We start from the raw sequence: 135,058 nt of genomic DNA, 5'->3' as shown, positions 1-135,058 counted from the left end.
CGATGGCCCTGCTTGTGTGTGTGCTCCCCGTGTCTCTCCTCCAGGACCCGAGAGCTCCAGACAGGCCCAGCCCACGCCTGCTTGCCCTGTAGCCCAGGCCCGGTACAGTAAGCTACACCGAAGGCACACAGACAAGGATACGAGGAGAGAACGAGTGCCCCTCCTTACAAAGGAGCTGGTTCCTACATGTGGGAAGTAATCTTTTAAAATTGTATAAAAATTTTTTAAAGTTACATTTAAAAAAATTGGTTTTCGGGCCTCTGAGCAAGAATCGATTAACAACAAACAAATAAAATCGATCAACAAGAAACAAAAACAAAAGCGCTGGTTCCACTGATGCTGTAGCAGCAGCAAGTTCAGAACAACCCAGGCCGGTGTTGCCCTCCCCTCACACAGGGCCCAGCGGTCCCGAGGTCCAGGAGGAAGGGCCTGTCTGCCGGGATACTCGTGGTCCTGCAGCCGTCCTGCTCTGCCCGTGCAGCTGTCTGCCGGGCCTTCTAGAGCGCGGTGTGTTTCTGTACGGACACACCGCTACTCAAAAGCTCCCAAAGTCTTGCCCTCACACAAGGCAGAGGTGCTTACAGATTCCTTTGCAGATCTGATCAACTCTACAACCTTCTTTCCAGAAAACAAAAACACACATATGCATACACAAAACACTATTTTCCTTTACCCTTGGAGCCCCTACGGCTGCCCTACAGGTGAGCAAAACAAACCCTTCCCTGCCCCTGCCGTCACCGCCAGGTCCCTTTTCTCAGCGCTCCCTCACGCCACAATGGCTGCCCAGTGAACATCTCTCCCGGGGTGCAGCGGGCTCCCCTGAAGCCCCAGCTTCCTCTCAGTCACCTGCTGTCCCTAGGGCAGGCTTTCAGGTTTCAAGGCGCTTTGCACAGATCTCTCACCTGAGTGTGCGAACGCTCATCGTTTCCGCATCAGGAGGTCCCCTCCCGGCAGGACCGCTGCTGTGGAGGATCTGGGTCTCACCGAGGGCTGTCGCTGGCATTTAGGAAATAGTTAAAACCCTGTATTTGTGCAAGGTTCTTCCTTGAATGACTGGTTGAGTGTATTGAATGAATGATAGCAATGAACTAATTCACATTAAACAGTTAATGGAAGACATTTTTTTTTTTACTTTTTTAATATGCTGTTCTTTTTAAAAATTTTTCTTTCTTTATTTTATTTTACTTTTTTGGCTGCGTTGGGTCTTTGTTGCTGCCCACGGGCTTCTCTAGTTGCAGCGAGCGGGGGCTACGCTTCATTGCGGTGCGTGGGCTTCTCATGGCGGTGGCTTCTCTTGTTGTGGAGCACGGGCTCCAGGTGCGTGGGCTTCAGTAGTTGTGGCACGCGGGCTCAGTAGTTGTGGCTCGCGAGCTCTAGAGCGCAGGCTCAGTAGTTGTGGCACACGGGCTTAGTTGCTCCGCGGCATGTGGGATCTTCCCGGACCAGGGCTCGAACCCGTGTCCCCTGCATTGGCAGGCAGATACCTAACCACTGTGCCACCAGGGAAGCCCGGGACATTTTATCTTAAATGAGAGACGGTGGGCAGTGAGGTGGGCAGGGGGCAGTGCAGGGTCTATGAGATCATAGGGGTGAGGCCCACCCTGCCCACTGCCGGGCTCCTTGCATAGAGCGTGGTGTCAGCTGTGACTGTCCCTCAGGCGCTGTCTGCAGGAGTAGAGGGAGAACTTGTTTATTCTAACGCACTCCTGCTGAGTGAGCCAGTCCTCAGGCAATCAGAGACCCGCGAGGTCCCTGTATCTGCGCTGTTCACTCCCGCTGTTTGTTTACCCTTGTCCCAAAAGACATCCCGAAAGAAAGGCACCCAGTCCTTCCTGCAACATCCCTGAGGCCGCAGCCCCCCTGGAGGGCAGGGAAGCCCTGCTGATTCAGCTGGCGGAGCCCAGCACACAGCGGAGACGGTGGGGAGCCTAGCTTCTCCCCGCTGGGCGTCTGGCTGCTGTGTGTTCTGTTTTTACATTTTATCTTATTGCGGTGGGAGCACAGCGGGAGCGCGAGCCTCTAGCTGATGGGTTTGTACGCGTCCAACACGGTGCTGTTGACCGCGGCCAACGTGACACAGGATGTTGTACGGCAGATCCTAGCGCCCACCCCCCCCCGCCCCCCTGAGGCTTTATGCCCACTGACTGCGACTCGATCCCCCCTGCCAGCCCCAGCAGCCACCATTCCCCTCCCTGATTCTGTGAATTTGGCTATTTTAGGGACCTTATGTAAGTAGAGTCCTGCCATATTTGTCTTGCTGTGTCTGGCTTCTGTCACTAAGCCTAAGGTCCTCAAGGTTCATCCGGTCCACATTGTCACTCTTGCAGAATATCCTTCTTTTCAAAGACTAACATTCCATCTTATGTTGATGAAATAAAAATTATTTTGAAGGCAGGACAAGCGAAAGTTTTAAACATAAAACTCTCTCTCTGTCCGTTTGGGCCCTACCCCTCGTTAGCGTGAGTGGTGCATCTGCATTACATGTTAGCCACGTCCCTTAGACGACACAGGAAAGCCTGCTCGCCAAAAAAAACAGGCAATTTCCTCCTGGAGCCAGCAAAGTAAGTGTTCAGGAGATAACATTCCTTTCTCAATCCTGTAAGGGGTCACAGTGACCCGCTACTCACCTTGCTGGACTATGTACTCTGTCCATATGTTACCGTGATGTGGGATACTTTGTCTCAAAAATGTATACGACTGTGCTTTGTCCTCAGAGCTTTCTGAATGACTGTCTCCTGGGTTATAATCCTCATGTTGGCTTGAATAAAACTTTCCACTTCTTTCTTAGATCGACCATTGATTAACTTTTCATCAACAGTGTATGTTCCACATTTTCTTTATCCATTCATCTGTCGGTGGACGTCAGGTTGTTTCCACATCTTGGCTGTTGTGGATGGTGCTGCAATCATCATGGGAGTGCTAATGTCTTTTCAAGACCCTGATTTCAATTCTGTTGGCTAAGTACCCGGAAATGGAATTGCTGGATCATGTGGCAGTTCTATTTTTAATTTCTCCAAAGAAGACATACAAATAGCCAACAGGTACACCGGCGAGGGGGGGGCGGGGCGGGGAGGGGGGGAGAAGCTAACATTGCAATCATCAGCAAAATGCAAATCAAAACCACAATGAGACCTCACACCTGTTAGACTGGCTATTATCAAAAAGACAAAGACAGCAAGTGTTGTCAAGGATGTGGAGAAATTGGAACCCTTGGACATCTTCTGTGAGGATGCAAAATGGTGCAGCGGCTGCAGAAGCCAGCCTGGAGCCTCCTCTGTTTTCTACTTTGGACTCTGGTGGTAGGTGGTCAAGAGAGCGCAGTCCTAACACCTAATTAAAGCCTTTTGATTTGACTTGGAGGCAGACCCTCTTCTGAAAGCACCTGGACATCCACAGTCAGCTGTGGGCCCCTGGGTGTCCTCTATCCATCCCCGTATTTTGAGCACCTTCTCTTGTGCCCTGAGATGTGCACACATTAGTGAACCTTTTAGTAGCAAATGTCCCCTGTTACCAAAAGGAAGGGTGGGCATTCTGCAAGCAGGGGCGGCTGGTGAAACACACAGATTTAGAAGAAAGGAACCCCTACAGGGCTGGGGGTGGAGGGACCTAGGAGGCTTCCGAAATCTGTTCTGGCCTCCCAGCTCCTAAGATGTGGACAGGGAGCGCCCCCTACGGCGCCCTGCCCGTTGCCGTCATCCCGCTCCCCAAACCCCTTGGACCCGTGGGGTCCCTTGGCTCCCCTAACCCCAGTTTGAGCCGGACTGTGTCTCCACTGGGTTCTGCTGGTGCGTGGCTTGGAAGAAAAAGGGAACACAGGATCCCCATGAGCCGCCACCGGGATCTCATCTTTCAGGGGGTCTAAATTTTCACGCTGGAAAGATCAGCCTCTTCCTGGCACATGCCCTGCGTGTTCCATCCTTTACTTGGCCTTCCGTTACCGGGGGTGGTGGGGGGGGAGGTGGGGGAATGGGGGTTGTGCGTTGCTGCACACCAGGCCCCCGGAGGGCCTGAGAGCAGGAGGCCTGGGTCACAGCTGACCTCCAGTGTCACCGGGTTTGTCACTCAACCGGCCGAGCTCGGGGTCATTAATGGGTGCAGCAGTGCCTGGGTATCTACACCCCTCACATCATCAGGGTGACCTTGGGAAGGAAGCCAGGCAGGTATTTTATCCCCAGAAACCGAGGCCCAGAGAGGCAGTGGGCGGGTTCAGGGCGGAGCCTGTGCTCGGCCCGGAAGCTTCGAAGCCTCAGAGAGCATCCCCCCTGCAGGGGACCATCCAGCACGGGATCCCCGGGACCCCCGTGGCAGGGCCGGGCTGTACGGGCGGGCAGGACCTGGGGTTCACAGAAAACACCTTCCCTCCCCACTCCTCCTCCCTGTGGTCCAGTTCTCTCCGCCCCGGACAGCCAGGCCCTGCAGCATCCTGTGCCCTGTTCCTGCTCGGCCACTGTCACGATGGTGGGGGGAAGCTTCCTGAGATGCTCCAGGCTGCCCCTCTGAGCCTGCAGGGATACACAGGCGACACGCAGAGAGCTCTGTGCAGCATTCTGGAAACTTCCAAAGGGGTTGGGGCCCCATGCTGAACCCACCAACTCTGCGGGGTCAGACTCTATGTTCTCCTTGGCCTTTTGGGGCTGTGGCCAAAATGGAAGCAGGGAGACACCCAGTCAGAAGTCAAGGCTCACCTGGCTCGCCCAGGGGGGACCCCAGAGGAGGGGACGGTTCTGCAAGATGAGACCACCAGCGAGACCATGGCAGCTTGTTCGAGGGGGCCCGGCCCGCAGCCCTCCCTCCGTCTCCCTCCCCTCGCCACCCTCCTCCTCTCTCCCTCCCCCCCTCCCTCCCCTCCCCACCCTCCTCCTGTCTCCCTCCCTCTCTCCCCTCCCCACCCTCCTCCTCTCTTCCTCCCTCCCTCTCTCCCCTCCCCACCCTCCTCCTCTCTCCCTCCCTCCCTCCCTTCCCCACTCTCCTCCTCTCTTCCTCCCTCCCTCTCTCCCCTCCCCACCCTCCTCCTCTCTCCTTCCCTCCCTCCCTCCCCTCCCCACCCTCCTCCTCTCTCCCTCCCTCTCTCCCTCCCCTCCCCACCCTCCTCCTCTCTTCCTCCCTCCCTCTCTCCCCTCCCCACCCTCCTCCTCTCTCCCTCCCTCCCTCCCTCCCCTCCCCACATCCAGGAACCACTTCCTCTTGATATTGGATCAGCAGTCAAGCAAGCCATGAAGCTGTTAAAGTCGGTTTCCTCCATCCTGTGCAGTTGCTTTTTCTAACCCAAATGCAAGAGTGTATTTATATTTTATTAACATTCATTGAATGCCTACTACATGCAAACCATGACGCTAGTTTCTGCTCCAACACCCTCCGGTTTCCCTGAGTGAGCCTTCCGTGTCCTGCTGGGCTGGTCATCTCCCCCACCGCAGCCTGTCCGGCCTGAGGGCCTGCTCTTCCCCACGGGCACCGGGCGCTGCTGCTGTAGACCCACAGCGCCCAACCTCGGCCTGGGATGGGCCCAGCAGCCCTCGTGCCCCAGCACAGCTGAAGACGGGGCTGTCGTGGGTCCCTGGAGCTGCTGGACCGACTCTCCCCTTGGAACTTTCCCCGAACAGACCCTCTCAGCCTAACCTGACCACCTGCTGCCTCAGCGCTCCCCAAACCTGAACCTTCCCGTCTTCTGCAGAACTGGATCTCTTCACAAATACTATACAGGCACTTTTTGTTTGCTGTGTCCTCTCTGCCCTTCAGGAGGGCAAGGGTGTTTGTCTTGTACCCACAAGGGCCTGGACCTAGGAAGCATCCAGCGCACATCTGCAGGAGGAATGAACGTGGAATTCAGCACCGAGTTCCCTTCCCACTCCTGCCCCGTGACAGCACGGTTGGAGGTCTATGACTTGCTTATGGTTCTCTCTCCTCGCTCTGGAGCAATAGAGACCTCGTGTGTCTTTCTTACCTTGGCATCCACGGTGCCTAGAACCCTGCGAGACCCTAACTCAGCACCGCTGTGGAAGGAACGCGCTGTGTCTGCAACCGCGAGAGGCGCACGCCCTCTGCTGGGCGGACGTGGAGAGGCTCACGGAAGGCGGGCGGATTCTGGGAAGGCAGGGGCTGGACCAAAGACCAGGTGTGAAAACATCGTTTTTCATTCTAACACTCTTGAAAACAAACAAAGCTGCCTACACCTTCCCAGCGCTTGTACAGTCTACAGCAGGACAACAATCCTTCCAGGTTTTAAAATATTCCATCCTGTTATCTTCATGAATACACTTATCTGGCTGGCCGTCTCAATTTGGGGCTTTGCTTACCTGTGGTCTCTAGACTTTCTGCCTTGGAGGATGGTGACTGTGGATAAAAAGCCACTGCTACCACCTGGCTTGATGCAGGCTGGCCAAGGTCAGGCTGCTGCTATGGGCTGGGGCAGCCATGAGAGAGGGCAGATCTCACCCCACCTTTTTCCAGTTCCTGGCATGGGGGGAGGGCGACAGGGAAGGTGGGTCAGCCACTGCCCCCAGCCAGGATCTGCCTGGCAGATACCCTGTGTCCAGCTGCCTGGCTTGCTTAGGAGCAGGTTCCTTCCTCCAGATGGACCGTCTCTCCTTGGAGCACAAACTTTAATGTGGATACACCTCACCTTCTCCTGCCCTGTAGTGTCAGGGTGGTAAACTGAGGCAGAACTGTTGGACTTTGACCTGTTGACCCAAGACTCTCCCAGTGGCAAATCCCAGAGCCTTTGGCCCAAGATGGGCCCATGTCACATAGGTTTGTTCCAAGAAACAAGCCCATTCGTTTTGTGAAGTAGTACCCACACCTGACCTCTCTCTGACCCTCTGCTAACTGTTCCTTCAGAAATATTCTGCCCCATTTGTGGGTGAGAAAATATGGTCACTGTTCCTTATTTTTTTACATACTATTATTACTCTGGTCACACGAGATATCTGTGTGTCTCTCCCATGGCTTGAGAGTTCCTGATGGAAAAGACTGCCCTTGCTTACATCCCCAGGGTCTAGTGGTTCAGAAGAGCTCAATAAAAGTTTATTTAATGAATGACTTTTAGTCCACTTTCCCTCTGCTCGCCTCTCTCTCAAGCCAGAGAGTGGCTGTCTGACTTTCTGAGTATTCCTTTGAGCCCCAAAGAGACCCACACTGCCAGGAGACGTGATGAAAGTTCTGTAAATATGGCATGGAAGGCTGGGCCCCTAGAATTACTCATTAAGTCCTGACATCCATTCCCAACGAGAAAGGGTCTTTTGTCTCCTCCTTGTTGAAGTCTCATCTCTTTCTGGGGTGTCTCTGCCCTCACAATGTCTTTGATACAAAGGATCACATCTCCCACCCCCACTACCATTGAAAGGTAAGGGTCCCTGTGGGGCGGTGAGGCTTGAGGACCTGGATGCCAGATACAGGAGGAAGGGACTGTACTGTCCTCCTGAATCCACAGAGGGCAGCCAGGGAGTGACTCCAGGGCTCACCAAAGCCCTGGAGTGTGGGATGTCAGGAAGGGGGAGGGTGGGAGAAAGGGAGGGGAAGAAAGGGGGGGCGTTGCTTGCAGAGGGAGGAGTCAAGAGGGAGAGGTGTAGAGGGCAACTGGAAGGAGGATATAAAGCGGATGGGGAGGGAGTCACTGATTAGAGGGAACGATCACAGCCGAGGTCAGCAAAGCAATGCAGCAAAGGTAAATCCAGCACTTACTGAAAGGTCTGGCAAGCAAAGATTTGATGTCTTTAAAACTTTAAAAGGGTGTTCAAAAATTATTTTTCGCTTACGGAAGAACTTAAAATGTTGCCAGGATGTGCTGTAAAAAGTTTTAATTCTTCTTTTCGGTTGAAGAGTACACGCTTCTCAAAATCTTTTGATTCGCCTGTAATGAAGTGTAAAAAGAACCCTGGAAAGTGGCATCCAGCACCTCATTAGATACAGAGTTTCTGTTAATGAAAACAGCCCCTGCTCTGTGGCCTCCTGGGAGCTTACCCCCCAAGCCAAAGTTAGTTTTGTTGACGTCCCACGCATACCAGCTCCACTTGTGGGCGCTTTTCCTCCCATCTCTCACTTTGCTCACAGGACCTGCCTTCTGACGGTGAATGCTCATCCCAGCTGCGTGCCCCATTCCAGACCCTTCGGAGGAGTGGGAAGAGGACACGGCAGAGGAAATGGCAGCAGTGGCGGGACCCGAAGGGTGCACAATCTGGCCTCTGATGGCGGGGGCCCCTGTGCTCCCCACATGGAGAAGATGGGAGGGGAGGGAGGACCCCTGACTCCCCCAGGACCCGAGGCAGTTGAGAAGGCTCAGGTGGTAGAACATGCCTGCAGCACCCAGGGTCCCCTTACCTGCCTGCCATCCCTCTTCACCTTCAAGAGAATCCTTGGGGTGTTCCCCAGGCTTTGCCTAACCTCTGCTATTATTTACTTCTGGCAACAGGTCCCATGATGTAGTCCGTGACTTCCTTTATCCTACTCTCCCCCTCCCCCCGCACCAGCCCTCCCCGCAGAAGAAAGCACAAGAGAGAAGCAATATATTTGACTGTATTTCAAAGTTGCTGAGTGTAAACAAACTTTATTGAAGAAATAAAAAACACATGAGATATCAGAATTAAATCATAATTTTGGGGGGGGCATACTTCATATTTTAGAACTCAGAATTTAGCTCAGGGAATACAAAATTTGTAAAAAATGTATGACAAGTGAGCCTTGGTGTAAAATCAAAATCTCGACCAAAGGGTCTGCTTTATTGTCACAAAGGGGTTGGGGACGTAGTTGTGTGACGTCACCTGAGGGCTATGTATGTGCAGTTCCCGGCAAGATTAAAAATTTTCTCCTAAAGATTCTTAACTGAAAATCACAGGAAAAACAACGTAATGGTGGCAAAAAAATTCTCAAATGAAATAGCAATTTTTCCAGATTCTTTGACATAGATGTGCCTGTCACTAATGGTTGCTACCCCTGAACTCCAAGTGGGAACCTCCATGAGGAAGATGAAGGGGGCTGAGCGGCTTGGGAGGGTGAGGCCATCCCCTGGAGACGGGCGGCACCTTCATCCCAGCTACAGCCTCTGGCAGGGGCCAGGGCCAGGGCCTTGTTTCCCGGCCACTTTCTGCCCCTCCTTAGTCAAGATCAGAGCTGCCAGCAGGGGTGTCCCACCCGGTCCCGCCTCCTGCCCACCAAGAACGCTGCCTCTTGTGCGGGATGTTTAGCAACAGGCAGGGTGTCCCCTGCTTTCGGAGACGTCCTGTGCCCACGTGGGGCAGCTCTAAGTGCTGGAAAGCGCTTCCCCACTGAGCTGAAGCCTGCCTGCTGGTGATGTCCACTGTATCCCAAGAGAGACTAGGAGGACCAGGGACCCCTGCCGTGCACCCCTGGCCCGAGTCAGTGCTGCACCACACTCATCACCCCGTTTTCCCAACTGCCCCTCGTAGCATTCGGTTTTGATGTGGACCCACTGTCCTTGCCTCCTGGACCCGTGACTGGTCGAGGTCTCCTGCTGTAGGGAGGGGCCAGGGCTGGACACGTGGCTTGACTGGTACAGGAGCTGGCAGAGCATCCGTCCCACTTTGGATACTGTACTTCTAGTGATGAGTGGTGATAAGGTGTCAACACTTTTGAGTCACATCATACTCTGCCATTATGTTGAAATGGATGAAAGTTACCCCAAAATGCCTCAATCAAGAATCCCACAATCCCACAACTCCAGATCTTAAATTTACACCTAAAAATGTATACAACTGTTCTGAGTCCACCTTTTTAATCTACTGAAATCACAGAAACCCTTCCTCCCCTTCCTTCTGTGTTCTGCTCACAGGAAGGGCGCTCCCAACTGTGAAGCGAGATGCATTTTTTTCTTTTTAAACAGCTAAGTCTAGGGAAAGAGCTAATTAAAAAAGCTAAAAATCTCATTTGCCCAATTAATCATTTTTTCCACCACTTTTCTGCCTAAGCTGCGGCCCTTTCTTAGTGGAGGAAGGTGGGGAAAGAGGTGAGCACCACGCTTCCTGGGAGGAAACAGAACCGGGTACAAGTTGCTGGGGGAATGAAAGGAAGAAAAGTTTCGTAACTGCATATGAGTACTGATGAGATGAGAAACTTTCTTTGTGCTTGGTGATGACCTCTTGAATAGCTAAGACCACTTTTCGCCTTGTTGCTCCACAGGATGCCACGCTTTCCAAAGACACTTATGTATAAACCGGCAAGTCCTGGTCAGAGGCAGCCTCGTCCCAGCCTTCCGAGATGCTCAGATCCCACCTTTCTGGGGCTGTGTAAGCAGGCGCGTCTGGTGCCTGCGGAGGTGAAACAACCCACATTTCGGAGGGGGGCTGTGCCGTGCACCCAGCAGCAACGCTGACTGCCACCTCCACCAGGCGGGGGGCTCGCCCCTCATGGAAACCTTTCCTCTGGGCAGATCTCAGCCTCCGTTGAGCCCCGACGTACTTGCACCCCAGCGCCCTCGAGGCAGAGACCGTGCAGTTTGGCTCTTGGTACCGCGCCTGCCGGGAAAGCTGAGCCGTCCAGGCGTTGGTGGGAGTGACTGAGGTCCACCCAGCGCCTCTGTCCCCCGGAGCCCCTACGGCCGTGAGGCATCACCTTCCCCCCTCGAGAAATAGGGATACAGTAAGTCCCCTACATACGAACCTTCAAGTTGCAAACTTTCAAAGATGCGAACGTGCGTTGCATCAACGTCAGGCATGAGTGAAGTTACAGCTTGCCCTCCGTCTCCTATTGGTGACCATCCTTCAGCTCTACCGTCTCCCACCTCCTCTCCCCTCTCCGGTCAGTACCTCTTCTTGCCTGTTCACTCGATGCCAGCCCTTGGATGCCAGCTGTTGTACTGGACTACTGCACTTTTCCAGGGACTGCACTGTAAGATTAAAAATGTTTGATTTTTTAGGTATGTATTATTTGTGTGAAAAGTATTATAAGCCTATGACAGTAGAGCACTATATAGCCGACTGTGTTAGTTGGGTACCTAGGCTAACTGTGTTGGACTTATGAATAAATTGGACTTACGAACGCGCTCTCAGCATGGAACTCGTTCGTACGTAAGGGACTTACTGTACTGATGGTCCCGGCTCACAGGCAGTCCTGAGGATTAAATGAAACCACCAGGCCAAGCCAACAACCAGGTCTGGGCTGGGAATGGACACTCCATACTCACTTTTGATTATAGTTCGGCTTTGATAGAGACCTGTCCGAGGAATGCGTAAGAGAATGAATGAAAGATTAAAGAGAGAGATCCAAAAGGGCGGTGCTCTACCCAGGTGGTCTCCCGGCAGGGAGAAGCAGCGTCTCAGATGTGCTGGGCTATCCCCTTTCATCCTGGGCCACAGGATGCCCCTGCCCGAAGGACACCTGGGCTCTCACACCTGAACGGGAGCCGAGCACCCACCCCCATCACCTCCTGCCCCCTTGCAGTTCTCCGCAGACGCCAGGGGCCCTCTCCTCCTCTTCAGCCTTCATCTCCAAATATGGACACAAAAGGTCATGCTTCCAAGTAGCTTAGGAAAAAAAGCCCTTCATCTCTTTGCACAGTAGCTGATGAAGAAGAGAAGGCCCAGCCAAGCATCATACAGGCACCTCTCCTTTAAGGAGACCCAGTCATGGCTGTGCACTGGCACAGGAATGTACCTCACCCCCGAGGGCAGAGCCTGCACCCGCACGGGAAGCTGCCAGGGCGTCTCCAACAGAGGTCATGGCTGGGAGGGTCTGGACGGTGGAGAAAAGGGGCGTGGACTGGGCACGGGGACACAGGCCCAGCCCACGTGACACCGCCTCACTTGCTGCTCACATGTTGGAGCAACGGCTCCAAGTGCCAGCGTGGTACCGGTACCCTCTTTCATCTCTTAATGGAAGAGAATGACACACTCAGAAAGGAGGTTTAGAAATACTATCAAAGATGAGGCACACAGGGAAGCCACATGGAGTAAAAGCTTAAACAATGGAGTGCAAAGTGGGAGGTCTCAGCACTCTTCCTAATCACGGTAGAAGGTGTTACATCTTCTTTATCCATTCATCTGTCGATGGACATTTAGGTTGGTGTCATGTCCTGGCTATTGTAAACAGTGCGACCTAGAGTCTGTCATACAGAGTGAAGTTAAGTCAGAAAGAGAAAAACAAATACCGTATGCTAACACATATATATGGAATCTAGAAAAAAAGGTTCTGAAGAACCCAGGGGCAGGACAGGAATAAAGACGCAGATGTAGAGAATGGACTTGAGGACACGGGGAGGGGGAAAGGTAAGCTGGGACGAAGTGAGAGAGTGGCATGGACATATATACACTACCAAATGTAAAATAGATAGCTAGTGGGAAGCAGCCGCATAGCACAGGGAGATCAGCTCGGTGCTTTGTGACCACCTGGAGGGGTGGGATAGGGAGGGTGGGCGGGAGACGCAAGAGGGAGGAGATATGGAGATATATGTATACATATAGCTGATTGACTTTGTTATACAGCAGAAACTAACACAACATTGTAAAGCAATTATACTCCAATAAAGACCTATCAAAAAAAAAAAGAAAGTGTTTGGGTGTGACAGTGGAGGCTACAGAAATGCAGGGGTTATTCGACATCGCTCTTTTCCAGAGGGGGCTGTGGAGTCCCTGGGGCAGGGCTGGGGTCACTTCCTGGGAACCGTGCTGTGATCTTTTGGGGGTTCCCTTTCCTTTGGTACCCTTGGCTTTCTATACCCAAGACTGTTGACGAGCCTTTACCCACCATGGGGACAACACCAGACACAAGCTGGCCAGTGGGCGGCACCTGAGGAGGAGGGATCGAGATCATTCTGGAGATGCACCCCCTACCCCAGCCCACGACCCACAGGACGGCAGGCACCTGGGCACCTGGGGAGAGGTTCCAGGCTGGCCCTCCCCTCCCCTCCCCTCCCCTCGTGCTGCCTGGTGAGGAGAGGCTGGCTGGCCCAGCCCAGGGCCGGCTGCAGCCTAGGGCCTTTCTCTGGCCGAACGCCCCTCAGACCACAGCTCACCACCAGGTCAAGTTGGGCTGCATCAGGCCTTCAGCCAAAAACACCCACCTGGTCCAGGGCAAGAAGGGAACACAAGTGAGGGAGAACGATGCAGGAATGGTGTGCACCTTGACTGTCTGCAGTATTTGAGATCAGAAGAGAGGTTTCATCTCTCCTTTCTGTAAAGCCCCAGACAGGAGAGGACGCCCTATAAAGGCATGACGTAAATCAGGGCTAAAGCTGCCGACCCTCATGGTGGATCTGGGCAGCCAGTGTGTGCAGAGGCTAGAACGTGGCCTCGGTGTCAGGTCCGCTGGCTCACCTGGGAAAGCTGTCCAACACCCCCCTGCAAGCTGGGGATGGTGACGGGAGGAGGGAGCAGGGAGCCTGGAAGGAGAAGAGCTGGGGCACAGGGAGCTCTCTGTGCTGCACGGATGTGGCCCTGGCTGTCTGCCCGTGGTCGCCCATGGTCGCCTCGTGGTGGACGGCACGCCCTTTCTCTCTCCCATCAGCCTGTCGCTGAGTTGCTCTCCTGGACCTCCAGGACCTGCTATGGGGGGGATGCTTTTTCCCTTAACCGCAGGCTGGAGGGGGCATCACTCAGTGGTGATGGCGAGCCTGCCTCAGCCCCCCTCGCTGCGGATGCCGGGGCGGGGTTCTGGAGGGTGACAGCGGTGCCCGGCCACACACTGTGACCCAGGACCTCCCCGCCCTGGCCGGGCTCTGCGACCTTCTCACATCGGCCACAGCTGCAGAGTTACTTCGATTTTGGTGGCCAGGCCTCGTCTAATTTAGTCAATAAACTGGATACCTTTGCCCAGAATGATCCAGACACCAAGGTTTTCCTATGTCACTCACCTGAGTTTTGAAATACTCATGTAATGTTCCCGTGACCAAAGTGAGATATTGTTCAAATCTGAGACTTTTGGGGAAGCAGAGTGCGGGGGGGAAAAGACAATGCGTCTGAAATATAGACCCTGAGAAAGAAGGCACCAAATACAGTCAGCAATTCATTCAAGTTATATTCTCCTAAGAATTACCTTACCTACTTCCAGAGACAGCTGAGGTCATGTGACTACATCACAAACGGTGGAACCAAACAGGTTAACCTGCGTTCGGTCTAACAGATGTTCTCTGGAGAAGCTTAGAAGCTCCAGTGGTGCTTTGTTTTGAACCGGGTTGGGAGCTCATTGTCTGTCCTTCCTTCCTAGACCCCGTAGCAAAGACCTCCCACTGGGAATGGTATGCCACAGGGGCAGGAGCTGCGCGGACAGGGGTCCCAGCAGCCACGGGATGCAGGGATGCCACCTGCCTCCCAGCCTCTGCCAGGGCTGTGCTGGCCGCCCCTCCCCTGAGAACCTCGCACTGGGCCCCTTCCTGGTCACCAGTAATGGCCAGCTTCTCAATGACCCCATCCAGTGGGGACCCGCTGGCCCTTAGACCCAGGGAGGTATGGAGCCTGGTGAATGTTAGTGAGTCACTCCACATCCCATCCGAGGGTGAGGTCCGGGTCCCTGCAGGTTTTCCTAATCAGCGCTGCCTGTCACTCTGTCCTCCTCCCGGAAAGGGAAGAGAAACTGCTCTCAACGTGAGAGCTGGTGCGGTCGCCGCAGCCTCCGCTAGAACCCAGCTGAACTGCTGTCCCCTCAATCATCTCTCAGAAACCAGGTGGCCACCGTCTTGAGTTCAAGCACTAAGATGGTGTCATTACTCTGTAATCACTTGGTGATGTGAAGTCACCCACTACTGGTCACGGCAGCGCCTCTTGTGTTGAATCAGAATGACGCACAGCCTGGGAGAGGACGGACCGCCAGGCTGCGAGACAGGCGCGTGTCTGATGGCAGAGGCACTTGCAATACAACTAAACGCTCACGGGGGGCACTAGGCATCCATATACGTGTCTCCAGTCAACACTTTTAGCTGAATTCCTCTTCTAAACTGCTCACTGGTTCATGGTGCTAGAACAGTCAAGATCGTGTACATGGGATTATACAAGAAATCAAGACTTAAAAAAAAGAGCCCAGATTTTTGTCCCTGACCTTTTAAACAAACTCACGTATTAACAAAGAGTCAACATCTAAATAGACTTTTATTTTTTTCTTTTACTTATTTGGACAGAAAAGAAAATTCATCAGCTTTCATTAGAGTCTCCCTAAGTGTTGGAAACGCATTAAACTCAGAAATAGTGGACCTTGTAGAAAAGCATCACAAATTAAAAATAGATTTCTCCATGTGGTAAAAGTGCTTCCAATCCAATTAAAGGACACGGCAAAGGTGTGTTGAGATGCGATTTAAAATTTGGCCTACGATCCGTGGCATCGGATTAAAACCACAGGCGAGGTGACCGTCATGAACCCGGGGACAGAAATGATGTGAGTTGGGAGCATGCCTCCAGCAACACTTTTACTTAACTGAGTGACAACAGGGAAGAGCGTCCCAAAGCCTGAGTAGAGTAGGTTTGCATCTGTAAAAATAAGGGGGCGACATAAACTGGGTCGAAGGGGGATCACGTAACTCTAGAAATTACTTGTTTCTTATCTGCGGGGACAGCCAGACCAGCCGACCACCCTGGCCGAGGTCTCCCAAGGAGACCGGTGGACCTTGGTTCAGAAAAGGCCCAAGTGTTCTGGGCAGTAAGCAAAGCCCTTGCTGCCAGCTGCTCGTCACGTAGGCCTTTCGGGCTGGCGGTGAGCAGGCCCCCGGCCCGCGGGAATCACGCCCAGCCAAGCTGGTACAGGTGGGTTTGCCAATGCCCACCACACCGTTCGGAGGGGTGCTGTGAGGCCGGCAGACACTGCCCGGTGACCACGCGAGGGAGAGAGTTCGCGAGTGGTCATCTGTAGAGACATTCTGTTGTCTCAGCCATGCTATGTATTTTCCAAAACAAGTGGTTCTGCTAATGATGACCGAGCTCAAGGCCCGCAGGCCCCCGTGGTCTGATGGACGCGAGGTGCCCTCTCTGGCCCAGGTCCAGGCCTGTGATCATGCAAAGAGCCACGACAGGGTGGGGTGAGAGGGGGAGGGCAGAAAAGAAGAGGGACATTTCCTTTTACAGAAGATCTGAAGCAACAGTAAGAAAATAACCTGAAGATATATTTAAAAATAAAAACCGGCCTCACACTTCACTGCCAGTCTGTCGCCGTCCTCCCTGTCTCCCCGTCCACCAGCCACGCAGGGATGGGCAGGAAGGCCGCGTGGACGTGTCAGAGGGCCCCGCTCCCCGCGCCGTCGCCGGGTTGTGTTTCATTCTTCTACGAGCCCCGTTCTAAGCTGCCTGCACAGGGCAAACGCTGGGAAACCCTCTGGGCTCCCGCACACACCTGAACAGTCCCAGCTGCGCAGAGCCCACCCGGCTCGCCTCCCGCCACCCGCAGGCACGGCGAGGCGCGAACCACGTCATGACGTCTCTCCATCTTCACCAAGCAGGACGCGCTCCGGCTCATCTCATCCCATCCCTGGCGCCCCTGGTGGCTGCAGCCCTCCCAGGTCACCTGTGCTGAGCGGGCTCTCCCGCGGCCTCCGGGGCGTCGTGAGGGTGCCCTCCATGCCCCACGCGGGCTGCACGGAGGGTCTGGCTCGGGGCCACATCTGCAGGATGCTCCGCTCTCCGGAGGGAGGCCGTGCTCTTCTTTGCGTGGAAAGCGGGGTGGTGCCATCCTCTGACCAGGTCCGTCCTGGTCCCTCCAGAGGCCCCGAGCACCCCTCCCGGGCTGCAGCCCCACGCAGGGCGTCTCCGGGTCTCTGGCCGGCGGGTCGGACGTCAGGCTCCCCCGCCCCTCCCTGGACCTGGTCCTTACCTAACCTGGGCCGCGCCCGCGGCATCAGAGGCTCGGAGAGGTGTCCTCCAGGCCCAGCAGCTCTCGCACGAGTCTCTCCCCGAACTGGGCCCGGCTGTACCTCTTCACGTGGTAGGCCTCCGACATCTTGTACAGGATGTAGGCGTTATTGATGGCAATGCTGATGGCAAACCAGAACACCTGTTGCCAGGTCTTGTTTGGTTTATGAGAAATGAAATACCTAAGAGGACAGAACGGCAAGAAAGGCTGACTCGGACGGTGCCCGGGGACCCGGTGCAGGAGAGACATCCCCAAAAGGCCTCATCGGGGTCAGCGAGATGCTGCAGGGGACGCAGCGGTGGGAACCTGGCTGTGGGGAGGGGCGGGAGGGTGGGGCAGCCTCTCTCTGAGGCTCGGTCCCGTGAACCGTACTTGAACGTGCAAACAACCCCTATCAAAGATCAGGTGGGAGGAGGCGGGTCACCACAGGGGACACCGAGACCAGGAGCCAGGCCTCTGTGGTGCAGCCCGGAGCCCGGAGGGAACCGGGCCGAGGGGCTCCCCGGGTCGCCGAGGGGCTCCCTGGGTCACCGAGGGCCCTGCTCAAGTGCGGCACATCCCGAGCCATCTCGCGCCTCGTCTGCCCGCAGCTCTGTGCATGTCTCTTCACCACCCCCGCCTCCCCTCAGAAGGAGGCCTCCTCTGCCCCGAGACGGAGGACGGCGCTCCCCCCAGACCGCCAACTCAGGACCCATCCCTGCGCCGCGTCCTCCGTCTGCACGTGTGTCTCTGCACCCCGGGGGCCAGTAGCCTCGGCACCACCGAGACGCCCAGCCGCGGATGTCCATTCACTCAATCGTGCCGATTCCCCTGGAGCCACCGCGCAGGCCCGCGAGGCGCCAGGCACGCTGCAGGCTCCGCGGAGACCGTCCAGTGACTCCCTGGGCAGCGGGGCTCCCTCTCACACCCGGGCTTTTCCAGGAGACCCAGGACCACGTGCTGCCCTCCCCGCCCACAAGCAGCCTGGGTGGACGTCCGTGCCCCTCAAGGAGGGCTGAGAAAATGCCCACCGCCTTTGGGGTTAGTCCAACCCTGTTTCAGGTTGTGAGGCTCAGGCCCAGTAATTTCATAGGCAGACCGAGGTTCAACGGCAATCATTTCTTCCCTCCTGTTGTGGACACAGGAGCTCGCCCCGAGACAGCAGGGGGGCGCGTACACGCACACCGTGTGTGCACTTGACGACGACCCCACACCTGAGCCCACGCCCGCACGCGAAAGAGCTCCGTAGCCAGTGCCAGAAAACACGCGGCCCAGCCCGACGGCGCCCGGGGCCCAGAGAGTGTGGGGTGCAGGCCAGCGGCTGAGATGGAGGGGAGGGGACAGAGAGGGCAGCGGTGCAGGAGGTGGGGGGCTGGGCGGGCCGGGCCGCGGGCTCGGGATTTTATCCCTCGGGCTCTCCCGTTGTCAACTCTGAACCTGGGGACACTGACTGCCCAGCGGCCCCTCTGTTCTCGGCGGCGAGGCCTCCCGTGCCGGGGCGCCGGCTCACTTACTTGCTGTACTTGTCATCGTACTTGCAGATGTAGCTGAGGTGGGCGGCGAAGGCCTCCACGGCCAGCGGGCAGGGGATCTCCCCACTCCTCCTCTTGATGATCACGCCTGTGGGGAACAGACGGGACGTCCCCTCTGAGCCGCCCCCCGCAGACCCCCGTTCAAAATGTGCCCCCCTCCCCCCTGCCTGCTTGTTAAACAGACGGCAGGGGAGGAGATCGAGGGAAACCAACACCAACACTGCCACTGCAGCTTCAGGGGAGCGCAGGACACCGGGCCACGGCACAGGCCACGGCAGGGCCACGGCGCGGGCCACGGCTGGGCCCGCGGGTGGTGAGGCACAAAGGCGGCCGTAAGTGGAGCGGGGCTGCTGCACCCGATGGGGCCTTGAGAGCAGAGGGGGAGCTCAGGACCCACCTTCCCCCTCCCTCCCTCCCCCGGGGTTCAACCCCTCCCACCAGGGTCTGAGCGGGGGTGGGAGGAGGTGGTCACCGAGGTCAGGGAGCCGGGGTCCCTTCCGCCTGCTCTGCCGCCTCCATCAAGGCAGAGGGTGGGACTAGAGGCCAGAAGGCGCAGCCGCTGCCCCGACCCCAGGCTCTTCCACGCCTCGCCCCGCGGACAGAACCCTGTACACCCAGCTGCTCCCGGGACGCCCTCTCTCACACGCCTTCAAACGCCTTTGCCTCCCAAATACACATGGCACCGCGCCCCAGGGCCACTCGCCGAGGTCACGGCAAGATTCAAACATCCCACTGACCGGGCATGAGAAGCAAAAAGAGGTCATCAGTCCTCTTCAGCCTGCTGTCCAACAACCTGCTTTCCAAGATCTGCCCCGCCCGCCCGGGTGGACGTCCACTGCGCCCACGGAGGTGACGCGGGGGCGGGAAGGACACTCGTGCGAGCGAGGTCGGGATTACAGAGCGCTTCCTCCGCGCAGCCCGCCCCCATTCCCGCCGCCCGCAGAACGATGTGATTAGGAGAACAGCGCCATTCAAAGGGCTGTGGGTTTTCGGCACCACTTAAATGGGCGTAACTGAAGTAAAAATGGTCACACGGGTCCATGTGCTGAGACTGAGCCCTGAGCCGGGATCTTTTTTGTCTCCCACCCCGCTCCCCAGATATTGATTTTTTGCACTGAAAAAGAACCTGGACATCTTGTGAGAGACTGAGAAGCCAGGCCCTGTCCCTAGAGTTGTGGTCTGGGGAAGCCCGGGGCAGGACCCGGGCAACACACTTCCTAAAGCCTCCAAAGCTCAGAGGACCTCCGTGCCCAGCCAGAGGGTCCTGGGCCCTGGATGCTTAGGGATCCTTTTCCCACTCAGAGAGACGTTCTATGGTCGGGTGATGCAGACGTACGTGCATCCTTCACGGCTGGGCTCCTGCCTCCAAGGAGGGCTGTGTCTCTGCAGCACCCTTCCTGAGGGGACCTGTGCTGGTGTCTTTGCTCACCACCCCGCCCGACCTCAAGTCCAAGTGGGCAAACACCCCAGTTTCACACCCCGGCCCAGGCACATGGCCTTGGGAGGTTTCCCACCTCCAGCTCCATTTTAATTTGCCCGACTTTCAACTACAGCCTCCTCTGGGACTAAGGAGGCCCCTTTAGGGCTCCCTGGAGTCCACGTGGGTATAAGCAGATCAGACCATCCCATAAAGAAATAAAATCCCCTCCGTTCTTTTCCCAGAAGTGAAGGACAACTCACTCCACGTCACCAGGGCTCCCAGCGGGGCCCCGCTGTCCGAGGGCCTCGGCCAGCACCGTGCCCCTGGGGCTCCCCGCCTGCAGCTCCAGCTGCTGCCTTCCACGCAGCCAGGGCACTAGCTCCAGGGCCGCCGCTGTCCCAGCACACCCAGCCGTGCCAGGCCTGCTTTCCTTCTCCGTTTCCTTCCCATCCCTTCGAACGTTTTAACTCAACACGAGGATTGCAGCTGGAAATCTCAGGAGAGTGGTTTCAAAATCCAGGTGTGCGTCAGTCTCTAGCATTTCCCCAAGTTCATAAACAAGTCCACGCTCCTCTCTCCTGAAATTTTGGAATTTAGATACTATTCGAGCTGGAAAGGGTAAGTCTGCTGTCCTATAATATCCTTTTCTGAGGACTGAAAAGCTTTAGACATTGGAAATATTGACAAGAGGTGATGTGCTATTTATTGTGTCCGCTGGCCTCATAACCAGGAATGCCGTGCTCTCCTGGGTGCACCCTGTACATTTACAGCCTTGTGAGGGACCCTCTGCGCACAGCTTTATTCCACGTGTCTACCTCTGTGACACCGTAGGTCCACGTGGGCCTATGAGAGGACCACGTGTCTTCATGTTCCAGGGAGTTCTGTCTTCTGCCTTCCCCGGGCTTTTTCTGGCTGGGCTGACCTTCTTTCCGTCCTTCTGTAAGTCTGAATGAATGAGTCAAGAACTGACTCACAGACCCATGCAGACATTCCACACTCACATTAGCCTCATGGAATCTGAACCCTAAGTGGGCAAAGAGGGAGATGGCAACGAGATGGTAGACTCAAAATGGATTCTAGAAGAAACGCAAAAGGATGCGGTTCTCGATGGGGATATGTCCCTGGATGAATGACAGCATGTAACTTAAAAAGCCCACATACGCTCACAGTCTCTGAAAGAGGGCTCATTTTCCCTTAGAATCTGGAGTAAAGAATAATCAATCAATCCCTAAACTGTTCATAACTAGTTACATGTTTTCTAAAATTCGAAATTCTGCTCATCTTCTAGAAGACCAAATATGGTCACAGTAGACGACGGTATAAAGCTGAGAAGCAGTCTTTAGAATATAGGAGACTCTGTCATCTGGGTGACATTTAAAATAAGTAGAGAAAAAAAGAATTATTTGATAAATGGTTCAGGTACAGAGGTGGGGCTGCTTGGTCAACCAACCTTTGCCACTTAACGAAAAAAAAAATAGTAGCAGCCCAACTGGTGCCACGACCAAAATAAATTCCAAGCGGATGACTGCAAAGTGCACAAAATCACCCTATAAAACAACCAAGTGAACTATACCCACCTGGCCTTGGGACAGAGCAGGGGCATTAAAGCATGAGAGCAAATAACATGATCGACAGCTGTGCCTATGCGGAAGTGAAAAACCCTTTTTATGTTAGAATTACTGGCCATGAATAAAAGCAAAAGGAAAACAAAGAAAACTATCTGCTATAGGCATAAAATCTGCTTTCAATTTCGTAAGACAAATACTTCAAATGAAAAATTGACAAGAACATGAAGAAATCATTGAAAATTAGCTAAGAACACAGGAAAAGATGTTCAACCCCACCAACAGTCACGGCGATTCATATTTAAAATTTTGTAGCATTTTCAGCCATCATATTGACAAATCTAGAAAAGAAAAAAATAGTGTTGATAAAGCAGGAGGAATCTCGGTCCCCCTGTAACCCACGGCAACGGCAATAAGTACAGCCTTTTGGCAACACACCATCAAGAGCCTTAAAAACGTTCAGACCCTTTGGCCCAGCCGTTCAACTTTTAGATTTATCTTGGAAGTGATCAAAGGATCAAAGTGATCAAAGGAAGTGATCAAAGATGTACCTGAAGATTTATATATGAAGATCTTCACTACATCATTATTCATATTACGAAAAAAGGATTATTCATAGGGGCCAAGATAAAGAAATTATGATACATCTAAGGATGGAATACGAGGTGGTTTTTAAAAATCATGTCTTTGAAGTACACCGAAAGGAAAACTACCTCCCTTCATTAAGAAACGAGGCCCTAGGATGTGGACCAGGAGAAGGATTGCCAGTGGGGAGCGTGCTGGCCACACGGCCTCTGCTCTGCGAGCCCCCTTGGCCGCACCCAGGGTCTCCTCTCACCCGCCGGGCTCCCGGTGTCCATAGGCCCTGGGGGTGCCCAGGGGCCTGGTGGTGGGGGTCAGTCTGTGGCCAGGCTGTGGACACACTCCATGGGATTTTCAAGGGCGACTAGGGTTGGGGACTGCATGATGTATAATAGAGTACGTACTTTAGAAAACTATCACGGAATTGAACACAAACACTAGTTTCGGCGTATTTAAAAATCACCCCTCCCAATTTTCTCATCTTCCCTCAACAGCCCCCTGCCTCCTCCCCTTGGTGCCTGATTTAAGGGTCCCAGTCCTTGATATCAGGGTTTTCAGGTGTGTCATCTTCAATCCTATTGCAGGCTTCTCCCTAACCTCCCCAGATGCGGTCTTTTCTCTGCTACCTCATTTCACCCAGCTCAGACAAGTGCGAAGTCCTTGCTTCGGGACATCGTTTCAGAGGCTATCACTTAACGTAACTTGGTGGGAAGCAGCTCCCATGCCCTACACCCACACCTGTTCCTAGAGACACTCTGGCCCCAAGGCCCCAACCGCAAGACAGCAGAAGTCCAATTCAAACTGGCCTTCAGCTGACAAGGTCAATTCCAAACCTCTCCTCTAAGTGCCCTTGACATAGCACTCGAGGGGGGGGGCGGCTTTCTCCACCCCCTACACATAAGTGGGGTAACGACACCCACGTGCTTGAGTCCTTCGATTGCAATCTCCACTGAAATGTAACACAACTTAGGTGCGTGCGTGGGGTGAAGGATGGGAATAAATGAACAAGAGGCACTAAATACACACCCACATACCACATACATACACACATACCACGCACACGCAAACACACACACACACATTGCACACCCCTGAGCTCCTTGGCAGTGTTCCTTTAATAGAGACGAGGAAAGATGTCTTAATGTAAAGGAACACAAGGGACTTTTCAAATACACTACGCAACGATAAATATTTTTGTAAAGGGTCCCTTTGTCACTGCAATTTCCTTTTCTGTTGTTTAATCGTGTTTCAGCTGTAGGTTACCTTAAATAGAGGCTCCTTGCTAAATGAATCCCCTTGTTAGCAATGGATTTTAAATCCCAAGGAAAATCAATGACGATACAAACTGAACCCCCCAAAAACCCAACGCTAGCGATTAACTTCTAAGGAAGACATTTTAAAGATAAGAATGGTTGACTTTCTTTCCTCCCCTCCCATCAGAACAGATTTTTCACAGAATCCTAGATGATGATCATGTAAATACCGTTCAAACGGAGCCTATTAATCACACCGCGTACGACCTGGGGGACCTGCAAATGCCAGCCTCACGGCTTCTGCTGACGGCTGGCAAGCCCCAGGCAGCGGACAGCCTGCGGGCCCGGGAAGCGCTTGCCGCCCCGCGAAGGGCAGCAGCCGTCACCCTGTGGCCCAGAGCCGAAGAGGGGCAGGGGCCACCCGATGCCAGAGCCCACCCACACCCCTGCCCCGGCGCCCACCGCGTGCCCACCTTGCTGCACGGGCGAGTAGGCGTTGGTCAGGAAGCGGAAGTGCCCCTTGTTGTACCAGCAGATGAGGGACATGCTCCCCTTCATCCGGATGCTGTGCTGGCCCCGGGCGGGCGGCAAGGCCGGGCTGCTCAGCATGGAGGGCGGCAGGCCGGTGCAGTCACTCTTCCTGGAGCTGAGCAGCCCACAGCAGTAGATCCCTGCGGGGACACGGACCGCACGGCCTCAGGGCGGCTCCCCCCGACCCCCCGGGCTCGGCCCTCAGGGGGCCCCTCTAGAAGAGATGGTGAAGTGGGGGCTTTCATCCCAGATGTGCTGCCCCCCCCAACTTCCGTACGTACTAAGATCACAGGGAAGAGCTAACGCAAGCAGGGCGTCGGCAGTAACAACGGCCACTCTCGCGGCCAGAGGGCTGGCTACCTGCCAGCACAGGGCTGAGCCCGAGGACCCAACCTCCCACCTGCTTCTAGAAACTTCTGAGCACATGCGATGCACCGGCACTGCAGGCTCCCGGCTGGGCGGGCAGAGACGGGCATCGTTAGCACAGGTCTGTCTGCCGTCTAATCCTGACCCAGCCAGTCACCCCCCCCCCACCCAAGACTCGCCGGGCACCCGGGCAGCCCTGGCCGCATGCAGCCAAGTGAAAGGCAGAGGAGGCAGGGAGTCATCACAGGACACGCGCTACACGGGGTCCTGCCTGTGCTGTACGCGCAGGGCCCCTGGGTGGCGGAGCTTCCTGAGGGGCCCCGACGCCCAGCACGTTCCACGGGGCAGGAGGCCCTGCAGGCAGAGACCAGCAGGAACAAGGAGGCTTCTCTAAATTCCACAGGGACTCGAGGTCTTTCCCAGCCCTCCCTGCTCGTGGTCCCAGGCTCCCCCCACTGCCCAGGAAGCCGTGGGGAAGCCCGCCCCTTCCCACACCCGGGGGGTGATGTGATGGGGCACTTTGACTGAAGACCCGGGAGCAGTCCGCCCCTCCGGGCTCACTGACACTATGGGCACATGTTCCAGGCCCATGCTCTCCTCACCACTGCATCCCCCCCAATGCTGGAAGGATGGCTGATGACTTCCTGTCCTCCTTGCCGCCCCCCAAAGCAGCAGTGGGTGAGGAATAACACCCGTGGAGGTGGGGGGGACAGGCCCAGTCTTGCTGCCAGAAAGAAGAGGGCTCCCTGCGGCTCCCATCTCTACAGATCCAACCACCCAGACTCCGCTGGCCTTGAGATTTAAGAACCTGTCTTCAAAACAGGGCAGAGGATTAGACGAATGAGGATAATGTTTTAAATCGCCCATCGGGCTCGGTGAACCCAACCACCCAAAGAGCAGTTGTGTTCTCCTAACAGGGGAAGAAGAGAATCCGGCAACACACAAGTTTATTTATGAAAACAGCCATTCTTGCATGAATATCGTTCCTGGCTGTTATTTTACAGAGCAGTCTCTGTGCGCCCAGGAGGGACAGCCAGACTCAGCTGGGACTCCTGTCTTCAACCCCGGCCGCCCTGCCCGTTAGACGCCCCTGGGGGCACCAGGCCAGACGAGGCAGTCCGAGTCCCTGCGGGTGGGGGGCAGCCATCCGTGAGCGACGTGGAGACAACCTCCCCGCGTGTCAGTCATCACAGGGGAAGCCCAGGAGGTCGTGTGGGAGGGCTCACAGCCTCAGATGCTTCTAACAAACAGGCGAAGAAATCTTTGTCTGCTCTCGAAAAACTTCAAATTCCATGTCTAATTATTTTCTTCCCACTGGAAGATTCTCCTCCATCCTCCGCTAATTCCCCGTGCGGGGAGGGCCCAGGCCAGCAGCCCAGCTCTCAGGGAAGCCTCTGGCGTCCTCACTCAGCACCCCACCAGCCCACATGCTACAAGCGAGTCCTGACTACGTCATGCGGCTCTTGGTCCAGGAGACAGGGACACCCACGGTGTGGGGCAGGGAGCGGGCCTGCAGGGCACACAGACGCTGTGGGGGGAAGTTCTGGGAACCCCGGGGGCCATGCACGTGGCACTCACCCTGGGACCCGCACGAACAGGCCAGCGGGCACGGCAGCCCTGGCTCTCACCCCACGCTCTGACACGGGCACCCATTGTGCTGGGTTAACGTGCGTCAGGGCCAGTTTTCTCCAACTTGACTCCACGGCCCCTCTTCACATAGTCTGACCTTTCCACATGGAATTCTCTCAACAATTAAACCCTGAGCCCTGCTGGGACCAGCCTTACAGATGAGTAAGACGCAGCCCAGGCCGGCAAGAGCACAGGGTCCAGGCTGAGGCCACAGGTTGGAAGCTGTGGGCTCCCTGTTACTTGAGAGGGTTTGCTTTTTTTTTTTTTTTTTTGGCTGCGTCGGGTCTTAGTTGTGGCACGCAGGCTTCTCTCTAGTTGCAGCACGTGGGCTCTCTAGTTGAGGCGTGTGGGCTCAGTAGTTGTGCACGGGCTTAGTTGCCCTCCAGCAGGTGGGATCTTAGTTCCCCGACCAGCCAGGGACTGAACCCACATCCCCTGCATTGGAAGGCGGATTCTTTACCACTGGACCAGCAGGGAAGTCCAGAGGAGGTTTGGTTTTAAGGCCAGACATCAGATCTGTTGCTAAGCAACAGGTCTGCAATTCCAGCATCTGGAGTAGCTGAGTGGGGGCTTTCTGCGTTTCTCCCAAGTGGACTGGATATAAATCCCAGATGTAGGATGAAGTGAAGGCAGATACAACCTGCCATGGGGCTTCCTGACTCGGCCCAGGTCTGTCTCTATAGCCGCATTTCTGCCAGAGCCCTGGAAGGCTTGCCCAATCTTTGCAACAAACGAACCAGGCATCTTAGCACTGAGGGGAACTAACACCTTTCTGAGGCCCATTGTACTGCTGTCGCTATTAATGCACACAATTCTCTGCCCAGCTGGAAGGGGCTACATTACAGACCCGGGTGGGGAGTTCAGACTTCCTAAGAGTCTTAGTAGGAGCTGTGCCTTGGTGCTGCGGATTTAACATTTGTGTCCCCCGCACCCCAAATTCCTATGTTGAAAACCTAATGCCTGAAGTGTGATGGTATTTGGAGGTGGGCCTTTGGGAGGTGCTTAGGTCATGAGGGTGGAGCCCTCATGAATGGGATTAGTGCCCTTGTAAAAGAGGCCCTACAGAGCTCCCTAGTCCCTTCCACCATGTGAAGACATAGGGAGAAGTCTGCAACCTGGAAGAGGGCCCTCAGCCGACCGCACTGGCACCCCGACCTTGGACATCCAGCCTCCAGAGCTGTAAGCAATGAATTCCTATTTACAGGAACTATAAAAAGGATTTATAGGGTGGTCTATAAACCACCCAGTCTGTGGTACTTTGTTATAGCAGCCCGAATGGACTAAAACACTAGGAAGACTCCTCGGATGGCCATGGCCTTACCACAAAGGACACAAAGAGATGTGCCCAGAAGACCTGAACGGACCTGTCCCCCAGACCACGAGTCTGGTCTCCCTCCAGACCTCCGGTGCCCAGCAGGGTGCAGGCAGCCGGCAAGCTGGCATGACCTGTCGCCCTGGGGGAGGGCCTCCCCGCCCGGCATCCTGCGCTCTGTGCTACCCGCCACACGCCTGCATCCCCAGCTTTGCCCACCACTTCTCGGGGGCGGGGGACCGTGCTCAGACTCGCTCCCCACTTGCCAAACCTTGCTTTTCAAACTCCTCAAACAGGGTCAGGCTGGTGATGCTGGGCCCGGTGAAGATGATGTAGTTCTTCCCGGCCGCGGTCCGGCACAGGCTCCTGGCCACCACGCTGTGCAGCTGCGGCTTGTTCTTCAGCGCGTCCAGCCCGTCAGGGCCCCCGCCTTCCTTCAGGTGGACATAAATCTGCATCAGAAACACACAAGGGTCAGTGAGCTCACAGCAGGGTCGGGCAGGGGCCCAACCATTCTGGAAGCACAGGCTTCCGTCTCCGGGCCAGGTGTGTGGGAAAGCCACCCCTCCTCGGGCTTCCGGTTCCACAGTCCCCACCGATCCCAGCATCTCCGTGGCCCACAGAGGCCACCAGTCACTCCCAAGGCTGCCCATCAGCCTGGTGCCTCAGCCCCAGACTGTGCAATTTAGAAATGTCAAGGTAAAGAAGGAAAAGGTCAAACTGTTACAAGTAATGAATCTGGCAGCTGAGATCAAAAGCAAACACAACCTCCCATTCTGAAGCACAGGAGTCATGTTCACAGTAAACAGAAGTAAAGGCTACTTCACCTGTAAGCGATAAACATATCCGTGCACTTTCCGTTTGAATACAGCTTTTTAATTCACAAAGCACATCCACAATTACCCCCTTATTCTTTACTGTAATCACCATGTGGGTAGAAGGGGTAATATTGACTTCATACTGCAGAGGAGGGGACAGGATCGGGGATTTAAAACTCACCTGACGTCCCAGGACCAGCAAGGATGTGCTGGAATTAGTACACAATAATTTAAAATTCTGTCCGTGAACGCCCTCCAGGAGCATCATATCATCTAAGAGGTGGGTGCAGGAAGTGGGAACGGAGTCAAGGAGTGTGTGGTCCTCCCTATGGCTGACTGAGCCACGCAGAATTATCATACGGGTATTAACCACTGTCCTCCTTTAGGGAGAACAGTTCTTCTCATGGAATGTTCCGGGTGCCTTTGCTGGCAGCGGTTCACAGCGGTTCACAGAAGTAAGGGACAGCGGTTCACAGACGGGCTCAGTGTGCCCGTCACACGGCTCAGGGACCACGCCTGGCAGCTGATGGGCGACAGGGCTCACCCTGACTGTCCTCCGAGGCACAGAACTGCTGAGGGCAGGCCCGTCCTTGCAGGCTGAGCACAACCGCGGGCGGACACAGGGAGGACTGGCAGGTCCACGGTACCGCCCTCGGGCAAACGACTGCGGACCGTCACTCACAGAACACAGTGTCTGAGGTTCCTGAGGCAGACGGACAGCAGGCGGTGTAGGTCTTTCTCTAAAAGCAGCTCAACCTCGAGGGCTAATTCTGTCCTGAATACTCACCTGAGACGTCCCCGGGGAGGACCGACTTGCCCGCAGCCTGGCAGGCAATGGTGGGATCACGCAGCAGGACCCCAACACTTCATTTTGGGGTCTTTATGCCTTCACCACCTCATTCCCAGGAGGAACCTCTCTGATAGAGAGTAAAGCACTGACACAGAGAAGCCAATCGTCTTGGCCACGTGTCACGTGAGGTTGCGACCGAGCAAGGACATCTCCTCAGAACCCGCCTGCTCTCCTTCAGCAAAGGCCGGTCCTGCGGGGCCCACCGTGGGTTCTGCACCAAGGCCAGCTCTGACTCACAGCCCCTCCCGGCTATCCTGCCTGAACTGCTGGCACAGCCACGCTGGGCACTGTGTCCCCAAACCTACCTGGGGACAGTTAGTTTTGTCCCATGTGTCCCTCGAAAGGCAATCGTCCGGCTACACGCACCCAGGATTCTCACCAGGGAATGGAAGGTTTGCTGCTGGAAACTCTCAGGCCAACACTGATGACACCCCATGTGGCTTCCAAAGTCCCCCTGAGAGACGGGCAGACCGTGGCATACTCTGCCCAAGGCAGGCAACATTTCATAGGATTAAATGCAAAATCCTGCAACCAAGTTCAAAAACTTAACTGCATCTAGTACAGGATGCAAGAAACGTGACTTAGCAAGAATACTTCTGGAAAACAAACAAACACTAAACCCTTGGAGATGGCCAACTGCAGGCCTCAGATACCATGACCGGCCTAAGTGATCTTGACCCGCATTAAAAACCGGGGTGGTGAGTATCTCATCCTTCCCTGGTCACATCATGACACTGCATCTCCGGGACACCACACTTGCCAAGGCGTAAAGAGAAGGGTGGTGGTCGGCATATTAGTTTGCTAGGGCTGCCGTGACAAAGAACCACAGAGGAGCACAGAGGACTCCAAGAACTTGTCTTTGGCTAGAGAGCTGTGTCATGGAATGATGATTAAGATCTTTCTAAGGCAGAACCAAGATGAATGCATACAAACAGAAAACAGATCTGCAAGCATCAGAGCCCTTACTAACACTCAGAGCCATCCAAACACTGAATGGGTGGCCTCAGAGAGGCTCCAGGAGAAGCTGGTGGCCCCTGGGGAGGTCTGAGCTTCAACTGCAGGGGGTGTATGCCAGTGTCAGAGGACGGTTCAGAACCACACAGATGCCAAGTTCAGATGCCCCAACAAAGCGGCACATAAGACCACGCCCCGGCCCCCATGAACGTGTAGCCCTTGATTCATGAGAGGATGACCTGGAGCCAGCAAGACTAAGCGTGGCCATCGCAGGGCGACCGACACCAGAAGCATAACCTTTCCCTGCTTCAGTCCTAACAGCAAAGGGTGTCGGAGTCTAAATTCAGAGAACACCGCTTCTCTCCTGGATCTAATAATACCCTGGAGAGAATCACGTCTTTCTCACCAACCGCTTTCCCAGCTGAGGCACTGCGTGAGCCAGAGCCTTATAAACTCCTTTCCAGCAATAAAGTCAGTGTTTTGGAAGGTGGGTTCTCCAGGCTCCCGGGTATGAGATGCCTTCAAGACATCACCCCCCTGATTTCCAGACCAGACTCAGCTGCACAGACTCGTGTCCTCCCCCGTCCCGCCCCCGCCCTCTTTGGAAGCGTGGATGTCCTCGGGGTCGGTGGGTGGGGAAGGGGTGGCACGCAGGGGCGGTGAGGACCTGCCACAGTCCCTGTCGGGACAATGCTGGGAAGGGGACTGGAGCGCCCGGCCAGGGGACAGTGGATCCCTCACACGGCCCCGAGGGACTGGCCACTTCTGCTCATCACAAGACATGTACCAATGTATGTCAGCCAGGAACTGAAGGCAAGGGAGGACCGTCCTGTCTCAGACTCACCCGTCAGGGCAGAAGAGGGCCGAGGCACCAGCTCCCAGTTGGCAGTGACGTACAGCCCTTCCCAGGACCCAGAGCTGCGAGACATCCCCTGAGGTCGTGTCTTGAAGGACCTCCCCTACTTGCCAGGCCACGGGCAAGGTGACGCGTGCCCCCTTCAGGACAAACGTCGTCACTCCGCAAAACAGCGTCGCGTCAGGACTGCATTGTGACTTTCGGGGGCCCTTTTGCTCCCATGGGCCTCTTCCCCCGTGAAAAAGTATTTGAAATTATATTTTACAACTGCATTGGCATAAAGAGAAGTATTACACGTCGAAGCACTTCCTGCAACTTACAAGTTCATTATTTTGTCCCTTCTGATTTTAAGAGAAACAGAAACAGCGTCGCAGGCCCCTAAAGTGCTGTGGCCCTCGGCACTGATCCCGTGATGCTGTGGAGCCGTCGGCCCCGGGCGGGTGGGCGAGGGAGGAACACACGGAGGCCGTGAAGCGATGGCCCAGGCGGGAGGTGGTGCAGGCGGGATGCGTGGGCCCAGGCGGGATCGCGGTGAGTCTCAGGCGCTGAGGGCCGTCCGGGCAGCAGCCACGCACAGAGGAAGGTGGAAAGAGGAGACGGTCAGGCGGGCAGATACAGGCGAAGAGTCGGCGCCTGTGGGTGACAGGGGCTGAGCCAGGCCCCTGGGTCGCCAGCATTTGGGGGCGGGCCGCGGAGAAGGGGCTCCCAGGGAGGCGTGGAGGGGAGGCGGGGAGGGCACCCGGAAGAGGAGGGAGGGCTCAAGAAGGCCCACCAGCCCGGCTGGAAAGCAGTGACCGGGGGGACACCCGAGGACGCTGGTGACTCCTCCAAGGCCACAGCGGGGCTCGAGGCAGAACTGAAACAGAAATTCTGTTTCTAACTACACGTTATTTAAAATCCGGTCTAAAGGACGATTTCTACCTTCACACACACAACTGTCCTCACGCAACTTATTCAATATTTCTGGACAGATATCCACACTCAAATGTAGACACATCGTGCACTTGCTGCTTCTTTTTTGCTGGGTCACGAGTCACCACAAGCCTAGTGGCTTATACGACACCCGCTGGCACCCTGGCTCTGCAGGGCGCGGGCAAGGTTCTGCTCAGGGTACCTCGGGGCTGCAATCAATCAGCATCGCTGGCTGTGTGCGCCCCGTCCCCTGTTGGCACGAGCCGGGGGGGATCTCAGTTCCTAGAGGCCCCTGCCCTCTCCCCCCAGGGGCCCCTCCATCCTCAGAGCCGGCAGTGGAGACTCTCCCTTGGGTTGAAACCCTCCTGTACTTCCAGTCTCTTTGCCAAGGAAAGCCCTGTTCCTTTTAAAGGCTCACCTCGTTAGGTCAGGTCCACCTGGGATCATCTCCTTTTTAAAATCAGCGGGTTTAGGACCATAATTATACCCGCAAAATCAAACTCCCTCCACAGCAACACCTAGATCAGCGTTTGAGTGAAGAGCTGGGGTCATTACACGGGGACAGGAATCTGTGGGCGTCTTCGATTCCGCCTGCCACCCACGGGGGCACAGCGTTTCAACAGCCGCGTGCCTATGAACCTGACGGACCCAAACACCATGGCTGATGAAGGGAACGCTCCCCCATCTCAGTAATAAAACCAGTAGGGTGGTGATGATGTCATAAAGTTGTTGATGTAAAAGTCAAGTTGATGATGTCAACTTTATTCCCTGAAAATAGACTGATTCCATGTACAACGTGTGGAGACCAGCAGTGAGACCCCCCTACCCAAACACCCCACACTGGTGAGGGTTTGGGAGTGTTCATCACTGCTGGGAACGCTGCCTTGGTACAATCTTTGTGTGCGCGTGTGTGTGTGTGTGTGTGTAGATATGTTGACTATATCCTTAAATGGCTATTTTTATATGTTGCAATTATAGATATTTGGAGATTTTTGTTTTGGCTGCTAAACACACAATCCAATTTAATAAAAAAGACAAACTAAATATAATTATAGAAGAACCCCCACCCCCCCATCAGGGTTACCCAAGCATAGGCCCACGCGGAACTCGTATCTATTCCCGAGACAGCCCCACGTCAGTTAGCGTTTGTTAATATGCACTGCATTAAGCCCACACCTGGAGGTGATGACAGCCTCTTCCCTGGGATAACACATTTCTCCAAAAGCCACGACGTGCGGTGGTGTTACAGGACCATCTCAGATGACGTAGCTTCGTATGGCCACACAGGCAAGTCTGAACACTGGCGTTTCCGCAGATTCCAGCTCGTCCCTTCCCAAGGAGCAGACATTCAGGGCTCCATCAGGAGAAGGGGAGAGGTATGGGGTCAGACGTCTCCCTGTTCCTATTAGGAAATCTGGAAGAAGCCTGAGGCCAAAACGTGGCATCAATAGGAGTCCAAGGAGGGTCTTGAATTATGGCACTCAGTACTAGAAGGTAAGGTGAGTTTATCTTTAAAGCGAATATAAAATAGGATCTAAATAGGGACTTCCCTGGCGGTCCAGTGGTTAAGACTTCGTCTTCCAATGCAGGGGGTGGGGGTTCGATCCCTGGTCGGGGAGCTAAGATCCCACATGCCTCGGGGCCAAAAATACCACAACATAAAACAGAAGCAGTATTGTAACAAATTCAATAAAGACTTTAAAAATGGTCCACGTCAAAAAGTCTTTAAAAAAAAAAAAAATGATCTACAAAAATAGTAACCTCAGAAGTCCCAGCTGAGGGGCACGGTTTCCAATGCACTGTTAAACTGGGCAGTCAAAAGGCCACACAAGGACTCAACCTGCCTGACCAGTGCCGCGGGGTCAGCCTGGTCCAGCTCTCACTGGTCTGGGTTTGCTTTGACTGAATAACTTTAGCTGGTCTAAGATGTGAACCTGTACCCCTGAGTTGGATGAATGAATCTATGACTCTATGAAAAAAGTCATAAGCTCCCATGGAATCGTACCCCAACTACACGCCATTGCTCCAACGCTGAAGACAGGCAGCTGATCGTGTGCGGATTTGAAAGCCCGCCTAAGACAATCCCATCAGCACCCCGACAAAGGCAGCCCCACTGAGCGCCCCCACACACCCATACACTGCGCTGGCAGCCAAAGAAACGCCACTCACTTAAATATGTAATTGCTGCCTCGCTGGCTTTTCAAACGTTCTCTCTCTCTGTCCACGCACGCAGATAGCACCATCACTCTACAATAGCTCCTCCTCCAGCAGGTAGGGGCATGGGGGAGCTTCCATCACTGCGTAAAATGGAATTTGCAGTTGAGACCGTTCCCCTCTGAGCTACAAGCTCGTTTGACAAGTGTCGTTAGGGCAGAAAAATGCATCTTTCAGTTGCCAAGCTTTTCACTTTTCCTACAAAAAAGTTCTTCTTCCTCCTAGGATTTATTAACTTTTTCATATACAGATTTAGAAAGAGAAGGAAGAAAATTGATTGATATATGATATCATATGGTATTACATTTTGCCCCAGGATGTTATTACTAATGTTGTGTATTTTTTATTGACATCGTAACAGAAAGAATCTTAGGAAACATGGAGTACAGTGGTAACGCCTTGGGAGATGCCTGCACCACGTGACTGTCTATCTTAGCCCTACTTCTGAAATGCCCCAAGACCTCAAGAGGTGGGACCTAGTTCATCACCACCTCCCCCAAAAGAACACTGGTGACAGCTGCCATCACGGATGGACTCAAGGGTCATGAAGATGCACCAGCTGACGCTTCCACTAAGCTGTCCCTGGGCTTTGCTGGTCTTGACCACTGGCCCTACTTCTCTTGCAGAACAGAAGAGAATCGGGCTTTTCCACGGCTGGTGGAGGGCATACCTGGGGACGGGGAAGTCACTCATCAGGGACTACGGAGCACAGAGCAGGTGTAGGCTGTAATCCCAGCAGTGGGGCAACAGCACAAGAGTGCAGGGGCCGCACTCATGGAAACCACGCGGAACAGGCACATGGAGATGGGTGGGGTTGTCACCCGTGCAGGGGGACGGCCATGCGTGAGAGCCATCAAGTTTAAAGGATGCTCACTCATCTCGAGAGGAATGGAGTCTGCCACCAGGAGACGATGAGAGCGGAAGCCCTGGATTCGATGGGCAAGGGCTCTGCCATTTACTGGCTTGTGTGATTTGGGGCAAGTTATTTAATTGCTCTGAGCCTTGATTTCCTCATTTGTAAGGATAGTACTACTCTCTGTACCTCTCAAGGCCACTGTCTTTACGTGCAAGTCGTGTACACAGAAGTGATTTTTTTTTTTTATGGCAAAGCTCCATATCTGTGCTGTAGCCTCTAGATACATGGGGCTGTTTTAATTTAAATTAGCTGAAATTAAGTACAATGAAAAATTCAATTCCTCAGTCACACTGGTCAGGTACTCAGCAGTCACATGTGGCTAGTGGCTGCCGTGGTGGAGCCCATGGATACAGGACGTTCCATCCTCACAGAAAGTTCCACTGGACGTGCTGCCTTACGCCATCCTTGGCTCACCAGCCTGGTTTTCCAGCAAAGTCTCCATGCCATCACCTTGTGGATGGTTTTCACTACCAGTGTTTTCTCAGGTCACCTCTCACCACGACCATGGCCAGGAAGGGCTTGTGCACTGAGACTGTTCTCTACCCCGTCTTCTCCAGCACCTTCAGTACTACAGGCCCTTACAAGAACGTTGCTTTGTTTTATCCCAAAGCTCAAATAATCGGTGAGTCTGTCTTTCAAAATGACGGATTGCGGAGGAAACTCTAATTCGAAAAGATACATGCACCCCAATGTTCAGAGCAGCTCTATCTACAACAGCCGAGACATGGGAACAACCTAAATGTCCACCGACAGATGAATGGATAAAGAAGATGTTTGTACATATATACAATGGAATACTACTCGGGGACTTCCCTGGTGGCGCAGTGGTTAAGAATCCGCCTGCCAATGCAGGAGACACGGGTTCGAGCCCTGGTCCGGGAAGATCCCACATGCTGCGGAACAACTAAGCCCATGCACCACAACTACTGAACCTGCGCTCTAGAGCCCACGAGCCACAACTACTGAATCTGCGAGCCACAACTACTGAAGCCCACGTGCCTAGAGCCCATGCTCCGCAACAAGAGAAGCCACAGCAATGAGAAGCCCGTGCACCGCAATGAAGAGCAGCCCCCACTCGCCGCAACTAGAGAAAGCCCGCGCACAGCAACGAAGACCCAACGCAGCCAAAAAAAAAAAAAATCAATTAATTAAAAAAAAATAGAACGCTTTCTTAAAAAAGAAAAAAAAGAAATACTACTCAGCCATAAAGAAGAATGAAATAATGCCATTTGAAGCAACATGGATGGACATAGAGATGATCATACTAAGTGAAGTAAGTCAGACAGAGAAAGACAAATATCATATGATGTTGCTTATATATGGAATCTAAAAAAATGATACAAATGAACTTATTTACAAAATAGAAACAGACTCACAGACATAGAAAACAAACTTACGGTTACCAAGGGGGAAAGAGGGGGAGGGATAAATTAGGAGTTTAGGATTAACATATACACACTACTGTATATAAAATAGGTAAACAACAGGGACCAACTGTATATAGCACAGGGAACTATAGTCAACATCTTGTAATAAACCATAATAGAAAAGAATATGAAAAAGAATAGATATATAACGGAATCACTTTTCTGTGCTAACACAACGTTGAAAATCAACTATACTTCAATAAAACAACAACAATGGAGTGGAGGAGAAGGTGGGCTCTGCACCCCTCACGTGAGTGTAGTTCCCTGGGGAGAGGGCCAGGGTTTAATCTGATCCAGTTAGCGCCTGATGCACCTACATGGCACTTACATTCTTTATTGTCTCTCTTTCCCTATATGGTAAGGAGGGCTGGGCAAACTAAACCATTCCACAGAATGAGGAAGGGATTAGTGCTCAGCCGCTTGCTCAAGGACACTCAGGTCTGTGACAGATGTCCTGTGCCCCAGCCAATTCCATCCTGGAACATAGCCACATTCAACCTGGACAGGACTGAAGCTAGCATCCCGGCCACTGCACAATTAAACAGATCGGTATATGCGCTGCCCAGTTTTTGATTCCACAAGCAAAATTCACTCTTGTTAATTAATTCCATTCTGAGCCCCATTTTTCAAGCTAATCCAGTTAGTTTTAGGTCAGGAGCAATTCACTAGTACACACAAAAAATTAAAAGTCAAATAAGAAAAACAAAAAAAAACTTCAGTGCAAATTCCTCAAGTTCTTTCAACATAAAAAGCATGTCTCAAAATAAGGGAGATGAGTGACAATTTGAGGCTAGAACATCAATCACACAACAATCAAGTTGGGTAAGAAACAGAGACTTGGTTTTTGTCTAAAGGGAGAAAAGTTATCTCCCTGGGGAGAGATCATACCTTAGTGGTCCAGAGGGTGGGCTCCGGGGTCGGGAAGGCTGGGTTTAATAATCCCAGTTGTGTCCCTTTAGGCTGAGACTTTGGACGAGGCAGCGAATCTCTCTGGGCTTTGGCTTCCTCACCGTGAAACAGGGGCAGGAGCACCCCTACCTCCGAAGATGGTCGTGAAGAGAAAATGAGCGATGCACGCAGAGTGCTTAGTTGTGGAGCCTGGCCTGCGGCAAGCGCTCCATGGATGCAAATGGTCCTTTTCTGAACTGCAGAAGCAGCTCATAATCCACGGATTAGACTGAAGGGAGGAAAAGGCTCCCAGAGCAGCTGGGCCAGCCACACCAAGTGTGCGGCCCCTCACAGATGCTCCCAGGGTCCCCTGGACACACCCGGTGATGTACACGGGGTCAGGCGGCAGGGTCCCCTGGCCTGGGGGCTCCATTTGACTTCCGGCTTCTGAAGCCCAGTGTCTCTGGTGTAGGTGCACGCGCTGAGCGAGAGGACCATGCTCGCCATTTAGAACGGCTCTGCCCCTGCTCGGCACCCAGCACTCAACCCTCTAGAGACTGTCCAGTTGTCCTCTGCAGGCGGAGCACCGGCCCTTCATTAAAGCCCCGCACGGGTCTCCCAGGCCTCTGCTCTGTGCCCCCCTCTGCCCGGTGCCCTCCCAGCCGCCACCTCCCTCTCGGGGACCCTAGGTCTCACATTGCAGAGGCAGGCGGCCTAGTTCAACACATTCAAATGGGAGAATTCGGCGCTTTTGACCATACCAGCTTTTTTTTTTTTTTTTTTTTAGTAGTAGACTCTTTTCTTTCTTCCCCAAAGAGTCTCAGGGCTCCACATAACCACCGTAGGTCAACACAGCATTAACTAAACTGTGGGCCAGTTTTCCCCACTTTGTTCGCAATCTTTCTGACATTGTAGAGACAGAACAACAGTCCCTACAGAGACAGTTTCCTTCTGTGCCCATGGAAGGGTCACAAGGCTTCCAAGATGAGTGACCTCAGTGTCGCAGACTAAGAATCCCCAGCCGCCCGGTGACACGGCTTCCGCTGAAACTGGACAGGTCCTCTTCTGTACAAACCCCTCCTTGCACCCCTCAGCTCACTGGGAGCCACGGACGAGGGCACAGGCGGGGACCTCAGCTCGCAGGCGGCACGGGCCGGAGGACCTGCTGGGGTCGGGGCAGCTCTCGGCAGGCCTGTGACACACCAAGAACATTCTCTCCAGTGCACCACACGCCTCTGATCTGGAAACGGCAGTGGTTCTGCAAAAAGAAGGCATCAGCCGTGGTCTCAGAGCACAGAGCTTTGTACCCAAGGAGGAAGTGCGTCTTGGGATGGTCAGAGCCTCACGTCACCAGTGATTCCCCCACCTGCTTGTTCCACGGCTGTCAAAACCTGGGGTCACAAAGCCTAAAGATCCTCCAGGGGACCCGTGGCAAGTACTCCAGGGTGTGGGCGCCTCCGTCAGCCCTGAGGATTCTCCACTGTGGACAGAAACGCCGTGGATCACCTGATTCTCCTGAAACGGACACTTCAAAGGCGAGTCACAGGAACACTCTGATGGGTGTCAAAGACGCCCGCCCATGTTTGGAAGAAGATACTGCATGGGCATGCACTGGCCCCCAGCCGGGTCACTGGGTGTCTCCTCCTCCCTCCCTGAAGGGGTCCTGGGAGCCGAGACCGCGGAGAAGGGGGCCGGCCAGCCCTGCGGCTCACATTCCTGCCTCCACCTATCATCGCCTTGAGATCTGGGGTAAGTGACTCAATCTCTTCGGTTTTCCCGGGTGTAAAGTAAGGACAGCAGGACACTTGGCAAGGTTGCATCCTGCTCGGTGGCCATGCTCAGGGCTGGCCTGTGGCGAGTGACACTGCCTCCCGCCTGTCAACTTCAATCTCTGCACTCATGGTCCACCTTCCCCGCTGGGGCACCCGGGAGCCTTTCTTAGCCCCAAAGGCGCCATCCTACAGCCTCACAACATTCCACACACCCCTCACATACAGGTCACACTGTACTTAGGAATATTTTTTTAGTGAAGTGTAGTTGATTTACAATGTTGTGTTAATTTCTGCTGGACAGCACAGTGACTCAGTTATACACATATAGACATTCTTTTTCATATTCTTTTCCATTATGGTTTATCACAGGATACTGAATACAGTTCCCTGTGCTGTACAGTAGGACCTTGTTGTTTACCCACTCTATATGTAACAGTTTGCACCTGCTAACCCCAAACTCCCACTCCATCCCTCCCCCATCCCCCTCCCCCTTGGCAACCACAAGTCTGTTCCCTATGTCTGTGAGTCTGTTTCTGTTTCGTAGATAAGGTCAGTTGTGTCATACTTTAGATTCCATACTTTAGATAGAAGTGATGTCATACGGTATTTGTCTTTCTCTGTCTGACTTGCTTTGCTTAGTATGATCATCTCTAGGTCCATCCATGTTGCTGCAAATGGCATTATTTCACTCTTTTTTATGGCTGAGTAGTATTCCATTGTATCTATTACTCATGAATATTTTTCATACTTCCATCTCTCCTGTGAGAGAGGCCATGAGGGCTCCATTCACTTCTGGGTCTTCAGTGCTGCGCACAACGCTAATCCCATAAAGTGTGGTTAGAAAACAACCTGCACTTAGGTTTTCCTTTGTAGACGTCTTGTTTTCCCATCTATTTTGTAAACTCCTTGATAATAGGGATGTCTCTGACTTCAGAAGAAAAAAAAAAAAAAAAAGCTGGCAAGCCCCTTAGGCTCTAGAGAGGGAAGGCTGAAGAAGCCGTGGTCCCTGCCCTCTAGGAACCCAGGGAGCCTCAGACACAAACAGGCTGTGTGAGTTAGGTGGTAGCGGAAATCCCTCTGCAATGGAACCAACGGGATGGAGACAGAGATACAGAGAGAGTTCTATTCATCTATCCATCTAGCAAGAGATAGAGATATTTATTTCAAGAAATTGATTGTGTGATTATGGAGGTTTGTTAAGTCCAAAATCTGCAGGACAGCCTGGCAGGCTGGAGACCCAGGGTAGAGCTGCAGTTCATATCCAAAGGCCGTCTGCTGGCAGAATTGCCTCTCCTTTCAGTGAGGTCAGGCTTTTTCTATTTAAGCCTTCAGCTGATTGGATGAGGCCCACCCACACGAGGGAGGGCAATCTGCTTTACTCCAAGTCCACTGATCTAAATGTTAATGTCATCTAAAAATACCTCCACTGGGACATCCAGAATAGTGTTTGACCAAATATCTGGGTACTGTGGCCCAGCCAAATTGGCATGAAATTACCCATCACACCCTCTGAGCCCTGCTAACGTCAGAGGGTAAAGCCAGAAAGGCTGGGTCAGAAAAGAGGTGAAGCAGACCGGGCACTCACGGGCACTCACGGGCACCCTGCAACCGCCCCCTTCAACCCCCACCACCACCAGAGCCATCTGACAACAGACTGCCCGAGAACACTACACGTGACTGCAAGCACCTCTCCTGCACAGAGCACAGACGGCCTGCGCTGGGACCAAGAGCTGAGCACATACACTGTTCCGGCCACTCACCTGCCCGTAACTAGGAGTCCCAAAGGCACAGCAGGTAGAGCAGCCTGACCAGGGGGAGTGTGACCAGAGCTGAACATTCAACCAGACCAGGGTGCCAGGTGACCCCGCCTCCGAGCTCCAGAAGCATCCACGGTGTATCCGGAGGATGCCTTTGCTTGGGGGGAATTCACTCTTTTCTGTGTGATCGTGTATCATCCCGCAGCTAAGAGAGATGCTCTCAGCTGTTTGGGATGATGAAAAAGTTCTGGAAATGGATAGTGATGATGGTTGCACAACACTGTGATGTATTTAATGCCACTTAAAGGTAAATTTCACGTTACGTACATTTCACCACAATAAAAAAAAAAAAAAAAGATACGCTCCTTCAGGATAGGCCCACAAGACACAATACAAATTTCATCCCTCACCGCTCCTCGTGTGACAGTTTGCCAGATTACCTCAGACTCGTGGCCCCAGTCCTACAGGCAGCAGTCTCCTTCCCAGGGCAGCGTGGGTGGCCTCATTTGGTTGTTCCCCGGCCCTGAGCACTGCAGGCTGGCATCGTCACATGCTGATTTGGTGTTCAGCGTTCGGTGCAGGGGGAGACACCAAGGTAGACACCTTGGATCCGAGGGCTTTTGTGGTGAGTAGGCCTGCAGGGCAGCTCTACAAACGCCAAATGGGGGACCGGCCCCACCACGATCCAGGCCTCTCATACGAGATTCTGGAAGGAGGGCTGGAGGAGAGAGCTGAGGACAGACGAGGCAGTGCCACGTCATCACGCGGGACAGCGTCTCCACGCGGGTGTGACTCTCTCTGCAGTGACGGCACCTCCTCTGATGGCTTCTTCCTCCTGGAAACATTCTACTCCCTTCCTCTTGCACTCCCAGAAGTGAAACACATCAACTCCTTAATTTTCAGGGCGACACGGTTCACCTCTTCTCCCACACACCTCCCTACCGTCCCCTCACGGGTTAGATCACCCAGGACTCTTAACCACTTTCATCTGATTCTGAGATTCCCCTTCAGATGCATCCAAGAGCAGTGAACCTATAAAAGTACTGAAAATACCGGGGTTCCTCTGGACACCCTCCCCGTTAGCAGCATTGTCTGTCGAACTGTGGGCTTTCCCTCCTCGCTCAGGCGCCCTGAGGGGAAGCATTCACCGCTTCTGAGGCTTGGAGCTCCTGGTCAGCTCTCACAATGGCCTCTACTGGGACCACTTGAGAAACCACTACCCAATCTGGAATGTTTATTCCTCACTTAAGCCTTGATCTAGAATCTTCCGAGCGGAGCTAATCCCCCATGCGGCCCTACCTCAGAAGCATGCAGTCCAGTCAGCAAACCTTAGTCTTGGCCGAATGACACTATAAAGCCGAAGCCAGGCCTTGGGTCTCTCCTGGAATCCACTGTCCCTTCCGGGTATCAGCTGTGCCCATGACAGGGTAACGGGAAGAAGGTTACCTGGTCAGCTTTGCAGACCCTCACTGGCGGGCCCCGGGGCAATTCTGTTACCGTGTCACACACAACAGCAAAGCCTCCGTGGCCCGCGATCACTTTTATGAGTTCATGGTTTCAGGACTCAGCGATCCAGCCGGGACATCTGCTCATGGTCAGGGCGGAGAGGCCAGAGGAGAACCGTGCACACGCCCTTTCCGACCCCTTCATGCGCCACGTCGGCCGGCCTCCCATCGGCCAGCCTCAGACCTGCTACCAGCGGGAGGACAGCAGGGGGTGAAGGGCCACTTGGGCAGCAGGATGGCCACAGCCTCTTTAGGCTCAGCAACCGGGATTCTCCAGTGGAAAGTTACTTAGAAGAAGAATTTATTTGACAAACTAAAATGAAGAAAATGGGCTTGTGTACACCATCCCACAGGTGACGTTAAAAAAGAGAAGAATCACAGAACCTTGCAGTAGAAGGGGCCTCACTGATTAAGGCCCCCCCATCCTTTCACTCTACAGATAAGGACACTAAGATCCAGGACAGTTTGGGAGCCGGCTTAGTTCACACAGGAAGTAGCAGAGCTGGGCTTGTAGCTGGTCCTCAGGACTGAGGAGGGGGTCCCTGAACATTAGCAGCACTGACCCACCTCATCTGGGAAACGGGTGTGCGTACCACTGCCCCTTGTACCTCGCGGCTGGTGTGAGAACAGAGGAGATGCAGGTGTGAAAGCTCGGGGGTGGGAGGCTCCCCCTGCCCCTCGCCCCATGGCTGGATCTGCCTGGGCCGCTGCCTAACCAGGATTAGGGTCTGGGGGACCAAGACAAGGGCCAGGATGCTAAAGAGACAACCGTCCCCAGGCTGCGTGGGTCCTTCTCAGACGGAGGTGTCCCTCCCTGTTTTGCTGCCACCACAAACACCTTCATCTCGACCAGCGAACTGGGGAGGCCACGAAAGTCCTCGCTTCACCTGCCACGGGACAGCCTGCAGCCAAGGGTAGGTACCCCTTCAGCACCTGCGTGCACGGGGCTTCCAGTCGCCCCGGCCTCGGCAGAGGCCAGACTGCTTGGGACCGGGAGCTGCCAGCTTCAATCCTGACTTCTCAGTTCAAACCCTCAAGCTGCACAAAGCTTCCTAGGATCAGAGAGTTTTAGAAATAAAAGGAAACTTCAAGGTACCAATCCGAACCTTTTATCTGACAGATGGGGATCTTATAGGTTTCACAAAAACTAGGAGGAACCTGCACAGAGAGACAGAGAGAGAGAGAGAGAGAGGGGGGGGGGCTTTGCAGGTAATGGTCGTGACTCCTCGCTACTCGTCAAGTTTACAGTAAAAAGGAAGGGGTGCCAGATGCACACAGAACCCACATGCGAACATTCCTTCAAAAGCCACACAGGCAGACCCCTGGGAAGGCAGCGCCATGACTTCATACCCCGGTGACCCCTGGGAAGGCAGAGCCATGACTGCATACCCCCGTGCCTGGCCCGATGCTGCAGGCCACAGCACGCAGCAGTAAGTATTTATTCAAAGAATGACTGAATGTCATATATATACAGTGAAACGGACTCCCCTGTCCCCAGGGCAGTGTCACTGCAAAAGGTACTATAGCGATGGCAGGGGTTGTGTGGGGAGGGAGGGCCCAGGCTGTACGTCCGGAGTGTTTCCCGCTCTGGGGCGGGTCTGTCTAGCAACAGCCTGAAGCCTGTGCGTGAGCCCATCTGGAGAGCCCGGGCCCAGCCCAACCTGAAGCCCCCCGGCCCGCGGGGCAGGGCGGGCTGCTGCTTGGGGCACACGCACCTTCCTTGCCGTGGCTCGAGCACATGCGGCGCGGAGATGCTCAGCTGAACCTTCCTACGAATCCTTCCCTGGCTCGGGGGCGGGAGGAGGTGTGCAAACCCCCTGCGCCTTGGGCCTGGGGCTGCAGCCGGGCAGGGCAGAGGGGGCCGCCGAGTGGCCTGAGCGGCACGGCGGGAGGAACCAGCCCAGCCGGGGTCCGCTTCGCCAGCCCCCCCTCTTCCTTCCACGCACTCCGCACCCTGCCGCTCCGGCAGCTCCGCGTCTGACACTGTTCCTGCAGCAGAGCCCGGCCACCTCTTCAGGGCACAGCCAGGGAGCAGGCGGCAAGGCTGGCTCAGAGGGCCGAGCTCCTGATGCCGTTGCAGGCCTCTGAAGAAGGTGTCCTTAGGACAGAGACCCGGCGGGGTCTGGGGGCTCTTTCTGGGGCGTCACACGGCGCACCCTCGAGAGCCATGGCAGCGACCTCTGTGCCCGCCATTCTGGTGAAGCCTCTGGCTGACACTGTAAGGGCCTGAGCCCTGATCGGTGTTTACGGCTGTTGTTGAACCCCAGGGGCCGGAGCGGGCAGGAAGAACGTGCAGCGGACAGCGCCAGCTAGCCCCGTGCCCCAGCGAGGAAGAGAGCGGCGCAGCCCAGCCTAAGCTGCAGCATCTAGTGAGGCGCAGTGAAAAGGGTAAGTGGGCAAGTTCACCGGTTACCAAATCCTCCCTCGGCCTCCAGGGCCGGCCCAGGGCTCACCTGGATGATGAAGCCGGTGGAAGAGCACTGTCGGACCCAGAGGCTGAATTTCCGCTTTTTCCTCTTCCGCAGCTCCCGCTCCGTGCACGTGGCAATGAACACAGGATCCTCATCAATCAGGGGTTCATGTAGCACCTGCCGGGAAAGAAAAAACAGAGATTCTCATGGAAGGCAGCGTGAGCTCAGGGGGGGTCTTCAGGTCTGGGCTCAAATCTAGCCTCTGCCTTTGACCAGCTGTGTGACCTTGGCTAAGTTACTTTACCTCTCTGATCCTGAGTCCCCTTGAGTCTCCTTGAGTCTCCTCATTTGTCTATACCAGTGTTTGGGGGAGGATTAAGTGAGAAACTGGCACTTAGCAGGTATTTAGTAAATGGAAATCATCATGACAGTTATTATTATTGGCCTAAGGTCCTCAGACCAAACTCTCACTTGGGAGAGGGACCTCCAGCAGCGGTCCTGACTTCCAGCTGGACATACCCGGTAGAGGCACCCACTTCCTTTCAAGGAAGACCTTTCCACTGATGGATGCTCCAACCGTTCACTGACGCAAAGGTGACCTACATCTAACCTAAACCTACTGACCCAACTTCACACGATTCTTTAGGTTCTTTAGGTTTTCCGGACAGCTCTCATGCTGGCCCATGACCTTCTTTTTCCCAGGCTAAACATTCTCTTTTTAAAAACTCTTCCTGAAATGACCCAGTTCCCTCATTGCCACGACCCAGCCTCTGGCTCTCCTCTGGGTCATCACGTCCTTTCTGACGTGGGACTCCCCAGGCAATTTGTAACTTACTTCACCTATTTCCACTTCTCGATGGCACGGTGACAGGACTTTTTCAATGACAAGACAATAAAGTAAAAAGAAATGGCATAAAAACAGGTTCCAGGGGTGCCCCAAGTTTTGTTCCTTCAAGCTAAAGCTTTTGGGGGGACTTCTGGGTAAATTTTAGGAACCTGCTACACTTCCCTTCCAATCCAATTTCAAGCTTCCTTAAGGATTGGTACGTACGTGTGTGGTTCACTGAAATGAAGAATGCTGGAAATACTATGATTCCAAGAACTCTTCACAAAACTCCAGATCAGGGGCTGGCCCACTGCCCGCTGTAAATCAAGTTTTCCCAGAACCCGCCGTGCCCCTCACTGATGTGCTGTCAGTGGCTGCTTTTGGGCTACAAGGTCCCAACACAGACCACACGGCCCCCAAAGTCTAATACCTGGCCACTGACAGAAAAAGTGTGCCAATGTCTGCTCTCCATCAGGGCCTTTCAACTTGAATGAACAAACTAGTCACCTGGGAATCTTATGAAATGTGGGTTCTGTTTCGGAAAGCTTGGGGCAGGGCCTGAGTTTCTGCACTCCCAGCGAGCTCCCAGGTGATGTCAGAATGTGGCCTGACGAGGGCAGAACAGGGGATAGCACTGACCAAGTGTGAGATGGACAGTGGCCTTCCGCTCTCCTATTCATGTTACCTCGAATTCCACTTAAGAAATAACTGCCCTGCAGTGTTGGGTCTTAGGTGTGCATACCAGCGCCTTCAGTGTTCTGTTGTTGGAAGCGGGGGGCATTAAGCCCGGCCTCCCCTGCCTTGAGCTCACGAAGGGGAGGCTGGAGAAGCTGACCTCACGCCCGGCTCCGTGCGGCTCTTCAAACCTTCAAAGCCCATCTGGAACCACTGCAGCAGGATGGCCACGTCCCACACACGGAGGGGCGGGCGGGTGGAGCCGGGAGTGAGGAAGATGCGGCCCTCTCTCTGCTCTCCAGAAGGCCAACGTCCTCTACTCCACCTGCACCTATCACAGAATCCCGTTCAAGTTTCTATTTAATCACATGCTTCACCAGCGCAAAAGAGCCAGCAGGAACGCCTGGCCTTCCATGGCTTCTCCTCTTTTCCACCCTCATTACAGGCATGTGGAACGGGTCACAGCTGAGCGCAGCATGGGGTAGGGCGCTCTCCAGAGCTCCGAAAACTGCCCCCTCCTCTGCCAGGCTGTCGTCGTCTAGCACTGCTGTCACCCAGCTGTGTGTCCTGAGCCCCTGCCGGGTATGACGAGCTCAGGCTGGGGGGGCAGTGGTTATGTAGGGGAGACACGGCGGCCATGTATTGACTTCCGCAATCCCTCCCCCAATCCTCCTTTAACTAATCTGCCCCCGGGCTTCAGGAGATGCAGCATCTCCCCATTTAGTAGCTGTGTATAAACACTCGTGCGTGGGCACACCTCGCTGCTGGGGTTACTGGTAGAGTCTGGAGACTCTGTAAACTCATCCCAAAGGGTCACATTTGCTGGAATAAAAAGGCGCCAGAGACTGCAGGGCTGAGGGTGCCGTGTGCCGAGGTGCGGTGTGTGCATGGCGGCGATGCAGAGCCGTTCCCCGGAGCCTGGAGCCGAGTCTGCTGGGGGATGGAACGGGGACTGTTGCCACTGGTCTCAACAAGCAGAGTGAAGACCGGTCAATGGAGCCCTGAGGCCTCGGGGTGGAGGACTGCACCTTGAAAACGCACCTTCTCCTTGAATGGAATGTTCCAGAGCCAACAGGGATTTCAGAGAAGGAGAAGCTGGAAAGCCGGGAAACCTTGAGGATTTCCTTTATTTTACTTAACAAAGACGTATATGACCCTGATGTTTCTACGTGTAAGAACGAGGCAGCCTCTGCGGCAGCAAGGCAGAGAGGCTAAGGGCGTGCGCGTGTGTGCCCAGAGCCGCCCCTCGACGGCCCGTGTTGGTGGGACCGCCAGCCCACAGGAAGGCCCGAGCCTGCTCCAATCCACGCTGCACTTTCTGGTCTCACCTCCTCTGGCTGACCCTCCTCACGCAGAGCTGGCTCAGTGGGGCCCAGAGTCAGGAGGAAGAGGAAATTCCAGGTGATCACCAGCCCACTGGAAAGCCAATCCCAGGGACTCTTCCCCTCTGCCTCGCGTTCCTGTCTGGTGGGTGGGCTCTACCGGGTACTGTTTGCCCCCCAGACCCCCTTTCCACCTTCCTACCCTGCGCTGTGTCCTGGCGGCCAACCTCTTATAAACTGCACGCCCCAGGGCCCTGCCCCCAGCGCCTGGCCACGAGGGAGGGATGAACAAGAGATGGGAGCCCTGCCTGCCTGCCTGCCCGCGCCGTCGGGCTGCAGCCGTCACTGCCCCCGCTCCGCTCCTCGGCACAGGCTCACGGCGGCTTCCCGCTGTTGCCAGCCCAGGTGTTCGCCACCCTGGTGATGCCCCTAAACCCTGACTGTCCACAGTCCCAGCTTCCAATTCTCTGCAACTGCCCTTCTGGAACATAGCATTTGTTTCCTGCTGGGATCCTGACCAACATATAGAGCACGGGATGGAAAATGGTAGCAACGAGAGCACATAAGTTTGCAAATACAAAGGTAAAAATAAAAATTAAATACAAAGTAAAATTTAAAAAAGAAAAAGCAAAGCGGGGGGGGGGGGAAAGAAACCCCAACGTGAGCAGAGAGCCGAGAGCCCTTCCCCAGACTAAATCTCACGTCAGCCCCTCTTTTCTCAGTCTCATCAACTGGACGCAAAGAAAAGATGTGGGCGGCAAGAATAAAGTGACTGTCTCTCCAGGGTCTCCCCTCGTACCCATCTGAGCTGTACGACGCAGGAGGGCAGAGCTGCCACCCCAGACACCTGCCCCCCTCACGGCACCCATGTCTGGGGCTGGGAAGGGGTGAGCCCACACAGCTCAGAATTCGCTAGTGGGTGCTGCAGTGTGCCCACCGGCTAAACGGACCCTGGGGACACACACACAGGCATGGCAATCGCCCGGGACGCCGGTCTCAGGTGTCTGATGCGGCCGTTCCAGAAGGATCAGACCGCCCGGGGCCGGCACACGGCAGGCACACAACAAACATGGGTGCCATCATGGGTACAGCTCGTCTAGGGGCTGGAAGGACCCTGGACAGCCTTATCTTTAGGCTGTTAAATATCAATCATCCATGGAGCTGCTTGGTTGACTCTGGGAAGATGCTCAGTTTTAGCGAGCTCACAGCCCTCTCCAGCAGCTCTTCAAATGTTTGATGCCAAGGATGGCCAGAATATTGTTTTTTCCCCTTGCATCCCAGCCAATGTGTCTCTGGTCTGGCTCATTTTCAACCAAGCAAATATTCAGTGACACACACAAAAAAACCACGCCCAGCCCTGTACTTGGTCCTGCAGGGCCTGTTATAAGGCAGGGCATGTGTCCCCAAAGACCCCACCTCCTGGTAAGAAGGAAGGTGAGTGACAAGACAAAACGGCATTCGTTGCCCTGTAAATAGTCGGGGGATTCGGGAAGCCTGGAGTCACACGGGGTCCTGGAGATGGGAAACCTGCAAAGGCAGAGAGGAGGGAACACCTCCCAGGAGTCAGAAGGCGCATCAGACACCTGGAGACCCTCATGAGCCGGCACGTTCACAGGACAGCAGAGCAGAGACAGGAGAACCGTGCAGGGACCGCGGACCTGACACAGGACATTATCTTCCCCACGGAAACCCTGTGCTTTCCAGCTGTGCGGAGCAGGTGAGATAGGGAATTAGGAGAGGATCTCAAAGAGAACAGCGAAAAGAACTTGAGGCCCATGACGAAGGCCTTTAAGGAAAAGCACAAGGAAAAGTAGGTGGGTGGGTGGGTCTTTAAGTGTACAAATAAAAGAGAAGTAAGATTTTGTCTCCGTATGGAACAGGTCAAAGGGAACTGGGCTCACGTGGGCCACGTGAACCTCCTGATGTTTTCCTTAGAGAAATTTCTAGAAGGAGCCACCTCCTCAGTTTCCAGACCAGCAGAGCAACTTTGAGGACGATTCTGAAACTGTCTCACCACAGCCAAATGCGATTGCCCCAGCCAACCAGAAGGCCGGGGCTCGGGAGCCGAGAGCAAACACAGCCTCCATTTAGGAAGCGAGGAAGGTGAGAGGCCGTAACAGTCAGGGCCGGGGCTCTGTCACCTCCAGTCCAAAGGCGGCCGACTCTCCACGCGGGCCCGGGGACCCCAGCACCTGAGCCACTCCGACGGCCTGAGGACGGCTGCAACCCCAGGCCCGTTCCCTTCACCCCCTAGAAGGCCTCTCGCCTCCTTTCACCACCAGCAGATGAGCACGTACTCGGAGGATACGAGAAAATTAACATTACCCTGAGCAAACCATAGTTCAGAAAGAAAGTGTAATCAAAGGAGAGGGAGGGGCTTCCCTGGTGGCGCAGTGGTTGAGAGTCTGCCTGCCAATGCAGGGGACACGGGTTCGAGCCCTGGTCTGGGAAGATCCCACATGCCGCGGAGCAACTGGGCCCGTGAGCCACAACTACTGAGCCTGCGCGTCTGGACCCTGTGCTCTGCAACAAGAGAGGCTGCGATAGTGAGAGGCCCGCGCACCGCGATGAAGAGTGGCCCCCACTTGCCACAACTAGAGAAAGCCCTCGTGCAGAAACGAAGACCCAACACAGCCAAAAATAAATAAATAAATAAATAAATAAATTTATAAAAAAAAAAAAAAAAGAGAGGGAGGATGAGGGAAAAAGAGGAGGGAAACTGCATCTCGGAGCAAAACGCTGAATGGGGTTTGGAGCTGTTCCTCCATCACCTCCCTCTGATCGGATGGGGATGGATGGGCTGGTGGCCTGGGGGATGAGCAGGGACACCCCGGAAGTGACCTCGGGGTCAAGGCAGGTTGGGAGGATGCCAAGGTCACCACCCACCGTTTTCCCGACCCCCTGCCACCCCTGAAGGCCCGGCCCTGGCCGGCGGCCTCACCTGGGTTTGGGAAGGCCTGAAGGCGGAGTCGAAGCCATTCTGCAGGGAGTCCAGGAAGGGCTGGACCTTGTAGAGGCCGTGCGTGGTCTGGCTGGAGCGGAAGGCCACGACGTGGAAGTACTTGAGGATCTTCTCGAAGCGGGCCTGGCTCATGACCAGGGCGAGGCTGCGGTTGCTGTAGAAGCCGCCGCTCCAGATGCTGAGCACCGACTCGCAGTGGGAGGTGCTGGTGGAGATCACGTAGCCCAGGAACGCCTTCATCTCCGGCAGCGTCACGTCCACCCAGGCCCCGTCGCTCCCGAACCGCTCCTGGAACTTCTTGGCGTACAGGTTGGTCTGCACCACCATGTTCTTGAGGACGTTGTCAGGGACGAAGAGCTGGAAGAAGTCCACGGCACTGGCGCTGGGCGGCATCTTCCGGGTGGGACCTGGGCAGGCAGGCCAAGCGCCACTGCTACAGCCGCTGGGTCCCCTCGAGGCCTCCGCCCGAGCGCCACCTCCCCTCCCGACTCCCTCCCGGGAGGAGCCCGAACGCACCCCCCGAAGCCGTCCTGCCCTCCACCCCTCCCCAGACAGGACACGCCGCCCCGCGTTCCCCCTGCCCCGCTTCCCCACTGCGCCCTGCACACGGCCCCGCCTCACAGATCTGGCAGACCAGAAACACCATCGGAAGAGAAAGGCACACGGGGGAGGAGGGTGGAGGGCACCCGCCAGAGACACAGCGAGTTCTGAACAGAGGAGCTCGGCATGGCGCTCTGGCTCTCGTCTCCTTGTAAGTTCAGGTGACTTTGGAAATAAGAATGCTTTCACCACTCGGGGCCCGAAAGGTTCCATTCAAGTGAGATGGCAATCTATTAGGTACTGTCTAGGTGGTGACTCTACATTTATTAGTAAATAAATCTGAAGGGGCTTGTTTAGATAATTTCACCAATGCAATGAAAACCTCACAGTTTTTTACAAATGCAAGGACAGCCTTTTGAAACACACACACACACACACACACACACACACACACATCCTTAAAGAGACATGGCTTTCAACTCCATGTAAGCCAGGCTAACAGTACGTAGAGACCTGAAGGAGACAAGCTTTGCTTCTACTGCATCCTTATAGTGACTTCTAATAAAAGCTGTGCACATTCTTTGGAACCTTAAACTCACCCCCAGCCCACCCCCAACTTTCCTCTACGACTGATGTAGGCAGTCTCTGAAAAACAACTTTTCTACAGCAAAATTAAGACTGACAGTGTACATGAGGCATCCCAGGTCTTAAATGCAGATGGACAGATCTGGGAGGTGCAACCCTAAATTTACTGCTCACTAACTGCACGGCCTTGGATAGATTTCTTCATCTCTCCCGTTCATAAAATGGGCACAGTAACCGCTGCTTTGCCAGGCTGTCGTGTGGGGCAGGATGAACGGGGGATGCAGGGGATGCACCGAGCACAGTGCCTGGCCCTACGGAGGTACCTACAACTGGGTAACCTTTACTGAGACATTATCCAGAGAAATCCATTGACGGCGGGCTGAGGGCTTTAGAATGCTCTAACTGCCCTCATTTTACAGAAGAAGAAACCAAGGCCCAGAGGGCAAAGTGGCCACCATATTCTTTCACCCATCCTTTCTTGGAAGGGCTCCAGGCGGTCCTGGTGCCATGGGCACCGGCCCTGGCTGACCTGACAATGAGGCCAGCAAGACGGCTCCACGGCCGCCCTGACTGAAATCATTTTATTTCCGCAAACCTTGCAGCCTCTGGTGGGTGAAGCCATAAATTATTCAGGGGTAGCTTTCAAAAAGGAGGAAAACCAGCATTTTAATGGCTACATCATGCTGAGTAAGCAGAATGAAATTTTCTCTTCCAAAGGTTATGTTTAAAGTCATTTTGCCTCTCAGACCATTTCAAAACGAATTCACACAGCAAACTCGGGCCTGGCCAACCACTTAATGAAGAAACCGGGAAGTAGCTGATACCCTCTTATCTGTTTAATAATCAGGCCCCAGAGGTGGGCAGATCCCCAGCCGAGAAAAGACTCCCTCCCTTCTGATTCATGTATCAAGAGCTTTTCTGGGTATTAACCCGTGTGATCCTCATGACCTGTGAAGCAACGTCCCAGCCTGCAGGTGAGGAAATAGGAGCTCAGAAGCGCAAGGACACAGCCCAAGGTCGCCCACCTCTAAGTGCCTTAGAGCGGGGTGACCTTCGTCCCACCGGGCCTAGGTCCAGTCACCCTGCTGCAGCTGTGAACGGCGCCCCTGCCGCCCTCCCGAGTGTCCCCTCCGACCACAAGGGCCGTGGCTGTCTGCAACAGCAAGCACACAACTCAAGCCAGGTGTGTGGTCCTCACGACCACACAGCATCCCTCCGCCTCCGAGGTGGGCAAAGGAGGGTCACAGAGCACAGCCAGGAGCAACTCTGGAGGGAGAGGAGACCCCACGCTGCCAAAAACGTAAAGGCAGCATGGAACTGGGGCTGGGGGCGGCCCTGGGGGAGGAGAGGGGACGCCTGCCCAGGCTTATCCTGGCGTCCAGCTAATAAACTCACACAACCGTCTCCCTCCCCTCCCTCCTCACACCCACCCACCCCATCGTGTCACCACGCCGCTCCTTCAAGGCTCCATCACCACCACCCACCTGGTTCCCTCGGCCTCCAGGGGATCAAACCCAGGATGTGGCAGCAGGCCTGCAGACCGGGGGACCCTGACAGTCGCTCAGTGAAGCTTCATCCCCCGGAGACTCCCCAGCCCACCGCATGCGAGGAAACCCTAACCCCTCTTCTCAGCAGCGGCTACAAAAGCAGATGTTCTGTTTGGAAAGGGGGCGGTCACTCGAGGGTGGCAGCGAACCACCATTCAGTGAAAAACGTCGCGGTGACCCTGGGAACAGAAAGGAGTACGACCGGTATTCCCTCCCTAGAGGTTCTCGATGGGGTGAGGGGAGCAGGCCACGGAGAGTGACCCGGTGACGTCAGGCTGGGGAAGGCTGTGCCCACGAGGGGACCCTGAGTCCAGGTCCTGGGGACAGGGTCCAGGAGGCTCCCTGAAGGGGCCATGCGAGCTGGCCTTTATGGGTGGAAAGTCATCAGCCCCGTGGGGCGGGGGTGCAGACGTTGCAGAGTATTTCGGGCAGAGAGGACATCTCGTGCAAAGGCCCCGGGAGGAGGGTGAGTGGCTCGAGGCGTCGAGGGGCACGGGACCTGGGCTGGCACCGGGGCCGGGCCAGTGAAGCACCGTGAGCATGACGGACCACACTTCAGGGGGTCCTCGCTGCCCGCAGAGTGGGGGAGGTCTGGGCTGCTCCTGAAGTCACTGAGACCCGGCGGGGACCCAACGGAGCGGGAGGGGTGGCCACGGCCCGTCCCTGTGCTTCTCTGGCTCCTCCCCTGGTCCCCCTGCAGGTGTGCTGGGCACAGGCACGGACTACAGGTGAGGGGGCAGCGGGGACGGCCTGAGCCCGGGAGCCTCCATCCAGAAGCGGCCACATCCACTGATCACTTCCACTGGTACCAGGACTGGCACACAGGCTGATACCTTAAGCTAACGGTGTCTGGACCGAAACCCAGGTTCCCCACTGCGACCCCCGCCCTCCGCTCCTCCCCACCAGCCCCCCGGATACCTGGGCCAGACACCTGGACCACCGTGGGTCCCGCGCCTCCTGCAGCCCACGCCCACCCCTGCGGCACGTCCTGCCACCCTCACCGCCACACCGTGCCCACCAACCAGCGCGTGCAGCCCTCCCTCCCACGCGGCTGCCGCCTCTGGCCTGGACGATTAAAGCAGCCTCCCGCAAGGGCATCCCCCCTCCCCAAATAACCGACAGCAACAGGGAAATTATTTTAAAGACACAAACTGGACCACAGTACCCCTCTGCGTAAGGAAAACGCCCCCATGAGTGCCCACTGCACTGAAAGCAGAGCCACGTTCCTCACCAGGCGCTCAGGGTTCAGGGCCCTGCATGCCCCACCCCCAGGCTCGTCCTGGGCCACGCTCCATGCCGGGCCGGTGCTCGGCTCACAGGTGGAGCTGGTGTCAGGCCTGGGCCCCGGCATCTCTTCCCACCACAGGGCCTGCGTCCACGCAGGCGTGTCTGCGGGGACGAAGCCCTCCTGGCCTCTAGATTCATTGAGCATCCCCACCTGTAGGCTTTCCTGCCCACCCAACTGCAAGCTGACCAGTGCCGGGCTTCTCAGTCTCGGTCCCCACTGGGTCTCCCTCCTTGTGTTCATCAGCCTACGGTGGTTTTCTTAGGGACTTACACTTGCTGTGGCCTGCCTCTGCTGCCCCACCCTCAGAGGTCGAGGCCGTCGTATCACCCTGCATCCTCGGAGCCCAGTACACGGTGTGTTCAACACATTCCCGCTGATGGTGGATGGACGGTGAGTGGCAAGGAGGAAGGAGCCATGCCCACCGAGGAGGAGGAGCATCGGTGCTGAGCCCCCTAGGCAGGGTCTGGTGTCTGGACAGCAGCCCCCCGTGCTAATGCCTGGTGGAGAGGTCAGGTCAGCCAGCAGCTTCTGTGTGTAACAGGAGGCCTGAGTGGGCGGGCAGGGCGGGGCAGAGCTGGAACACCCCTGGCTGCACCTCCCTGAGGACACCAAGCTGGGGTGGCCAGGTGAGCCCTGGGTGGGAGACACTTGGTCACGGACAGGATGTGGGAAGGGGTGCGTCACAGACACCGTCCAGGTGCCCAGCTTGGGTGAGCTGGCTCAGGATCTTGTTGGGTTTAATTTCCTCCCTCCCTCCCTTCCTGAATTGAGGGAAACCACTGCAGAACTCCCCCTGGCCATTCTGCGTCTTCTGATGCCTTTTCCCCCTTCCCTGTCCACAGCTACTGGCTGTGTGACCTTAGGCAGGCCACATAACCTCTCTGTGCCTCAGTTTCCTTATCAATCAAATTGGAGTAATAACCACCCTACAGTGAGTGGAAGTCAGACAATGGCCGGTCCTGGCCAGTCGCCCTGAGGCCCACTGGGGCGTGGGTCCCGGTCTCGAAGGAGCTGCTCCGGCTACCCCCTTCCCTCCACCCACTGCACCACCCAGACCCGAGGCAGCCGGGCACCCCGCATGTGGCACTGACCCCCACCTTTGCCCTGTCTGAAAGAAAAGGCTGGCTTTGTGTGCTTTCGAAAGCATAACCTTTTAGAGACTGAAGCTTTCATTTTGAGATGAGATTGGCATTTTGCATACACTGGCACTCTGGGGTACAAATAGTCAGCGGTTTTGCGACATATATGAGGAACACAATATTTTGAATTAACGGTTTAAAAATAACAAAATAACTTATCTCCAGGCCAAATCAAACGGTATAAAAATATAACGGGAGGACTTCCCTGGTGGCGCAGGGGTTAAGAATCCGCCTGCCAATGCAGGGGACACGGGTTCGAGCTCTGGTCCGGGAAGATTCCACGTGCCGCGGAGCAACTAAGCCCACGTGCCACAACTACTGAGCCCACGTGCCACAACTACTGAAGCCCGCGCGCCTAGAGCCCGTGCTCCGCAACAAAGAGAAGCCATCGCAATGAGAAGCCCACGCACTGCAACGAAGAGTAGCCCCAGCTCGCTGCAACTGGAGAAAGCCCGCGTGCAGCAACAAAGACCCAATGCAGGCAAAAAAATAATTAATTAATTAATTAATTAATTAAAAAATATATAACGGGAACATCCTGCATCATCACAAAAATATTCCTCTCACTGGAGACACTGAAAAATCTTAAGGCACAACAGTCCATAAATGGGTAACGCAGAAGACAGGCGGACCCGTTGTTCTCATTGCCAGCTGCAGCTGGTCTTCATCTTCGGTGGACGTAATCGTCCTGTCTCTCGCATCCTTCCCCCGGTGGCTGATAGGCATGACAAGCCAGCTATCTGACAAACACTTGAGGTCTAAGTCTCCACTGCAGAATGCAGCCAGGCGGCCAAGCGAGAGCTCTAAAGCCTCTTCCCTTGCGTAACTTTTGCTCACAGCTAAGTGACAGGTAACAAATGCAAGTTGATGCTGTTCATAGCGAACAGACCATAGAATAGCAGCGTGTAGTCCCTACAGAAAGAGGCTAATCTGTGGGCTAATGGAGACACTAAATCCAGAACCTTGACTAGACGTCATGTGGCAAAGCGCTGGTACACAGAGAAGGGGTGACATGCACCCGAGCCCGACATGTCACCTTCAGAAGCACTCACTGTATGAGGCACATACACGCACGTAAGAAAGCCTATTTCACACGAAACGTAAGATTTCTGTGTGACAGCCAACTCGAGTTCCTCCACCTGCAGTCAACCTGCTCCGAAGGGTCTCCTGGGAGCGCTCTGCTGTGCAGAGGTGGCCGTGACCATCTCCACGTGCACTGAGCTAAGAGAGCCCTGGGAGAGAAAGGATGGCAGTGCCCGCTCCCCTGGGGCCGCGGAACCTCTCACCTGGACCGTGTCCTCTGTCTGGAGCAGCGGTGTTTCTACAGTCGAGCTCATGTGCACAAACGATTCTTTGGACTCCGTTCGTGAAAAGAGATCAGGTCAGACATGTTTGTACAGACAGAACAAGGAACTCCTACTCCTCCGACCAGACCTGGTTCTCAGCGTGAGTAGCAAGGTGATGATGACACAGTGTGCCCGGCACAGAGACGCCACAGAGCAGACTCAGATGTCACTGTAACTGTGATTCCTTTACTGGCAGTAGCCCAAAGGCCAGGAGGCAACAAGGCTATTCTGTGACAATCTGTGAGTCTGTGAGTCCTGCCATGAGTAGTGTGCTGTGGCCTTCACCAGCCCACGCTATTGAGAAAGCCAGGACCAGGCTCCCCTCCCGGCCCTGGAAGTCTGTGAGTCCTGCCATGCCCAGTGTGCTGTGGTCTTCACCAGCCCACGCTACTGAGAAGGCCTGGACCAGGCTCCCCCTGCACCCACCCTCCTCCTAGGCTCATTCCCGACGCTCGCCCCCATCCCCCTGCCCTGGACCAGGCTCATCCCACTAAGACACTTGGGCACCAAGACACGGCTTTCCCTCTTCCTTAGTGCTGAGGAGGGAGGTGTGTAAGGACGAGGAACAGCTGCACACAGCTGGGGCTGGGTCGGGAGCTGCCCTGTTCCGGGTTCTCGTCTGCCTGAACCTCCGGGAAGCTGCTGTTTCTCTGGGTCTCAGCTTCTCACTGGTCACTTGCATCATCTCCCTTCCAAGACTAACGAAACAACAAGACGATGATGTAAGTTATTTTGAGGAATGTCAATAATCGTATAAAAGTCTCATATCGTCATTCTGAAATGGCTGCTGTCCAGCCAAGTTGAGCCCCTGGACTGCGTCTAGCTCCCCATGACTCGCCAGGCGTGGGACCTTGGGCTCATTCCTTAACCTCTTTGTCTTGGTCTGTTTGGGCTGCTACAACAGAATACCACAGGCAGGGGGCTCCAACAACAGAAATGTACTTCTCACAGTTCTGGAGGCCAGAAGTGCAGGGTCAGATCAAGTGCAGGCAGATTCGGTGTCCGGCGAGGTGAGGGCCCCCTTCTGGTTCATAGGGGGCTGTTTCCTCGCTGTGTTCCCACGTGGGGAGGGGACCAGGGAGCTGTCTGGGTCTCTTTTATAAGGCACACATCCCATCACGAGGGCTCCACCCTCACCCTCGTGACCTGAGCACCTCCCAACGCCATCACACTGGGCGTTAGGTTTCAGCATACGAACTTGGGGGGCACAAACGTTCAGTCTACAGCACGGTGATCTGCAGTCTCCATGCCGGTAAACGGAAGATAACAACAGTATGAAATTCAGGGTTTGGGTGAGGATGAAGTGGGACGACGTACGTCAGGAGCCTAAGGTGCGTCGCACACGCCCGACACCCAGTAATACTGCCTCACCACCTGCGGACAGCATCCGTGAACCCCGCATCCCCGGCTCCTGTCCCTCTTCCAGGAGCTCGCTTACCAGATGGCTGTGACAGAACAGCAGCCTTGGCGACCACACTTTGTGTTTCATTTAGACACCGTGTCTATTTTTCACATGAGGCTGTATTTTGAAAGCTCAGCTTGGGTACAGAAAGGACAGAAGTGTTTTTCCCACTTGGGTAGCACCTGATGGGGGAGGGACGTGGTGGTGAGGAGCCGTCCAAGGCCTGCCCACCTCCAGCCCCAGTTCGTGCAGAGTGGCCAGGGAGGATGGGCCACCCGGATGCTGAGTTAATGTCCCCCATCCCTTCCCAGATCGTCCCTGAGGCCACCACACCCACTGCAGCTCTTCAGCCCCAATCACATCAGGTCCGTGCCCGATTTCCATCCACCCGGGACACTGTTTCTTCCTCAGGCTCCTTCCCCAGACCTACCTCCTCCCGTTCATGAGGCCTCAGCTGAGACCACTGAGGTCCCCAACTTGCTGCCAGCCCTGGCCAGTTCCAGGTAGCATGGCAACCTCACCCGCACTCCCTGGACCACCCTGGTCCTTCCTCCATGAGAGGTGACAGAAGCGGACCATGCCGTCAGGCGCTGGGGGAGGAGCACTGAAAAGGATGCCACCATCCTAGGCTTCAAGAAGTGTGCCCGTGAAAGGACAGAAAACCCTGACGCGCTGGCGGAGGGTCTTCTTGGCATCGAGCCCCACAGCGAGCGTGTGACTGGCAGGGTCTTCCTCTTGCAACAGTCCACCGAGGAGGCACTGGGACGCCCGCTTCGCAGCTGCGGAGGCTCAGGCTCATGGGGACAACTCGTGCGAGGTCACCGGACCTGGGGAAAGACGCGCCGGAGAGCCTCGCCCCGACGCCCCTGTGCACGGGGGCACAGACGCCCCACACAGTGGGTCCCTCTAGCTTTGTGGTTGCTTGCGACCCTCCACGTATGCGATGAAGCTCTGACCATGAGGATGGCTGTGAGGCAGCGGCTGATCAGGAGAAAGGAGGGAAAGCTGGAAGCCGACCACTGACGCACACGTGGGCTTGCGAGGTCTTCTCGTGGCTGAAGTAGATTCTTAGAAAGAACTGTGTGCTGCTGAAGTGAAACGGCCCCTCCCTGAAAGCCGGTGGGGCCGGGAGGAGCGCGGCCAGGTATCTGGCTGCTGATGTACCAACAGGAAGTCGTGGATATTGTTAGGATACCGTCGGGGAAGTCAGGGTGATGTTGTCACTTACGGTGACTCCCGGGAGAGAGGGTAACAGAAGCGGTGCGTGTAGGGTCTACGGGCAGGGGTCTTTGTTCTGTTCCCTGTTGCATCTTCACCGCCTAGAACACTGTCTGGCCCACGGGAGGTGCTCAGCAGATACCTTGTTGGGTGAGTGATGAATGAATGAGGGAACGAGGGAATGAAAAGGGAAGTGGCTCTTTAGGATTTGAGGGCAGTAAACAGAGAAGGTCAAAAGCATCGAGGGTTAGGGTTATGGAACCCGATGAGGGAGGGAGAAGACAAAGGGGCAGGTCCTGGAGCCGGGGACCCTTTCCAGGTACCTGTGTGTGCGTGCATGCATGTGTGTATGTATCCGAAGAGGTCAGAGACCCGGGCCTCACATTCTTCAGGACCCTAGACGTGGACCTTTGTGCTTACCTACACAGGAGATTAAACACATGGCTACAGAGACACACACGCTGGGCCGCGCACAGAAAATGCGCAGTTTTGGGAATCCTGTCTTGGCCCTGAAAAAATACTGGGAGCCTGAAGAAGCAAACAAACCAGAAGCAAGTGGCACAGGCTGGTCCCGAGCCCTGGAACACCTCAGCCACAGGCCAGAGAGGATGAGTCTGGAGAATCCAGAGGCCCTGCGAGGCCCCAAGGGAAATGGTCCGGCCCTTGCCAACCCAAACGAGAAAGTAAAGGTCACGTGGCAACCTGCCCCCAGACAGTGGGCCTCGGAAGGTCAAACCTGGACTTCCTCTCCGGGGCCCAGCCCGGCCTGAGCAGCAACTGGTCAAGGATGTGTGTGGACATGACGGTCGTGAGATCACTGATGGGCGGGGGTGGGTGGGGACAGCTGGTCCGTGCTCTGCTGGCCCCTACCATCCAGGCACTGCTGGCTCCCAGGCTCCCCTCCCCAGAGGGCAGCGGGCTCCGCCTGGTCCGTGCACGCAGTGATGGGGAGGTGGGTGGCACTGGACTCCCCCCCCACAGGAGGACCTGCAGGACATGGGTGATAGCCCCCCACCCTGGTTCTCTTAGGCAACGCCCCGACACACACACACACACACACACGCACACACTCTCTCTCTCCTGGTTTAGAATCACTGGTGCGATCCATTACCCCCTTTTACAGACTCGCCAGTCACTTGAGGCCACACAGCCCAGGTCTGCAGACCCGCACACCGTCCTCCTTCTTTTCCACCATCAGCCCCTCTGGATTTACTCTGAGCGTGTGTGTGTGCTGGGGACAAGGGGGTGCTGCAAGAGGACAGGGGTGTAGTTTCCACTATCCCAGGGCCCCGCGGCGCCCCACAGCCAGACAGACAGCCGGTGCCGGCCCTGCCTCAGGACAAAGGAAACCACAGGAGCCGCTTGGCCCCCAGATGCTGATGAGATCCCTCTAATTCCCTGCACATCCGCCCACACCATGGCGGGAGACAGAACGCAGGACGAGAGACGGAAGAGACAGGGAAAGGGGTGCTGGGATGGAGAACCAGGCCCCAGGGGGTGGGGTGGGGAGGGAGAAAAAGCCTGGGCAAGTGAGGGACAAGCAGCACGGGCCTGGGCTCCCCCCTCTCGGCGTGGAGGCTGGGCGGGGACGGGCAGGACGCTGCAGGTGCGGACACGGGAGGGCGACCCCGGAGACACTGCGGGCAGAGGCTGACACCGTCCCGCTGGTCGCCCCGTGGCCTCCAGGACAGACGGCACATCCGCCTCACTTTCCCGCGAGGAAGCAAGGACCAGAGAAGGTCACGGTCACAGTGAGTGAGCTGGGGTGACTCTGGCCTCTGGCCTGCTGGTAGCCTTTCCTCTCTCAGGCCACACTCTGGAGCCCAACTCCACAAAGGCTGCCCAGGGAGATATTTATTTATTTATCAGTAAATAGGAATAAATCACGTTTATTTTACTTCACAAAGACCTATATGACCCTGATGTTGCTATGTGTAAGAACGAGGCAGCCTCTGCGGCAGCGAGGCAGAGAGGCTGAGGGCGTGCGCGTGTGTGCCCAGAGCCGCCCCTCGACGGCCTGTGTTGGCGGGACCGTCAACTGCGGCCCAGGGGGCGGCCCTCGGCGAAGGCTGTGTCACCAGGACCTCCTTTCCCCTTCTGGGTCTGGGTGGGGCTGGGCGCCCGCGGACCCCAACCTGGGCCCGAGCCCTCTCCCTTCACCGGGAGCTCCACCATCACCTGAGCAAACCCACCTCCGGGCACCAGTGCCCCGCTGGCCACAGCAGCACGAGCTCGGACAAGCGTCTGCTGTTTTAAACTGTAGTTTGTTTTCCAACACAAATGCTATTCTTGTCACCCATCTCGTGGCAATGTTATTTTTTCCTCAGCTTTAAATCATGCAGCTTCAGGATGAAGTCTGTACGAAAATTATCAGTAGGATAAATTACCCGGATGAGACCTGCTCTAGAAACACAATCGCCTGTGCATCGTGGGCCACTCTGCCTGGAAGGCCCACCTGCTGCCATGGGCTCAGCCCCTGGCCACTGGGAAGACACCCAGCTGACGCCTGAATTCTAAAGCATTCAGGGATGTTTAAGAAATACTTAGCCTTTGAGGAACAGAAGGCACAAAGGTGACCGCCCCCGAGGCCCGGCTTCAGAGAACTTGAGAACAGAAACCCAGAGCCAGTTGTCTCGTGCCCAACAGGTCTGTTCAAGCTGGACAACAGTCAGATTATTCGTTCAGGAGGGGAGCCTCTGGGGTACATCCTTTAATTCTACAACGTACCGAAGTGTGAGGTGTCCGGTATGGGGAGGGGATACTAACCTTCATTTAGGGCTGGTGACGCGCCCAGAGCTGCACTCGAGACTCATGTATGTTAGCACCACATTTCTAAGGAAGTTTTACGGATGCGGAAGAAGAGACACAGACCTCGGGCCAGCTGTTGAAGGTCAGAGCCCAAGTGTGAGCCCTAGTTGCCTCCTGACCCCATGCCGCTGCCCCGTCACGGAAGCATGCCTCCCACCACAGCGCCCCAAGCGCCAGTCTAGCCTGTGCACCAGCTCCCTGGGCACCAAGCACGAGGACGCGGACTCGGGGGGGCTGGAAGGCAGTAAAAGGTCCCATCGTGGGGCAGCCCTCCCTGGCTGAGGTGAGTGACCTCTATCACCTAAGCGTCTCGGAACAGAGGAGCGGGTCTTCTGGGCAGGAGAAGGGCCCACGGCGCACAGGCAGCCACACTTGTCACGCTGCGAGCCCAGGAAGAGCAGGGAGCTCTCAGCTCAGCGCGCCCTCCGACACGGCACACCGCCCGGGTGAGACGGCACCCCGGCCACGTTTACCCAGCCGTTTTGGAGCTACTGCGTTGTTTAGATTTCCTTCCTGTTAAGGGTGACTCCACACTAGAAAGGCCAATTGCAAAGCACATACACAGCTATTCCTCATTTTCATGCGTAAAGATAAAAAACTAGAGTGAATAATCAAAAGTGAAAGCAGTTGGGAGACCCGGAACACTGTAATCCACACCTAGCAAGTGCCGTGCGTGTCTTCCCCACCACCGTTCCCCTGTTGTCCTCTTATTGGGTAAGGAGCTCGCCCCATGTACGTGCTAAGAGCACAGAATGCACCTTTCCAACGGTAGCCCCTCCAGTTGGAGCAGATGCAGAAAGGCTGTCCTCCTATAGAAACTCTGATTACGTCATATCTTTCCTTAGAGAGATGCTCTCTGCAACAGACTCCGCTGGCTAAATGTGGACGGAGATGAAGTTAGTCCTCCACTCACCCCTGCTGATAGCCAGAAGCCGATCAGCATACATGACACACAGGTCCCTTCTAGAGATCCTCATTGGGGTCAACCGAGTGAGTGCCAGGCAAGGATGCTTCAGGGCCCTGCAGCCGGTGGCCTGGGGCCTCCTGTCGCCTCCTGCCGGCCCAGCCTTTCTCCATGGTGCTTCTCCCACCCCCGTCTGTCCCTCACGACTCCAGCTCTGCAGCACTGCCAGAATCTTGATAGAGAACTGAAGTTCCAGTGGAGAACACTTTCAGGTATGACCCTTCCCAAGGGGGTTTTCATTTTAATAAAGGCTTCAGGGACTATCAAAGGCTTCAACTTCCTAAATCACTCCAGTGGCAGAGTGGCTAGTAGGTATGGAGAATGACACAAAGTGGGGCTAAGATTTTGTAGCCTTTGGGTAGATTTGGGTCCTGCTCAGATACCTACGGAAATATCGCCCAGAGTGTGTCCAAAACCCATCTGTGCAGGTGCCACCCGACACCCAGCGCATACACAGGCACTCACCTCCCCAGGAGTGAACAGAAGAGGCCCTCACCCTCCACTTCAGCATAGGTGTCAATCCGTGTCCAGAGGTGGCCAACAGGCTTTGGCGCTCGTGTCACTTCCAGTAGTTAGCAGCTGCCTGCACACATGTTAAGGAGGATTCTGAAGCCCTTTCTGGGGCTGGGGGAAGGTGGTGCTGGCTCACAAGCAATGCTTGCTGTGGGTGCAGGTGGCCAGGGGCAGGGCCACCATTATAAGCGATTCCATTTTTCATACTTTTCTGAATATAATTTCTGGGACTAATGGATATAATTAAATATATGGCCTTTAAAATGAGAAAAAGAACAGTAAATGATATTTTAAAGAATGGGCACTTGAGGTCCTGATGTCCTTCTACCCTTGCTTTCAAGGCAAAGGGTGGGTTTCACTTGTAAAGCTAGAGTGGGATTAGGGGGTTTCTAGAATCCTTTCTACAATGATATTCTGTGCATCACGGCCTATCTGCCTCAAGCACCAACTTCTACTCCTTAGACAGGAGGCCACATGAGCAGGACTGAAGTCGAGTCCCAGGCCCCCCTTCTAGAGCCCGCGGCCCCCAGGCTCCAGCTCACTGCCTACAGCACTCCCACTGGGCGGCGAGGGGCAGAGGGCCCTGGGGCGAGAGCTCTTCAGAGGCTTCCAAAGACTTCCAGCCCCTTTTTCCTCTTTGGGATTCCACCTCCCCTGACCTAAGTTTCTAAGAAGGAATAAGCGAGCAGACAAGCCAAAACACCCAACTTATGGAGACTGAATGCAGTCCAGACCTCAGGGGGTAAATTTTTTATGAGGCTGGAAAAAATGTAAGAATCCCCCAAAGGTTAACATGGTAGTCAAACCCTTGCTTGTGCTTTTGCCATTGGTTACAGATACTCCTCTTTGTAACCAAGGGTGTTGTTTGTCAAGACTTGGGGAAGAAAAGGCAGCTTAAGCAGATGTTGGCAAAATGCAAAAGCAAGAGCCCCAGCGGGAAGGGGGTGTACCAATGAGGGGAGAGGCGGGGAAGCTCCCGCCCCCCACACTCTTGTCTTCCAATCAGCTGTGAGCTGCTCCCAAACTCAGAAAGCAGGTTTCCAGGTTGGCATTTCCACGCTGGACGCCGTAGATGCACTAAGGAGAAAACTCTCCATCCTCCCAACCCTTTACATGTGAGAGAGATGGCCGGTCAGGCTGGACTTTGAGTTTTCATCTGAGCTTTCCCTTCCAGTTTTTTTTTTTTTCCATATAGACAAAGAAGGTCACAATGAAATAGCAAAATATCCAGGAGGATGTGAGCAGACCTAAGCAAGACAGGGCGTCTCTCTTCCCTTTTCCCAACAGGCACCCGTGTCAGAAGCTGTCGTGGGCACTTCTACATGAGACTTCTTTTTCATCCTCCCATCCTCCCACGACCATGGGGGGTTGAGAGTGCAGCTTCTGGCACCAGCAGCCCAGGGGTGAATCTGCCACTTGTTAGCTGTGTGATCTTGAATGCGATGCCTCCTCTGTGGGCCTCAGGCCACCTACCTCACTGAGCTGTTGTGAGGATTAAATGAGTTAGGACTTATCAGGATGCACTCAGGAACCATGGGTCACTCCTCCTCTTGCTGTTGTTATTATTTTCATTGTCGAGCCACAGTCTGTTGATGTGACACGGAATCGATGGAGGGCAGAGCATGGGCAGAGCGCCGTGGGATGGCCAAGCTGTATAGACTCCTTCCCTTCTAAGGAGGCATCGTTCCAAAGGAACACTTTACAGAGGAGAAGCTTTGTGTAGTTTTTATTATTCTTTTATTATTTATTCTTCGCTAAGGCGAGAATCCCAAGCCACCCAGGAGGCAGGCAGCTCCCTACCTCCCACCAAACCTGGAGCTGGCCTGAGTGTCTACGAGAGGCCTTACTTCCTGGACTCAGCCCGCCCTACCTGCTCCATCCACTGGCCAGGGTTCTTACCCTTTGAGGTCCTGGGTGACTACAGAAAATATAACGATCATCCAAACCAGCAGTTCTATTTACAAGTGGGCAAACTGAGGGCCCGGGCCCTGGTTTCCCCTCTGGCGGCCCCTGCGCTCTGCAGAGCTGCCCCAGGGCCATCACCGTCATCATTCAATGGTCTGTTCACGTCACCGTTACTGAGAATTCTTATTCTAACCCCAAGGACCACTTTTGGCACACACTGCGGGGCCAGGGCCTGCTGCCTGCTGGCTGGGGTGGGCATCAGGGGAGAGCTCCGACACTAGGGGACAGAGCAGGGGCAGGGCAGCACACGGAGACGGATGGGCCCTCGGCCAGCTGCACCGCCCACAAGCAGCCCGATGCCAGGCAAATATTCGTCTGCAGAACAAAGGGGTTGGACTGAGACCATCTAAGGTTCTTTCCAGCTCTTTCAAAACATAATTGCTGTCCACAGCCAAGAAGCAGGCCCTACGAAATCTACAGAGACAGAACGTTGATTATTGGCTCCTTGGAAAGTGGAGGCGAGGAGTATGCCGGGGTAGGGGAGTGACAGCTGACGGGTAAGGCGTCTCTTCTTGAGGTGATGATGCTCTAAAACTGACTGTGACGATGGCCGCGCGTATTTGCGGCTGTCCTAAAAACCGCTGAACTGTATACTGGAAATGAGTGAGCTGTATGCTAAGTAAATTATATCCCAATAAAGCTGTTATCCCCCCAGAAAAAAAAGCAGCAGGCTCTGACTTCATTGCGACTGCTCCTGCTGGAAGGAGGGGACATCCCCTCTCCCTCACAGGGCTGTCAAGACGGTATCTGAACAGGTCTGAGCGCGGTGCCTGGTGCAGCCCACGTGCTCTGTGCACAGCAGCCAGCAGGGAAGGGCCTGCTCCTACGGGGAGGGCCCTTCTCCCAGGGAAATCTTAGAAGGGAGGCGAGGAGCTGCCCTGCCTTTTGGCATGAGGTCAGTCCTCCCGGACCAGGCCAGCCCCTTCCTAATCGCAGGTGCACACAGGCCCCTGCCGCGGGAGGAGAGCCTAAGTGCGCAGGTGCGAGGTGCTGAGTGTGGATCCCTGTGAAGCAAATTCCTTGAGATAAAGGGGGTGAAGCTCATCTCCCACAGCAGAGAGGGACAAAAGTCCTGCAGACAACTCAGTCTGGACGCTAAAGCTGTGTGCCGCTGGGGCTTGTGGAATCGGAGAGGCGAGTGGTCACTGCGGAAGTGGAGAAGCAATGGCAATCGGTGTGAAATGCTGCCGCCGATGGTGCCAGGCATGTGACGAGAAGCAGCTGTGGTGCTGATGATGCCAGCAACACAAGGAGGATGACCCGGTTCCCAGAGATGGAAGGGCCTCGCCAGGGCGGCTCTGCCTGGGAGTGGATCTCTCGACCGCAGACCCCGGCCCAGCACCGAGCTGACCAATTGCTGCTCCTGGCCCTGCAAAGTCTCTGAGGATGCTCTGCACAAACAGAGCACGGGGGCTGCAGTCAGGCAGAGCTGACCATCAAACAGCCTTGGGCAGGGTACATAACCCTACAGAGCCTCGGTTTCCCCGTCTGTAAAATGGGGATGATTGGAGTATCTGCCCCCAAGAGTAACCACGAGGATAAAATTAAACAGTGCGCAGAAAGCACAGCACAGCAGCTGGTACACACTAAACCTGGAAACGGCACCAGCTCCTGCTATTAACGCCGCCTGCCAGACGCTGACACGGGGCATGTGCCTCTCGACACAGACATGGGGATGAGACTCAAGCCTCCTTCCTAAAGACCAGTGAGGCCAAATGACGACACACCCCCGGCTTGATCAGAGTCTGAGGAGGAGGGATGCTACAGCCAGAGACTGAAGATAAAAAATGCAGACTCCTCGTCGAGGTCCCATTCTGGGTGTTCATCCCAAGTCCAAGGCCAGGAGCTCATCAGGAGAGCACATCACAGGATAACGAGCACTTTCGCTTTGGGGCTCAAGAGCAGCGGAAGTTATTGTGGGGACACCTTGTGTTGGCACGCGGGTTTCTGACTATGATTTTAAGGCGCCACATGCGAAGCGATATTCCTGCCTTCCACTGCCTCTCGGTAGGGACAGGATCTAGTACTGCACTAAGGAATCACATCATCTCCTGTGCAGGGATTATTAAAAAAAAAGGGTCATCTGGTGGTCCTTTCACTCATGAGACATGCTGTCAAGTTGATGCTGACTGCAATGGGGGGAAAACCGGGTCCCCTCATCGCCACCCCCGGTCCCCCCCCCCACATGGCCATACCTGCCATTCCCTCTCTCTCGACATTCAAAACCCTCCCAGTCACCTGGGGTCGTGTGGCTAGTTCAGGTCTGCTCCCCTAGGTCCCCAAAGCATGCTTCAGAGTCGGGGAAGAAACGGCACGGGGGGCCCGCGGGGAGCCGGGGTATCTCCCGAGGCTGCGCCGTTCTCCGCAGCAAGGTGCTGCTTCTCTCGTAGCCCCCCTTGGAACGCCGCCCTGCCCCTCGCCTGCGCTACACGACCCGCCCCGCCCCTCGCCTGCGCTACACGACCCGCCCTGCCCCTCGCCTGCGCTACACGACCCGCCCTGCCCCTCGCCTGCGCTACACAACCCGGGGGGCAAACGTCCCCGTCAAGCTCCGCAGAGCCTGAGCGCGAGGCTTCCCCGCAGCCACCAGATCTCGGCGCGGCCACCGCCCCCAAGACCACGATGTCCGTGCGGAACGAGGTCCGCAGGCGGCCCATCTGCTCGGTCATCCCCGAGACGGGGGCCGATTTTATCCTCCTTTGTGGATGAGGACAAGAGAGTCAACCCAAGCAGACAGCCGTCGCCCAAGGTCCTGCTGTGATATCCGCACGAGACGGGAAGGTCCGGACCGCCAGGCCGCCCAAGGACCAGTGGGGACGTGTCCACCGACCGCAGCCCACGCCCCGCGGCCTCCCATGCTCACCCCGGTTGCGCTCCAAGCTGGCAGCTCCACGTGCGCCTGCGACCCAACCTGTCCGACCCCGGCTCCTCCCCGCCCCGCCCCCTACCTGCCCCGGGACGGCACCTCATCCACGGGGTCGTTGGGGCCACCCGAGCCCTCCGTCCACCCCCTGCCTCTCCCCAGGCAGGCCGTGCAGCTCCACACCCTGAGCGATGGCTCCCCCAGGCCCCTGCGCAGCCCCTCAGGCCAAGGCCACGGCTGCTCAGCCTTCTCGCAGCTCCTCCCCCAGCCTGCCATCACGCTTCTGCTGGCGTGACCCCCCCCACCTCGCAGCCCTACGTGAAATGCCGCGGGCCCGCACTGCCTGCAGAGGACAGGTCACAGACCCTCCATGAAACGTTTCTTATTGTCTTCAAATCCAAAAAAAACCACCACTTCTTCCTCTGGATTCTCAGCCCTGCCCAGCGCGTCCTGTGAGCCCCAAGCCTGTCACGGGGAAGCTCCTCAGCCCTGTATGTTTCGATGTAGGGTCACCTTTGGTTGTTCAAGAAGGTGCTGGAAGCCCCCATTCACAGCCCCCGTGTGTCCCTGCACAGGCAGAAATGCAGCACAGGGCGCCTTCCTGACCTCAGACACAGCCTGGGCCGCCCGGTGCGCACAGCCCCGCAGGCACCCCAAGGCTGGGGGGGGGCGGATCTCCCCAGGTCCACAGGCCCTCCTGGGCCATCCTGTATTCTGCCTATTTTGTCCTTTATTCTAATTCTGAATCTAAACCATACCAGCTCCTTACTAAGCAACTGAATCAGGGTCAAGAGAGAAAGGTACTCTCAGTAAGGTGAATTTATTATTGGCTCAGAAATAATGAATCCTGGAAATGAGGTTCCAAGTAAGGTCATTTCAAAATACGAATGTCTTTTTTTTTTTTTTGTCCATGCCTCTACTCCTTTCCATTTAGAAATTTAAAAAATTTATACAAAGGACACTCTACGTACATGCACACATATATATACTACCTGTCTGCTAAACTACAAGTTTTATTTAAAAATTAAAAGTTCTTCCAGCTCCATGTTCTAAAAAAAATCCGGCATCAAAAAATAGAAGAAAATGGTAAATGCATGTTTCCAAAGTTTGGTGAGGTTCTTCAGAGCCCCTAAGGTAGCAGGGACAGATGACGTTGGCTTAGAGTTAGTTGTTCAGTCATAACCTCAAACTTACTTCTTCTAAGGCCATGATTTTTAGGTGGGTTTAAGGAGGAAAGTCTCTATACTGTGCTGAACATTCTCCCAACTCAGGCTTCCTCTCCGAAAATCCCCTCCTGCATTTGGAACATAATCCAATAACAGGACAAAACACCATGTTGGAAATTGGAACTACATTTGTAACATATTTCAGAGAGATAATATGTAAATATATAAAGAGTTCTTACCAAATCAAGAAGAAAAATGATAACCACCTCAAAGGAAAACCCACAAAGGACTGAACAACAGACATAAAACAAAAGGCCAGTAAGTAAATGAATTCATGTTTAACAACACAAGTAAGCAGATAAATTAACCACTGGTGATGAGGCACCATTTATTTTTATCAAGCTATCAAAGATTTTTTTAAAAAGGATAACGGCCAGAATCAGCATGGGAAAATGGGCACTCACACTTCCGATGGGAGTGAAATTTGGCATCTTTCATCAAAGACCTTCTCTTCCACTGATGTATCCCAGGTAGGTGATCAGACAGGGAGACGAAGACATTCGGTATAAGGATGCTCACCACAGCACTGATAATAAAAGTGAAAATCTGTACAAACCCTATACATTCAGATAAGCTCATCTTTAAACAGACACACACACACACACACATCCAGGTATGTGGAAAGATATTTACCAAAATGTGGGAATGTTGGGTATTTTTCTTTTTGCTTATTTGTATTTTCTAACTTTCCCTATAATAACCCAGCCCCGCTTGTGCACTCTGAAAGGGGTGGGCGCAGAAATCGACCCTTGACTCGGCACACGGTGCCCATCGGAGACGGCCTGGACCATCTCCAGCCTTTCTCATCCTGCCATCACTTCAATGGAAGTCAAGCTTTCTTTTCCAAAATCCCTTTTGCATCAGGAAGGGAGGTACAAGTTATTTTAAAGATTCGTTTCATTTTTTTCTGCCATGTAAAAGCTGTGGGTCTGGCCCTTTAAAATACTGCTTAAAATTCTCCTTTAAAAAACAAGGCGATTACTTGCCAAGCCCCTGCTGCAGGAAGGAAACCTTGTAACTACCCAGCATCTGTCTCTCAATTCAAAGTCAAGGCTCCACAGCCAGGAGACACTGTGATTCAGAGAACAAGAGGACCGCGTGAGCTATGGGGGAATCTACACCCGAATTCTGAAATACCATGAGCAGGAGACTAAAACTTCAAACCTAAGGCTGGTTGTGAGTACATCACATGAGAAAAGAAGAAGGAAAAGCAGGCCTCTTTCATTTGGTACATTACGCCGCTGGGCAAAATAAAAGGCAGCAATTTTAACTGCCACCTTTGCAAAGAGCAAAGTTGAGTTCAGTGACTGAAAACGTGTTTACTCAACAATAGTCCTTTAACCAGAGTAGGGAAGAGTGAGTAAGCCATGATGCCTAGAAAGTCAGCAGGCTCTGGACTGGCACTGCTATTTTTGGAAACAGCTCTTTAGAGCAATGGTTCAGCACTAAAAGGGGGAAGGAAGATGGGGAAGCACCTCTGGGTATGGAGACTTGTGTTAAGGACATGAAACACTATTTCCTATAATCACAAGAATGCCCATTTTACAGATGAGGAAACTGAGGTAAAGTGGCACCATGGCGTAATGGGAGAGTCCAGCAGACCTGAGGTCCTGCCCCAAGGTCCTGTGTAGGCTTGCATGAGTCACTTCTAGCCTCTCACTTTCCATTTCTTTATTTGTAAAATGTGGATAATAAAACTATCTGCCATATTTGTGAAGCTGAATTGAGGGCACATAAGGCAATTTTCTAGCAGAGTGCCCAGCACACGGCGGGTGCTCAGCAGATGGAAAGCACTAGGAGGAGGGTTTATACTTGGCCCAAGGACCCCAGGCCTAGATGCCAGAGGGCGGATCTGAACCTGGGTCCTTCTCTCCCCAGAGTCCCTGCACACAATCTCACTGCACTGTTTCCCCCAGAACCCCTCTCCCTCCCCGTCTCCCACTTGTGAAACCTACATCTCACCAAACTCTCCGGTCAAAACATCAAAAGTACTAACACACATTCCCTCTTTTGACTACTTTAGTTTCTTGTTTTTATTAACATGATATTCAATAATAATCTCAAACTGAATCTTAATGGTTGCATGATCCAATATTCCTCCAACTGTCATCTGCGTGTCCCAGATCCTCTTTCCAAAAAGTATCCCCCTAAAAAAATCAGGAATCTTCCTGTCCACACAGCAAACCAGTTTCTTTGAAAGTCAAGAAGCTTTTCAACAGCTTGACTGGACACGAAGGTACTTGCGCCTGGAACGGACAAGGGTGCCGCCGTTTCCCCAAGTCCCATCACCACTGTTGCTTGTTCCTGAGCCTCACCTGCCATCGGCACCTTGCCGTCCTCACGCCTGGGTTTCCACTCCCATCACTGCTCACCCTGGCAGCCCACGTGGCCTTTTGTCCCCAAGGCACAAGCACGCACGGTGCCTCCGATAGATAGGAAGGTGTTTTCGTCGGGGAAGCCAGGAATGGAGGCAAAAGCCAGGTAAAGCCAGCTGATGGCTGCCAGGCTCTGAGCAGTGAGCTCTCAAACACCCCCAGAGCTCGGCCCCTTCAAAGGCCCACCAGTCCCGGATGCTGGCTCTGTGCTGCCCCCAAACTCACGCGTGTGGGTCCCTCAAGAGCCGGCGAGATGGTACAGGACCACCGGCCAGAGAGCTCCCCACCAAACGCCAACGGGAGAAAGTTTAAATAGAGGCCAGCATCCATGCAGTGAAGGGGCCGCAGCATCTGGCATTTAAAGAGCCCTTAACACCTCGCATGTGCTTTCATAACAGACTAATCTCCTCGGGTGACCAACCGTCCAGTTTGCCCAGGACTGTCCTAGTTTTAGCGCTGAAAGTCCTGGGTCCCAGGAAACCCCTCAGTCTCACGCAAACCTGGACGCCTGGTCACCCTGTGACCCTTAAGGCAGCAAATGAATCAACCAACTCTGTGAGGTCCGGGATGCCTAGATCCCAACAGCCGGAGCTCCACCCGGCCATCACCAGCTCTACCTGTTCAGTCCAGAACAAATGCTCACAGACGGTGAACTATGGGCCTGGCACTCACGGCTCTTCTCTTTACGTTATTACTTCGAGAAACCTCCCACTTGTGGAAAACCTTGAAATTCCATCACGAGGACTTCACTGCTTCGGGTCAAGACCCTTGTGTCTTGATAAAAATTAAAATACTTCAAAATGCTCAGGAAGAGAAACAAATCATTTGCGTTAACACCTAGACGGAAAGATTCTTTCTTAAATGTCTTTTAACAGGGAGAAAGGAGGAAGGGAAAGAAATGTTTCTAAGAGGCTGAGGTCGTGTGGGACCTGGGCCCCCAACACGAATTCCAGCCATCTCGCCACATTAGTTTCGCTCACCACCAGCCTTAAGTGGAACAGCCTAGAGACGTTCTCCATTTAGCTTATATCTGCTCTCTTGTCTCAAAGCGGCACCAAGAGAGATTTACGACAGACAGGCCTATTTCTCCAGATCCCTTCTGCTTCTCAGACACATTCGCTTCACTGAATACTGAAATGTGTGAAGAGCAGCCAGCAAACCTGAATGTGCCGGAAACCTCGGGGCACCTGCCACGCTGCCGGGTCGGAGGTCTGGGCATACGGACCTGGATTTCCACCAGCTCCCGGGTGATGCCCGGCCTGGGAGGCGCCAGGCCGTGGATTAGGGAGCAGGCAGGAAGCAGAGTTCTTCTGTCCCTTGAATCACTTCTAATCTGCAGCCTAAACATGATGGCCAATGACCAAATATTTCCCCAATTCTATTCAAAAGAGGAGTGACTCAGGTAGGAGTTTAGGTGACTGAGTTGCAGTTACCAAGTTCAGGGAACACAGTTTGCACTGTGTTCTCTGGGGGGTGGCAGATGTTTCCCCAGGGAATCTGTGAGATGGGAGAAGACGGGCCACAGGCAGACATGGAAAGACAGACAAGCATGTCCCCACGTCACCAGGCCCCTCACCATGTGCCTCAGGAGTCAGACACACAGTCGAGAACAGGTCCTCAAAAACAGAGAACGTCAAAGTCACTTACAACACCCAGACCCGCTGACTTCTCTTTAAACACAGCCCTAGGGCTGCCTATGCGCACGGTGGCAGCCCTCCCGACCCAGGGAATGGCAGGGAGGAGCTCTGGCCACCCCGGGCTTTGGTGAGTCAGGTCCCCAAGTGGGAAAGGAGGGGCCCTGGCCGGAGAGAGGAACAGACGGAGTTGGGGGGACCTCAGGCCAGGGTTCCTGTTCTGGCCCCTCCAGCCAGGGAGACCGGGAGGACGCCGGCCTGGGGCGTGGGCCCAGCTGCAGGGAGCGCGGCCGAGTGGGCCTGGCCCTCCAGTCAGGCATCCTCCCCGCACATGTCGGTACCGAAAGCTCCACGTTTCCAGGGCTTCAGGCGAGCTTTCTGCCGCAGTGCAAATCCCTTGGAGATTCTGCAAGAGCGATGAAATTTCTCCATATAAACATATACATGCACACTTACATGTAAAACTTTCCATAAAATATGAAGGGGTCCAAGGACTCCCCAAACCCCATCTATGGACCTGCGAGCTCAGGTGTCCAGCATCTCTGCAGGCAGGCAGGCAGGCGGGGCCTTTTCCTTGGGCACTGCAGACACAGCTCCTTCAGAAGGGCTGTGGAAATGCTCAAGCCCTGAAAAAGGTTTTACTGACTCCGTAAAACAGAACGAGGACTGAAAAATCCAATCAGTAAATGTTTAGTTAAAACATATAAAGTGTGGCCTTGTGTCAATTGGGCAACAGCAACTTGACTCATATTACTTAGAATTCCCAGGTGACTCGATGTGGAGAATGGGACCTGTCTGCCATCATTTGGGATGGGACCTGAGAACACTACCCTGTCCCAAAGTGAGCCTGCCTAGGGCAAGAGAGCATCACCCCATCCCTTTTATAAAGATGGACACTGGGGTCCAGGGGAGGGGGGAAGGGCAGAAAATAAAGCACAGCCCTGGAGTTCGCAGTGACTGCCAGGCTGGGATACTCCCACCTGACCATAAACAAGGCTCCGGAACAGACAAGGTGGGACATGCACAGGGGGCGTCCACACCATAAAAGAACCGAACGTCCCAGGCTCCATCTGCCACGGCGGCCACTGTTGCTTTATGCTGCAAACCCGGCCCACGATCAACCTCCACCTTCTACATAAAGGTGACCGAGATGCTCTATCACTGATGAGTCTGGACATCTCCCAGTGCAGAACTGGCCGTGGCTTGGTGTCCTAAACCTGCCTTAGAATCACCCAGCAGAAGCCCAGACCCCGTGCAGAGCCCTCCTGACGCCTCTGACCTCTCACCTGAGGCCCTGGGATGCTCCCCTCCCATCCCACCCCCGCCCCGCCAAAGCAAACTACACCGGTCCACATTTATTAGCCAGCGGTATTCCTGGCTGTCTCTGCCGGTGACCTCCGACAAGGAGAGGGCAAACCTAGTCTAAGGCTGGGGGTCCCACCCAGAGGGGACTCAGCATCAGTCGCTGGCGCACTCCCACGCTGCCAAGCCTCCCCGCGCTCAGTCACCCAGGGGCCCACTTGTCGGCGCTGGTTAGCAGGGCCCAGTGGCCATTTCTCCACCCCCATTTCACACTGACGGGTCGGGGAATGGGCTCAGTCCTTCAGCAGAGCACAGGGCACGTGGCCGAGGATGGAGTTTGCCTGGGCGTGTGTGTGATTGGGGGCGGGGGCTGCTGACGCGAGGCATCTGGAACGAAGCAGAAGGGGGTTCGTGACCACAGCTCAAAATGAGGGTCCGAGACAGGGTCCTGACTCACTCTCGTATTGAGTCATCAAAACATTTAGGAAGGATTCAGAAACCGCATATGGTACCACAGTTTAGCGCTTTTCCAATTTTGCCCCCCTCATCTTTTTCCCCAGGAAAAAATACGTTTGCTCTCTCCTTCCCCACAGGGATGTAACAGAGGTCTTACAGACGGACAGCGCCTCAGATGGCAACATTATAAAATGGTACATACTATGGGGTGACCCACCTATGATGTTGGTGTCAGTGAAAAGTGTAACACACTACACAAATGTAACACCCACTACTCCCCGTCAACACCTGACGGGCTAAGTCATAACATGCTTTTCTCCTTGTACCAGAACAGTGTCCCAGACCAAACTGTGTGATGCTGTGAGGACGAAGAACAGTATTTGGTCATCCATAAAAGACAGCTCCTACAGTATTTTTGGTGCAATTAAGAGAATGTGCTATTTCCAAGAGAAACCCACCTCATCCTCACCATCTCTAACAGCCAATAAATAGAACGGGCTTTACAACTATTAAGCGGCCCCAAATGCCCGGCGCTGATCCTCATTACACCATTAAGACAAAAACGAAGCCACGAATGGCAGGCCTTTCTTCCAGGCTCCGCGGCAGCCCAAGCCTGCCCCAGGGAAGGGGCCGCAGGGAGCCAGACCCAGGTGTCCTGCTGGGCATTCGCTCGTTTAATGATGTGGTTAGAAAGGAGCAGAAGATGAAATGAACTTTTTACTGGAAAAGGCAGGACTGACGCTTCCCAAGACTATGAAGCTTCATTCCCAGATCTCAGGCCCAAATGAAAATCTGACCTGCTTTGAATTTTTTCTTTTCAAGTGCCTGGGTGAGCTCCCATGGTGCTGCGTCCATAGGAACAGCTGGCCCTCCCCAGGCCTCAGGGCGGAACAAGGGCCAGGAGGCAGGCGCTGGCCGACGGGAGCAGGTGAGTGATTTGGTCCCGATCCTGGGACGGCTGAGGACCCTTCTGATCGTGGGGAGGAAGGGGGCTGCTAAAGGTGTCCCTGCCCACAGGCTTCTCAATTTCACACACATCAGTAACACTTTGAAAGACAGAAGGTACTCATAGGGTCCCAGAGTTTATTTTGCCATAAACTCCCTCCCCCTCAAAAACAACAACAAAAAAAAACCTCAACCATTTTAACATTAAAAAAAAAAAAAAAAGGAGAAAGGACGAACTCTCAATCAAGGACACATTATAAGACTATGACCCCAGGGTCCTGACTCATTTTCTTTTCACTGTGGACCAACAGTAACTTCCCTGTTGACCAGCAGCGGTTTGCAGGCTGGCACTTGGGAGTCCTCAGTGTAAGCAACAGATCCTTTTTCCTACCACCTTGAATGGCCTTTGGGACGGTTCGGGCGCACCCACACCCTGCCCTGCAGGGAGCTGTGCAGCCAGACCCAGCTCTGCGCGCAAAGCTGAACCTCCCTGAGCCTCTGCGCTCTTACCTGTGAAATGAGGGATTCCCACTTATCTCTAATACACCGCGTGCTGAACACCCGACTCCGGGCCCAGCACACAAGCAACAGCTTCTCTCCCCTTGCTTGTACCCAAGCCGGGTGCATTTCACACTACCTCCACACCCAGGAATGCTTGGTGGGGCCCCAGTTGGGGTCAAGCAACAGATGACTACATCTGCCGGGCAAAGAGGATCCGTATCTGCATCGGCATCAAAGCCGGTTCCGCACCACCATCCTGCCTCTCCTCACATGCCCTGCATCCTGAAAGCTCGAGCAGAGAGAAAGCGATGGCCACTTACATCCACCAGGGTCTGCCATCAAAGGGCTCGAGGCATCATTAGAAAACTGCTCTTGTGGTGTCTGTGGACTGCAGCAAGGCGTAAAGAGGAGAGGACTCAGAAACGAGAGAAGATGAACCTTTGACTTGGTCTTGGGCACCTGCTCCAGGTGGCCTCAGCACCTCCTGGCCCCTATTCCACAGGCGTGGCACTGAGAGGTGTGGGAGAGACAGCTGGCCCTGTAGAGGAAGCCCTGCGGCTATCGGGATGCCCGTGGCCGCCTCTGCCCACAGCCGGGCCTAGGGCTGGGATTACCCTAGTCTGTCCCACTAGGTGGGAGCAGCCCGGTCGACGGGGCGGAGGGCTCTGATGACAGACTGCCGTCTGAGCCTGTTTCAACCTAAAGCTTCGAGTGTTGTTTAATTCCAGGCAGCTCTTTCCCCCTCCAAAGTCAGTTAAAAAGCACCCAGAGCTCTGTCACTTTCACTCAAGGAGCCCTGGAGGGCAACGTGACGGAGGAGGAAAAGGCGGCTCTTGGGGTTCTCAGGCGACACAGGAGGGTCTGGTCCTGGGGCACAGACGGGCTGCTCCCAGCGTCCGCCACCGGCTGGGGACAGAGCTCAGCAGAGAGGCTACCCATTAGGGTCCCACACAGCCCGCTCTGCTTAGAAACCCAGGTGGCTTTTAAAGGCTTTGCTGCCCCTGGCCGTGGGGTCCTGCCCTGGCACCCAGCACCCAGGGCCCCAAGCTCCTAGCCCTCCTTTCTCTCTTATCCCCAGCTGGGCTGTGGACCCTCCATAATCCCCTTCTCTTATTCCAACCCTACCTATGGCTCCCAAAAGAACCAGCCCACATCCTTTACCCAGGTTTTCAGCGAAACATGCTATTATCTTTTTATCTCCCTGGAGGCTACCCACCCCTTGGTCAGGATTATTCCCAAAGCACGAAGGTAAGGTGCCCCTCCCACCTGTGAACCGGGCAAGCACGCTTGGTGACCCTGCCCATCGCCCTCACCAGCCCTGGTGTGGTTTCCCTTACAGCTTCCACAGGGCCCAGGCCTGAGCCTGCCCTGCCGCTGCATTCAGGGCAGTGTTTCTGACCACCAGGAGGGGAAGATGCTCCCTTCCTCTGTTCCCTCCCCCTCTCCTCTTCTGCCCCCTTGCCCCTCCCCCTACACCCTCCCCTCCCACTCACCCCCCTCCTCTCCCCAAGCACCTCTGCCTGAACTCATTCCTCCCGTCCTCTCTCCTCACTTCTCCCCCCTCCCTGACCTGCCACCCCTGTGGGGCTCTCCGTCCTAGGGACCTGCAGACCTGTCTCTGCATGGAGTGCCGCTGTGCCTTCACAGCAGGGGCAGGGTTGGGACGCCCCCAGGAGCACACACTCCCGCGGTCCTCTTGGATTGGTAAGCTCCGCATGTACTCCAGGAAGCCCCATGGATGCTGAGGTCAGCACACCTGAGGGGCATCACAGGAAGCCCCTGGGTGCGCCCGACCCGCCCATGGACCACTGTGAGGCTCCATCCTTTAAACCAGGACAGAGCCTACCCATGGGCCGTGTGAGGACGGGAGGATTAGTGTAACCACTAATGAGGTACTAAGTAAACCGATCACTCAAGTTTTAAAATCAGAAGGGTGCCTTCAAACTTCACGCACCTGGGGGCCACAGGGGTTTGGAGTCACACCTCGGGGTCCTTCCTAAGATGACAGCTGAGAGGCACACTGGTGCCACAGAGAGGGAGTTCCATTTCGTTCAGGCCGAATCTTCAGCTCTCTGTGGCCCGGTACGCTCACCTGAAACCTTCAACCTGGCCCCTGCGGCTGAAATCCCCCCGCCACCATCCCAGCTCAGGAAACTCTAAGGAGGGAGAGGAAGCCCAGCTGCCAAGCTGTGATGGTTTGCCAAGTGCTCTGCTACCCTCACAGGCTGACTTGTCCAATTTAAGTTTAGGACACTGTTCCCCTAACTGTGGAATCTAAAGCAAAAACTCGCCAATTGCACTTACATAGAAAACGTTAAAAATTTTACAACGTGAAGTTCCACAGCATAACAAAGCCAGTAATCTAGAATCAAGCGCCGCTCTTATGCCTTCAAATTAATCCAGGCTTCAAATGATTAGTTTTTGACCTTGGAGGTGACATTTTTATGAAAGCAGATGAGTCTTTATATGACAAACTAGCCTAAGCAACAGAGGGTATTAAAGAATATTTACCAAATTCATTCCTAAGAACAACGATATAAAAATAATTTTAATTACCCAGAGATGTCACTGCGATAAAAATAGCTCTAGGATAATATTCCTTCGAAACCTCCCCCAGAACACATGGGTATATGCACATGGAAAACTTTGTTGAGCTGTGACTCTTCCGTTATATGTTACACACTAAGTGACAACTAAGACACGTAAAGAAGTTCAGGGTCCTCAAGGAAGAGCGACAGCCTCGTAGCTTCAGAGCTGGATGATATTTTCCTTCCGAGACCTGCCTTCTGCGGAGCTGAGATGTCTCATCTCAACCCTGGGAGGCCAGCCTCCCTGCCTTGCTTTCTCGTCTGCCTTTCACATCTCCTTGCCGATGGTCTGCTGGACTTAACAAAACTAAGTACCACAGCCTGGGAGCCTTAGACAACAGGAATTTATTGTCTCTCAGTTCTGGAAGCTAGGAGTCCAAGGTCAAGGTGTCTGCAGGGGTGGTTTCTCCTGAGGCCTCTCTCCTTGGCTTGTGGCGGCCGTCTTCCCCCTGTGTCCCCAAGGGGCCTCCCTCTGTGCGTGTCTGTGTCCTGATCTCTTCCTATAAGCACCAGTGACATTGGATTAGGGCCCAGCCTAATGACCTCACTTTAATGAAATCATCTTTAAAGGCCCTATCTCTGAACACAGTCACATTCTGTGGTCCTAGGACTTCAACATACAAATTTGGGGAGGGGACATAATCAGCCCATTAACAGAGGGAGGGGGTACCTAGCAGAGTAGGTGCTCAGCACAGGGCTGGAAGCAGAGGTCTCCCCAGCAGAGCAGACCATAAGCTCTCAGAGGGCAGAGCCAGCCGCTGGCAACCGACTCCACTCCCACGGCTCCTAGTCCTGGGTTTCCTGGGGCTGAAGACCTTGAGCCTCGGTCCTCAGCACTGCCTCATCCAGGAGGACTTAAAACCCAGCAGTGGGCCAGCAGGGAGTCCGCCAGCACAACTCATGTGGGAGAAACAGGAGAGGAAGGGCAGGCTGCACAGGGCTCTGATGAGAGCTCGGGATGAGGCCTGATTCTCTGCTCAGACGACGGGGAAAGACAGACCCAAGAACACACAGAATCTTCTCCCCACACAATGAACCGGCTCTTCCAAAGTCAAGTCGGTCACTCGGCAACTCTGACAGGTTACGAAGGTGCAGCTCACCCATTAGCAAGGACACACCAACAGAGGCTAGCCAGGTTTAGCAAATTTAAATACAGGACGCCTACTGAACTTTGAATTTCAGATAAACAACAGTAATGTTTTCATCCAAGTATGCTCCATGTCATATTTGGGGCAAACTTACACTAAAAAAAATTATTCACTGTTTATTTGAAATTCAAGTTGACCTGGCAACCTGTGTTCTATCTGGCAACCCTCCTGCAAAAGAATAGCCCTCCCAGCTTTGCCGACGGCCACTTGGCATCTTCTCAGGAGCCAACTACTCAGAGAGCAGGAGGTCCTGCCCGGGGATGCCCAGGGGAGCAGGTCTTCTCAGGAGGGGTCCACAGCAGAGCTAACCTTGGCCCCTCTTCCAGAGCCCCTCCCACTGGTCCGGTGATGCTGGCACATGCTCACCTTATAGGGGAAAGTGGTTAAGCCCATCTCCTTCACACCTGGGAACTCAGCCGTAACGGCCAACGCACACCAGGCCTTGTGGTCTGCTTCTCAGACAGCTGTTACCAACACCACTACCACCATCACCAGTGATGACGATATTATCAAGGACACGGGGGAGGCCGAGGGTGACTCAACTGAAGGATGTCAGGAGGTCCTGCCGATGGCAGCTCCACCCGGCGTCAAGCCAAGCTTTTGGGAAAATGATGCATCTTTCTTCCGTCAACACTGCCGATGACTCCTCCAAAGCTCAGTCCCCAAGGTCAGATCGTTCGATCCATCAGGGCACGTGGTTGATTCTAGTTTCAAGACACATCCAGAATCTGACCACATCACGGCCTCCACTCCTCCAGCCCCTCTCTTCAGGTTACTACGTGGCCAGATCCTACACCTGCCCCAGAGCATCTCTTTAAAAGTTGTGTTGCGGCTTCCCTGGTGGCGCAGTGGTTGAGAATCTGCCTGCCAATGCAGGGGACACGGGTTCGAGCCCTGGTCTGGGAGGATCCCACATGCCGCAGAGCAACTAGGCCCGTGAGCCACAACTACTGAGCCTGCGCGTCTGGAGCCTGTGCTCCGCAACGGGAGAGGCCGCGACAGTGAGAGGCCCACGCACCGCGATGAAGAGTGGCCCCCGCTCACCGCAACTAGAGAAAGCCCTCGCGCAGAAACGAAGACCCAACACAGCCAAAAAAAAAAAAAAAAAAGTTGTGTTGGGCCAGGCTGCTCTTTGCTAAAAACACCCCAAAGGCTCCCCATCTCACTGCAGTTAAAGCCACGCCCCTGCGACGGCCAGCAAGACCCTCCGTGATCCGCCTCCAGCCCGTCCCTCCGGGACTGCGTGTCCTCCGCACCCTCACTCACTCTCAGCAACTCGGCCTCCCTCCCCTCCAGGCGCACTTCCACCTGGGGCCTTACACTGGCCGCTCCCCTGCCTGCACGGGAAGGATATCCACCTCCCTCACCTCTGCTCCAATCTCACCTTCTCCACGGGGCCTATCCCGTCCACCCTACTGAACCGTGCAGCGGACTGCTGTCCCCGCTCCAGCACCCCCGAGCCCCCTCATCCTGTCCACTGCTTCTTTCCTCATGTTTCCATTCTAACGCACCATCTGTTCTTCCTGGTTATCGCTGTCTGTTTCCCGCTCAAGAATGTATACCTCACGCAGGCAGGAATCTGTCTTGTTCGCTGACGAATTCCAAGAGCTTAGAACGGTGACTGAAACACAGATGTCCTCAATAAACACTTGTCTACTTCACCGTCCACCGCATGGACACAGGAGACCAGGAACAGGAAAAGGGCCAACACTTCCTGGGTGCCTCGTTACATGCAGGCACCACGGAAGGGGCTTTACAAACGCTGGACAGGTCAGGCAGGGCGAGGGGCCTCCATTTCCTACATGAGAAACCTGTCTCCGAGGGGGTCACTTGGCTACCAAGGGACAGGGTTGGGAATTCCGACGAGACAGGAAAGCCCAGGCGGTTCCAGCATCCCCCGAGAGGCGTGTGCCGTCTGCAGTCACCTGGGAAGCACCGCTGTCCCCGCAGCACTCACTCTGTCCCTCCCACCTGACGCCTGACATTTATCAGCAGGGACAGCCCCGTGCAGACTGTCGGGCAGGAACGGGCCACGTCCACCTTCAGGGAGGCTGTGGGATGTGAGGAAAGGACGCTGGCTTTGGCCCCCGCGTCAAAGGCCACCCCCGGCCGTGGGGTGCAGACAACGTCCACGAGACGCGCCCCGCTCCCAGCCCGCGGGGCATGTGAACGTGCAAGTCCTCGGCATGCGGGAGGAGCTCAGCGACTGCCTGCTGGCGCTGAGATGGCTCTTCTCACGGGGAACTCCTGACCTGGCACGGGGAGGACCTCAGTGCCTGCGGCCTGGGGACAGAAGGGCGAGCAGCAGACCCTTCACAGGCCAAGTTCAAGGGCAGAGAGGGGCCGTGGTGCTGGGAGGGGCTCGTCGGAGCCAAGGGCCTGCCACGGTCAGGCCGGGGAGCTGCCCGGGGTGCCAGGATCCAGCGCAAGGTATCTTCCTTCTCAACGTGGGGATGGCAGCCAGACCCGGAAGGAAAAGAAGTGTATAGAGTTTCCGCTCTCCCCTGACTTCCGGAGGGTTAAAGAAACACTGAAAACACGTCGGCATCAATAAGTAACCAGGTTTCATGCCTCCTCATCTTCTGATCAGGATTTTTGCTGCCCGGGCATCTCCCGAACTAGAGGCCTTGGGCATCTGCACAGCCGGCAGTGCCCAGGCAGCAAACACCTGCCGACCCCAGACGAGGCGGGAGAGGCACCTGGACGGAAGCGTGATGCGGAGGGGCCTGGGGAAGGGGGACCAAGGGCCGGAACTGCCTTACAGTGTAAGGGAGCAGGACCCCAGCCACGGAGCCCCTGCCAGGAGTGATGGCTGATAGAGGCAGGGGCGTTTGCCAAACAGGGGGTCCAGCCAAAACCTGTGAATTCTCAGACTTGCCCAGCCTTTCCTGAAAAAAGAAATGCTTGTGCCAAACATTACTCAACATATTCTACATCCACACTTCTCACAAGCAACGCTGTCCAGATGAACTGATTCTAAAGGAAACCGACATCCATGTGCACACCTGACTGGTCGCCCAAAGGGAGTGAGCCTGGGGGGCCCACAGAAGCTGCCCACGTGGCCCAGCGTTTCTCCTCTTCCTTAAGAAAGGCCTGGGAAGGGTTCAGGGGACAGACAGAGCAGGGGAAAGGGAAAAACGCTGTCAGAGGACTTGCTAAGGGTCAGACACAGACACTTTACAAACATGTTATGCCTTCCGACGAGGCTGTGAGGATCTACTATGTCCCCATTTTACAGATTAGAAAACTGAGGCTCAGGTTAAATTACTTTGCCAAGTGAATTACCGGAGGCTGGGAAGTCTGAGAACTCAAAAATCTGGCTGGACTCAAAGCAGACTTGGGAATTTTGACTCAAAAAGTTCTTCACACTCTCAAACTTCACCCAACATGAAGCCAGAAACTGCCGAGGCGTCTGATAAGCTATTTGGCCGATGCTGACACACGAGTTGGCTGAAGGTCACGGAACCCGACCGAGACAAGACCAGAAAACTGAGGCCACCTTCTCTTGGCTCTGAGGAACTAGTCTTTTCATCTCCACGTAGAAAGCGTGGAAAATAGGTCAAAATAATTTTATTTTGACCTATTTGGATGCTAAAAGTCCAAAACTAAAAGTCTTTTATGATAGCAAGAACAACATTTAATAGGCCTCACTTATGCAATATTTGGCCCAGCTGAACACCCGTCCCTCCAGCCAAAGGCCACTTCAAGCAACTGCTCACATGGTCATGACTTTGGTGTTCCAGAATGAGGGTCTTCAGGGAGACTCCTGCCCTTAATGGCTTCTTGTCTTCATCCAAGCAACTACCAGACCAAGTCCTTGTTAGAAAGTTGAGGAATGGGAGATTAGGACTGACATATATACACTACCATGTGTAAAACAGATAGCTAGTGGGAGCCTGCTGTATAGCACAGGGAGCTCACTCAGGGCTCTGTGACGACCTAGATGGGTGGGATGGCGGGGGAGGGAGGGAAGGCCAAGAAGGAGGGGATATACGTATACATACAGCTGATTCACTTCACTGTACACCAGAAACTAACACAGCGTTGTAAAGCAATTATACTCCCCCCCAAAAAAAGAAAGTTTGAGGAATGGGAGCCCTGAACATGAATCTCATTGGAAAGCCACCCACCTCTCCACTATTTCCTCCAAAGCACCCACAGGTTTGTAACCGTGAGGAGGGCAGAGCAGTACAGGACAGTACGAGCCACCATTCAAGGGCACGCTCACTGCGTGCCAGGCCTCTTCTCGCGGAAGGAGACCAAGCAGCCGCGTTAGACCCCTGCTTCCAGCACTACTGCTTATGGTTGTACATCCCTTAACCTCGCAGAGCCTGTTTCATTTGTATAATGGGGATAACAATACTTACCCAAGTGTGCAATGGAATATTTTAAATGTTACCCAATAAACCTTTATTCTTTTCCTTGAGATAAAGTCTTTGACGTTTCTCTTTGAAAGAACACGGCGACTCCAACACAGCCCTTCCCCGTACCCACCAGGCCCCTCCCGTGCGGAGACCCGCAGGCTCCGGGTGGAGGGGAGCCTGCCCCCTCCTTTTCCTACCTCAAGCTGGAGGGACCGCCCCGGCGCCCCAGTTGCAGGAGGCCTGAGGACACCTGTGGACCCGGGAGGACGGTCAGCCTCACCTGTGTGCTCACCTAGATTCCCAGGCTCCAGAGGTAGAGAAACAGCTGGAAAAGAGGCGAGGCTTCCTGCCCCTGAGCCTGAGAGAACAAGCAGGCGGTCCTGCAGGTGTCAGCCGTGGACGTGTCAGCTGCCTTCTCTCTACCACCCAGGCCCACAAGCCCACAAAGAAAGACAGTCGCCCTTCCAAGGGTCTCACAGCACAGGGAGCATGATGACTCAGAAGAAACAGAACGCTCACACAGGGAGAGAGAGCTGCTGGAAGATACACGTGCCAGCTTGAATTTTAATCAAAATAGTAACAACAGCACGCAAAGAGATGCAACGGCAACACACACAGGGGGGAAAAAAGATTTCCTGCAACTATAAAACATGATTTCCCCACTAAACAACTCTTCAGGCAAAGAGAACGGGAAGGTGGTCACAGATGATCCTTGAATCACTGACTCAGAAGATCAAGTCCAAGGAATAAAGCAGAAAGCCCAAGTATGAAGAAATGAAAAGCATAAGGGACAGGCTATGAGACTTTCAAGCTACATCCTGAGACAGAGAGAGAGAAAAGGACAGATGAAGGACGGGCAGTACAGGGCACCCAGCTCTGGACATAAGGGATAAGACAAGAGCCATATGCCAGTTAAGTTTCTGAATCTAAGGATAAAGGAAAAAAAAAAAAAAAAAAAAAAAAAGACCGTTCTTCAGGCAGAATGAACTCGCACCTAAAAAGGAAACAGAACATGGAGATGGACACGGACGGGCTGTGGACAATGTCAGAGCAGCCTGGGTGGTGAGATAATGTCTGGGAACCACGGGACTTGAAAATGGCTCCCTAGGCATCAAGATAAAGGCTCCTCAGCTATCACGATAAAAGAAAAGGTCTTTGAAGACAAGAATTCAGAGTATATACTACTAGGCACCAGGCACCACAGCAGAGGAAAAACGAGGAAGGAAAAGCTCTAACAACAAATGGAATAGAACCAAGACTCCACGGAGCGGAGAGGAGAGAAAACTGATGACTAATGAGCCGAACGGTCTTGGCCTTGGCGAGGCTGAAGGCTGATGCCTGCGTCAAGGTCATTTCTGACACCCCTGAAGTAATGGGTGATCAACATCATTTACTCATGTAGATTCTCATCACGCCTAAGCAGTAGAGCCATCTCAGGCACAATGCACAGGACATGCAATTCAGATTTGTTATTAATATCTGAGTATTCACTTTCACTACAATTAAGCATTCTAGATACAACTCAGGCTGAAAATATAAACTTATGAGCTTTCTATGGTGGAATTCTATAAGTTAAAGTACAAATGTATATTTACTAGTATGAGTAAAATGTTGCAGTAATTAAAGACTGGAATAGCTGACAATTTTATTAAAAAAAAGTAGTAAGATTAAGAGCTTCCAAATACTTAAATCAAGAAACAGAATGATAGTTAATACAATACGTACGTTACACGTACGTAGTCCAGATAACTTTGGAAAAAATATTTATCCTTTAGAACTGAGTTATAAAATTTAAGTAATGACAGAAGGCAGAAAAATAGTTTAGATTATATCAAAATTATAATCTTTGTAGAATTATTTCATGCATTAGCTTTCATAAGACTAAAGCAAACAGCCCTTGAGAATTTAATGTAATTTTATAATCATTCAATTTCATTCAGGCTATGAGTATTTCAAGAAAAAGTCCTATTTGTGAATTCTTCACCTAGTGAAGATGAATTAAAATCAGAAAGTCAACTCTGCCAGCTTAAAAATTCAGGAACAGAAAAAAATTCCACAATCATTTATGATAACATCCACAATAAATCACTTTCAATCTATTAAAAATAATAGAGTATGAAGAAAAGAAAGTGTTACAGAATAATTTTGTTTCCATTAGTCAAGTTTTAAAATAACCTTACAAGAGTGCCCTTTAAGAAGACAATGACTTGTAGTTTTAAGCCTACGGAAACTAATGCTACACTCAAAGTGTCTGTTGAAATGATTACCATGTGGGTAATAACTACCATTTCCAGTAGTCAGAAGATGAAGAACTGTCGAATCACCCAAACTATGAATCCTAGTTATGGAGTTCCTCCTGGAAAATGTGATGCTGAAGATTTGTTCCCCTGAATTAATGTGCCCCTTCTGCATCTTGCACAGCACACGTGTGAAGGCTGCAAACACATCCAGAGGGCTCTGAACGCCGAAAGCCTACAGTGATGAGGGAGTTATCCCCAGTCCTGCCTTTCTGGCTGGCCTGCCGAATCCTGGGTCACCAGGCTGACGTGTCACAAGAGCGTTAAGTGTTCTTTACGTGATACGAATCGTCTCCTTGGGAAGACGTCAAAATCCATGCACATCCACGCTCGTATACCAAAATCTGAGGTGCAGACAGAAATTCAGAAATGATTTTGTTATCGTGGAAGAAAAACACACCGTTCCACTGCCACGTTCTCAGTTTTTCCTCAGGGGACTGCAGGACGTAGCAATTGCAGTCGGAAATATTAGAAGTAAAAATTACAAGTGAGGCAACATCTGAAGTTTACTCCTAAGAAATACTCAAAGAATACCTGTAAGCAGTCAACCAAGGTTTAGTTCGTGGGATTTTGCCAATGACATTGCATCAGCCCACAGACTGACCAAGTCCTCAAGTCTAGGAGATGAAAAGAAGGTAAGTCTCTACCTTCAAGAGCTCCTGTGAGGGAGGAAGGTGCACTGTCGCTGGCACAAGTCCCTGTGTTGGCAGACACGACCACCTTGCCCCTTCCCTAGCCCAACAGGAAGTGAACACAAGTGTTCACAAGTGCGCAGTGGTGCGACTACAGGTACAGGAAAGCCACCGACAGCCTGAGAAATTACTATTCCTGTACTATACTGTCAACCTCTTGAATTTTGACACCTAAAATGTTTAATAAAATATAAATGCTTTTTTAAAAGAACAAAACTTCAGACTGTATCTTTATCCTAGAAGTTCATTCTACAGTTGGCTTCAGTCCTGCCTTAGGCAAACGTTTAGCCATTTGGACAAAATGGGCACAAAATGTGAACAAACATTACTACAATATACAAATATATGAACGGCCAACAAGCACATGAAAAGATGCTCAACATCACTAATCATTAAGGAAATGCAAATCAAAACCACAATGAGATACCACCTCCCACTCATTAGCATGGCTACTACCAAAAAACCAAAGAAACGGGACTTCCCTGGCGGTCCAGTGGTTGAGACTTCGCCTTCCAATGCAGGGTGTGTGGGTCTGATCCCTGGTCAGGGAGCTAAGATCCCACATGCCTCACGGCCAAAAAACCAAAACATAAAACAGAAGCAATATTGTAACAAATTCAATAAAGACTTTAAAAATGGTCCACATTAAAAAAAAAATCTAAAAAAAAAACAAAAGTCCTGATGAAGATGTGGAGAAATTGAAACCCACATACACTGCTGGCGGCCACCCACTTTGTAAAACATTTTGTCAGTTCCTCAGAAAGTTAAACAGAGTTACCATACAACCCAGCAATTCCATTCCTAGCTACATACTCAAGAAAAATGAAAACTATGCCCACACTAAAACTTGTATATGAAGGTTTTGGCTTTATTCATAGTAGCAAAAAAGTGAAAACAATCCAAATGTTCATCAACTGATGCGTAAACAAAATGTGGTATACACATCAGTTCAATGGAATATTATTCAGCATTTAAAAGGAATGAAAATTTGACACATGCAACAACATGGATGAACCTTGGAAACATTATGCTAATGGAAAGAAACCAGTCACAAATCACCACATACTGTATGATTTCATTTATATGAAATTTCCAGAACAGGCAAATCTATAGAGACAGAAAGTAAATTAGCCGTTGCCTAAGGCTCGGGGTGATGGCTAAAGGTTTCTTTTGGGGATGATGAAAATGTTCTAAAACTGACTGTTTACACTACACAATTGGGAATACATTAAGAGCCACTAAATTGTACACATAAAATGGGTAAATTGTATGGCATGTGAATTATATCTCAATAAAGCTCTTATCCCCAAAATGGAAAGAACTTCCATATTTATTGCATAAAAAAAGAATTAACAACTTGATCAAAACACCAAAAACAGGGAAAAGAGCAAGAAATAAAAAAGTGAATTAAATAACATAGAAAGAATAAAATCATGCTTGTTTGTCATCATTTTAAGTGTGTACAGGGACTTCCCTGGCGGTCCAGTGGTTAAGATTCTGCCTTCCAATGCAGGGGGTACAGGTTTGATCCCTGGTCAGGGAGCTAAGATCCCACATGGCTTGTGGCCAAAAAACCAAAACATAAAGAACAGAAGCAATATTGTAAGAAATTCAGTAAAGACTTTAAAAATGGTCCACATAAAAAAAAAAAATCTTAAAAAAATTTTTTAAAAAACTAAATAAAATGGAAAAAAAATAAGTGTGTACAGACTGATTTCTCCAACTAAAGAGTCTATCATGTTGTGTCAAAAATATATATCCATCTATATGCTGTCCGTGAAACACAAATAGGGGCAAAAAAGGGGTTGGAAAGAATGCACCAGGCAAGGAGATACCTGGCAAATGCAAGGGAGGAGAAAGCAGGAAAGGCAAATTAATAGCAAACAAGCTGGATTTAAAGTTAAAGGTACTAAGCAAGATGAAGAGGGACATTATTAAAGGCACAGTTTGGTGGGAAGAAATAAAAGGTATAAGTACGCATGCACCAAACAACACGGCAGCTAAAGACTCCTAAAAATGCAAGCATATGGTAAAAACTCAGCTCTTCAAATGGGAATATCTACTAGACAGAAAAAAGAAAAACAGAGAGGATAGAGAAACAGACAGACACCCTTACTTCCCTCAAATAAAAAACATACATTTTTTTCTTACCTATGTATGCCACGTTTGTAAAGATTAACTCGATATCTGGCAACAAAGAAAACCTTTACAAACCTTTCAAATTAAAGATTTAAAGGACAGCTCTTTGATCACAATCCAATAAAATTAGAATTAAATAATCAGGTAACAAAAAGTCTTAACTACTTAGAAATTAAGAAATATACTCTTAGATCAAAGAAGAAATCAAAAGGAGGAATGGAAAAAATCTTGAAAGCAATGGAAAGGATATCAAAACTTACAGAATACACCAGAAGTTATACTCTAAGGATATTTTAGTGTCAAATGCCTTCAATACTAAAGATTTTTTAAAATAAAAAATCATGTACTCATCTAAACCAATTAGAAAAGGACAGCTCAATAAATCAAAAGAAAGAAGTTATAACAAAGATAAATTTTTAAATTAAAAAAAAATAACAGGGACAAATAAACTCAAAGCTAATTTTTTTTGGTGGGGGGAGGGCCACACCACGCAGCTGGCAGGATCTTAGTTCCCCGACCAGGGCTCGAACCTGGGCCCCCGGCAGTGGAAGCTCGGAGTGCTATCCACTGGACCTCCAGGAAGTCCCTCAAAGCTGATTCTTTGAAAAGACCAATAATACAGAAAAACCTCACATGCCCAATTAAGGGTAAGAGAGAGAAGGTGGGTGATGGGGGGAGAGGAAAAGTGGAGAAAGTGAAGGAAGGAGGGGAAGGAGAGGAGGGGATAGGGGAGAGAGAGGATGTACAAACACAGAAGACCAGGGCTGAGAACAGACACATAAAAGCAACTGCAGATTACAAAAGCAAATCAGAAAGAACCATTTTGCAAAACTGCATGGCATTTTACATTAACAAATTTGAAAACCTAGAAGAAACAGATGATTTCCTAGGAAAACATAAATCATCAAAATGATTCAAGACGTGGAAAATTCACAAGTACCGGGACCAGACAGGTTCACAGCTGAGCTATACCTAACGCATAATTCCACCACTGAATGGCAACAGGCAATTAAACAATAATAAGCCAATTCATTTTATGAAGCTGAGCATTATTTTAATACTCAGACCTGAGAGAGATGGGGGGGGGGAACAATGAACAAATCTGGCTTAGGATGGATTAGCTACAGAAACACTAAACTAATACCAGCAAACAACGGAATTCAGCCATCTATCAAAGAGACCAACTTGGATATATTCCAGTAAAGTAAGGGAATCTCAATACCAGGAAATCAGTGAAATCTACTTTGTCCATAAATTAAATGTGAATAAAAAATAGGACCACAGCGATAAATGCATTTTGATAAAAATAAAGGCATTTGATAAAAGTTTGGCAGCCATTCCTTATAAAAATAAAGTAAGCTAGGAACGGAAGGAAGTTATTGATGAAGTATTCTTGAATGAGAAGAGCATAATACAAAGGTATATAAAGTGAGCCTGTATTTGTTAAACAATGACCCCAAAAACTCCTACACATGATGTATATGCACAAATGTGTTTGCATATGAGCAACAAGTTGTCAACACGGACTACACGGAGGCAGGCAGTGAGGAGAATTCTAACAAAAAAGGGTAAAACAGGATTGCAGTTAAAAACCATGTATGATATTAATGCATGTAAATGAAATTAGACAGTTCATGTGTATAATTTTTAAGACTGCACAGTATGAAAACTATCAAGAAAAGAAGTATTCCTTTTCTTTTTAACTCCACAACCATCACTGACTTTTTTTATTCCCAGTAACAAGTTTAGGGTAAGATACTCTGTTGTCAGTATCACCTTTAGCTGGACTCCTTAATGGAAACGGGAATCGGCTGCAGGTCAGAACTTAGGCTGCAGGTCAGATCCTTCTATCCAGAGCGATCCCGCTTGCCCAGCTCCTGATCCCATCCCGGGGGAGACACTCTGGAGCCGGTGAGGAACAGGGATCTGAGCAAACCATCCTTGGCTTCCCTGGCTGCCGTGTCCCGGTCACATTTATGGGTCTACAGAAGTGCTGGTCCTGGCGGCTCCCACAGCACCAGGATGCCCTTCTTACGACAGCACCTACCATACGGGTCACAAGTATTTGAGCACTTCCTGTCTTCAGGGCTGGGCACCATGCTTTCCTTATCCATTTCTCAAGCCCCAGCTGCTGACACAGTGCCTGGCCCATCATAGGCCACATGAATGAAGTGTATTCAAAAGAAGAGATGAAGTCTGAACTCAAGAGCTTTTCTTTTGGGGGGCCATTTAACTTTAGTTTTCCAGGCAACTGTACTTACACGTTTTCCAGCCCTGCTGCCAATAACCTGCTGGGGTGAAAGAATGTTGGTACACCCCAGGGGGCACATGGCTTTGGCTGGTCCTTTGGCAGCAGGGACACTGGGAATTGCTCTTAGGAGCCCAGCAAGACAGTGGGGAGCGTACTTCACTGAGTGCCTCCTCTGTTAGACCAGATAGGATCTCGTTGGGTGCCTGGAGCCGCCCTGCAGGAGGCGGCGCTTTGGATGCTGAGCTGGGACAGGTCCCCCTCCCTCTTAACAAAGCATCTCACACGCCGCCCTCAGGAGTCTGGGCTGTACCCTGGCAGCCAGCCACTCCAACTTCCCTGATGGAATCTGCCATCTCCCTGAACTTACCGTCATCTTTTCAAAATCTTTGTTTCTTCTCTGCCAAACTTCTTGAAGACAATGAGTCTATAAATGTGTGATACACAGTGTGAATTTACACTTGCTGATATTTACCTAAAATTCACCTCTTTCAATCTTAAAAGCCTTCTCACTGGAGTTATCGCCAATTTCCAATTAGGTAATTTTCCAGATTCCACTGGAATTCTGAATGCATGTCCCCTCAGGTTAAATAATTGTGGTCCAGTTTCTCAGCTAGCCAAGGAAGCCTGATTGGGAATTTTGCTGAAATACAATAGTGTTAAGAGCAAACCAAATGGAACATTTTTATTTACCTCAAACGCTGGGGCCCAAGGAAAGCAAGCATCATTACAAGCAGATGAGGAAGAAGGGGTAGATTTTTTCAAATGTGAATTCTGAAGTGAAGGTCTACTCACTCATGGAACCTCGGCATCTTTACTCAGCACACCCCACTGACACAGCAGGGGTCCCAGGGAAGCTTATTTAAGATACTACTGATTCTCCACTTCCCCAAATGTAGAAGGAGCTCACATAAGCAAGCCCTTCATTAACCACTCTCTAAATGATTCCACTAGTTTCTATTTTTTTTCTTCCCAGAAAATTATCCTTTATCCCGATCCCTTATATTCTCTTTGTAACTCTGTTTTCCAAACTTGAGAAAACAGGTCTCCTCTCTCTCTGGTTCTTCTAAAGTAATTAAATTTTTAATTGCCTTTGCCACGGAAGCTTTTCGGTGGCTCTGAAACGACAATATTGCATTCACCTACTGGTTTCCTCTCCACCATGTGAAAGAGGATGGGGCCCAGCAGAGGCAAGGACACTAACTGCTTCTCACCGATGTCTGTCATCTGCCCGTGGAGTCTCTCTCCCCATCCAGCCTGGGTTCCACCAGCTGACGGCCCTTGACAGATGGGAGAGGGATCCTGAAGCACCTCACAGGGTGCCACACGACTGAGGGCTGCCAGAGAGGGTGGGGAGGCCAGCTGGGTGGGATCTGGGGCCTCTCACTCCAGCTTCAAAGAGAGCCCCCTGGGGCTTCCCTGGTGGCGCAGTGGTTGAGAATCTGCCTGCCAATGCAGGAGACACGGGTTCGGGCCCTGGTCTGGGAAGATCCCATATGCCGCGGAGCACCTAGGCAGGTGAGCCACAATTACTGAGCCTGCGCATCTGGACCCTGTGCTCTGCAACAAGAGAGGCCGCGATAGTGAGAGGCCCGCGCACCGCGATGAAGAGTGGCCCCCGCTTGCCACAACTAGAGAAAGCCCTCGCACAGAAACGAAGACCCAACACAGGCAAAAAATAAATTAATTAATTAATTAATTTAAAAAAAAAAAAAAAAGAGAGCCCCCTGGTTTTGTCCTGAGGTTCCTGGTTGCTAAAAAGTTTTGAAAACCTTCTAAGTACCACAATATCCATCATGTCCATTTTGGCCACATAGGAAAAAAGTAGTTTAAAGGAATGAGAATCAGCTACCTGGAATGAAGCACCAGCTCTGTGCTTTCCCGCATGTCTTTACTGATTCTCAGTGCTGAGCTCCACTGGGTCCCCTGCCCAAGACCGCAGGGCGAGCACTCAGCAGAGCCCAGGCCCTTTACCCTGGGCGTGCTCGCTCCCCACCAGAAACCGACCACCAAGCCCCTTTCAAACCCTCTATCACTTCAAAACATCAATGTGCAATTAATAACTGCGTCTAGAATACCCCGTGCACATTGCTTACCTGCATCATCTCACCTGTTCCAAAGTTACAATGGGAACTTCACTGAGAGAATGCAAATAATTCATTTTTTTTCTCTAGGCTTTTTTTCTCACAGTTTCCCCTCGTGAATCCTTGTACAGATGATCAGCAAGAGCCCTACTGATTTGAATTCGCTTTCCCCCATCCATCTCTTTTCTTCAGCATCTGCGCAAATAGGACTCTGCTGGCTGCTGTAAAACCCGCCCTCCACCCCATGCCCCTGCCAAATGTATGAGGGCGCAAACAAGAGGGAAGTTCATTTCTTCATAAATGTAGTCCATGACAGATATGACTGATCCATGGGTGGCTGTGCTCCAAATGATGATTCAGACACAAGGTCCTCTCATCTGGTGGCCCCAGCATCTCTGACGTGTGGCCCACAGGAGCCTCCCTCCTGGCCAGGCCTGAGCATGGGGTCCACACTTTGCCTTATCTTCCATTGCCCAGAACCCAGGCAGCGGCCCTTCTCAATGCACGGAGTTGGTGGGGGGCGCCTGGGAAATTAAGCGCAGCCAAAGCCTGGGATGAGAGTCAATGGGTGAGACAGATTCGGAGAATGACACTGGTCTTCAACTCAGAGCCCCCTGCAAGGGACTTATTTTTAATTAGTTGATCTGACCAGCATATACCATGGTCCACATTCATGCTTAAGTATGATGCTTACTTATACCCTAATCAAAGGGACCAGTCCACACTATGTCACTTAACCTCTCTGTGACTCAGTTTCCTCATGTTAAAAATAGGAAAAATAATAGTCCTGACCTCACAGGGTTGTTATGAGGATTACATAGGTTAGAAAGTGCTCAGGACGCTATCTGGCGCACAGTAAGTGATATATACAGGCGTTTGTTAAACAATTAAGGGGTATGGAGCTGGCTTCCCCACAAATTCCTAACATAGTCCTGTCTTGGAGGTCTCCAGCTATTAGAAAGTGGGCAGGTTGTAGAAGCCCAGGGCTGGAGTGTGCCCCAGAGGCCAACGAGTTCAGTCTTCCATCCAGGATGGAAATCCCTGTTAAACACATCCCAGACTTGCTTCAGTGCCTTCCTGGGAAGGAACTCATTTCCCATCCACAATTTAGATGTTAAAAACACACAGGTCCTTGTAAACATTTATTCACCGACACCAATTCCCACCCCCATTTAAAAAATCTACTTCCGCTTCCATCTAGCCTTTTGTTCATTCATTCATCCAACAGAACTTGAGGAGTTACCATGTTCTAACCATGACCAAGACATCCAAGGTCTCAGCCCTGGGAAGGAGTTAGCTTATATGGGTGCTAAAAGGGACCAGAGGGAAGACGGTGATTTTAGGTTCCTGGAGGCAGTGACATTTGAACCAAGACCAGACCAACAAGCAAGGGCTGCTATTCGAGTATTGGGAAGAACATTCCAGGTGAAGGTCTGGCAGGCACAAAGGCTCTGAGATGGACAGATCATGTGGCAAGAGAGTGCTGTAGGACAAGTACCCAAAGGAACGTGGGACGGGAAGGCTAGCTGGCCCTGCGAAGGACTTGGGAATTCCCTTTGGCTTGAAGTTGAAGCCGCTGAAAGGTTTTAAGCAGAAAAGTGAGTGGATGAGCTCCGGTTTGTAAAGATCACTCTTCTTCCACAGCCAATGGGAAGAGAGATAGAAGCAGGGGGCGGGGCATCAACAAAACTGGAATCTGGGAATCCCAGCAGATGAAGATTCCAGTGCCCTGACCAATGAGTGATGTTGTCCTGCTTAAAGTTGGAAGCAATGGCAATGATATAAGAAAAGAAAGAATTTGTGGTTCTAATTGTTTTAATAAACTGATTTATTCAACAATACACACCTAATATTTAGTATGCATTTAATAAATCAAAAAAAGTATGGCCAGACAGTCATACTTCTGTAGTAATTCTTCCTGGAATTCACAAACACGGGGAAGAAAGTTCTTTACACCATGTGCCAATCCAGGCAGAGCGTCCCTTTACATTACAGGATATTTTAGGTATCCTATTGTTCTTGTAGCATGACATTCTCCCCCTCACCCTAAGTTAATATTGATACTATACATTCCTTGGCCAATAAAGGTTTTACCACATTGACTCTGGTTGTCATTCATATCCCCTCTTCCTTCCTTAAAGAAAAAACCCCAGTGCCTCTCCATGGATTCCACCCTCTCTAAGCACTTATTTCTTGCCAAACCTGCCAAATTCCCCTCACTGGGGGATCCAGCATTCGCTAGGTACCCACGCCTGGACTTCAAGTTCAGATTCCAGCTACAGTTTCTTGCAATGGTAACAATGACAAACATCAAATTTCAAGGCATTTTCACTAAGGCCTCAAGTAAGGATGCTCAGCTCAAGGGAGAGTGGGGCTGCCCAGAGGCAAAGATGGCATACCTTCTTTCCACCTTCCACCCCAGCCTTTGGCTAAGTTGCTCCCTTGTTTGAGAGGCCTTTTTCCTTCCTTTTCACCTGATTCATTTTTATTCCTCAAGATGCAGCTTCGGGGCCACCTCTGCCAGAGGATTAGGTGCAACCCAGCTGGATTAGGTGAGGTACCTCTGGAATCCCATCTAAATACAGGTTTACTTTGATCACAGACTCTTACCTCTTTTTCTTCACTCTGTCTCTCCTACTGGACCCCAGGAGACATGCCTTACTTATCGTTTTATCCCAGCAGGGCTCAATAAGCTTGCTGAATGAATACATGGCACATCTCATACACCACTGGTGCATGTATAAACTGGAAAACCATTTGGCAGTATCTACTACAGCAGTGATTCTCCACTGCAGATGACTTTGCTCCCCAAGGGACACTTGGCAGTGCCTGGAGAGAATTTTGTTTGTCACGACTAGAGGAAGGCGTGCTGTTGGCCTTCAGTGGGCACAGGCCAGGAGTGCTGCTGAGCATCCTTCAACGCACAGGACAGCCTCTGCAACAAAGGATCCCCCAGCCCATGGTGTCTACAGCACCCAGGCTGAAACGACACATCTATTCTATGACCCAGAGATCCTACTCCTAGGTATATACGCCCCAGGGAAATTATGTATATGTCCATCAAAAACATGCACAAGAATATTGGTAGCAGCTTTATTCATAAAAGCCTGCAAACAGTCCAAAAGTCCACTGATAGGATAATGGATAACAAACTGCAGTATTTATACAATGGAATGCTACACGGCGAAATAAAAATAAAGACTGTAAAAATAAGACTCAGATATCATGATGAACTAAAGAACCAGACCAAAATGACAGGCGAAATTAATTGATGGTGATGGAAATCAGAACAATGGTTACCCCTGGGGGCAGAGAGGTACTGACTGGGAAGGGGCTGGACGGACTCTACCTTGACCTGGGGAGCTGCAGGGCTGTGCTGTGCACGGTGACTCGTGTGCTGTGTGTGTCACACCTCAGTAAGCTTTATGACAGGGAACACTCTCTCAGGCCCACACTACCAGCAGGAATCACACATTGGTTTGCTGCCTTACAAGCCAGACTTTCTGATGGACTCTCTGGTACACTGCTGGCCGGGGTGTAAGTAGCTGCATTTCCAAAAGGCTATTTCACAAGAGAGATCAAAAATGTTAAAATGTACAAAATCCTTATTCAATTCTGTTTTGATCATTTTATGCTAAGGAATATATTAAAGATGAGCACACAAACTTAAAGTTCGAGAATATTTATCACAGCATAATAAATATAAATAAATATATGTAAACAGGGAGAGGGGGCAATGAACCCAATGCCCACCCAAAGGGAACTGATTCATTAAAACGACACTCTAAAATTTAAATGGAAAATGTTTACAATATATTAATTAGAACTAAAAAGCAGGTCACCCGATAATATGTAACCTAAGATTTATGAAGGGTACACTCAATGTGTTAACTGTGATTATCTCTGAGTAATGGGAGATTATGGGATTTCTTTAAACTTTATCATTTTTCTTTTTGGTTTTTTTCCTAAAATGAACATATATTACTTGTTAATAAGAAAAAAGTATACACTCACAGCTCTTAAAAATAAAGGTGAGTGTTAGACTGTAAAACTGAGTACTAGACCATACTAAACTCCCAGGGTGCTGGTGTATTCAAAGCCCTGCTCCCCGCAGAGGAGCTCTGACCTCCCATTACCATGGCTCAGGGGAGCAGGGATTAAATCAGAAGCCAGATAAAATCCTAGGTCTTCTGTTTCAGTCCCCGACTGTGGGACTGAAATCCCACTGAAATCCACAAATCCATACCTGCATTAAGCCTCACAGGACTATATATGCTTCCAGAAAAGGGAACGGCAAATCCACGTATAAACATGAAAACCAATATTAATATTTTTGACTGGAAAAAATTCTAGGTGAAAAACAAACAAACAAACAAAAAAACCCAACCTACTACCTTTCCTGAATTATCAAGTCTGAGCAGTTAGACGGTGGTGATCACTTAACCAAGGTAATCTCATTACCCCCAGACTCTGGCAGAAAAGCCCCATCTGTCTTTCTCTGTAAGGTGGAGAAGAGAACTTCTCCCACACAGAGTACCTGTGACCATTCAGTGCGATAATGCATGAAAAAGCAAGTTACAAATGCAAACTGTGGGTTATTATCCTAATCATGAGCTCAAGTGTCCCCACCACAGGAAAAGACTCCTAGGAAAAGAGCAAAACACCTCTCTCCCAGGAAGCTCCCTTCTCTGAATTCTGCGTGGCCCCGCATGCGCTTGAGTATTAGGTAGCACTGCACGCGATTTATCTCATAGCTCACCATGATCTGAGTTCCCCCCGGAGCCACAGAGCTAAAGGTGGGAGCAGCTGCTTACCTGACACCAGAGGGGCCCAGTATCTTAGCTGACAAATCCCATTACAGTAGAAGGTCTCGGTTTAATTCTGGTTTTAAGAGAAAGATGCTTCTCTTCTTTCTTGTTAGTCAAAAAGACTCTAAACCAAATAAACCAACAACAAACTCTAAAGATAAAACATTTCACAGTGTTAATTATCAATGCCATATGTTCCTCCCCAGCTTCTCAAGGTCACACCTCCCCACTGCATGATGACAGAGGGTGGCTGACATGGGACATGGGAAGACAACTCCTGTGAAGTCCAAGCTCTCATGGAAAGAGCAAACAGCTCAGATCCCAGCCTGCCACGACAAAGGACCCACAAAGCCAAACAGAAGAAGCCCCCGAGCATCTGTGAGTCTGCCTGTTCCTTTGCCTCCTCAGAAAGAACGAATCACAAGACTGCTCAGAAAGGGCAGGAGCTCCCAAAGCAGCTGAATTTCATGCTGTTTCCAAAGAGTGAGCTTGCATGCTGTGCTGGTTATTTGCACGGTGGGCAGACGAGGCTGACAGCTTGAGGGGGCTATTTTAGGGGGATACCCTGCGAGTCTGGTTAGAAGACAGTCCTGGGCCCTGAGCTCCCCCACTTTCTGCTCCCAGGCCGACCCTCCATCCACCAGGGGTTAAAATGACCCACACAGGGTCTTTGTATTTATATCATCCCAAGGGGACCCAGCGGGAGGAGAGAGAAGGGAAGGGGGTGTGAGAGAGAGGACCTCCCCACCCATAAGTGCACTTCTGGAGAGCCTGATCCAGGGAGCTAAATACACTGAAAAAAACAGAAGGAAGAGGCTCAGAAGACAACCTTAACCACAGAAATGCTTCCTCCTCCCTCCCCTCCTCCGGGGCATCAAACGTCTCCCTACTGTGTACTCTCCCTCCCACCGCCGGGCCAAAGGCGGCTCTGAATGCAGATCAAAGGCACAGTGGTGCCCAGTGTCTCTCTCCTACACAGGGACTCTCTGAAAAGGGTTTCAGGTCATCAAGAGGGCTCCCAGGCAGCGGTCATAACCTCTTTCTGATAGAAGAAACCAGGCTCAGCACAAGTGATAACGCATTTTCACTTAAGACAGTCACATGCATACACGCCTATTTCCATACATACGCCTACGTGGTTTTTCACAGCAGGAGGCAGGCAGGAAGCCTGTTCCGTGAGTCTAGAATCCTTTGCTTTCCTCATCTGATTCTAGCAGCAACAGCAATTTCCATTAGGCGTTTTCTTTGATGAGGGCTGATTACAGATCAAAATGCCACCCTCTGGCTTGGTCTCCTTCCCACCGTACCAGCCCAGTGAGATCCATCAAGAAACTGGGAAACAAAGATGGAGGGAGGTGCAGGCTGCGTTCCTTAAAAGTGGGGAGCACACTCTGGCTGGAGCGTCTGAGCTGCTGGACTTGGTAAACTTTGCAGGCTGACCCTTCTTTGCTCTCAGGGCGGCCAGGATGCAGCTCTCCAGCCTCTTAACACACTTCTCTCTCTCCGCACCAGTAAGGCACAAGGATTTTCTCTCACCAGCAGCGTATTTCTGCACCTATTTTCAGCCCCCGTAAACCCTATTCCATTGTTTCAGGGGACCTGAATTCTTACTTAATAAACCATCAATCTCAGCCCTCCACCGCTACCCCAAATTCCCTCAGGGAGAAGGTGCTGCAAGGAAGAAGAAAGTTCTTAATTAGGGCTGTGCTCCTACACAAAATAGGAAAGCAAAACTAGGTATAAATATACCATCAAATAACCACTAAGGTCTTTGGTTATAGCGCTTGACTGCGATTCTCAGGTCCAGGTGTGAACTCAGTGGACATGTGAAAGAAGCAGAATTTGAACCTTACGCCAGCTGACACATGATATTGCTCTTCGTGACCGTTTAAGTGCTGCAGTGGCTAAACTGCTCTGCTGCAGAACTTCTCCCATTTATAGGTTACTAAGAAACATAATATTGCTTTGAAATTTCAGTGTGTTCAGCCTTCTCAAACCAGCATACTCATGAATCTTATTCATAACCAGACTAAACCCAACACAATTTCCCTGTTTTCCCCTGAGACAGGGGAAACGCCGCATCCTCCCAAGCAGACACGCATCACAAGTGTTCCAAGATCAAAAACTGGATCACAGACACTCACTGCATAAAGCCTGCCCAACCAGGGCTCTGGGTAGGTACAGATTCTTAAGAGCCGATATGGAAAACAGCTGTCTGGGGCTGGAAAACTTTATGACGTTTTGGAAAATATGGGGGGTGGGGGGGTAAGAGGATTATACAGAGGGATGTGACTGAAAACTCCCACACTCTTAATCGAAGCCCAAATAGGAACCTGATTTTAAATGTACCCACCTCCAACACTGCACAGCTAACCTGGACTCTGGAAGCCCAGCTGTAGCTTAGCGTATCCACACTGCAGCCTGACTGCTGGAGGCTTGCAGACCACTCCCTGCTGATAGCCCAGACAGCCCTGCCAGCGGGCTGCAGCCTGATGTCCTGACCCGAGTCCAGGCACCAGCCAGGGGTCCCTTGGTCCTGTCCTCCTATGGGCTGTGTTCCCGAACGGTCGAACAATAATCGGGGAGAGCCACAGGGAAAGCCGCATCTCGCCCAGCATCATGCCCACTGCGGCCACTCCCTGGTCGTCAGCATCACCGGCTGCGCGCCATTCCACCCATGAAAACAGAGTGCAGAAACCAGGGGCTGCCACGGAAGGCGGCGCAGAGCAAGGAACAAAAGCATCAGAGAACAAGGGCAAATGGCTGGCCTCCACCTCCGGGAGAGGGCAGAGGCTGCTGAGCTTCCGCGGGGAAAGTGGAGATATTTTAAAACCACCTCCCAAGAAAGGAGGCGGCAGAGAGGACCTCAAGCAGCCAGAGCTGCCAGCCCTTCTCCAGGTATCAGGGGCTGGTCTACGACCGTAACAGTAAGCAGGACACACGTGCAAGTGCCTTCCGGTGCAAAAGCATACGGCTTAATGCTGCCCAACTAACTGGTCCTTTCACTCTTCCCTGTTTTTCCCAAGAGATCCTCAACGGCACGGACACGGAAAGTTTCTCAGATTAACTGGAGAAAACTAAAGCCCAGTGAAGACGCCACGGGTGGCCTCTCGCAGCCCTCCCAGGGCCTCGCTCCAACCGCTACCTGCCCCACCCCTGGCGCCCGGGTAAGGCTTGCCGTGGGGCCAGCAACGCAAAATGACTCCCCCGCCCCAAGACACGCCAGGTTTTCAGGATCCCCTCAACTAAGAGAGTCGAACTCTGACCCACCCCCCAGGTGCGAGTAGCTTCTGGTGCGGGACGCGGGGACACTCCCAGCACGTGAGGGTACACTCCCCCGTGCTGCCGCGGCCTCGCCTCATCCTGTCCACCCACGAGGAACTCGGCGGAGCCCCGGCACGCTGCCGCAGCCTCGTGTGTTTCCCGAAACGCACAGCTGCCACCCGCAAGCCGACCCGCGGAGCGTCGGGAATTCTCGCGCCCCCGCCCCCCGGGCCGCGCCTTACCGCCGGTGCCCTCGAAGTGCGGGGTCGGGCGGTCCCGCAGCGTGGCGCTCCAGCCCGCGCCAGCCTCGTCCTCCTCCGACTCCTGCGCGGCGGCGGCGGCGGAGGCGCCGGAGCCCCGCGCGGGGCCGGGGCGCTCGGCTTCGTCGTCCGAGGAGCCGGCCGAGGAGGAGCGCGAGGCGGCCGACGTGCTGTAGAAGGGGTTCCCGCTGCTGTCCGGGCCCGACTCGCCGAACACGTCGTCCGAGATGTGCAGGCTCTCGTAGCGCGCGCGGGCCGCCTCGAGCAGCGCCGGCGCCCTCCTCCGCGCGCCCCCGCCCTCGGCCATAGCCCCGGCCGCCGCCCGCGCGCCGGCCCCCCACAGCGCCTCCCAGCCGCACGCGCCGGGCCCCGGGCCCGCGCCGCGGCCCGCCGTCCCCCACCAGCGCAGCCCGCAGCACAGCGCCCGCCGCCCCGCGCCCGGCCTGCCCGCCGTCTTGGCCGCCTCGGGCCCAGCGCCCGGGGAAGCGCCTCGGAGCTCGGGCGCCGCGGGCTGCGGGCCGCGGCGGGAGGCAGGGGTTGCGGCCCGGGCCAGGCGTCGCCGATGCGTCTCCTCGGCGCCCGCCGCGTCGCCGTGCGCCCTCCCCGCGGCGGCTACCCGCGCTCCCCGACCGACCTTCCCGGGCGCGAGCCGCCAGAGGCGGGCCCCGCCTCCTCGCGCCTCCAGCCTGCCGGCCAATGGGGAGCCAGACCCGGGCCGGGAGGGAGGAGCTGGGCGGGCCCTGCGCCGGGAACGCCCCCCCGTCCGCCCCCACCGGGGCGGGGCGAGGCGAGGCGAGCGGGCGAGGCGAGGGGCCGGGGGGGCGGGCGGCGGCGGCGGCTCCGGGCGGTCGTCTCGCCTGTGGGGACGTGACGCCGGGACGGCCACCGCAGGCCCCATGCTGACCCTCGGGGGAAAGGGAGGAACCAAGTGGGTGTGAGGGGGACGCAGTGTGCTCTTCCGCCGCCCGAGCCCGCTGACGGTGCGCGGATCCTCCGCGCTCACGTTCCCTTCCGCAGTCGGCGCCCTGCGCCCGGCGCCCGGGAGCTGTCCGCCCCGGTGGTTCTGAATCAGGCGCTGCGGAAACGCTCCAGGTAGGCGGAGGGTCACAATTCCCCGGCTGCTTCTGCGCTGCGGCTGCCCGTGGGTCACGGCGGCCTGCGCCGCTTGCTCCTATAAATACAAGGGCTGTCCGGCTTCCGGGAACCTTGCTGCGATTAGGAGCCGGCCTCACGGGTCCGTTTCTGGGGTCAGTCTCCCTTCCTTACCCCTGTAATTTGAGGGTGGCGGCACCTGCAGTTAGGTAGTCATTCGTCATCGTCTTTGACGTTTGACATCTTTTAAATTCAACATATTCAGTACCACCAAAATATTGATTACTCTAACACCGCTCTTTCAGTATCTCCTTCCCTCAGACATTTGACACACTCGTCTGTTAAAATATAGCACAATCACCCGGGCTTCAGGGCTCTGATAAATAGAACAGAAAGGTTCCAACTGCCCCTCTTCCATGGACAGGAGTGTGTGGCGGTCATCCTGTTGATGGTGGTAGATAGGATCCGTCTGTCTTGTCTTCTTGCGCCCCCTCTCCCTCCCACAAGTAGTGCAATAAGTCACATTGATGTTAATTGGGTCATAAAGTCACTATCACTCTGAAATAAAATAAATCTACAGCAATGTGAGGGCTTACAAATCCTACTGGGTATTGGCTAAATAATTACACAAAATGGAAAGGCATGTTGCTATTTCTAAGCAGGCATAAAGGATAAAGATGTGGGGACCATTCTGCCATCAACTGAGGTCAATTCTGTCAGGCAGGCAATTTCTGTTCCTGACCTCTCTTCCCAGCCCCCATGTTTCCTCCTCCCAACCCAGAGCCACTGTACAGGCAGAACTTCATGAAAATCACCGAAAGACAACATATAAGAAGGAAGAGATTCGCATAACATGGCTTGCTATATGGATTGACTGATAAATGAGAAGTGTTTGTAAAGCATTTCAACTCCCTTGGAAGAATTATGCCACAGAAAAGAACTGATTTCCAACATATCTATATACTGTGCCAACCAGCCAAAGAGTTTGAAGAGGGTATGTACAGGTCCTCAGGCTTACCACAAAGGGTCATGTGAAGCATAGACCGAAGATGCAAGGAGCAAAATAAGACTCCATACCTCGAGTACAAATCCTGCAATTAGAAATTGTGTAAGACTCCTGTAAGATTTCATGTTATCTATTAAAAATAATTGAATAGGATCCAGAGGGGTGGATTCTATAGGAAAGAATTCCTCCTTCTCTTCTTCAGGTAGCCAATGAAAGAGTCAGCAGCTAAGGCAAGTGTGTGTTTTTAAAACAATGGATTGCTTTGCTACCCCTCGGAAGCACAGAACAGAGCAGTGAGAGTCACAAGGATGGACACAGCCTTCCACTGTCCTTAATTTGCATTTGTATGGTACTAATCCCAAGGAAATGCAGGGCCTTTGTGCATTCCTGAGCTCAAAGTGCTTGTAGCTCACACAGCATGTAACAATGGGAAGAGGATTATTTGGTCACAAAAGACTGGAAAATCAAATTGTTACCCCAAAGCTTGTCAAATAAAAATTAGATGACTATTCCTGTTTAGAATCAATGTTTAGCATGTTACTTTGTTTAACCCAGTAAAGTAAAAACCTAGAAAAGTAAAAATATTCCAACTTTTAAAGACAGTGGCTGCTTCTCATTGTGGAGGGAAGAGAGGAAAGGAAGAAAACAATTGGAAAACAAAAGGCAAAAAAACTTTCCCATCTGCCTGGCAACTTCCTACCTGATGCTACCATGATGAGTCTACATCATTAACTTTTATAAGTAACATATTTGTGAGGATAATTACAGAACCAGTGTTCCACTAAGATCTTTTAATTTTGAGTCATTTGAAAACATCTTTCAAATAATATAACTTTGTAATATAATGAAGTAATTTTAGGTTAATATTGAGCTTTTGGTTTATAGTCTTCTCAAAGAGCTCCAGGTAGCAAAAGCAATTCATTTGTGTAGGAGATTCCTTAGGTTTTATTAAACCAGGGGTTCGTACTTTTATGTACCTGTGGCTAGTAGCCGTATTTCATTGAGTCTAGGCCTCCTTTCATGGTATAGTACACTTTTGTTGTATGTATCACCACGAAAGAAAAAATGCTACCATTTAAACTATGATACAGTGTTTTCTTTTCCCTAATAATTTAAATTTAAACATATCAAAAACACCTCTTTGATAATTATTTATATTATCGAATCTAAATACAGATACAGATTTTTATCATGTAGCACTCTAATGAACACATAAAAATATGTTAAAATAATTGGTTAGCCTTTTCCTAAAACTTCATCTCACTAGTCTTATTTACTTTCTCATTGAGAGTTTTCATTGCCCAGGTTTTCCTCACGGTATGTTCCTCTGAGCCACCCAGAGCCTCTGTCACACCACACTTCTTATAGAAGTGCCCTGAGGTCATCCAAGTTGCTGCCCTCTGTTCTGCATGGCTTAATGATGGTATTTGTTTGTTTGTCTTATCCAAGGTTTTCATACAATAACCAGCTTTATTTTCCTTCTTTAATTGGTCATCAGAAGGTCCTCAGCCTAAAGTACCGAGGGGAATAGACAGCCAGGCGTGCCCTGGAATCGTAACCTTGCTGACACAGGCTCAGCCTACGTAGAAATTCCCACTTGCCCACCACCAACTACAAGACGATTCCTGATGTTTGAGATGTGAAATGTGAGAGAGAGAGAGAAAAAAAAAGTGGGTATCTTAGAATAATAAAACATGGTGTATATTTCTTCCTGTCGGTACTTTTACAATTTTTATTTTGAAAATGGCCAAGCTGCTGCAGGGAATGGAAATGCACCAGAGACTGGCCTGGCCAGCCCCAGACTGCACAGGCCAAGTCAGGCTTGGGAAGTCTATGTGTTGCTGGATCACCATGGGCAGAGAAGGCAGAGATGGAGTCGGGGCAGCTGCTGCCTCTCCCCACATGGCCTTCATCACCCAAAAGGAGGGGGCTAGAGCTGAAAAGGAGCTCCTGGAACCGAGAGGAAGGAAGAGCCACAGCTGCTGAACCATGGCCAGTATGTAGGGGGAGGAGGTTGAAGGCAAGTGTACGTGGCAAGGTGTGACTTTTGGGGTCATATCTGACATAGGGACCTAAGGATTAACCTTGCTCAAAATGATTTTATATGAGGAATTTATCTAGGAGTCAACCCAAAGAGGCAGAGAAAGAATGATACAGGGTAACACTATAGGAAACTATGGGGAAAAAATCCCCTTCTGGGATTGAGATGCCCTGACATTTCCATTGCTTACTTGCTTGACTGACTGATTGACTGACTGATTCATTCACTAATTCATCAAAAATGTACTGAGTACCTACTATGGGCCAAGCTCTCTTATAAGCACTGAGAATAAATCAGAAAAAAAAAATCTGTTTTTATAGCACTTACATTCAAGTAGAGGGGGAGAAGAGAAACAAATAAACAAATAAATATGTAATACGTCAGTTGTTGATAAGGGGTAAAAAGTAGAGGGGCAGAGATCATGGTGATTGTGGTGGTGGTGATAATGGGGTGTGTGTGTGTGTGTGGTGGCGGACATTGCTCTGGTAGAAGACACTGGGGCAGATCCTTGAGAGAACAAGTCCAGTGCATTCAGGAAGAGGACACAAGTGCAAAGTCCCCGAGGTGGGTGCACACTAGCTGTACTCAGTGAGCACTAAGGAGGCTGGTGCAGTTGAGGCAGAGAGCGTTGAGGGAAGTGTAGGAGATGAAACTGCAGAGGAAGTTGGCTGTTAAATCTTGTAAGACTGGATTTTGAGTGAAATGGGGAGCCACTGGTGAGCTGAAAGCAGAGAAGTAACAAGATCTGACTTGTATTTTAAATGGATCGCTCTAGCTGCCGAGTGGAAAATAAACAGGAGCAGAGCAAAGATGGAATCCGGAAGACCAGTTAGGATACCACTGCAGTAGTCCAAGACGTAGAAAAAGGGTGTTATGGAACAGAGTGGTAGTGATGGAGGTGATGAGAACTGCTCAGGCTGAGAATATATTTTGGAGATAGAACCCACAGCTTTTACAGAAGAGTTAAAAGCAGGCAGTGAAAGAGACGAGTCGAGAATGATTCCATAGTTTTTTACTTGAGCTACTGCAAGAGCAGCAGGTTTGGAGGGAAAGAATAAGAACTTGGTTTTGAACGTGTTGGATTTAACACATCTAAGTGGATCTGGAAAGCAGGCAGTTGAAGAGAGGAATCTGGAATTCAAGGCTCAGGCTTGGACTGGAGCTAGAAATGTGGGCGTCATCAGTAGGTCGATGGTAGATAGTGGACAAGATCACCCAAGGATTAGGAGGTCTGAGGAGCTCACTCATATTTATTTATTTAAGTTTTGCATTTTTTGTATTTCATTATTTTTTTTAATTAATTTTTTATTGGAGTATAGTTGCTTTACAATGTTGTGTTAGTTTCTACTGCACAGCAAAATGAATCAGCCATACACATGCATTTACCCCCTCCCTTTTGGACTTCCTTCCCATTCAGGTCACCACAAGTGCATCAAGTAGAGTTCCCTGTGGTATACAGTATGTTCTCATTAGTTATCTATTTTATACATAGTATCAATAGTGTATATGTGTCAATCCCAATCTCCCACACACTCATATTTAGACATGAGGGAAATGAGAAGAAACCACCAAAGGAGACTGAGAATTCAAAAACCTGAGACAAAGCAAAGTTTTAGAGGCTAAGCATGTATTCTGAGGAAGGTGTAACTGTCAAATGCTGCTGAGGGATCTAGTAAGATGAGGGCTGAGAATTAATCACTGGGTTTGACAACGAGGGGATGAAACTGTGATGGGAGTGGATTTCAGAAAATGAGAGAAGAAATTTGGGGATTGAGTAAAGACAAAGTTTGAGGAGTTTTGCTGCAAAGAGAGGAGAGAAAAGGGAGGTGGCAAAGGTGGGTTTGGGATTGGAGAAGAGATTTCTTAAAATCAAGAGAAGTTTGAACAGTTGTGGACATGATTCAGTAGAAAGGATACAAGGGAGATGCTGGAGAGAGAGGGAGCAGTGACTAAACGAAGCCCTTGGTTGCTCGAATGGTGATGGGCTGGCATGCAGAAGCGGAGGGGTTGGTCTTCTCTCAGAAGGGAGTGAAGGCCCCATGCAGGTAGATTTGGTGAGAGTCTGTGGGTGTTTTTCCCTTACTGATTGGATTTTCTCAGTGCAGTCATCAGAAGGGTGATCAGCTGTGTCTGAGGAAGGGGTTGGTCCTCAATCTTGGCTGTACACGAGAGTCACCTGGAGAATTTTAAAAGCACATTCATAGCAAGACCCCCTGTTCTATCTACACAATTAAATCAGATTTTCTGGAGGTGGGGCCTGGGCACTGGTGCTTTTTACAGGCTTCCAGGTGATTCAAAGGTGCGGCCAGAGTTGAGAATCCCACGGTTAGGGGTTTGAGGAAAGAAGGTGTGAAATAGTTCTCTAGGGGTGCGGGGACTCAGTCGACTAGAGATATACAGTTGGATTTGTGGTCGAGAATTTACTGTGAAACCTGCCAGCATGGTTGTATTTTTCTCCAACTATGTTCAGCTGCCAGGAAGAGACACGGGGTTGACAGACTGTTGGGTTTTACCCAGGTGGGATTTTGCCAGGTGTGTGTGATGGAGGGTGACAGCACAAGAGAGTGATTTTAATGACAGACCTGGAATCTATCAAGTGAGGATTTGGGGAAAGATTAAGGGACATTAAAAAGGGGTTGGGTAAATGGCTTTTTAATCACAGGAATTTTTTTCTCTTCTGAGTGGTTTAGATCATTAATATTTCCACAAAATAATCTAAGGCAGCTAGACCCCTGCAAAGCATCACAAACAACTCTGATCAGTGTTTCCACCTACCTTTTATTCCCAGGGTTTGAAATAAATTTTTTTCCACAAGTGAACATATGAGACATTTAGAGAAAAGAAAAATAAAATACGAATTGGAAGTTAGCTTTTCACATTCTTAGAAAATGGTATAGTTTATGGAGTCAGGGCTGAGTCCAAAGCCCTTCCCACAATTTTGTACTTTTGTCTAGTTCCTTTCCCTTTTCCTTTGGAGACATTTTCCCCTCTTTTAGCACACCCAACACACCCCCCCCCAACTTGTTCTCCGACCAAAGAAAGAGATCTGATATGAACACCATCCCTAAAACTCATTTGCTTTTAAAGAAGAAACTACAGTGAGAGGTTGGTGTTTAACACAAGATAGTGAAGCACTTAGTTGTAGAAACTCAGATATGCTAAGAAACAGGGAGAGATGCTCCCTGGAAGAGAGGGGACCTTCTCCACGTTCCTAAATTCACAAACCTATAGCGGACGCTGACACAACTCAAAGTGTAAACTGGCGTTGCAGGGTCAGATGCTGTCTGGATTACTGAACTGATATGTCGTTGTAAACTCAATGTTAAAGCACCTCTGTCCCTCAGGCTTCTTACAGTGAGAGGGACCAGAGGATGGTTCTTACGAGGGTGTCTGTGAAAGGCCAAGCGCCTACAAAAGCACGTAGCGGACCTGAACCATCACCTAAGTAGGATGTAAGCTGCATTCTAATTGCAGGAGGAAGAGAAGAAACACTCATGTCAGGGCTTCCATCGAATTTACTGCAACCTCCCATCGCTTCTCTATCTTCATTTGCAGTAATCTTTTGTAAGCATTAATGTCGGGATTAATAATGCTCTTGGTCACAATAAGTAACTCAATTATCAGAAAAACTTTAACGTTTCTTCTAATTGCTAAAGCAGAAGAGCTGACTAACAGAATTTAGAAGATTTTCAACAAGGTTTAAACAAAAAGGATTTTCCACTTCGTTCTAGTTAGGTCAACACAGATATCACTTTCCCATAACATCCAAAGCAGTTGATATTTTTCTGAGATACCTTTTTGGTTCTTTTAGAAGGCTGAAAAATGGAGGTCCATAAAAATGATAATCAACTCTCATGTATGCCTTCTGTATGCCAGGAACTGTGCTAAGTGGTTTACCTGGAGTATCTAATTTAATCCTCAGGACAAACCCTGTGAGGTCAGTATTCTCATTACTCTCATTTTTTGTTAACAAAATAATGGTTAACCCTTTAATTATTACATTTATATGTACAATTCCAGTTTATGAGTGCAAAATAAGTCATTCTTTAGACGTTCAGCTATATTTAAAGTAGCACATTTTATAACTTTTGCAGCACTTAAAAATGCAAAGAACATCCTAAAATGACAATAAGGTTCTATTAATATTTACATAAAAACGAGAACATAAATTATTGGCAGAGTTGTGAGAAACAGATGTGCTCTTGTAATTTGACTCAGATTTTTAGGAGAGCAGTAAGACACAGAGCAATAGCAAATGAGATGTATCAACTGTTCCTGTTCTTCAACCAGGTCACTTGACTTTGGAGCAAGTGGCTCAAAGAATTGACTCAGAAGAAAGAAAAAGGAATCTACATCGAGAGGTTCATAGTGCATTATTCATAATGGTCGCAAGCTGGAAACACCCAATGCCTTTCAATAAAGACAATAGACCAGGAGACTTCCCTCGTGGTCCAGTGGTTAAGACTCCGTACTCCCACTGCAGGGGGCACGTCCCACATGCCTTCAGTGTGGCCAAAAAAACCCCCCAAAAAACAAAAAAAGACAACAGACCAGACTCTAGTGTTAATACCAAGAAGTGCATATATGTAATGGGTTTCACATACTGATTGTAAATGTGAAGTCAGTACAGCAAAAAAGGAAAAAATATAAAGTAGCATATTGTTTCTCTTTTCCTTATAAAATATCAACATAGAGAGTGTTTCTTTGAGTCACAAACAAAATAATTTTTGTTGTATCAGAAAAGACATATTGAATACATACAATGTATTCATACAATTCAAGTATGTATGAATACATACTCTTTTTATTCAACCATAAAAAGAGGGAAATCTTGCCATTTTCAACAACATGGATGGATCCTGAAGGCGCCATGCTAACTGAAATAAGTCAGACAAAGACAAATACCCCATGATCTCACTTATATGTGGAATCCTAAAAAAAACCACCACCAACAACAAAAAAACAAAAAAAACCCCAAACAGCAACAACTGAATTCACAGATACAGAGAACAGAGGCAGGGGGGTGGCGGTGGATGAAACAGGTGAAGGAGGAAGGTGGTCAAAAGGTACAAACTTCCAGTTATAAAATAAATAAGTTCTGGGGATGTGATGTGCAGCCTGGTGACTATAATTAATAATACTATATTGTATATTTGAAAGTTGCCAAGAGGGTAGATCTTAAAATTTCTTGTGAAAATATTGTAACTATGGATGACAAAACTGATGCTTAGAGAGGTGATTTTCCACGGCCATACGAGTAATCTATGAGGGAGTCAGAATTAGAACTCAGACCGTCCAATTCCAGGCTGAATTCTGTTTGACTGTGACCTGCTCCGACCCCACTTCCGTCTGGGGACAAAAGCAGCAGTACCTAAACCACAGTGGCCATGCATGAGGGGTGACTGCTGGCTTCAATTATTTATATGCAGGGTGGAAGGGCTGCCTCGTTATGTTCTGCTCAGCTCCTTCCTCTGCCCAGGAAAGTATCCGTCCTTCAAACCATCAGTATTAATTGTTGTTCAGAGATGAATTACGCTGCAGGGGTCACACACAGTGTACTATGTCGTCCATATTTCTTTCAGAAGACCTAAATAGCATTCACTTGGCGACAAGGAGGAATGATGGGCGGGGCGGGGCAGGGGAGAATGTTCAGAAGGACTCCCAGAGGTATTTCTGGACCAGTAGCGATCACTAGCCCTTATGTTACTCTTGGCGTCATTTTGCTGATTCTTGAAATACATCAGTTTGCCCTAAGATCACGTGGCCCCTCATAATAATCAAAAGCTGCCAGGGTGGGTCAACATGTTACCCCATATGCTGTGATTCTACAGTTTGAATGTATTTCTCAGGCCCTTTCCTGAACATGCTGTTATAAGGGGAACAGTGACAGGTGGGCAGACATGTGACAAGTGACAGTATCAGGTGGGAGGGCGCCTAGGACACTGGCAGGAAGGAGAAGCCTGTGCTCCCTGCTGACCTGAGCATTTCCCAGGAATGCCCACATGCTCTGCAGCTGAGACCTATGCTCTCAGGGTCCTGCCCAGCCAGGGCCAACAGGGCTCTTGCTAAGGGCCCTTTGTTTGGCCCAAGAAGAAACACCAATCAAGACTTCTCCTCCCTTCATCTTCTGGCTTTGTCTCCCTGGCCAGAGACTTGGCCGAAGCACCCATTTGGGCTTCTAGGCTGAGGCAAGAGGCCACGTACAGAGCAAATAACGTTAGGCAAGTGTCGGACTTCACTGCACCTTGACTGTAACACCTGAAAGGTGGGAAATGTGTGAGGACTAATTAAGACAATGTTGAATTGTTATGGAATTGAGGAAAATCTCTTGAATGCAGTGCATTCCATCTTACCAAAATAGTGGGCAAATCATATTTCAAATAATATTTGAATTTTATATATGTAAATATAGAAATGTGTATATATGTAAATTAACACAGAAATACATTTAATATGTATATTTGTATTTAGGTTGAGATGCAGCACCACCCTCGTAAGCAATGGAGGAAGGGCAGGATTTTGCGGTGATTCACCAAACGGTCCGACCCAATAGAAAGGCCAGCCTTGCACCACGTCATAGGGGAAAGCCTGGGGATTGGGAGGGGGCCGAAAATACTGAGTAAAGAGAGTCAATTAGTATTGAAAAAACACCAACTCACCACAGCAGTAAAGCATTGGACATATTTCTTTAGTTTTGACTCCAGTGTCCAAAGCCTGAAGGTCCTTGGGGAGGGGCAATGGAGAGAAAGGCAGGGTGGACTTTACGGTGGGCAACACTTTTAGTTGCACAGGGCCCTGCCTCCAAAAGGCCCCGCTCCCAGAACACCCCACCCCCAGAAGGGCCCACCTCCAAAAGGCTCCACCCCCAGAAAGTCCCGCCTCCAAAAGGCTCCACCCCCAGAAAGTCCCACCTCCAAAAGGCTCCACCCCCAGAAAGTCCCACCTCCAAAAGTCTCCACCCCCAGAAGGGCCCACCTCCAAAAGGCTCCACCCCCAGAAGGGCCCACCCCCAAAAGGCTCCACCCCCAGAAAGTCCCACCTCCAAAAGGCTCCACCCCCAGAAGGGCCCGCCTCCAAAAGGCTCCACCCCCCAGAAGGGCCCACCTCCAAAAGGCTCCACCCCCAGAAGGGCCCGCCTCCAAAAGGCTCCACCCCCAGAAGGGCCCGCCTCCAAAAGGCTCCACCCCCAGAAGGGCCCGCCTCCAAAAGGCTCCACCCCCAGAAGGGCCCGCCTCCAAAAGGCTCCACCCCTAGAAGGGCCCGCCTCCAAAAGGCTCCACCCCTAGAAGGGCACCACGCTAGATTTAATGCTCTGCTGTCCCTTGAAGTTCTTAGTAATTTTATTTTTGAACTTGTGTTTTGTGAGTGAAGTGGATGGGACAACGGAGCACGTACGTGAGCAGAGGAGACGGCCCATGTGCATGTCCATGGTTTCTTACCTTCTCGTTAGCATAGAGCGGTCGCCCTGCCTGTGAGCACAGCATTGAAGTGGACGTGCTATGCTCATTGACGCTCAAAGTGAGTACAAGGTAAGCACTCACGTCGATGACCACGCACCCTTTCCCTGCAAACCAGAGCTTGCTTTAAACACAGAAAGAGGGCAATGGCCTTTTGCGAACAACCAAGCACCTTTCTCACTCACGTTATTTCTCTGTTAACCGACCACTAAAGCTGAAAACAGTGACATAAAAGGAAAGGGAAAGAAAAGCAGCCTCCTGTTCCTGAACTGTTCAGCTGTTCCTTATTCAACAGTAAGATGATGGGTAGGAGGGTTGGTAACAGATGTGTGTGTCAAGTGGAATGAGCTAGGCTTGTGCAGGATTTCCACTGTTCAAGATACTTGTGAACAAGTATCTTGTTCAGTTTATACTGAACAAGATACTTGTGCACCTACCAGCTGTGAAATAGGAATTGTGAGTCCCCATACAAATTATTTAAAACTGGCTTTGTCCAATATAAAGATGAGTGGTAAAATTCATGTGAATAATTAAATTATTTACTTATATTGACACTAAATAGCAAATAAAAACTACCATCCACAACAAGGAGAGACCATGGAGGACAGGAGCTTTCTGTTTTAGTACCTTTAACAATGCTTTGTTCAAGCTTTTGAGCAAAGACCCCAACATTTTCATGTTGCACTGGGCCTGCAAATTATGTAGCCAGCCCTGGGAACACCTGTGCAGTGTCTCGAAGGCCCAGTGGGGTAAATGTCATGAACCTCCTGCCCTGACACAGTAGCATAACACAAGCTCCCCCAAACTGAGGCAAAACTTTAGGGTAAAAAGGGGTACTCCTCAAATTGAAAGAGACCATTTCTGAAACACAGCTGTATTCATTTGCTCTGGCTGCCGTAACAAAGTACCACAGACTGGATGACTTAGACATTTACTTTCTCACAGCTCTGGAGGCTGGAAGTCCAAGATCAAGGTGTCAGTAGGATAGATTTCTTCTGAGGTGCTCTCCTCGGCTGGCCCATGGCCATCCTCTCCCTGTGTCATCAAATGGCTGTCCTTTGGACTGTATCGTCTGTGTCCGAATCTCCTTATCATGTTGGATCAGGGCCCACCCTAATGACTCCATTGTACATTAAGCACCTCTTTAAAGGCCCACTCTCCAACTACGGTCACATTTTGAGGTCCTGGGGGTTAAGGCTTCAACATATGAAATTGTGGGGACACAACTGAGCCCATGACAACTGGCAAAACTGGATTCAAAAAAGAAATTTACACATTTAAAAAGAAATAAAATCATATTTTTTGTGCCCCTTAGTTAATAGACTGAGATGTATTTGCAGCCTTGCAGTGAAACATTCTTTGGAACGAACAATAGAGCTTCCCTGTAATTCCACACATCTGCAGTCAAAACAGACCCCGAGGCTTCCTAATTTGGGATTTGGCCACTCTCTGTTCAGTGGCAACAGAGACCTGGGGCTTTTCTTTTGTTCTAGCAGAAAATCAGCAGGAAGAGTAATTAAGCACTTAGACATCTCGGGTGGTGTCTGTTTTTAATATACTCTATTCAGCCATCCAAACCTAATTAAGCTCTTGGCTTCATAGAGGAGGGATGATGTTAGTTATATGTCGTTGGCCACAATGTGCCTTTTTAAAATTATTGTTACTATTTGTGTTATTTTTAGGTATAAGAGACAAGCTTTATCTTAGCTCAGGTTGCTATAACAAAAATTACTGTAGATTGAGCAGGTTAAACAACAAACATCTGTTTCTCACAATTCTGGAGGCTGGGAAGTCCAAGATCAAGGCACCAGCCAATTTCTTGTCTGTCTGAGGGCCCGCTTCCTGGTTCATAGTGCCCATCTTCTCACTGTACTCTCACGTGGTGGAAGGGGTGAGGGATCTCTCTGGGGTCTCTCTTATGAAAGCAGTAATCCTTTTCAGGCAGGCTCCACCCTCATGACACAAGCACCTCCCAAAGGCCCCGCCTCCCAACACCATCACCTTGGGCATTAGGTTTCAACATAGGAATTCTGGCGGGTACACAAGCATTCAATCTATAGCAGGATTCATTGAGCATCTTCTATGTCTAAGGCACTAGTAACTGGCAAAATTAACCATTGCCCCACAGCCTTTGAAGAGAGAGCCATTCTCCACTTTGTCTTCCTTGAGAGCTTTTTTCCAGGGGGAATCCTGAAAAATTCAGAAAGGATCCAGAAGAAACCCACCGACAGCTGGCTGAATCATTCTTCCTAGTAGAGCAGAATTTATCCTAAAACAGGTTCATCTTGGATATCCAGGAAAAGAGACTTTGCTTTAAAGTCATCCCAAATTATGTTTTATTATGAATAATAATAACTGTAATAGCAATACGACGCACCAGGTGCTGCTGTGCACCTGAGCTACTCTCTCAGCATCCTCACCGCAGCCCGCTGGCAGTGACACTATTCTCATCTCCAGATTAAGGATGAGTACCAAGTCCTGGGAGAAGTCCCACGACTCTCCCCAAATCACGTCACTACCAAGGAGACGGCTGGATCTGCACCCACTTTGATTCCAGAGCCTGTGTTGGCACACATGGGCTACACTAGCTGTTCAGTACACGGGGCTGCTGATCGGGGCAGAGGGGAGACAGCAAGCTCCTGGGGCCACCCTTTTCCCCACACCCTGGCCGTGACTGCCTTGAGTTGGGGGTGAGGTCTGGATGCAGAAAGGGGTGGATTTCAGGGAGCAGATGTGGCGGCAAAGGGGCTCACAGAATGGACACAGGGAGCCAGGACTGGGGAAAACGTCAATAGGCTGGGTCTACAGAGCAGAGGTCTCCAAACGCTCGTGACTGCACGCCTTTCGTTCTCAAAAAAAGGTTTTTTTTTTTTTTGAGAACATACCAGCAATGTAAGCATATTTATTTGTGTATGCATACTAATTTACAAATTATAAACTTATACTGCTGCACTAAATTACTATGTGCATTATAAATGGTATACAAAAGATAAACATTTAAAAGGATGACATGAAAATTAAATACAAATAAAACTTCTAATATTTTCTTCCTGCTCCATACTAGACTATCTTTCAAACCTCACTTGGGAGAACACTTTTCAAAAGAGAGGTAGGGCACTTCGATTTTTACCATTAAATCCCAGGATTAATATGGAAATTGGGAAAAGAGCTTGCTTTTTCAAGAAACACACTGACAGTGAATAAAGAGGGAAGCCAGTCAGTTCCTGGCCTGCCTATCTGTGATGCAGCATTCATCCGAGTCTCGAAGCTGCAGCTCTAGGACCAGCTCTCTCCTCCCTGACTCGCCAACTCAAGGCTTGAAAAACATATTTCACTTAAAATCAATATCATCACAAAATTCTTCTAGCTGTTAGTGCTCCCAATATCAAAGTCAATGTTTGCGGCCTCCTTCCAACAAAACGAAACTGGCAAACCAACCCTTAGGGAGAACGCATTACTTTCTTGGGAGGAGGAAGCAGAAACATAGCACATGACAACGAGGTTAGCAGAGAGCTGATCACCCCCAGAGGGCTGACGGTACAGAGGAAAACAGAGAGATGTAGCATCAGAACTGACCAGGTTGTAGAATCTGACCCAGCAACTTCCCGTGGAGAGGAGAGCCCTGTGAGGGCCCTGGAGCCCCGGGGACTGGGCAGCCGTTCCCCCCTCCCCCGGGGGAGAAGAAGACAAAAGGGATTTACTCTCCAGTAACCATGGCAATGAGTGGATGTGGTAGGTTAGGTAGATGTCTGGATACCTGAAAAAGTCAGGGAGGTCCCTGTCCCGCCATCTTGTCAGCATTATGCGCAAGGCTCCCTTTTAATGCGATGCCGAGTGAGTTGATGGACGAATCTGACCACTGGCTGCATGTAAAATTGTTCAGGTTGTGCGTGCCAGCAGCTCCCACCACCTAGGGGATGCCCTTAACATTACAGATATCTTTAGTATTTTGAAAATTTAAGAATATTATTAAGTTTTGACTCCAAAGTTGGGCAATTCATTGCTTATAATGACAATTTTTTGGTAGAGGGCATAAAACCGTCTTCATATTAAAATCAGTATGTTACAACAATTTTCTGAAAGATGGAAACACAGTGCCCCCTTCCAGCTGGGTCCGTACCCAGGCATATCATACATATTGGCCTTGCAATAGAGCCTAGCGTTTGCAAAACATGGGCACTTCTCAATACAAAGACTTTTGCTGATGTTCATATAGAAAACATTCCCAAACCTGGTCCAGGTTGCAGATGAAACCTTCACTATCATTGACAAGGCACAGAAAAAAGGTTTCCTACAGGCAGTCCATGGTTATGGAAGAAATTAACCCTGCAATTTGTGACTGATTTCAAAGGCTCTAAAGAGGTGGTGGGTGCCCAGGCAGAGCTGTCACTCTTACAGAGACAGCAGGCATGGGAGAGATAGTGAAAGAGATGTCAGGAAGCTCCTAAAAATCTCCTGCTGCGGGATTACTAACCACTGAGCTTGAGGAAGACCACGGCAAAGACCTGGAGGAGCATGAGACCAAGCCCCTGGACGCTGCTGGTTTAAAATTCCATGAGTGGCGCTATCCCTGTTCTTAACATGAGGCCAGAGGACGGAAAGCCTTGCTTTAAAAATGGCCTCATGCCTCTTTAACACCCTACAAAGAAATGTATACACATAAGTGCTGACAGTATAAGCAGAGCTCCGCTGGCAGTTTTTTCTCTATATAGTGTCACCCACCTCCTCTGAAGATGTACCAGCATCCAGGAGCATCTACAGCAGCAGCTTCTCGAGTTTTGTCAGCTCCAAGTGTCTACCTCACTTGTGAGCTGCATTGCAGGAAATTGCCCTAATATATCGTAAGCATTTTCTCTAGTAGATCCATTTATCGCTGTTTGTAATTTGCTGTGCTATATTGCAAATGTAAAATTGCATGCAAACCTACGGGAATACAGAGCAAGTGTTGGTTAACACCATGTTCATTGTGGGGTGATAAGGAAGCAGTGTTCAAAGCATTTATATCCCTTTGTGTGTTTGTTACTTACATGAAAGCATTTCACTGTGTTTTAGTTGTCTTAGGAAGTTGGGTATGGATTTTCTGTTGACGTATAATGTATAGTAAATCTTCCCGTTGAAAATAATGGGGAACAGATTACTTTTTGTTGTTGTTGTTCAGAACATTTGAGTGTCAAGAATGGATTAACTAATGTCAAGTGGGAGATGGTTCTGCTTTCATTATGAAATAAAAACAAGTTGGTAAAGGAAAGATCTTTTTGCCCAAACAATTTCTCAAATAAACTGCTCTAGGCAAAGAGCTGCTTTTCTGATTCAGTTACTGACTGTGGCTATCTTCAAGTGAAAAATAATACACCATTAATATTAGATACTGGCTAAATTTAATCTTTGAATTTGATTCGTTGTTCATATCTTCTGGAATTGTTTGCTAAAAACAGAATGGTATTTTGAGTTCCCAGTAAGTAAGTAAATCTGTAAGTATTTTTATTGTGACACAAATCATTTTTAATAGCTAATATTCATTTGTCATTAATAAGCCACAAAGTATTACATAGAAATAAGTTAGAAGTTACTACAAAATGGTCCACTAATTGTACTATAGCAGTTACTTTCAATGATATGGAAATTTTGTTGGTATATAAATTGCCTACTTGTTACATATATTATTACTTTAAATTACATTTACTTATGACTTTAAAATGTTATTACATATTACTTTAAAATTTTATAAATTCTAAGTTAAAATACTACCAAACACAAAGACTGAATCTAGTAAAAAATAATTTGAGCCAGGCCTACAACTTTGCTGCAAATGTGCATGGAAAACACAGTGGATTAAAGGAAGATACTTAAAGCATGTTCTGGGACATTCCCTTCTTCTGTACGTTATTAATTTTTATTTTGAAACGATACAAAAACTCAGATAATGAGGAACATTTTCCCTAAACCATTTGAGAGTTCATTGATAATCTTGATGTATCATCACTCCTGAATATATATATTTAGTGTGTATTTCCTACAAATGAGAATGTTCTCCTCCACAGCTACCACACAGCATCAAAATGAGGAGATTCGCCTGGGTACAGCACTACCATTTCATGCAAAGAGCCCACGTGCATTCTGTCACCTGTCCTGATAACCATGACGGGATGCAGGGAGCTGTCAGTCTCCATCTCCTTCAGGCCGCAGCAGCCCTCGGTCATTCCTTCACTTTCAGGACCTTGACACTTCTGAAGATTACAGGCCAGTTATGTTCTAGAATGTTCCTCAGTTTGGGTTTGTCTGATGTTTCCTCAAGATTGGATCCAGGTTATGTGTCTTTGGCAGGAATAACACAGTAGTGATGCTGTGCTTTTCTCCCTGCATCCTAGGAGGTGGCGTAGGATTTTGATTTGCCCCATTACTGGCTATATTACCTGTGATCATTTGATTAAGGTAGAGTGTGCCAGTCTTCACTGCAAAGTTACATTTTTCCCTTTTGGAATTCAGAATTATTTTGTAGAGTGGTATTTTAACATGATATAAGTATCCCATTCCTCTTTAAGCATTTAATTTATTATTTATTTTTTGTATTTGTATGGATGCACGTTTTCCAATTTGTTGAATGGAGTGCAATCTGTTACCACCATTATTATCTTGATGTTCATGTTGTCCCCAATCTGACCAGTAGGGGGGGCCCTTCAAGCTGACTTTGGGGTTCTTTTGACATGTCCCATCATTCTTTGAGCCCTTCAGTGCAGCAAGGTGTTCCAGGTTTGTATTTTCCCTGACCAGCCCTAGAATCAGTTAACTTCTCCTGGCGCCTTTAAGTGGAGAAAGCAATTTAGAAGCCAAGATCTGCACCCTAGGTGTGCTCATTGCTACTGAGATGTCATTGTTTCCAAGCAATTTATTGAACAGTGCTACATATATGTATGCATGTAAATATGTCTGTGTACACATGTATGCATACATGTGTGTTTTGGAGCAAACAAACACATTTCCATTTGTATTTACTTCTATATATCTATATATTTTGGACTTGAGTTTCTACGGTTCTTTCAATCCCAATTCAATACACAGGTTTAATTCTAGTTCTTTTCCCCTTTCTATATTTGTAACCACCTTCTCCAAATGTAAGAAACCTGGGTCCCATTATCCTTAATATACTAACATGGTTTGATCAGTTCCCCTGTTCATAACTAGTCTTGCATCTTCCCTGCCCGATGTCCTCCTCACCTCGCGCTGGCTCAGGTTCTCGGGGCTGCACTGCCCCCCACTCATGTGGACACCCTCCTCGGCCTGCTCAGACTCTGATGACCAGCCCAGCTTCCCTCCACGGGGACTCCTTCTTTTCCCTGTGCACTGGGCTGCTACCCCAAACCACCCCGTGTGGGTCAGAGACCCCACGCCAGGCTGCCCCACAGAAGGAAGCTCTTTTCACTCTGTTTGGGCTGCGACACCTCACCTGCACATTCTTTAAACTTAGCAGGAAATGCACATTTACCAAACATAAATTTGAAATATTGTTGGATACGTGGGGAGAAAGTTGAGCTGATGCCTGCATGCCATGAAAAGTCAACTAGAAGCTGTACATAATTTTGTGTTAGAAATTCGCAATGTCCAATAAAAACATAAATTCTGGATTTCAGCCAAAGGTGTACTTTTAAAAAATCTACTTTTAAATGTATTTGTTCAGGACTGATTTGGCACGGTGTTTGAAGAAAAATTAGTATAATTAGCAAAGAGTTATAGGAACTAAAATTCCATGTACATAATAATCCCAAAAGCATTGCAGGGATTCAGAAATATTTTGAAGAAAAACAAAGAGGCAGTATTTATATTTTATTTTTTTTTATTGAAGTATAGTTGATTTACAGTGTTGTGTTAGTTTCTGGTGTACAGCAAAGTGATTCATGTATATACACACACACACACACACACACACACATACACACATATATATTTTTCATTACATATGTATGGATATATATATATCATTTCCATTCCATATTCTTTTCCATTATGCTTTATTACAAGATGTTGTATATAGTCCCCTGTGCTATATGGTATAGTGGTGTGTATCTGATAATCCCAAACTCCTAATTTATCCCTCCACCCCCTTTCCCCTTTGGTAACCATAGTTTGTTTTTTATGTCTGTGAGTCTGTTTCTATTTCATAAATAAATTCATTTGTGTCATATTTTAGATTCCACATATAAGTGATATAAGATGGTATTTGTCTTTGACTTACCTTACTTAATATGATAATCTCTAGGTCCATCCATGTTGCTATAAATGGCATTATGTCATTCTTTTTGATGGCTGAGTAATATTCCATTGTGTTGATGTACCACATCTTCTTTATCCATTCATCTGTCCATGGACATCTAGGTTGCCTCTATGTCTTGGCTATAGTAAATAGTGCTGCTATGAACATGTACCTTTTTGAATTATAGTTTTATAGTTTTGTCTGGATACGTGCCTAGGAGTGGGATTGCTGGATCATATGGCAACTCTACTTTTAGTTTTTTGAGGAAACTCCATACTGTTTTCCATAGGGGCTGCACCAATTTACATTCCCACCAACAGCGTAGGAGGGTTCCCTTTTCTCCACACCCTCTCCAGCATTTATTGTTTATAGACTTTTTGATGATGGCCATTCTGACTAGTGTGAGGTGGTTCCTCATTGTAGTTTTGATTTGCATTTCTCTAATAGTTAGCAATGTTGAACATTTATTTCATGTGCCTGTTGGCCACCTGTGTATCTTCTTTGGAGAAATGTCTGTTTAGGTTTTCCGTCCATTTTTTGATTTTTTTGTTGTTGTTGTTATTGAGATGTATAAGCTGTTTGTATATTTTGGAAATTAAGCCCTTGTCAGTTGCATCATTTGCAAATATTTTCTCCCAGTCCGTAAGTTGTCTTTTAGTTTTGTTTATGGTTTCCTTTGCTGTGCAAAAGCTTATGAGTTTGATTAGGTACCATTCGTTTCTTTTTGCTTTAAGTCTTTAAGCCATTTTATGTCTGTTTTTGTGCATAGTGTGAGGGTATATTCTAACTTCATTGATTTACACGTGGCTGTCCAACTTTCCCAGCACCACGTGCTGAAGAGACTGTCTTTTCTCCATTGTATATTCTTGCCTCCTTTGTCGAAGATTAATTGTCCATAGGTGTGTGGGTTTATTTCTGAGCTCTCTATTCTGTTCCATTGATCCATATGTCTGTTTTTGTGCCAATACCACACTGTTTTGATTACTGTAGCTTTGTAGTATTGTCTGAAGTCTGGGAGCTTTGTTCTTTTCCCTCATGATTGCTTTGGCATTTCTGGGTCTTTTATGGTTCCATATAAATTTTACGATTATTTGTTCTAGTTCTGTGAAAAATGTCATGGGTAATTTGAAAGGGATAGCATTAAATCTGTAGAATTGCTTTGGATAGTATGCTCATTTTAACAATATTAATTCTTCCAGTCCAAGAGCATGAGATGATTCTTTGAATCATCTTCAATTTCCTTTATCAATGTTTTATGGTTCTCAGCATAAGGAGGTTTTCACCTCCCTGATCAGGTTTATTCCTAAGTATTTTTTTTGGATGTGATTTTAAGAGAGATTGTGTTTTTACTTTCCCTTTCTGATATTTCATTGTCAGTGTAAAGAAATGCAACCAATTTCTGAATGTTAATCTTGTATCCTGCTACCTTGCTGAATTCATTTATCAGTTCTAGTAGTTTTTATATGGAGTCTTTAGGGTTTTCTATATATAGTATTATGTCATCTGCATATAATACAATTTTACCTCAAAGAGGTAGCATTTATAAAATATATATTATTGATACTAAACAACTTACAGATCTCCTACACTGATGCAAGAAATATTAGAAAAGGTATAGTGAAAACCCATTTAATCTCCAAATCCCATGATCATCCCAACTTTAATCCAAAATTAATTTGAAAGTAAAATTCTTTTTTCTATATTTGTTACAACAGTACCATCATTCAAAGATAGGTTTATGATACTGAGTATCATGACCTTCTCAGCAATTTAGATGCCATGTATTTGAGAATGATAATGACCATGGAGTACTCTACTATGCAATTTATGAAAGAAATAGATTGGATATATATAAACAATGTGATATTGATGAATATCAACAAAAGAAAAGCTAAAACGTCAGGTTACTTTCTAAAATCTAGTATGGCATCTGATAGTATATTTTAATATTTTTGCAGCAACAGCTTATCAGATGCCTTTCTGCATACTTATGTAGCTTTCCGGATATATTTAACTCTGCCAATATGATTTCTCAGAATTAAAGCTTATTTTAAAAGACTCAAAGCCTACAATGTCACAAGATAGGCAGGCAAATCTTGCAACTATTTCTCTAGGAAACAAGGTATTGGGACAAGTAAATGTCACCATGAAAGCAAGATATTGAGTGTAATCATTTTATGGTCTGGTGACTTGAGTTTCTAATCAATTGTGATTCAGTTTTCCATTTTCAATAATTTTATATGCAATAATTGAATTTATAAAATCTATATAGGTTGACATTATTTTGATAATTATTATTACTGAGAAACAACTAATTTAGGAATTATAGGTCTTTACCTATGAAAGAAGCTCTCTCCTAATTTACTGAGAGGTGTCACGGGAACCCACACCAGCCTTGTGTCCTGGGTGACCCCCAGCTCTGGTTATGGTGATCTCTGCAGGAGAGAGGGAGCCTCCACTTCATCTCTTACTACTTTTAGGTCAGGAGGGGGCTGTATTTTTGACCCCCTAGTTTCAGTGTTCCTCAGTTTAGAGAGGTTTCCCTCACCCATCTTAGCCTAGAAAATCACTGCTTAACCTGTGGGTCATGGATTTTATGTGCTTCACTTAGGGTCCTCCAAGACTTGTAGGCCAGTTTGTGGGCCCGGTCTCTGCTCCCAGACCACCCTATTTTTAGTTAGCAACTACAGGAGAACATTCTCTAAATGTGCTACAGGTCAGGGCTTTGGCCTCTTTGGCTTTGGTATTTCCACAGAGGGTTACCCAGTTATATGTGGATTTCAGAAATGGGATGTACTTATACTAACACATTACTCATTGTTTATGTGAAATTCCAATTTAGCTAGGCTTCCTCTTGTTTTGTTGCTAGTGTGTTTGTTGTTGGTGTTTGCTAAATCTGGTGACTGTATTCTCCACGGCCGAGAATAGCGTATGGATGGCAGGGAGGTTCTGGAGATTCTTGGTAAACTTGCTAGATTCTGAGAGAGCCTGCCTGAAAGATGGACAAAAATATATGGAAATAATAAGGCAGTTGTTCCCCAACTCCTTGTAACAGTTGACCTCCTTTAGACGAAACCCCTTTTAAATTAGTTTGGAAAGATCCCGCTCGTTTTCTTCAGGCCTGAGCTTCCTCATGTGTAAAATCAGGGGGTTTGGACACTGAATCCTTGAGGATTTATGAAAGCTATGGACCTCTCTCCAAAAACATGCACATAACAAAGGTACAATTTCAGAGGGCCACGCCCCCTGCTTGAAGGCCTTCCTTGGCCCCCGGTCAGGGCTCCAGAGACCATCTGGACCATCTGACCTCTATGGACCTTCCAGCCATGAGGTCGTCATTCTGTAGCTCTCATCATACTTAAGGAATAAGAAACCAATTTGCAAGAGCAGAAAACCATGAAGCTCCTTGCAGATACCATCTTGGAATACTTTTGTCAGACGATGTCAGAGCTTTTACTAATGTTGACCTATTAGTTCCTGCATCTCTGCCCACCTGATAGGTCAAAAGTGGTTCTGTGTGTGCTGTTTATATGAGGAAACAGAGTCAGCGGAGGAAAGGAGGACTTTTCAGGACTTCAGAAGAATTCTCTAAGCATCATATCCTATTGGACCCCTGTTTCCATCTCTTTTGAATGGAGATGAGACCTAAGAAAAGGCGAGATTCCCTGATATAGTGGACTCAGAAGTGTCTGGGCAAAACTTCCTGGGAGACAACCATCCAACATGATAGTGAAGCTGGGAGAAAATACTGCCTGGGGACTCTCAGTGGGAGAGAGCAAGGTTGTATGAAGTTAGCTGCTGCTTGTTGAGCACTTGCTCTAAAGGCTGTGTGCCAGGAGCTAGCTTCATTTCTTCATTCAACCCTCAGGACAACCTATCATCACCCCTATTTGATGGAAGAGGAAACTAAGCCTTAGAAAGAAAAACTTTTTCAAGGCCATGGAGGCTTCATGATATTCACCTTAATCCATATAATACCCCATGTGGCACTGATGGGGTGGAGAGAAAGTAGCGTCCCACATCTCTATTCTTTAATTCCAGTAAGATCCCGTGATGCCAGACCACCAGGAAAACCTGAAGGCAGAAGGCAGATCTGGGGACCCAGCCTAGCGGTTCCTGCAGGAGAAGGGGCTCGATCTCACGGCCTGAGGTAGAGCTGCCATCCCGCTAACCTGGCTGTGTCACCATGCCCCTCGGGGAAATGATTAAGGGAGCCACATCAAAGACGTGACAATCACACAGGATCCCTGGAGCAAACTCAGCTCCCACTTCAGAGTGACAGAAATCACTACACAGGTCAATAATGCAAAATCAACCAAAAATTGCTTTCATGTTCTACGGTAGTAAAATGATAGCACCATCCAAATTCAGATCTTTAGCAGACATTTACCTTGAGAATAAAAATGACAGTTTTTAAAGGCTTTTGTCAATGAGCAGCTTCTATCATTCACTGCTTAAAAAAAAAGAAAAAGATCTGAAGTTTAGGGAACAGACTTCAGAAATGACTTTTAACCTTGCCATTATCTAAATCGATTCCATTTGACCCAGTTTTCCTTTGTGTCAAGGTCAAAAGCACTTGTGGTCTTATGGACTGAATTTTTCCATCTCTAGAGAACAGAGAGATGTTCAGAAAATTGCCATTGGGAATAAAAAAAGGTAGCCAAAACCTTGCATTAGTTGGACCAAAGCAATCAAGATGAAGAATTGTCTTTTATTTTTCACAGCAAGACAGAGAATTAACATTTTTGGAACACTTATTTTGTGCCAAATACTAAGATGCTGAGCATATTATGTACCTTATCTTATTTAATCCCAACAGAAATTTTGTCAGGCAAGCATTATACTCTTTGTATTACATATGAGTAAACAGAGGCTAAGAGGTTTTCCAGCCAGTAGATGGGATTCAATTTCACTAGGTCCAACTGCTTCCCGAGAGAAAAGAACAATTCTTCAACTCTTTTTGGCTAATATTTTAAAAATAAGTTTTAAAAAATTGAGGTGTATTCTATATACCGTAAGATGCACATATGCATCTAAGTGATCCATTTGATAAGTTTTCACAGTTGTTTCCATTCCTGTGACCACTACCCAAAGCCAGGTTGAGAATAAATACCTCCACAACCCGAGGAAGCTCCCTCTGGCTCCAGCCCGTCAGTGCCGGTGCACCCCAGGTGAGCACTGCTCTGATATTTGTCACCAGAGACTAGCTTTGCCTGTTCTTTAAAGTCATATAAAGTGAAATAATATATTCCGTTATTTTCTTGTGTCTGGCTTCTTTCACACAACATAAGCTTTTGAGATTGATGCATACTGCTTTTTGTATTAGTAGTTTGTTCATTTTCGTTACTGAGTACTATTCCGTTTAAAGGAAATACCATAATTACTTATCTATTCTCCTGTTGATGGACATTTGGGTTGTTTCCGGTTTTTAAATGTTAGGAATAAGGTTGTTATGAACTCTTGTACGGGACATTTTTTTGGGAGGGAGGGAGGCATATATTTTCATTTCTTTTAAGTAAATTCCTAGGAGTGGAATTGCTGAGTCATAGGGTAGAGGCTTATTTAACTTTTTAAAAAACTACCAACACATCTCCAAAGTGTTATATTCTTGGATAGATATTAAGGCTTATTCAACAAATATTTATCAAGGGCTAATAAATAGAACCAAAATCTCTGCTGTGAAGGACAGCTAGTTGGGGAAGACACAATAAACCAATAAACAAGTTAAATACAAAATGTCAAAGGGTGATAAGAGCTGTAGAGAAAAATGAATTTCCAAGGGAGGTGAAGAAGCATCTGGCTTGTGCACAAGTAATATTAACTATTGCCATTTTTAAAAAGAGAAACTAGGTTCTGCTTCTTTTGTGACTCGGAAGTCAGCTCTGTGGATTTTGCAACAGGGAGATGGTTTAGTGACCTCAACAAGAAGAGTTTCAGTGAATCACAGGACCTTTTAGTTAGCTATGAGTCATTCTTGCCAGTGGACACAGAAAAAGTTATCAACCATCCTAGCAGGCAGTCTGGGCTCAAATCCTGGCTTTTCCCTTACTGAGTGCCCTTGGGCAAGTTATTACTTTCTTTAAGTCTCAATTTTCTTATTTGCAAGTAAAGATAAAAGTGCTATCCTCATAGGATTATAAGGTCAAAGGAGATAATGCTTGTCAATTGCTTGACACAAAGACTAAGATACGATAAACACTCAATTAACGTTGGTTGTCATCATTTTTAAAAAGGAGCCTTTTTTGTTTCTTATGTGACCTAGTTGAGCATTTGATCGTCATATCCTATATTTTCTCCAAAATGTCCGCATGTTCCCTGAAATTTATATTCCCGTGGTCACGGCTAGCTTTGAATCACTGCTTCTGTAAGGACCCTTTGAGATCACTTCCATTTTACCTCCTATGGTGTCTTTCTCTTCTCTGTGCTGAGTCATATGTGGAATTCAGCCTCCATTTCTGGATTTCCCCTCCCAAATCTTGATTTCACACAAAACAGTTAGGTATAGCAGACATAACTGATGGGATGGGAAGATGAAAAAGGGGGTCAATTCATGTGCTAGCACCCAAAAGCCTTGAAATGGCCCAAACCCCATGGAATCGGATATTTCGTTCCAGAGCCTGGTCCCTCTGATGCCATGACATCTGCTCGGTCTTCCGCTGTTGTTTTCTCTCTATTTCTCTCCTCCCCTCTGCTCTTAGCATCCCTCCACCCCAAATCTCTGTTCATCTCTCCCCAGAGAAGTTTGTCTCATTTGTTTTCTTGTTCTCTGAAACCCAGTCTCTACCACCGAGCGGCTTTTCAACACAAACTTTTCCCTCCAAGAGAAAGTTTTTATGGCATTTGTACTTGATAAACAACATTTGGCTAATGTTATCTCTTTTTTTTTTAAATAAATTAATTTATTTTATTTATTTATTTTTGGCTGTGTTGGGTCTTCGCTGCTGTATGCGGGCTTTCTCTAGGTGCAGCGAGCCGGGGCTACTCTTCGTTGTGGTGCACGGACTTCTCATTGTGGAGCACGGGCTCTAGGCACGTGGGTGTCAGTATTTGTGGCTCACGGGCTCTAGAGCGCAGGCTCAGTAGTTGTGACACATGGGCTTAGTTGCTCCGCGGCATGTGGGATCTTCCCGGACCAGGGCTCGAACCCGTGTCCCCTGCATTGGCAGGCGGATTCTCAACCACTGCGCCACCAGGGAAGCCCCTAATGTTATCTCTTTCGTCCTAGTTACCCTTATGTGTGAGATGAGATGTCTAATTTTGGACGGGAATTGACATTTCCCCATTGTCTGTCTGAGAGCCTGTGCTTTCTCAGAAGAGGTGATGTCGAAGATCCTTGATTTGGCTTTCTGACCAGTGGAAGAGAGATTTGGGGTTTGTTGGGCCCAGCTTGTGCCTTTTCTTCCCTCCATCTCCTGCTTGCCTGGCCTGGGGCCATCCTTAGGGTATGGTGTAGGGCAAGTGGTAAGGGCCCTGCTAGCTGTGTACTCTGCTCTGTAGAAAGCTCTCCAGCCCTGAACTGTGCTCCTGGGCTTCCCTTGTAAAATATCACCTCATTTCCTGCATGTTTGTTTCAAAGGAAAACTTTTGTTTTTTATGCCTTTTAGCAAATTGTATTCTGTTCTTTTGGTATTTTGTAATTGCAGTTATGCCTTGGATTGCAGCTTAATTGTTTTTCTTTTACTTTACTTCTCTGTAATTGCCAAGCTTTCTAATTTTATTTTCTTTTAAAAATACTTTTAAATAATTCTCTTTCCTTAGCACCAAAAAAAAAAAAACCGCACAAATCTAACAAAATATGTACAAGATCTATATGAAGGAAACTACAAAGCTCTGATAAAATAAATCAAAGCATAACTAAATAAATGGAGAGATACTACATGTACATGATAGGAAAACTCAATAGTATAAAGGTATCAGTTCTTCCCAAGTTGATCTATAGACTCAGTGCAACCCCAGTCAAAATCCCAGCAAGTTATTTTGTGGAAATCAACAAACAAATTCTAAAGTTTAAAGTTTATATGGAAAGGCAAAGACCCAGAATAGCCAACACAATATTGAAGGGGAAGAACAAAGTTGGAGGATTGACACTATTTGAGTTCAAAACCTACTGTGAGCTACAGTAGTCAAGACAGTGTAGTATTGGCAAAAGAATAGACAAACAGATCAGTGGAACAGAGTAAAGAACACAGAAATAGATGCACACAAGGATAGTCAATTGATCTTCGACAGAAGAACAAAGACAGTTCAATGGGGAAAGGATCATCTTTTCAACTAATGGTGCTGGAACAACGGGACATGTACATGCAAATAAATGAATTTAGACACAGGTCTTAAACCTTTCATAAAAATTAACTCAAAATGGATCATAGGCTGAAATTTAAAATGCAAAACTATGAAACTCACAGGAGATAACATAGGAGAAAATGTAGTTGACCTTCCTTGGGCTTGGCAATGGCTTTTTAGATAAAAAAGCACAGTAGGGACTTCCCTGGTGGTCCAGTGGTTAAGAATCCGCCTTCCAATGCAGGGGGCATGGGTTCAATCCCTGGTGGGGGAACTAAGATCCCACATGCCACGGGGCAACTAAGCCCACGCGCCACAACTACAGAGCCCACGTGCTCTGGAGCCCACGCACCACAGCTAGAGAGAAGCCCAGACGCCACAGCAAAAGATCCTGCATGCCTCAACTAAGACCTGATGCAGCCAAATAAATAAATAAATATCTAAAAATAAATAAATAAATAAAGCTCGAGTCCTGGTAAAGGGCACGGAGTCCACCGTGCCAGCCTTTAAAAAAAAAGCACAGTAAAAGAAAAAGTTGTACTTCATTAAAATTATAATAAAAACTCCTGCTCTGTTAAAGACACTGTTAAGCAAATGACAGGCAAGCTACCGACTGGGAGAAAATATTTGCAAAACACATATCTGAAAAGGCATGGTGTCCAAAATACACAAACTCAGCAATAAGAAAACAAACAACCCAACTTAAAAATAAGCAAAAGATCTGAACAGACATCTCACCAAAGAAGACATACTGACGGCAAATATGCTTATGAAAAGATGCTCCACGTCTTTTGTCATATCTCAGCAACAATGAGATACCGCTACATACCCACTATACCAAATACTGGCAAGGATGTGGATCACACATAATCTTTCATTCACTGCTGGTAGGAATTCAAAGTGGTACAGCCACTTTCAAAGCTAGTTGGGCACTTTCTTACAAAACTAAACATACTCTTACCATATGATCCAGCAATCGTGCTCCTTGGTATTTACTCAATTAAATTGAAAACTTATGTCCACACAAAAAGTATAGAATGTACTACACAAGGCGTATACCCAAACATAATCTATGGACTTTAATTAATAATAATGCGTCAATATAGGCTCCTCAGTTGTAACAAATGTACCACACACTCATACAAGATGTTGATAACGGGGAGACTGTGTGTGTGGTGAGGCATGTGTGTGAGGGAATATACAGGAACCCTCTGCTTCCTGATCAATTTTTCTGTAAACCTAAAATTTCTCTGTATTAGTTTGCTAGGGCTGTTGTCACCAAGTATCACACACTGGGTGGGTTAAGAACTGTAGAAATGGATTGTCTCATGGTTCTGGAGGCTAGAAGTCTGAAATGGAGGTGTTGGCAGGGTCACACTCCCTCTGACTCTGGATGGGACCCTTCCTGGCCTCTTCCAGCTTCTGGGATGGCTGGCGGTCCTTGGTGCTCTTGGCTTACAGCTGCATCACTCCAGTCTCTGCATCCATCGTCACATGGCCATTTTCCCATCATCTTCCCTCTCTGAATGTCTGTATCTGGGTCCAAATTTCCCCCTTTTATAATGACACTAGTCATATTGGACTAGGGCCCATCCTAATGCCCTCATCTTAACTTGATTATCAACAACGACTCTATTTCCAAATAAGGTCACATCCACAGGTAGTGGGACTTCCACATATCTTTTTAGGGGATACAGTTCAAACCATAACATGCTCTGAAAATAAAGTGGGTTAATTAAAAAAATTCCTCTTTCCTCCTATGGATAGAAGGAAGATAGGGAAGGTGGAATCTTAAAAATAATACAAATGAACTTATTTACAAAACATAAACAGATTCACAGACATAGAGAACAAACTTATGGTTACCAAAAGGGAAAGGGGGGGGATAAATTAGGAGTTTGGGATTAAGATATACACACTATTATATGTAAAATAGATAAACAACAAGGACCTACTGTGTAGCACAGGGTACTATATTTAATATCTTGTAATAACCTATAATGGGAAAAGAATCTGAAAAAAATATATGTATAACTGAATCACTCTGCTATACACCTAAAACTAACACAACATTGTAAATTTAAAAAAAAGAAGGAAGATAGGGAGACATGTGAAGAAATAACTTTCCCAACTTTAGCTTAATTCCCTGGCATAGATATTTGACAAGTAAGAGCTATAAATTCTAAGGCTTGATGGCATTAATAATATGATTTTACAGCATCCTCAGTATTCTGTCAAAGTGAAGGGAAAATATTTAAGTCAAAAGAAAAATGATCCCCTCCTTTTTTTATATAACATACATAAAACATTTAAAAATGCCTCCAAATAAAGGCTATAATGGATATCAATGTCTAAAAAGCAGCAAATTAAACTTGAATGGTTTTAGAGATGATGTCTTATATTCAATGACATTGGGGCAACGAAGTCAGGACTGAGGGAAGAGAGAAATACAGTTTGTGACTGTGTATATGATTACATAGTAAACTGGCTGGTTAGCCACCTTGGTTGGAATACGGTGCTAATGAGGACATAGCCTCAGATTTCCTTACGAGCCAGAACTGTCCTCTGTTCCAAGCCGTGGGCTGTGATCTGGACCCCAGCCAACTCTCTGTCTCATCAGATCAAGCAGTGTCTCTGGGACAATGCGTACAAATCCACCTGTGCCAGAGACAAGTGGCTGCCTGCTGTTCAGTATCCACTCCCCCCTCCTCCTAACACACGTAACCCTGATTTTGTCCAAGATAATGTGCCCAGTTAAGACCAGCCATCTCCCTAGGTTCCAGGAGACCTAATTCTGCTTGAATCACTGTTGGACATCCCAAAGAAGGGCTCTCAAGAATTTGGCCCTTTCCTCCTCTTCCTTCCTGGATGTGGATACAGTATCTGGAGGTTTTGCAGTCAGCTCTTGACCATGACTAGGCAGGCTTCACTCTCAGGAAGGGGAACAGATAGAAGAAATCTGGGACACTGAGCGAACCCATGGGGCCTGCTGCTCTCTCACTCTCTCTTTTTCTCCTCCCCCACCATTTCTTGCAGTTTTATTTGTTAAAGAAACTAGGTCATTTGGCCTTCATGATTTGCCACAGTTTGGATGTTGCTAATTGCATCTGTGCGCTATCAGTACGTGCTTTGCACCCTGTTTCCTGTAAACTGATAGCTCTCAAGTCCTGCTCTGATTCAAGCTGGAGTCTTTGGGAGGATGGGAGGAAATAACCTCACAGATAACTTCCATCATGAGACACACAATGTAGTTACCTGTCCTTCTGTGATGTTAGCAACCACTGATGATCATTAGGGGTTCCAAATATATGATAATCTATAATTTTCGTGTTCTTTCATTTATAGGCAGTTGATAAAGGGAGACTTTTTCTCACCAACTGTTTGGCTGCTTTGAGGAACAGTTCATACAGAAAAGATAATATAAACTCTTGATTCTTTTCCTTTATTCACCACTTTCCAAAATAATGGGTTAGTTTCCTAGTGTCCTCAAAGACCACTAATGAAGAGGTTTTTAATATGCTTGTTTGTGTGTTTGTTTGATCATGAATTACTCGTGGACTAAAATATATGTGAGTGTTTAAACCCGTAGCTGTTATTATTTTTGGTAATGCTCAAACCATCCTACCTTTGGCCCCAGTGAATCTCTTCAGGTGGCTTCTGGGTCCATGTTATGCAACCCCAGCAGTTTGGACAGCTTCCTTGATGCCTGGTCTCACAAGATGCTACAGTCCCATCTTGTGTATCTCCTGGAATCAGACATTTCTCCAAGGAGCCCTGGTTCCTGTTAGTAGGAAGAGGTACTGAAGAACCTCAGTCTGGTACTTGTGGTACTCATTACTAGTGGGCTGGTCATGGTTCAAGACTTTTTCAGTGGACAGAGCTAAGACACGTGCATTTTAAAAAGATTAAATATTAAGTACATTGTGAGTTTGTGTACTTCCTTGATTTTATATTTGACACTGAAATCTTACTTCCTAACCACGTTGACATAATTATTTACTTGCTTTTGCTCTCATCCACCTATCTTGGTTTCAGAATACCAATAACAGTATTATTACTAACAATGTGATTAGTAAACATTTTAGAGTTATTAGGATATATTTCTTTAGAAATGCAAAATCAAATTACTCTGTTTTAAAGTTAATTAGAATAATTTTCTCTATGTGGTTATGCCAAACAACTCAATATACAGTTAGATTTGTTTCATTTTGCTTTAGATTTTTAGGGATTAATATGTAATTTTGTTTCATAAAACATTTACATAGTTTCAAAATTAACTCTCTAGAACAAGTTGTATTCAGAGAGATCCAGCTTTTATCTCTTTCTTTTCCATCCTGTTTCTTTCTATCCCTTAGAAATAACCATTCTATTTTGTCTTTTAATTCATCCTTTCATGTTTTATTTTAATATAAAAG

General features: G+C 50.5%; 1 protein-coding gene across 1 annotated transcript; it reads right to left on the bottom strand.

Moving 5' to 3' along the window:
* Nucleotides 1-16,758: 16,758 nt before the first annotated feature.
* On the bottom strand, nt 16,759-102,823 carry PGBD5 (piggyBac transposable element derived 5). The gene is made up of 7 exons (XM_061198762.1): nt 102,499-102,823; nt 49,987-50,414; nt 44,265-44,399; nt 27,214-27,394; nt 23,578-23,775; nt 18,267-18,372; nt 16,759-16,954 (listed from the first exon to the last, which is right to left on the bottom strand). The coding sequence occupies exons 1-7, from the start codon at nt 102,821-102,823 to the stop codon at nt 16,759-16,761; spliced, it is 1,569 nt and encodes a 522-aa protein (XP_061054745.1).
* Between the last annotated feature and the right edge of the window lie 32,235 nt (nt 102,824-135,058).

The sequence above is a fragment of the Eubalaena glacialis genome, chromosome 1, assembly GCF_028564815.1.
Source record: "Eubalaena glacialis isolate mEubGla1 chromosome 1, mEubGla1.1.hap2.+ XY, whole genome shotgun sequence".
Taxonomy (NCBI): Eukaryota; Metazoa; Chordata; class Mammalia; order Artiodactyla; family Balaenidae; genus Eubalaena; species Eubalaena glacialis.
The sequence above is the reverse complement of the archived record's forward strand: the minus strand, read 5'-3'. Positions and strand labels throughout refer to the sequence as shown.

What these genes read in the sequence shown, in the direction of transcription:
- PGBD5 (XM_061198762.1), bottom strand. Translation starts at nt 102,823, where the DNA reads ATGGCCGAGGGCGGGGGCGCGCGGAGGAGGGCGCCGGCGCTGCTCGAG. An exon ending in GCACTTCGAGGGCACCGGCG is followed by an intron (nt 50,415 to 102,498) that starts GTAAGGCGCGGC and finishes CTGCCTGCCCAG; the next exon opens with GTCCCACCCGGAAGATGCCG. An exon ending in CTACTCGCCCGTGCAGCAAG is followed by an intron (nt 18,373 to 23,577) that starts GTGGGCACGCGG and finishes TGTTCCCCACAG; the next exon opens with GCGTGATCATCAAGAGGAGG.